A 144179-nucleotide genomic window follows, 5' to 3' on the forward strand; every position below is an offset into this window, starting at 1 on the left:
AGGGTCTTATTTTCAAGCAGTGATCAGAAAATGAAAGTGTGGCATTAACGGCCTTGTTACAGTTACAGGGCTGGTGTAAGTGAGTTACTGTTGGCCTCACCCCATCGGCTGGGTTACTCCGCCTCAGGTACACGCCACCTCTTGCACGTGTCCCTGCACTCGGAGATTTGGGCCGGAAACAGGACCGCCTGGTACGTGTGGCCCCAGTTCAGCTGCGCACCAGGCGGTCCTGTTTCCTGCCCAAATCCCACGCTAACTAGACAGGATACTATCCATGGTACATGCTGGTTTGGGGGTGGGGGGTCACTGCATCACCTGGGGCTGCCACTCAAGGGTATTCCAGCACAGAGGCAGTGAGCGGAAGTATTTCAGCAGTGACACAGCAGATGAATCAGGAGGTGATGCCAGTGCACTGGGCCCGCGATTGCTGCCTTGGATTCACGCCACTAGTCTGAGCAAATCCTAGTGCAACAGACATGAAAGACAGCTTGCTAAGTTCTGGTAGCTACATTCAGACTGGGGAGTAGCCGTCCTCTCACCTGCAACAGTGGGCTCAGGCCATTTCTTTCAATGAGGGAGGTCTCGGAGTGAGAGCTCACTAGATCACCATCACCTGGTGAAACGGTTACTTTATTTTGTGAATGTGCTTTTCCATTGAATCTTAAATATTTCTTTTAATGGCGTCTCAAACATTACAAGCTGCTGCTAGTCTCTAATGGTTGTTTCGCGTCTGAATATCATTTTAGTGTCACTGAGGTGAAGTATCAGCCCCACAGGCAGTCGGACTCCGAGTTACATTCACAGAATAAAGTTTGTCGGCCAAGTTTGCATCACTGACAGGGGGGTCGGTGGTGGTGGCGGTGAGGAAGAGCGAGAAGGGGTGCTGACAATAGAGGTTCCACAATATCACTGAAGTGGCAGGTTCGGCTGTGGTTGATCCAGACTAGTGCAATGGCTTCATGACTGCGTGATCTGCAAAGCTTCCAGCATATCTTCCACCACCTTTAGCGAGCACTTGGTCTCCTTCTTGCCACGACCTGCAAGCTAGAAGTCAACAGAGGAGGAATTAGCTATAGTCCCAGACTGGCACTGTTTTTGAGCTCGTGGCGGCAAGCCATTAACCCCTCACCTCTCCACCACCCCCAATCATTCAGATCTGACTGCTGAAATGACTTCCAACGCACCTTTCAAAAAGACAATTAAACTGGAGAGAGTTTACTTGAACTCAAAGAGACTTGACATCTTCTCAACACAACACTTTCCCACAGGCTTCAGTGTAAATGTGGCCTCGCTTCACACTCAAACTTTCAAGTAACTGGATTCTATTCACGTGAGAAAGGAGGTATTTAATGGGCGGGGGGGGGGGGGAGGGCAAGGTTAATGCTCATTCCTAAAATAGTACATCTATTCTGATAATAAGGTGAGAAGGAACACTTTGACACTTGTAATGGCAATCATCCAACAATTTGCACTCATTCCTGACTCGGTTCCACCGAGCCACTGAACAGAAGCAGAAACAGAGATAAAGGAAAGGCTATTGGTTCACTAAAACTCATCACTTTGTTTGAAGCATTTGCCATCCATCAACGTGTCATTAAATTTAATTCCAAATTGTACTCGAATGTTAAGCACCCGTGGACCACAGGAGTAGATTTTTAATTAAATTTCCAAAGTCTGGCTGCTCTTCGGACGGATGAAGTGACACTATCAACCGCCTCCATCACGTTCCGACTGCCTAGAGTGGTCATTGGGGTTTAAGCGCCGTTGAGATGGCTGTTCCCAAAAATTGCAGGCATTCAAATCTCCGAGCTCGCTCAAAGGTCTGAAGCTTGGGAAAAGCACTGGAGGGACAGTAACAGAAACAAGAAATAAAATTGCATCGGATTTAGCCAGCAGGCTTGCTCTGCCGTCAATTACAAAAAAAGCTTGGCTGCGTTCCTAAACTTAATCCTTCAGTATTAAATGTCTGTGTTGACACAGATATTTGACATTTTGTGTTGAGAGATTTCTTCTGGGTTTTTTTTTTTGCAAGAGAATGGTAGAATGGGCAGTTAAAAAAACTCAGTAATGCCATTTAATAATAAACACAAATCACATTATTAAAACAAAATGTACAGAAAAGTAAAAACTTCCAAAACACCTGGGTCTCTTCCTAACATTTACATCCAGTACATTTTCACAACTAGCCTTTCACAACCCGAGGTGCAGTAAGATGAACAAGTGTATTAAAAATGTTTTAACTGTTCACAGAAACCAGTGCTTTTTGCGCCTACCCCTTTTAAAAAGTTTATTCAAGATACACGGTTTAAAAAAAAAACATTTTCTATAGTCTACATTTTTCTTTTTCTACGCATTCTTTCAAAGATTCAATGATGTCCCTTTAGGGAAGGGAACCTGCCGTCCTTACCCGGTCTGGGCCTATCTGTGACTCCAGCCCTGCACCAACATGGTCGACTCTTAACTGCCCCCTGAAGTGACCACTACCATCAAACCCGCTACCATCAGCGGTTCAAGGCGGCCGGCAAGTAGGAACAGGCAATAAATGCCAGACTTATCAGCGGCATCAACATTGCAGCAATTAATTTTTTTAAAGTACATAACTAAACAGAAAATCGCTCTGGTGCAGCTGTTAAGCGGATTGAAAACTAGTGTGAACATCACTTCGAGCATTTGAGGGATCAATGGTTAATGACTTATAGTGTAATGAAGTCTAACTCGGTGCTAAAGGTGGAGATGCTGCCTTTTGTTGTAACTGAGAGGGGCGTAATCTTTTACGGGAGTACCTGGGAGCTCGAGCAGTTAAGGTTGCTACTCCAATTTTCTCTGCATTTTACGGGCTTCATCAGTTCTCACTGGGATTTTCACCTCAGGGGATCGAAATGTTGACAGCTGCCCATAAACCCCGCCACCCCACTAAATTCACAGTGGACCTCTTCGTCACACTGGCAACTGCTAGACACAAAATCACAACCCACAAAGGCTCGATACATTTCTCCTTATTTACCAAAAGAGAGGACGGAGACCAGTTCTGAAAAAAGTCACAGACCTGCAATGTTAACTCTGTTTCTCTCTCCACAGATGCTGCCTGACCTGAGTATCTCCAGCATTTTCTGTTTATATTTCAGATTTCCAGCATCCGCGGTATTTTGCCTTTTGTAAATAAGGAGAAACTGTTTCCACTGGTGGGAGGTAACCAGAAATCACAGATTTAAGCTACAGGAAACTTTCGATTAACCGGCACCTAAATAACCGGAAATGTCGGTTAACCGGCAAAATTCAGGAGTAGGTTCAGGTAACTTTTATTACTTGCCTTCCTCCATGTGTTGCTGTGCAAGGGTGTGGCTGCAGCTGTTGCTAAGCTACAGAGACGCTTGCAACTTGTGGCCATTGTTTTGAACCTGTTGCTAAGCAACAGGGTTTGTTGCATTATACGGAGCTCTCAGCTCCGTATCTTTTACTATAGCGTTCGGTTATCCGGAATTTTTGATGAACCGGCACCACGTCGGTCCCGTCCGTGCCGGATAAAAAAAAGTTTCCTGTAATTGGCAAAAGAATCAGAGGCGAGATGAGGAGAATTTTTTTATACGGGGCGAGTTGTTGTGATCTGGAATGCGCTGCCTGAAAGGATGGCGGAAGCAGATTCAATAGTAACTTTCAAAAGAGAATTGGATAAATACTGGCAACGGAAAGCTCTGTAGTCTATGGGGAAAGAGCAGGGGGAGTGGGACTAATTGGACAGCTCTTTCGAAGAGCCAGAACAGACATGATGGGCTGAATGGCCTCCTTCTGTGCTGTAAGATTCTCCAATTCCTCGGCTGGAGGAGGATGGATGGTAAACATTGGCTGCCTGGTTAAAATACGACTCCCTCTTCCAAAAAGACAATTGTTCAATAATTTCTTGGGAACTTAATAATTTAATACTGCAAGTAAACACCGAACTCAGCAGCGTATTTTCGAAGAATTCTCACTTTTAAAAAAAAGCTATTTTGGCAATTATTTTGCTTTCTTACAAGTACTGGAAGAATCCCAGACTTTAGATGCATTTTTGGTATCTTTATGTCATTGAATTAAAGATTGGGGCGACAGAGCCCTATCTGCAGGTAACAAGGCTAAGCTCTCCCACCGCAGAAATACATGACTTTTACACACACATCTTGAAGTTGGGAAAATTACACCGCACATCATAACATCACCCAGGACTAATGTAGAACAGAGTGTTTTATGGTTTACAAGCTTTCAGTTATACCACAGCTGTATGGTTGCCAAGTATTCAATTTGCAACCAGAAACAGTGAATTCTTCTGCCCTAAAATACATCTGAAATTTGACTCATTCAGAACGATGCATTATAATTTACGAGCTTAAAGAACATTATAACCACGTGAGCGAATGGAAACAATTGATAAATGTCACCTGAATCCCAACATCTGTATTTGCATATCATTAAAAGTCTCGCGTCCGGGCACAATTCCCATCAACCCCTTCTGTTATAACCATGGCTCAGTAGGTAACAGTCTCGCCTCTGAGTCAGAAGGTTGTGGGTTCAAGCACAAAAATCTAGGCTGACACTCCAGCGCAGTGTTGAGGGAGTGCTGCACTGTCGGAGGAGCCGTCTTTCGGATGAGATGTCAACCCAAGCCCCCGTCTGCCCTCTCTGGTAGACGTCAAAAGATCCCATGGCACTATTTCGAAGATGATCAGGGGAGTTCACAGAATCCCCACAGTGCAGATAGAGGCCATTTCGGCCCATCGAGCCTGCACCGACACATCACAGAATCACAGAATCTACAGTGCAGATAGAGGCCATTTCGGCCCATCGAGCCTGCACCGACACATATCCCACCCTATCCCCGTAACCCCACGTATTTAATCCCCTAACACTAAGGGTCAATTTATCATAGCCAAATCAACCTAACCCGCACATCTTTGGACTGTGGGAGGAAACCGGAGCACCCGGAGGAAACCCACGCAGACACAGGGAGAATGTGCAAACTCCACACAGACAGTCGCCCGAGGCCGAATTTGAACCCGGGTCCCTGGCGCTGTGAGGCAACAGTGCTAACCACTATGCCACCGTGCCAGTTCTCCCTGGTATCCTGGGCCAATATTGATCGCTCAACCAACACCTAAAAACAGATTATCTGGTCATTATCTCATTGCTGTTTGTGGGAGCTTGCGATGAGCAATTTGGCTGTCGTGTTTCCCATGTTACAACAGTGACTACACTTCAAAAGTACTTAATTGGCTGTGCAGCACTTGGGACGTCCTTGAGTTTGTTCCTTCTTGAGCCTAAACATATTTCCACCCAATATGTCCTTCCATAGGGACTAGGAACCTCCGTGACCTGCATGATTCAGTGCCACCCCAAATGATGCATTTACTCTCTCAGCTACTTCTTAAAACTTTTTTTTAAAGTAATTTCTTCCCCCTCTTTAAGCTTTCTCCTTGGGCCTCGCACCATTTTCTGATTGAAAAGGTGGGTCAGTGACCTACAGACAAACCCCCATCAATGTCAGTCTTTAAGCTGTAACCAGGAGGCGCACAAAACTCCACGTGGGCAAGTGGCCAGTCTCTGCTGGGCACTGAAGAGCGGGTTGAGCATGCATAATCACCCACGGGTATTTTACTCCTGGGTGCTGCCCCTTAAAGCTGACGTTCCCTTATTAATTTTCTGCATTTCCTAATAAAAATCGCAACTGGTACAGTGCGAGACACGTACGTGCTACTTTATTCCTTGATAGTGTGTTTAAGTACGAGTTGCTCACTTCTTGCAAATCCATACTCCAACTGTAGCCCTTTACCTTTGGCACAATTAAAGTTATATAACAGAAGGACCACTTTACTAGTAGCTACAATTACTTTTTTTGGAAACTGAATATGCAAAGTCTACTTCCTGTCTAACCAATGCCAATTTTTAATACTAGTTTCGAGAGGGAAGTCATGCCTCTCTTCAATCCTAATCAGATTAACAAAGACGTAATGAGTTCTCTTTCAAAAACACTCAAGTAAACATTCTAAGATTATTCAAATCACGGGCCCTTAACTACCACCTTATTATGCTTGCTATAATTGTTTCCTTCCCTGTGCAGAGAAAGAGCTCGTCATTGTTTTTTTATGTTCTATTCCAACTCATATTAGCTGTATACTGATACTTAGGGTAAACAAAAGCTTTTATAATTCCACATGATAGTGCTATCGTCATTTTTGGAAATCAATTTCTGAAGCCATGCTCAGCTGCGCTCATTTAAAAAAAATACTTTCCTGACGAGATCAATGTTACAGTGCCATGGAGGTGATGCTCCAGTAATGGTCCACCTGGGAACACAAGCACCAGCTGTTGTCCTGCAGCTGAACTCCGGGTTCCAGCTCTGACCCTTGATTCCCCCACCCACCCCACCCCACCCCACCGACACATGCCTGAATATCTTCTTAAGTGCGTCTACCCTGGAATGGTGGTGATAATCACCAGGTAGCACTGGTACTGAAGCTATAATGACCAAATCCTGCGGAGAAGTCAAACCTTTTGTCACCATCAATCAGCGCGCCCTGTCCAGCTGTGTCTTTAAGTCAAAGACGACGGTGGTTTCAAAGAAACTGAATCACATGGGTGGGCCCAAAGGGCAAAGAAACATGTCCTTTAATTTTCATTTGCCGGTAGGTACAGGCACCTTTCACACACTTGGTTCCCATAACTGGTCAGTGCGATAAAAGCTTTCAAGTGGGGCTAAAGGAGTAGAGGAGATTGCTTATTACTTCCTTTCCCCAGCTGATAAAGAAAGTTACATTTGTGCTGGAGAACAGAAGCTCTTTCTTTACTGGCCTCCCATTCCCATGCAAACCGAAACAGCCCTAATCAGATGCCAGGGGAGTTCCAGTCCCTCAAGGAACAGCTTTGATGCAGAGTGCATTTTAACTTGGCTGCAGATGTCAGTCCTTGGGAACCCAGAGATAAAAATCACACCAACTAGAACACGACTAGAAGTGCTGACCGACAAACCAGCGTCAGAAGTGAGAAGAGTTGCAATGGAAACAGAAACCGTTTGACGAGTAAAACACTGCCAGATTTCTAACATTATATAGGCAGCTAATTTCCAAAAGGATCATTACTTCACTGAACAGCAAACTGATTTGAACAGAATGTCGTATTGTCGGGAGATAAAACGGCATTCAATTGCACAGATTATCACCTCAGAACTCTGACTTGGAGAAGAATGACCTTGGAAGCCTTTTACTGGGCTGAATATTTATATCGGGAAACACAAATGTAGCAGGAATAGACAAATCAAGTCCAGCAGCAGATCCAAAGTGTGGGCAACACCGTGGAATGCTGCCTGAGCTAGTTATGGGACATCTATTTGGTCTGCGTAGACAGACAAGTTGTCACGATTACCATGTGGTGCCCCCTAATGTTAAACAGTTGGCCATTAAAATTTATCCCTTTACAACCAGGCATGCCTGTCCACAAACTGAGCTCAACTCTGCCAAAGCAGAAATGCTCTGAAATTATTTGTTTTGACCGTTGGTTAAGCTAGTTCCTTAAACCTAAAGATTGCAAGTTACCAATGACGGATACCATTGCAATTTTTTTCTAATGGGAGGGAAGCAGGACTCGAGCAACTTGCTCTTCGACAGAGCTGGCGCAGCAGACTCGATGAACCGACTCCTTCTGTGTTGTGCTGTTCTATGATTCTGTTTCTACGATTCTAAGCTCTGGTGTTTGGAATAATGAAGCCTAGGGTCCAATTCATGGATTGCATCTCAAACCTGTGGCATTGCAGCTTCCTTCCACACTGGGAGCAAGGCACACACTCACCAACCAACAGGCAGGGGATAGCAACATGTGCCCACCAGGAGGCAAGGATCAAACACCGACCACAGCCTCAAACCGCCAGGGATCAGAGAAATACCCACGTGCCAATCCGCCCATGATGGGACCCACCAAACCACTAAAGACTGAAAGGGGGCAATCACGACTGTCGGAGGGTTGCATGTCTGCCAGGCTGCAGACCCGACAGGCTTTTACACGACCAGCAATCAGATATTCCCATTTTGTTTCTTTTCTCCTTAAATCATCTTTGGCAATATGGCTCCTGCCACAGACTCCAGGGGGGCAGGAAACTAGTGGTGGGATATAGAGAAGTACTGAGGAGAAGGGCTTTTTATTGTAACCGTGTGCATTATTCTGCACACAACTTGTTTTCCTTTAATTTTTTTACAATGTACGTTTATAAAGTTCAACCAATACAAAATTTCACAGTGAGATGATCTAAATTTTAAACTAAGATAAGCAAGGTGCTGAGGGACTGCAGAATAGGAATTGAACAGATCGCATAAAAGCACACTGAACCAAATCGATTACTAACCAACCTCAACTAGTCCAGACTAGCACCCAAGTTAAAGGCAAGGGAACCTGGGCAATCATAAAAAGTAATTGTGTAAGGGGCAGAGGAGGCCCAGGCTGAACACCCACTAATAATGGTGGCAGAACAGCCCAGTAAATGAGAGAGAATAAGTCGTACAACTCCCTGGAAAAGGAGGCACATGAACAGCCTCTGGAAAAAAAAAACTCACATTTCTATAACGTCTTTCACATCCTGAGGACATCCATTTTACAGCCAATGAAGTACTTTTGAAGAGTAGTCACTGTTGTAGGAAACACGGCAGCCAATTTGCACACAGCAAGTTCCCACAAACAGCATTGTGATAATAAGAACATAACAAATAGGAATGACCAGATCATCTGTTTTTAGTTATGGTGGTTGAGGGATAAATATTGGCCTAGGACACCGGGGAGAACTCCCCTCTTCAAAATAGTGCCGTGGGATCTTTAACCTCAGAGGACATCTGGAGCCTCAGTTTATCGTCGCATCTGAAAAATGGCACCTCCAACAGTGCAACACTCTCTCAGCACTGGCACTGGCGTGTCAGCCTAGATTCTTGTGCTCAAGACTCTTGAACCCACAACCGTCTGACAGAATCATAGAATCATAGAATACAATCGTTACAGCACAGTAGGAGGCCATTCGGCCCGTCGAGCCCGTTCCGGCTCTCTGCAAGAACACTTCAGCTAGTCCCACTCCCCCGCTCTTTCTCCGTAGCCCTACAATTCTTTTCCTTCAGGTACTTATCTAATTCCCTTTTGAAAGCCACAATTGAATCTGCCTTCACCACCCTTTCAGGCAGTGCATTCCAGATCCTAACCACTCGCTGGGTAAGAACATTTTTCCTCATGTCACTTTTGGTTCTTCAGCCAATCACCTTAAATCTGTCTCCTCTGGTTCTCGACCCTTCCGCCAATGGGAACAGTTTCCCTCTATCTACTCTGTCTAGACCCCTCACGATTTTGAACACCTCTATCAAATCTCCTCTCAATCTTCTCTGCTCTGAGGAGAACAACCCCAGCTTCTCCAGTCTATCCATGTAACTGAAGTCCCTCATCCCTGGAACCATTCTTATAAGTCTTTTCTGCACCCTCTCTAAAGCCTTCACCATCCTTCCTAAAGTGCTGTGCCCAGAATTGGACAAAATACTCCAGTTGTGGCCGAACCAGTGTTTAATAGAGATTCATCATAACTTCCTTGCCTTTGTACGCCATGCCTCTATTTATAAAGCCCAGGATCCCGTACGCTTTTTTAACCGCTTTCTCAACCTGTCCTGCCGCCTTCAATGATTTGTGCACATATACCCCCAGGTGTCTCTGTTCATGCACCCCCTTTAGAATTGTACCCTTTAGTTTATATTGCCTCTCCTCGTTTGTCGAACCAAAATGTATCACTTTGCACTTTTCTGCATTAAACTTCACCTGCCACATGTCCGCCCATTCCACCACCCTGTCTGTGTCTCACTGTTCACTATACTTCCAAGTTTTGTGTGATCCGCAAATTTTGAAATAGTACCCTGTACACCTAAGTCCAAGCCCCATTTTTTCAAATGGTGGCTGTTGATGATTCAGATATTCCCATTTACACCTCCTCTCGACCCATCTTTTATTTCTTTACTTGTCCTATTACCATCTCCTGTCTTCCACCCTATCACAGACCTTCCCTTTTGTTCTTTCCTCCCCCCCCTTTCCCTGCACTTGCTTAAAACCTGTTATAGCTCTAACTTTTTCCAGTTCTGACGAAGGGGTCATCGATCTGAAACGTTAACTCTGTTTCTCTCTCGCCACAGATGCTGCCTGACCTGCTGAGTATTTCCAGCATTTTACTGTTTTTATTTCCGATTTCCAGCATCCGCAGTATTTTGCTTTTGGTTCGGATTTTCTTTTGCTGTTGAAGAAAGCACAACCGTCATTTCTGAGTTCTAGCTTATATTGTGGCATTTTTCTCCACTTTCTTGGCAAATGAAGCACATTTTCAGGCTGACCTTGCTGAACAGGATACAATTCTATTAAACTGCAGCAAGTGCAAGCTGACTTTCGGACTATGCAGTTCTATGCGTTCAGGTAGAACGCAAGCGTCATGCTGCAGTCAGTGACCCACCCCACTGAGCTGCAAATTAAAAACGAGGGGCTGGGCAAACCATGAGCTCTCTTGTTTTATTAATACTAGATTACAGTAAAAAAAAATTCCAAGATTGAAAATATTGTGCACATGCCATCTGCACTTTTTTTTTTAAAAAGTAAATGGTTGCATATAGTTCCCTAAAGTGCAAAATAATAAACTGGGAGTAACAATGTTGCTTTCTCACATCCAAGTTATCAATGCAGTGTTTCCTTGTCATAATATTTTTACCGTAGCTCACTGCTGGTTATAAATACATTTGTGATAATTTATTTATGGAAAGAGTGGCTGAAATAAATAACAGCATTCGCACCGGTATATCGGTGATAATGCAACGGCATAAAGCATTTTTAACTATGCTTTCTTATACTGCAGATTATTCATAATGCTCTCCACCTGAAGACATGGGAGTGTCATAGACAAGTCATGGCAACTGGTGGCTAAATCACACAAAAATAGAAGGCAGCGCTCGACGGCTGCAGTTTCAGTTAGATGTTAGAGTTATGTGGCGTGGCCCACGATCCTCTCGCTATACATTTATTAATAATCCTGAAGAAGGTATTAAAAAGTAGAATTCCTAACTGCGCAGAGGATTCCCCAAGTGTGTGGGAAAGCAGGATGTCCTACAGACTTGTAGCAACTCGACATAGCCCTAAGCTTTGGAATTCCCTCCCTAAACCTCTCCGCCTCGCTACCTCTCTCTCCTCCTTTAATATGCTCCTTAAAACCTACCTCTTTGGCCAAGCTTTTGGTCACCTGTCCTAATATCCCTTAAATGTGACTCGGTGTCAAATTTTGTTTGATAATCACGCCTGTGAAGCGGCTTGGGACGTTTTACTACGTTAAAAGGCGCTATGTAAATACAAGTTGTTGTTGAAAGCTTTCAATTAATGCCCAAGGTCAGCACATCTCATCACTACATTAGTGGAAAATTGTGAAGATTTCTGTTCTTCATTTTAGCAGCCATGTGAATTAACAACTGATATCTGAATTGGCTACATTTTATTCCTCAGATATTTTAATGAACTTTATATTCTTGGCTAATTATTCATCATAGGATCATCTCTCTCATAATCAGGACTAGATGACTCAAACACAAATAATTAAAACTAGAACTAAGGATCATTTACCTGAAAAATGACTGTCGGTGTAGTCGGACTCGCACTAAAAGTAAAATGCAACCATCAAAGCTGACTGCTCAAAATGTTCCATTAGCCTCGTGTGGCAAGTGTTACACTGGACTGGTGGACTGTGAGGGATGGGGAAACCTTCACTAGAATCCTGCTAAACGAGCGTATAGGACAAACTGCACGCTCACTGATACACTGAAAAGCGGAATAACTTGAATTCAGAGATTACCCAGAGCGTGCAAACTGCTGATTCGAGTGGTTATTACAACCGTTATGAATAAAACACAACTTTTTTTTTTTAATTGAAGAAAATACAAGGCCAGGGAATAAGTTTATCAATTAAAATACCCTGTACTTTTTGGAAAGACAAACGCACAGCATGGCTTTTAGTCATCAATTAAAGGCACGGTCCCTCTAACGGGATCGAAGGACTTAAAAAATCATAATAGTATTTTGCAAGCGAGCCACAAATAGATATAGCCTGCTCCGCCATTCAATGAGATCATGGCTGGTCATCCAAATTCAGTACCCTGTCCCTGCTTTCTCCCCATATCCCTTGATCCCTTTAGCCTTAAGAAATATATCCAACTCCTTCTTGAATATATTTAATGAATTGGCCTCTACTGCCTTCTGTGGTAGAGAATTCCACAGGTTCACCACTCTCTGGGTGAAGAAATTCCTCATTTCTGTCCTAAATGGTTTACCCCTTATCCTTAGACTGTGACCCCTGGTTCTGGACTCCCCGACCATCAGGAACATCCTTCCTGCATCTAGTCTGTCCAGTCCTGTCAGAATTTTATAGGTTTCAACGAGATCCCCTCTCATTCTTCTAAACTCCAGCGAGTATAAGCCCAATCAACCCAATCTTGCCTCATACGTCATCCCTGCCATCCCAGGTATCAGCCTGGTGAATCTTTGCTGAACTCTCTCCATGGCAAGAACATCCTTCCTCAGATAAGGCGACCAAAACTGCACACAATACTCAAGGTGCGGTCTCACCAAGGCCCTGTACAACTGCAGCAAGACATCCTTGTTCCTGTACTCAAACCCTCTCGCTACGAAGGCCAACATACCATTTGCCTTCTTAACCGCCTGCTGCACCTGCAATGCTTATGATCATTGCAATTATCAAATTTGATAACGCTCCTGTGAAGTGCCTTGGGACGTTTTACTACATTAAAGGTGCTATATAAATGCATGTTCTTGTTGCATTATTACAAGACATACTTGGCTCGTTTATCTTTTTCACCTTGTGCAGTACACCGCTCTGCGGCTGAGCAGGCAGCCGAGCGACCTGTACGTGCACTCTGCCGAGAGCGGCCTTAAGATGGCCACTGTCCGAATGACTTGCACTGCCAACACCATTGCTGCCCCTGGCAGGGAATCGACCCCCCTCCACTTTCACTTGTGGTCAGGCGCTGACGGGCCAAGCCAATATCCCGCTGCTCCAGGGCCGAGCTGATCAAACCTTACTGCAGGGTTTCATACCAACACACAACTTAATAGCGGATTAGGAGCTTGATAGCTGGCTAGACAACGGCTGAAGGAAGATCTATAATTCTGAGATTGTTCGAATTTCAAACAATGCAGGCATCCATTAATCCTGGAGTGCATCATGAAGTTCATATAAGGTTCACCAAACTGCCAGCGTTTTAATCTGTTAGAAATGCATGACTTTCTAGATGCACAGCAAGTTAGCTGGCATCTAAAAGAGAGAGAAGGGTTAAAGGATTTGACAACCTGAAATATTTTCTTTCTAATGCTGAACAAAAGCCACCCTGCATTTGGTTTCCATTTCTCATTTCCAGCTTTTACGTTTATTTTAAGCTTGATTTTAATCTATTAGTTTTAATGTACCCTCATTGCTCATCTCCATGTCACTATTACTTGAATCAACATACTGTTGTTTGTTATCTGGAAAAATCAGTCTGAGATCATCGTAACATTTGTTAGTTTGCGCGTATATATTGCAGGGAAACATTAGTGTCGGTGTAAGTATCAGAAGCACCCCAACATCAGGAACCGGCAATCTTTTTTTCAGAATTTCATTAACATTCGAGAGGGAATTGGATAAATACTTGAAGGGAAAAAAATGACAGGGCTTTGGGGAGAGAGCAGGGGGAGTGGGACTAATTGGATAGCTTTACCAAAGGGCCGGCACAGGCACGTTGGGCCGAATGGCCTCCTTCTGTGCTGCGTGATTCTATGATTTTAATAAAACAGAAACGCTTAAAGCACACGCACTCCATATAACTGGTGAACATTTTGAAGGAAATACAGTCTGTACACAGTCCACTCACTGTTCAAAGGCTGTCCCTCAACTACCCTCAAGTCCTTGCTGAGTATTTGCTATGTTTTAGCAAATACTTGGCAGATATTTTACCCCCATTTTGAATGCAGTCTTATATTTAAGTGAAACCTGAAGAAACAAATCCCGTCATCTTTTCTTAGAAAGAGGACTGCTGGCTGCCAGATGGTTCTTGGTGAGCTTTATTCCTGCGAGTAGCCGAACCCGAGGTTCAATCCCTGGTCAAGTTCGCTGATCTCAGCCAAGCAAGTGGTGGAGGCTCGATAATTGGCATCAGTACGCTAGGATCAGGGAGGTCAAACCAGAGTGGCAGCTGCTGACTGCTTCCCAGTAAACCTCTGCAGGAACTCTATGTGCAAGCACATCAGGCGAGGCTAGGACCAGAAAGAAGGATACGGCAATCTGAAATTAAAACCCCCCCTTCCCCCCAGAAAATGCTGGAAACTCTCAGCAGCTTGGGCAGCGTCTGTGGAGAGAGGGGAGGTTGGGTTAACGCTTCAGGTCGATGACCCCTTTGTCAGAACCGAATGGCCATCGACCAGAAATGTTAACACTACCTTCTTCTCTCCAAGAGAGGTGAGGATTAGGCCCGGCTGCGCAGCTCCCGTGGCCCATCAGTGCCATGGCACACAATAGGAGTTGCCACTAGGGCAAGGTACTGGGGCGTGCCTGGTGACAGCGTATCCCAGCAAGGAGGTAACAATCTTGAGGAGGGGAAGAATTTACAGCACAAAAAAGGCCATTCAGCCCAACTGATCTGTGCCGGTGTTTATGCTCCACACGAACCTCCTCCCAATCTATTTACTTCATCTCACCCTAGCAGCAGATCCTTCTATTCTTTTCTCTCTCAAGTGTTTATCTAGCTTCCCCTTAAATGTATCTATGCCATTCGCCTCAACTACTCCCTGTGGTAGCGAGTTCCACATTCTCGCCATTCTCTGGGTAAAGAAGTTTCTCCTGAATTCCTTGCTGATTTATTAGTGACTATCGTATTTATAGCCCCTAGTTTTGGTCTCCCCCACAAGTGGAAACATCTTCTGTACATTTACCCTATTAAATCCCTTCATAATTTTAAAGTCTTCCAGAGAAGAGCCCCAGCCTGTTCAATCTTTCCTGATAGTTCATTCAAAGAAAGAGGGTACAAATGTGTACGGGCACACTACTGTTGCAAAAGCCATCAAATGTTATATACGCAAGTCCTACACACGGTCACCGTTAAACGTAGCCACCATGTACAAGTATTATATAGTAACATGTCACTACGATGCCAAGTCAGGGTGACGAAAGCCCTCGAATTGAATAGCTGAGTTTAATTATGGACTTGTCAGCTGTGCTCTTGGAGTGGAGTTTGTACAACGAGCAGCCCGTGGGCCACTGAACTTTTGTTTTTAAGGCACCATCCGAACGCCCAGCTCTTGTGTTTCCTGTGCTTGACAGTTTCCCAGGAGTTGGGTGGTTACATGCTGTCAGTTAACAAGATATCGTAAAAATGTAGTTAACTTCCCATCCACTGGGCCGTGACATTTTGCTGAAAATTGTTTCCTTTGGATGTGCTAGATTGTCAAATCCCTTTAGATAATTCCACAGCCTCCCACAAAACTTAGATAGTTTGACATACAATGCAGCAAGTTCATTTTCCCATTAGAATTCACGCCAACATATTAAAGTACTGTCTTCATGGCAAAGTGTTGGCAAAGATTTGAAAATAAGGGCAGTGCAAGAACTTAGCAGTTATATCAGAACAACCTTGTGCAACAGGGTGACGTGATTGACAGACCCTCAGAGGTCTATCGTTGGACCCCTCCTATTTCTCATCTACATGCTGCCCCTCGGCAACATCATCTCAAAATATGACATCAGGTTCCAAATGTGACGACACCCAGCCCCATCTCACCACCTGTCTCAACCCCTCCACTGCCTCCGTGTTGTCATGCTGCCTGACCAACATCTAGTTTGGATGATCAACCATGATCTCATTGAATGGCGGAGCAGGCTCGAGGGGCTGAATGGCCTACTCCTGCTCCTATCTTCTATGTTTCTATGTTTCTAGTCCTGGACGAGCTGCAATTGCCTCCAGTTAAATAGTGGGAGGACTGAAGCCATTGTCTTCGGCCCCCGCCACCGATTCCGTCTCCCTCTCCAGCCAGTCTCAGGCTGAACCAGACTCTTCGCAACCTCACCATCCTATTTGACTCTGAGCTACAGTTCCGACCCCATATCCGCTCTGTCACCAAAACCACCTACTCCCACCTCCGTAACATTGCCCATCTCCGCCCGTGCCTCAGCTCATCTCCTGCTGAAAGCACAAGGGGGAGGGGGTGGGGTCTGTTCTACACTCACCCACTATGGAAAAACTCAACAATTCAAAAGAAAAACCTAAAAATGTGCCCATACCGTCCTCTAATCGCACCAGCAACTTCCTGCCCTTTCTATGCTCCCAGCAGCTGTGCTACTTCACCAACACAAACTCGGCAATTTGTTTTTAAATATATAAACTGATCTGCTCCTAGTTTTGGACATTTAAAACATAAAATTCCACCTGAGCTCCGGGAAGCCTGGTGAATATCCAGGATACAATTTCTAGGAGCTAAACAGAAAATCCAGGAGTGAAATCGCAGGGGGTCCATCAGCAGCGCATACATTTGATTTTGGATTGCCGTAAAACATTATCTACGCAACTTACGGAAAAGAATGGATTCTTGGTCTGGGCTGAAAATCAGGTGAATAAACAGCTAAGCTTTCAGTACTATATATTCCCTAATGTACTCCTTCAGAAAAAGCAATAGATAAATATATGACTACGTCAGCTAATTAGCTGCCCACCAGGTCACCCAGATGACAGAAATAGCAGTCAAGCAACCTCTCATCCACCCATATGCAAGTTCCATTTGAAAACTATTACAATTCTGAGCTCCTGCCACTCGTATATTCTCATATACTTTATGGTGTGCCACTAATCCCCGGATTTACAGTTATGAGCATGGGTTTAATTTAATATAATATCAGTAATAATGAAGTCCTTATGTTGATATAACTGATTGGCTTATGATGAGTTTAATCATTACGATTATACAATAGCGGACAAAGAATTTGTAGTGCTAAGCTCAGCGTGCATATTTTAAATGATGTAACGTGATTAGTGCAGCAGCCTGGCAAATACTAAACCTCTTCTACTCTTCAAACTGGAATGTGGAGAAAACAGATCCCCATTCTGGTCAAGCAGCTGCCCTGTGGTTAAATCACTGTTGCATCCTCACAAATCACTGTCGCTGTATTATCATTTATCTAGTTGACGTTGCATTAAGCTAAACATGATACCATTTCATCGTCTCTTAGTTCCCCGAAAAGGAGTGAAAAGGGATCAAATGTTAATGTAATGTCCTTCAAGTGGCATGGAAAACTGTGGCATCATATTCTGAAATAAATCACAATGTGGTAGAAAGCAAAGTTTTGTCAAGTGTAGATACTCGAAATACCACAAATCAAGCAAATCAATAACCCCTTGAAGTCGCTGAAATGACCAGGTTGAGTACTTACGCAATGGTCACCGTTAAAACCATCTTACACAGTGCCTTAAATGGGGGAAGTTAATCTGTAGCACTCAGTGGAAGTGTCTGCTTCAGTCAACATTTCAATGCAACTGGAAAGCAGGGAAATATTTGGAGGCAATTAAATTTTGAACTCCCTTGTGGACTCTGACATGAGAGAACCGTTGAAGAGACAAAAGGGTTGTTAATTTCATGAAGGATTTCAGTTTCCTTGGACCAGTCCAATTGCAATGAACATCTGTCACAGTAATTAGCCTGTACTGCTGCCAAAGCGAGTTCAACTTCAAAACTAAACAAACCAACAACCACTGAAGATAAATGCAACGTATGTGTGCGCGCTCCTAATGCTGATTAAACAGACTGACTTCATAAAGCCGAAAAAGTACCATCAAAAGATCCTGTTGCGAGTGCAACGGCAAATACGCTTTCATTCAACAGGTTTCACCAATTCTGGCCTCTCGCGCATCTACGATTTCTATCACCTCAGCCATGCCTTCAGCTGCCTAAGCCCGAAGCTCTGGAATTCCCTCCCTAAACCTTTCTACATCTTTCTCATCCTTTAAGTCGCTCCTTAAAATCACGCCTCTTTGACCAAGCTTTTAGTCACCTGTCTTAATATCTCACTGTGGCTCGGTTTCAAGGTTTGTTTGATAATTCTCTGGTGAAGCGCCGTGGGACGTTTTACCGCGTTAAAGGTGCTATATAAATGCAAGTTGTTGTATGTAGAATCTTACAGCACAGACGGAGGCCATCCTGCCTTTGCTGGCTCTTTGAAAGAGCGATCCAATTAGTGCCACGCTCCTGCTCGTTCCCCAAAGCCCTACAAATGTTTCGTTTTCAAGTGTATATCCAATTCCCTTTCGAAAGTGACGACTGAATCTACTTCCATACTAACTGCTATAATCCTAATAGATCAATGGCAAAGTGACAGAGACCACACAAGATTTCTGGGAGAGCTGCAGAAGGAAAATTGAGATTATGAACCCTTCTGCAATTTTAAAGCTGCAAACCAAGCCAATATACATAGATACATAGAAGATAGGAGCAGGAGTAGGCCATTCGGCCTCTCGAGCCTGCTCCACCATTCAATGCGATCATGGCTGATCATCCAAATTCAGTACCCTGTCCCTGCTTTCTCTCCATATCCCTTGATCCCTTTAGCCTTAAGAAATATATCTAACTCCTTCTTGAATATATTTAATGAATTGGCCTCAACTGCCTTGTGTGGTAGAGGGTTCCACAGGTTCACCACTCTCTGGGTGAAGAAATTCCTCCTCATCTCTGTCCTAAATGGCTTACCCCTTATCCTTAAACTGTGACCCCTGGTTCTGGACTCCACCGCCATCGGGAACATCCTTCCTGCATCTAGTCTGTCTAGATACTATTTGACTAACTCCAGATGTCCACCCATGGTACCTAATGTCAACACATCAGCACTAATTGAACATTCTCTTTCTAGTAAGCCTTCTTTCAAGCACATTTGGGTATGGTAGTGTAGTGGCCATCGTACTGGACTAACTAACTCCGAGGTTGTAAGTCTCACCATGGCAAGTTGTGAAATTGAATTCAATATCTCTGGTAAAAATGACCACAACAACAGGAACAGCCATCCTCTTGCAGACTTGAAGCAAATAGTGGTGAGCAGTTAATTATAAAAATAGAATGGCGTATTTAGTAGTTAAGTGCCGATTAGTCTAGCAAGCTTTCCAATAATTCAGTACACAACTGTTGGAAGATTCAATAAATGTGCTTTGAGGTTTGAGGACAAAAATCGAGAGATCCATGTGAATAAAACCAAAATGCAAAAACAGAAGTCACAAATACACCAAACCAGGCGAGTCATCCATTAGTGAGGCCATGAAGTGTCATGGTCCGCTCGCAGAATGTGCACCAGCCTCTGATGCACATTGAGTCATCTCAATATGTAAAAGCAGTTACGCTGTGCATTTCGAAAGGGTTTGCTAATGGACTGATTTGCCCATAAACCACACACAGCAGTGCCACACGGAACCCTAAGCCTCCTCAACAAAGTCGGAAAATTTATCAGGAATGAAAGTTTTCTACAATGCTGTAATCAATGCAGCCCCACACCCAATTGTAAACAATTAATGTACTGCCCAAACATTGGACCACTGCATACTCATTGCAGAGACCCCGACTATGTACACCCTGGGGAGCCAGATGTTGACAGACTGCTAGGGAAGACACAAGTGACTGAACTCCCCACCTCTGGATTTTACAGGGGTGGGAGCCCTCACACAACTCCCAACAAATTTCTCACATGCAATGCTACGAGCTGAAACCAAACTGTGCTCCAGCCCAACCCATCACCCAGAACAACCTCCTTTTGCCATCTCACTTGTGCACTGCCCACCATGTTTAACGTTTTTGATTTCTTTCTACCATTGTTTGGTCATCATCTCAACTAAGGTCAACCAAAACAGGACTGAGGCAAACCTGATGGAAGTAGCATTCTGCGTTATTTTCTTACTCACCTGATAAGCCTTGTTGATCTGTGCAGCTGCCCAAGTAGCGTACTTCATATTGTCCTTTTTGATTTTAGCATTAGCTTTAGGGTTAGACGCAATATGACTTGTAGACTGTGAAGGAGAGGGGAAAGAGAAAAAACATTTCAACTTCTTCCCGTATTGGGTGCTAACTGTGCAAAATAACATTTCCCATTTTTATTACACTAGAGTACACCCTTAGTACAAGATGAGAAATTCTGTGGTTTTTGCCTTTGAGCATCCAGAGCTTTCACTGGCAAAACAGACCACAGAAATGACACAAACTTGCACCACCAAGAATCTAGCGCACCGAAAAGTCCTGAGTGGAAACATATTTCAGAATGTTTTAACAGCATTGAGTTACAGTTTAGTGCAACGTAAAGAAAATGTGCATTATACCAGAGAAGTAAAGCAGACAAATTCTGACAGACTGCTTCTTCCAACTCTTCAAATCACGTGGAGAGACTGGACAAGCTGGAGTTGTTCTCCTTAGAACAGAGAAGGTTAAGGGGAGATTTAATTGTGGTGTTCAAATTTTTGAGGGGTTTTGATTACGTCGATAGGGAGAAACTGTTCCCACTGGCAGGAAAGTCAGTAACCAGAGGGCACAGATTTAAGATAATTGGCAAGAGGAGAAATTCTTTCACACAACGAGTTATGATCTGGAATGCACTGCCAGCAAGGGTGGTGGAAGCAGATTCAATAGCAACTTTCAAAAGGAAATTGGATAATTACTTGAAAAGGAAAATATTTGCAGGGCTATGGGGAAAGAGCAGGGGGGGGGGTGGGATTAATTGGATTGCTCTTTCAAAGAGCCGGCACAGGCACGATTGGCCGAATGGCCTCCCTCTGTGCTGCATCATTCTATGATTCTTGAAGTCATGGTTACAATGGTCATGAATGAAAAGCAATCTAACTTCTCCAGTGAGTTAATATATGACTTTAGCGGAGGAGATTCCTTCAATGTTCTCCAGCTTACCATGTAAAGACCAAACAAAGCCCGCATGTTTCTGTTGTTTAGTTTCAGTGCCTGGGAAAAATACTTGCGAGAGATTTCCAGGTTTTCAAGTCCACCTTGGGTGTATTTCACCTGCAGGACACAGGAGTTTAGAAGAATAAAAAAAGCGTAAAAGTGGGATTTCAAATGCAGTGTGAAGCCACGCACAGCGCACTTGGATTAAAAGCATAGTTTTTGCTGATCAGTTATTCACATTGTCTTGCAAAATGTGAACTGCGCACTTGTAAACCAGTCAGAGCAACCCTGGGATGGCTTTGGTGTTGTGGTTACATAGAGTTTACAGCACAGAAACAGGTCATTCGGCCCAACTGGTCTTTGCTAGTGTTTGTTTTACTTCAGTGGATTTGAAATAGATCATCAGCCATAATCTTGCTGAATGGCGGAGCAGGCTCGAAGGGCCGAACGGCCTACTCCTGCTCCTATTTCTTGTTATGTTTATGCTCCACAGAAGCCTCCTCCCACCTTACTTCATACTCACACTATCAACATAACCATCTATCCCTTTCCCCCCCTCATGTATTTATCTAGCTTCCCCTTAAATCTGCCGATACCAATAGTCTCAACCACTCCCTGTGCTGTGGTAGCGAGTTCCACATTCTAACCACTCTCTGAGTAAAGAAGTTTTGCCTGAATTCCCGACTGGATTTATTGATGACTTTTCCGATCAAAATTGGGGACGTCACTGTTGGGAGAAGAATGTTTTTCATCTTTCTGCTCCCAGCCTTAGCATCAAGCATTTCCACGTCTGGTATATTATAGGTTGGCCGCTATCTTCTGCCACAATAACGCGCCATAACTACAACCTCACTAAAGCACAACATGGTGCTGGATTGAGGATGCCCCAAGTTCACTGCAACCAGAGAAAAACTGCACCCACTCAATCTGCCCTGGATTTGAATCCGAGTCCCAGAGGTTCATTTTAACTCTGCCCTCTAGTCCCTAAGGGGGGGGATTACTAGAGTTAAGATACACATCAGCCATGGTCTAATTGAATGCTGGAACAGGCTCGAGGGGCTGAATGGCCTCCAGTTTTTTGCTATGCCTTTATCAGTTAGTCTCATTTATATGTCAATAAAGTGAAATTCAGCTTGTATTTCCTTACTGGCTAAACTCCAGAAGGTTTTCTTCATTCATTTTTATAGAGAAACGGGATTCTAACTAGAAGTTAAAACCTAAAATGTTTAAAAAAGTTTTCAACTGATAATAATGAGACATATACCACAGTGTGATACACCAGCAGTATATGCTGCTTCTGGGGTTAGTTTAATACTGTGAAAGACCCAGGATTACTTTACATTGCAGGTAGGAGTGCATTATGAGTCCTTCAATCTTGTGATGTAAACCCAATAATAGAACACCTCAGGTACAGCATTTTCTTTTACATACACAAAGACAGAAACACAGACTCACACACGCACACACACAGACTCTCGCGCACACAGAATCACACACAGACTCTCACACACACACAGACACAGACTCAAACACACATAGGGGTCAATTTTCTGGCCGCCGTCGGGTGGCTTTTCAGGCGGCCGGGGGCCGAAAATCGGCGAAAAAGCGGGTCGGGACCCCCCCACCTGACTTTCGGACCGCCGCTTCCCCGCGACCCGCTTCAGTCCCGGCCGCTGCTGGCGGGCCTGGTCGTCGGCACACTAATTACCAATAATCACCTTGTTGAAGTCGATTTTCCGGGGCCGTTGCGACTTTGGGGCTTTCCCCACCTGAAACACGCCTGCGGGGAACCCCGCTGCTGAGACCTGGCATGAAGCTTGCCTGCCTGCTTGCTGTCAGCTGCAGGTCAGGAGAAGCTGCGATTTAAAGGGCCAGCACTTGTATGTTGAAGGGCCTTGTTGTTGCAGGTTTGGGGCTACTTCTTCAAGGCTTAGGCACAGCTGTGGAAGGTTGGAGACTCACACACTTCTCCAATGCTATCTCCTGGGAAGCCCCTCTCGCCACCCTCACTCAGCGCTTCCTCAGCGGAGGCATCTACGAGAAGCATGGGACGACTTTTTTTCCTTCCCTTCTTGCCATTAGAGGATCTCCAGCAGCAGAGGCGGCAGCAGCAGAACCAGGAACAGCAGGATCAGCAACAGAAGTGCCAGGCTGCTGCTCACTCACCTGAAGCTGCACAGGCCAGAAGGGGCCAGCGCTTGGAAGTGGCTTGAGAGCACCTTGCTGCACTTTAGGTGGCAATGGGGACCCGTTTCTACACTGGCAGTCCTACTCAGAAGGACTTCCATGAAGGTCTGGTTTCTCTGTTCAATAGATGGCCAACGCTCCTCAAGAGATGTCATTCTCTTATGAGCACTCACCATGTTTTCCGTACCCTGGCGAGTTATCTCCTGCATGGAGGTTGCCAACCTTTCCATGGTGATGCGTTCATGCGCCAATGACTCCACAAAGGCTCTGCTCATGGTCACTATGGACTCCTCCATTCGCTCCACACTCGCAGCGACCCTGGAGACAAAACCTGCCAGAGACTCCTGCATCTGTGCATGGAGATCCATCACCTCTTCTCTTGCGGATGGACCCAGAGGCAGAGGGTCGACATGCAGCGCAGCTGAGCTGAGCTGGCAGAGTCCTGCGCCCTCCAACGAGGACTCTCCACTGCTGTCCCTGTCTCCAGAATCTGCTGAGGCTCACTTGTGAGCTGTGAAACACCAGGTGACAACACTACTCTATGACCCGAAGGTCCCCCCGAAGTGTGAGTGTCTGCGCTGGTGCTGGGTGTGCTTACTTCTGCTGACGCTGCGCCCTCAGAGGTTGGAGCTTCCTCTGAGGAGTCTGGCTGCACGGCCTCTTCCTCCTCCACAGTGAGAACGGGGGCTCTGGATGGTACTGTGGGGGAGTAAAGGAAGGAGTTAGAGATGTAATGCCAAGTTTCTTCTGCTGACACCTGCATCCATGCAGCATTGGTCTCAGTGGGAGGCCTCTTCCTCCCTGACCTAGGGAAGAGGACCTCCCTGTGGACCCTAACCCCATCCAATAATGCCTGCAGTGAAGCCTCGTCGAATTTGGAGGCAGCTCGGGGTCTGGCACTGCCCACAGCTGCTGCAGGCTCCTCTGCCATCCTGTATGGTTCGCTTGGAAGCCTTCAGAGGATGCAGTGCTTGCTATGGACCTTGAAAGCACCACGAATGATGACATCATCCTGTGGGGATTTCTGACTCGAATTGGACAATTAGCAAGGCTTCCCACATGCTGGGAATTAATTGGCCACTTGAGGGAAAATTGCGTGGAGCTGGCTGACACTTTTTTTTGTGTCAGAAACCCCACATTCGGGGAAACCCGACCATTTCCCACACAAGCCGAAAATCGGGGCCATAGACTCACAGACACAGAAACAGAATCACTCACACACACACCCAGACAGACACAAATACAGGCACACAGGCAGAGACACACACACACCCAGACAGACACAAATACAGACACACAGGCAGAGACACACACACACCCAGACAGACACAAATACAGACACACAGGCAGAGACACACACACACACCCAGACAGACACAAATACAGACACACAGGCAGAGACACACACACAAACTCAAACAAAATACTGAAAAAAGCAATCCTGCTGTATTTGTGAATTTGAACATACATGTAACAGAGTTAAACAGAACCCCAGACATGGTTATATAAAGCAATGGGTAATTACCAGATATGTTGAGCAATGTTCATATAGAATGATACAGCAGGCTGCTTGGCCCATCGTGTCTGTGCCGGCTCCTTGGTAGAGCTATCCAATTAATCCCACTCTCCTGCTCTTTTCCCACAGCCCTGTCATTTTTTCCCCTTCAAGCATTTATCCAATTCCCTTTTGAAAATTACTGTTGAATCTGCTTCCAGAGCCCTTTCAGGCAGTGCATTCCAGATCACAACAACTCGCTGGGTAATTTTTTTTTCTCATGTCGCCTCTGGTTCTTTTCCCAATCACCTTAAATCTGTGACTTCTGGTTACCGACCCTTCTGCCACTGGAAACAGTTTCTCCTTATTTACATAGAAACATAGAAGATAGGAGCAGGAGTAGGCCATTCGGCCCCTCGAGCCTGCTCTGCCATTCAATGAGATCATGGCTGATCATCCAAATTCAGTACCCGGTCCCTGCTTTCTCCCCATACCCCTTGATCCCTTTAGTCTTAAGAAATATATCCAATTCCTTCTTGAATATATTTAATGTATTGGCCTCTACTGCCTTCTGTTCCCGCATAAGAGATTAGCGTGCAAAATTAAGGCACATGGGATTGGGGGAAAGGTATTGACTTGGATAGAGAACTGGTTGGTGGACAGAAAGAAACGAGTTGGAATAAACAGGTCATTTTCCCGAGTGGCAGGCAGTGACCAGTGGGGTACCGCAAGGATCGGTCCTAGGACCCCAGCTGTTCACAATATACATTAATGATCTGACTCTTATCAAAACCATTCACATCAAATCTCCTCTTGACCCTCTCTGCTCTGAAGAGAACAACCTCAGCTTCTCCAGTCTCTCCACATAACTGAATTCCCTCATCCCTGCGACCATTCCAGTAAATCTCCTCTGCACCCTCTCCAAGGCCTTGACATCCTTCCTAAAGTGTGGTGCCCAGAATTGAACACAACACTCCATCTGAGGCCTAACCAGTGTATTATAAAGGTTTAGCATAACTACTTTGCTTTTGTACCATATGCTTCTATTAATAAAGCTAAGGATCCCATACGCCTTTTTAACAGCCGTCTCAATTTGTCTGCCACCTTCAAAGATTTGTGTACATACCCCCCAAGGTTCCTGTACCCCCTTTAAAATTGTACCATTTAGTTTATATTGCCTCTCCTCATTCTTCCTACCAAAATGCATCACCTCCCACTTCTCTGCGCGAAATTTCAGCTGCCATGTGTCTGCCCATTTCACCAGTCTGCCTATGTCCTCCTGAACTCTGTTACTATCCTCCTCATTGTTTACTACATTTCCGAGTTTCGTGCCGTCTGCAAACTGTGAAATTGAAACGCGGCAGCCAATTTGCGCACAGCAAGGTCCCATGTACTTGAGTGATCTTGCTGTGCGCAAAATGGCTGCCACGTTTCCTACATTACAACAGTGACTACAGTTCAAAAGTACCTAATTGGCTGTAAAATGCTTTGGGACGTCCTGAGGTCATGAAAGGCGCTACATAAATGCAAGTCTTTCTTTCTATAATGCCCTGCATACCCAAGTCCAGGTTGTTAATACATATCAAACAGAACATGTTCAGATTAATCCCACAACAGCGAGAATGCTACTCTCCCACCTACCTCTGCGTAGTGCTGACAGTACAGGTGATTGTGAGGATTAGTCATCATCAGTTCCTCTAAGCAAAATGCTGCTTTTCCATAACTGCGTAAAGGAGACAAAGAGAAAAATACAAGAGTTCATTGCATATTTTAAATCTAGTTCACATTACAACCAGTTTGCACTAAGCGTTTCTACGATCTGTATTTTCCCGCAGTTTGAACACTGTAATCAAGATTAGCATTTTAAATAATTCACTGTATCAAGCATATTATATTAGAAATTTAAAAATCTAGAAAAATATTGAAGGTTGCAGACGTCCTGAGGTCGCGAACGGTGCTAAATAAATGCAAGGCAGTAAACACAAGTTTTCTGGTGCAGACTAGATTGGCCAAATGGCCTCGTTCTGTGCTGTACTTGACATGAATCTTGTCATACATGGGAAATGACTTATGAAATAATACTGGGCGGCCTGCTGGTGGCGCTGTCCAGGGAGAGTATAAATACTCGAGCACGGGCCCAGCTTGCTCAGGACATTCTTTAACAGGAACTAGTGAAGGACACAACTAGATCTCCATGTTGGAAAACAGTTGATTAAAGCCTTGTTTAATACTTAGACCAAGTGCCTAGCAGTTTTCTTACATCAGTACTATTCTATGCCTTGTGTTCTACCACACTCAGTAATAAAACCTAGCGTTGCTACAACGCTTTGGAAAAACTTGCCATGCTGCAGGTCCCAAAGGAAATTCAGTGTTCTATTCAGTATTAACGAAGTGATTAAGAGCCTGGCTCTTCAAATTGTTCACCACACTCATTATTAATGAACTTAGTGCTTCCTTCGAACGGTATGCTGTGCTCCATTGAAGAGTCAAAGGAAGATGTTGGAGGTATTCTCTCTGAAGCATAAACCTTGCTGTGCACAGGCCAAGCAATTTAGGTCGAAAACTACTTTACGCCCTTTTCATTCCTCCTGAGCATGGGGCACCGTTCCATTCATACTCGGAAGGGAAAAATTCAAAACTGGTAAGATTTTTTGTTGAGTTAGGGAATCAAGGGATATGGAGCAAAGGCGGGTAAATGGAGTTGAGGTACAGATCAGCCATGATCTAACTGAATGGCAGAGTAGGCCCGAGGGGCTGAATGGCCTCCTCCTGTTCCTGTGTTACATTCTCTTGCTTGCCACTGCGACTTATTGTAAGCACTTTACAGACAGATCCCTTACATGGAGATATAAGCAGTGGTACTCTTGGTATTGGCATGGGGCCAACGGCAGCCCTTGAGCCTCTTGCTGCCTGCCCCAGATTTTAACACGACCAGCGCCCTTCACAGGTTCGCAGCCGGCAGCGTGAACCGATGAGCATCAGAAAAAGCCGGCCATCAAATGCTGGAAGCCAATTTACTAGCAAATCAACTCGCCACCCCATTCGTCAACCAAATCGCCGGTAACATTTTGTGCAACTCTGCTGCGTGAAGCGGCTGAAATAAACGGTGTGTTCACACTGCAAACACTGAGCTGAAACAATGCACAAAGCACAACGCAAGAGATGAAGAAAAAGTATTTTAATAATCGTCTAGTGAGTTGGCACAGACAGAAAATTAAACATAATTTCAAAATATTAAAGAGTTTACAATCTAGCCCTTAATTACTTGTATTGTTTGATCTCCATACAGCTTTTAAAAACTTTTTGAATATTTGGCTTGCAATCCTCAGTTTACTTTTGCATTCAATATAATTATCCCTCTTTTGATTCCTTCTATTACTCTGAATTGTTTAGTTGCTTCTAATTATATTCAGCTTTGTATTTAGCAACCTCACTGACCTGTTTGCAAATTCTGCACTTACCCCCTTAAAGGAATATATTGTGATTAAAACTGAGTTTATTAAAATAATCACTATGCACATTGTACTTTTTTCTAAAAGGGGGAGGGGTGAATGGAAAAGTCTCAAGTACACGTGTGGCCAGGAGAGAAGGACAACCAGCAACAAAATGCAGGCCTGGAGCGGGGCCCCGGGGCTGAGGAGGGGAGCGGGGCCCCGGGGCTGCGGAGGGGAGCGGGGCCCCGGGGCTGCGGAGGGGAGCGGGGCCCCGGGGCTGCGGAGGGGAGCGGGGCCCCGGAGGGGAGCGGGGCCCCGGGGCTGCGGAGGGGAGCGGGGCCCCGGAGGGGAGCGGGGCCCCGGGGCTGTAATGGGGAGCGGGGCCTCGGCGGGGATCAGGGCCCCGGGGCTGCGGTGGAGATCAAAATGCAGCTGCTGCCTCAAACACTCCGTGAAAAAGCATTGCTTGCGCCAACAACCTGCCGAGGAAAGAAGTTTCTCCTAACCTCCTTTCTCACTCACTCTTGATGACCCCATGTCACTGACTCCTTAACCAGAGAAAATAGGGTTTCCCTACGCAATCTACCTTCATAATTCCAAAAACTCCATTAAATCTCCTCTGCCCTCTCTGTCCCAGTGGAAATAGTTCCAGTCTCTCACGTTCTGGGCACAGCAACATACGTAAGATTACATAAACTGGGCTTGTATTCCCTGGAATATGGAAGGTTAGTAGTGATTTGATTGAGGTTTTTAGGATTTTGAAAGGAACTGATAGAGAAGAATGTTTTCCGCTGGTGGGGGGTAGTCTTGGATAAGGGGACTTAACCTTAAAATCAGAGGCAGACCCATTCAGGAAAGAAATTAGGAAACACTTCTTCACATAAAGGGTGGTAGAAATGTGGAACTCTCTCCCACGAAAAGCAGTAGATGCTAGCTCAATTAATTTTAAATCTGAGACTGATGAGCTTTTTGCTAGACAAAGGTATAAAAGGATATGGAGCCAAGGCAGGTGGCTGGAGTTAGGATACAGATCAGCCATGGTCTTATTGAATGGCAAAGCAGGCTCAAGGGTCTGAATGAACTACTCCTGTTCCTATGTCTCTCTACAAAACAGTTTCCTATCCCTGGCATTATCCTGGTGAATCTACGTGGAACACTATGGCATTAATATGCTTTCTATAATGGGGCATTCATAACTTTGCAGTTTGGCATGACAGAGACAGAGATATAAAAGTTTTGTGCATTTTCTCTGGAGGTGGGGGTTGGGGCATGGTGTGAGTATTTTCCATTATTGTGCCTTCCGCAGTCTCCCTGAGCTACAGAGGCTAATTCAAAAAAAAAAAAATTTTTTTTAATTAGTTTATGGGATGTGGGCGTCGCTGGCAAGGCCAGCATTTATTGCCCATCCCTAGTTGCCCTTGAGAAGGTGGTGGTGAGTCACCTTCTTGAACCGCTGCAGTCCATGTGGTGAAGGTACTCCCACAGTGCTGTTAGGGAGGGAGTTCCAGGATTTTGACCCAGCGACGATGAAGGATCGGCGATATACTTCCAAGTCAGAATGGTGTGTGACTGTGAGCAAGTCATTGCTTGCAATTATGTCGCTCAACAAAAGCTGGTGAGTAACCCTACACCAAGGACAGAGTTTTATGCCTTTAGGTACTTGTATAAGAGCGGAATACATTTGACCCGTACATGGCTAAACACTGTTCCTTCCATATTGATTTGCCTTTTTCCATGTATAAAATGTTAATATATATATAAATAAAATATCATCATCACGTGAGCAGTAGGCGTTCTTTTCAACTGTACAACGTCCACCAATTTGTCATTCAATGACAATTAAATGACACCATTTTCAACTCTACCCTTATTTGGGGGGGGGGGGGAATTTTTTTTAATGCAAAGCAAATGCTACAAGCTCTTATTCAAATTACAGCTTGACAAATTACTGGATTAATTTCACTTCCAAACCTTACATATTACAGTCTCTCCAAGGAGACCAACTCCAACAGAGCACTGACCTACAAGTAATCCCTTGTGAAAGTTCTGTTTGTGAGGCCAAAATAAGGTTAACACTAGCACTAATTGCAAACAGGGAAATTATCTGCAGTAACAAACAGTTTTTTCAGATAAAACTACTGCTGTTGAAACATTTCCACCGAGAATAATGGGTTCAATACCCAGCATTAAATTATATAAAGACTCCAGTTTCATTTTTCACATCCAAAAATATTAACAAGGTTAGTTTACTCCTTTATCCAAACATGATTAATAAATGGCTACATGCTCTTCACTTCAGTTTCATACTCCAATGAAACCGTTACCAAATATTCCCCAGAATGAGATTTTTCTCATGTCCCACAAGCTCCACTTCCGTCAGCAGAGGAGCTCAGGCCTGAAGAACGACTTTTACTGCTGCTTTCGGGTTTTGTAATGAGGAGGTTTGGCTGCATTTACACTTCTTGCAGCTATCGGAGGTTGATCAAAATGTTCGGATTGTTGGCACGGTCGCACAAAAAACCCGAGCAAGATTTGAACTGCGCTATGGTCTCGAAAATTAATTCACACTGAAATTCAGATCTGGTTTCAAATAATGGGAATCAAAATTGCCATCAGCTGCGCAAACACAAGATTTTGCACATACTTAAACCACAAAGTGTAAGCTTGTGATGTCCAAGAACATTGTTCCCATTCATCAGTTCATTTTGGCGAGAGGCCTTTTAACCGTGATGTAACAAAATCCTTCAAGGTGCTACGTGACATCAAAGAAGTCAATCACATAGCAGCCGACCCAAAGAGGTGCATTGCCAACTTCTGTTTTGCGTCGGGTGAAAATATTCACCCCTGACGATGACAGACCGCACGCCAGTCTGGAAACACGCCAGAGAAATTAACCCGCTGCGTCATTGAAGGATCGGTGATACTGGCGCAAAGAAAGTCATGTGGCGCAGCTGGTCGAGGAGCTACAAGCTGGACCGAGCATCTGCTCTCCATCTCCACGCCACCCAAGAGGGAAGAGATCCTGCAACATTCCGAATGCTGTCTTAAAATGTGACCTAACGCCAAAAGGAATAAGACATCTGAAAACATGATTCAGCTGGTCCGAGAGGTTTTAATGGTCGAGGTTTCCATCTCTGCCAAGTGTTAAAATTCACTTCCAGTAATGTAATGAGGTTGAGAGCATCCACTGCACTATATTACAGGGTGACGTAATATAACTCACTACGCACTTGGTTCGAGTATAAAGCAAGGCTTTAATCAACTTGTTTCAAAACATGGAGGTCTAGTTGTACTTCACTAGTTCCTTGTCTTACAAAATGTCCCTGAGCAAGCTGGGCCCACGCCCGAGTATTTATACTCCTTGGACAGCGCCACCAGCTGGCCGTCCAGCGTTATTTCATGAGTAGTTTCTTCATGATGATGAGATTTATAACATTGGTTACGAGTGATACCGAGCATTCAGCACGCATCACTGGTAAACATTCTATTATAGCAGGGGTAGAGTTTGCAGGATGCGCTATAGGGCATGAACCTTCTTGCTTCCAATTTCCTTCTCCTCCATCCAACTGCTTTGCTGAGCGACTTTTCAAAAAATTACACTCATGTTCTACAAGAAACTGTTTTCAAACGCATGGCACTTTTGATAAAGTAGGTCATACACAGTGATTTAAAAGGCCAGCATCAAAGGATATGATAAACACACAAAACACTATGACCAACTTCACTACTGCTGCGGTTTGGAAAGACCTTATTTCTTTTTTTTCCTTTTCCCCAAACAGATGCCGATGACACTTAGCCTAGTTGCTAACCCACCATCATCTGCTGGGAATACATGGTTGGCACAGTTTGGCTCTTGGCTGTATTACGGGAAGGGAGGGAACAATGTGATATAATCTAAGTCTGGATAGAAGAAAAAAAAATTGTGACAAAAGTGGCAAGAGCTTTATAGAAAGGGGTGGAAAATGCAGTGATATTAGAAGACTTATTAAGCTCGAAACTAATCCTCTCACATTGGGATTTCCTCTTACCACTACGACAACAAATGCAGCTAACAAAACCATAAATATCCAATAAACAGTTTTTGTGCTATGACCAGGATTCCTGAGCCAGCTGCTTTTTCACCCTGACAACAGACTGCACAGTCTGAACTCCTAATTCTTATCCCTTAACAATAATATGGCATAGATGTGACAGAAACCAAATGATTTTTCCAACACCCTCACGCCACAGCCTATTCTCCTAGCAACACAGCCACCAGCGAGGATATGGAAGTGCTTTCTTCTCCCGCAAGTGAGGGGGCTTACAGTTAAATCCTATTAAAGTCTGATTCCGCGAAACAAACAACAGCAATGTTCAATCTTGCCCCAGGAGACCTTGGCATTTTGTGGACTATTGTGATCCTCTTGGAACCTCAATGGATCATGCTGCCCACTCTTGTGTTAAAATTAAGCGCAGCAACTTGTAAAAAGCAACGTAACACATTTCGGACAGATAACATACTTACTCGTGCTCATTGATATAAAGCTCCGCTAGTTCATGCCAGGCCTCCTGGTCTCCAACGAACCTGCAGATAAGAGAACAGGTATTTTTTTAAACTAATACATGGGGGAAGGGGAGGGGGGTGTTAGAATTAGAATGCAAATTCCCTTTTAATTAAAAATGGTTTATCGCAGGGCATAGCTCAATCCCCTTGTAAAACACTCACTGTTCCAGATACTCATTCAGTTCCCTGACGGCTTCAGTGGTTTTCCCCAGGGCTTTGAGAATGGCAATCTTACGCTTCCGTGCTGCCTGTGGATTGACATTAATGGAGGATTATGGTCTCATAATTCCTCAAGTGTTTGTAAAGAAGGTAATTTGACTGTGCAAATTATTATCTCAATGCCAGAAAATTCCATTGCAGTGTGACTGCATGACTGGAGTTCATCAACATCCCCCTGTGAATTCGAAAACCTGCCTGTACAATCGCACTGCGCTGTGCTTCTGGTGCAAACAGTACACGCATCATTTCATCTAGATAAATGATTTTACTGCTTTCAATAAGAGCGGAACAGCAGGGTCCCCAAATCTGTACCCATCAGATGTTTACTGTCATTCATAGGATTTGTATCTTAGGGATAAATCGTAATGAAGGATTAAAGTACCCCACTGTGTTACCTCCTTGTCAGCTGAACAATCTTGCCGACAGCAGTTTGGATTGATTTTCTTTTACCGCGCACAGTGCTTTACTTGACATGAAAAACAACAGTAAATAGCATGCTATTTTACATGTGTACCAGCACATTTTCACTGAAGGCAGGGTCGGAAACCTAGCACAGTAACTCCAAATGAACACATTAATCATATACAAAATTTACAACAATGTTTAAAAATTATTAATTAGGGGCTCACTAATGACAAATAAGTGAAGGCATTTGCCCAATACAACGATAAGCTACGCAGACCGGAAGGTCTGAGATTCAATTCCTGGTCAGTAATGAGTTAGCCAATTTCAGATGGAGTGGCAGTACCAGCAGCACAAGTGGTCTTTGGGGGGGGGGGGGGGCGGGGGGAAGAATAGCTGGTGTTCCCTGTTGATCATTAACAGTGCACGTGTGTGGACATGACTGGGTCTGCAAAACCCTCCGTGGTCAAACTGGCTGCTGACACTCACCGCCTAGGCTCACACAAGAATGATGACCATTTGGCCGAAGTATCAGAAAGCTGACAGAACTCATGGGATTAGATCCCAAGGTGAGTCAGCACCCATGGAACTAGACTCCAGGGTGAGTCAACAACCATGGAACTAGACCCTAGGGTGAGTCAGCACCCATGGAACTAGACCCCAGGGTGAGTCAGCACCCATGGAACTAGACCCTAGGGTGAGTCAGCACCCATGGAACTAGACCCTAGGGTGAGTCAGCACCCATGGAACTAGACCCCAGGGTGAGTCAGCACCCATGGAACTAGACCCCAGGGTGAGTCAGCACCCATGGAACTAGACCCCAGGGTGAGTCAGCACCCAAGGAACTAGACTCCAGGGTGAGTGACCACCCATGGAACTAGACTCCAGGGTGAGTCAGCACCCATGGAACTAGACCCCAGGGTGAGTCAGCGCCCATGGAACTAGACCCTAGGGTGAATGACCACCCATGGAACTAGACCCTAGGGTGAGTCAGCGCCCATGGAACCAGACCCCAGGGTGAGTCAGCACCCATGGAACTAGACCCTAGGGTGAGTCAGCGCCCATGAAACTAGACCCCAGGGTGAGTGACCACCCATGGAACTAGACCCTAGGGTGAGTCAGCGCCCATGGAACTAGACCCCAGGGTGAGTGACCACCCATGGAACTAGACCCTAGGGTGAGTCAGCACCCATGGAACTAGACTCCAGGGTGAGTGACCACCCATGGAACTAGACCCTAGGGTGAGTGACCACCCATGGAACTAGACCCCAGGGTGAGTGACCACCCATGGAACTAGACCCCAGGGTGAGTGACCACCCATGGAACTAGACCCCAGGGTGAGTGACCACCCATGGAACTAGACCCTAGGGTGAGTCAGCACCCATGGAACTAGACTCCAGGGTGAGTGACCACCCATGGAACTAGACCCCAGGGTGAGTGACCACCCATGGAACTAGACCCCAGGGTGAGTGACCACCCATGGAACTACACCCCAGGGTGAGTGACCACCCATGGAACTAGACCCCAGGGTGAGTCAGCACCCATGGAACTAGACCCCAGGGTGAGTGACCACCCATGGAACTAGACCCCAGGGTGAGTCAGTATCATGGAACTAGACCCCAGGGTGAGTGACCACCCATGGAACTAGACCCCAGTGTGAGTGACCACCCATGGAACTAGACCCCAGGGTGAGTGACCACCCATGGAACTACACCCCAGGGTGATTGACCACCCATGGAACTAGACCCCAGGGTGAGTGACCACCCATGGAACTAGACCCCAGGGTGAGTGACCACCCTTGGAACTAGACCCCAGGGTGAGTCGGTATCATGGAACTAGACCCCAGGGTGAGTGACCACCCATGGAACTAGACCCCAGGGTGAGTCAGTATCATGGAACTAGACCCCAGGGTGAGTGACCACCCATGGAACTAGACCCCAGGGTGAGTGACCACCCTTGGAACTAGACCCCAGGGTGAGTCAGTATCATGGAACTAGACCCCAGGGTGAGTGACCACCCATGGAACTAGACCCCAGGGTGAGTGACCACCCATGGAACTAGACCCCAGGGTGAGTGACCACCCATGGAACTAGACCCCAGGGTGAGTCAGCACCCATGGAACTAGACCCCAGGGTGAGTGACCACCCATGGAACTAGACCCCAGGGTGAGTCAGCACCCATGGAACTAGACCCCAGGGTGAGTGACCACCCATGGAACTAGACCCCAGGGTGAGTGACCACCCTTGGAACTAGACTCCAGGGTGAGTCAGTATCATGGAACTAGACCCCAGGGTGAGTGACCACCCATGGAACTAGACTCCAGGGTGAGTGACCACCCATGGAACTAGACCCCAGGGTGAGTGACCACCCATGGAACTAGACTCCAGGGTGAGTGACCACCCATGGAACTAGACCCCAGTGTGAGTGACCACCCATGGAACTAGACCCCAGGGTGAGTCAGCACCCATGGAACTAGACCCCAGTGTGAGTGACCACCCATGGAACTAGACCCCAGGGTGAGTGACCACCCATGGAACTAGACTCCAGGGTGAGTGACCACCCATGGAACTAGACCCCAGAGTGACCACCCTTGGAACTAGACCCCAGGGTGAGTCAGTATCATGGAACTAGACCCCAGGGTGAGTGACCACCCATGGAACTAGACCCCAGGGTGAGTCAGTATCATGGAACTAGACCCTGGGGTGAGTCAGCACCCATGGAAGTAGACCCTAGGATGAATCAGCATTCACAGAACTAGACCCTAGGGTGAGTCAGCACCATATGGAGAAATAAAACCTGCACCTGATTAATTAGACTGAACAGCGCTTGAAGGGGATAGAGAATCGGTAGGAAATGTATACCGCATTATATACAATAACATTTCCAAGTAATCTGACATCTTTAAAAATGCCAATTTTATTACTTGTGTGAAATCCTATGATTCAGTGCCTCCTGCTGGGCCACTCCACTGATTGCACGCAAGTTCCCAACTAGTTGCCGAATTTCGGGGGGCCCCACGCCTCTGGAGTGTCTCTCAGACCGCATGAAAGTCTGAACCCCACAATTTATCACAGACCCGTTCCAGGGGACACTGCTTGTTTGAAATACTGTATTTCTGTATAAATATTTTGTATATAAAGTACTCCACTCCATCTAAACCCAAGGTTTTTCTTCCCCTTTTGTGTCTGAACTGAATCTACAGTACCATACTTCGCACTTTTAGCTTATATTTGGAAAAAAAGACTAATAAAACGTATTTAAATCGGTAATCCTTTCCCACACAGCTGACATTTATAAGGTCAACCACATGCTTGCTTTCTCCCCAACAATGGCCATCATGGCACCTTTCTGAGTTTAAAATTATCGCAGGATTCTTCAAAGTTCTATTGTAGAATATATAAGAGGAGGAACGAGTATTGTCCGTCATGGCATTTAAATGACTTATGTAATAAAGCTGTTGTATGAGAAAAAGATTTGTAGGTTTCATTAAGTATTCCTAATATGTTGCTACTGCCATATCTTCTCTTAGTAGGTCATGAGCTCAGAGCCTTGACAAATCAAGCTTACACTTTCTTTGTCCTCAGGAGTTCAGACTTACTTAGACAGATATAACCTGAATTGCCCCAATTGTGTCCCATCATTCCACCAAACGAGCATGATGCCAAGTTTATGCTCCAAGTGTGTTATGTCCACACAAACTGCTGTTTCCTTGGCCACAAGTTTTCTGAACTGCACTTAGAAATCTGTTCAGTACTTTTTTCAATGTAAAACCTACACAAATGTTTTCACCTCTGGGTAAGTGACAACTCTAAACCTACAGTGTGGGGAACTGCTGCCTTGTAAGTTAGATACAGGAAATGCAGGAACCACACTGAAATCTGATAGCTATGAAGAACATTCTTAGAAAGTTCAGAAGCAAGTTACTTAAAAGGGCTCCATATAACAAAAATAAATTGTGCAAAGTCCTTACTATTTAGCTCTTAGGATTTTTATGTTAAGACTCATTACAGTGTCGTGGTCAAAGGAATCTTTTCCATTTTCCCATGTGTCAGCTGTGGCTCAGTGGGCAGCACTCTCGCCTCGGAGTCAGAAGGTCGTGGGTTCAAGTCCCACTCCAGAGACTTGAGCACAAAATCTAGGCTGACACTCCAGTGCAGTGCTGAGGGAGCGCTGCATTGTCGGAGTTGCCGTCTTTCGGATGAGACGTCAAATCAAATCAACTTTTATTGTCATTGTTAGTGCACAAGTGCAGTACAACGAAATGTAGGCTTGCGGCTCCCGAGAGTGTACAATTTGGATTAGGACACTTAAACATTTCAACATACATTTGTACATACATATTAGCATAAATATGACCATAATAAAGTGTATCGGCAGATGTGCAGGCTTTAGTGTTTATTTGTGGAGTTCAGTAGGATGACAGCCCTGGGAAAGAAGCTGTTCCTAAATCTGGTCGTACGGGTGCGAATGCATCTGTAGCGTCTTCCAGATGGTAGGAGGGCGAACAGACTGTGGCTGGGGTGGGTAGGGTCTTTGATGATGGACCGTGCCCTCCGTAGGCAGCGTTTCTGATATATATGTTCTATGGTCGGTAGCCGGGTGCCAGTAATGCGTTGGGCAGTTTTGACTACCCGCTGCAGGGCTTTCCGGTCATGGGAGCTACAGCTGCCGTACCATACCGTGATACAGTTTGTCAGGATGCTCTCTATAGTGCAGCGGTAGAAGTTAGAGAGGATCAGGGGTGACAGATTACATCCCTTCAGCCTCCTCAAGAAATATAGGCGCTGCTGGGCCTTCTTCACCAGAGAGGAGGTGTTGAGGGACCAGGAGAGTCCCCGAGGCCCCGTCTGCGCTCTCAGGTGGATGCAAAAGATCCCATGGCACTATTTCAAAGACCAGGGGAGTTCTCCCCGGTGTCCTGGCCAATATTCAACATCACAAAAAACAGATAATCTGGTCATTATTGCCGTGAGTAAATTGGCTGCCGTTTCCTACATGACAACAGTGACTACACTTCAAAACTACTTCATTGGCTGTAAAGCGTTTGGGATGTACTGAGGTCGTGAAAGGCGCTGTATAATACAAGTCATTCTTTTAGATAAACTTGTTCCGACACATTGCAAGGAATGCATGCTTGTGCTTTAAACTAACTACCTCCATACAGACAGCTACATAGAGTCATAGAGTTATACAGCACAGAAAGAGACCCTTCGGCCCATCGTGTCCACGCCGGCCATCAAGCCCTGTAACAACATTTCTGAGCGCCACTAAAATCATTGAATAGTTTTTATATAAACAGAGACCATTATCCAATTGAAAAGTTCAGAAAAAAATACTTAAGCACTGGCAAAGGGCTAATAATTAAGGCAAGAAACGGTTGCAGACTACTACTGTAATTTTGTAATGTTCGCAAATTATTTTCGCAGCACACACAAAATGTTATAGAATACAGCAAATGTTACATTTTCAACTTCATAAGTGCCTTGGGACATTTTAGGACATTAAAGACGCTATATAATGCAAGTTATTGTTGTATTTTCCAGGCACATTAAAACCAAGACAAGCATCTCTTAAAAACGGAGCCTGCTCAAAAAAAGGAAATGGCAGGGAACAAAACTACTCACAAATGATAAACACGAAAACTGAACACAACGCACTCTGATGGTTAATACTGTAAACAAGCCTGTTCTCAGGCAGCGAGTAAAAGACCGACTACGTCCACATAGAATGCAGTATAGATCATATCTGATTTAACAGCCTACTTGCTGAGCTCTGAAGCACCTGCAATTACTGTCGTACTTAGCTGCTCCTCAACTTGTGCCTTAAGGACAAGTCCCCACCAAACCTTCACAGGTGCTAACATGAAGGGCAGCAATCTTTGAAATTCATCCTCAGTAATCATAAAGGTCTTAAAGAAAGAGGTGTGTGTGGGTTTTTTTAATGCATCATTTGTCCCACAAGCATTAATAAGTTTTTGGGTTTTCTAAGAATTTTTTTTTTTAATTCACTCGGGATGTGAGCGGCTCTGGCAAGGCAGGCATTTATTGCCCATCCCTAGCTGTCCTCGAGAAGGTGGTGGTGAGCCTTCTGCTTGCTGTGCAGAATCTTTTGCAGATTGATTAAAAAACAGTATCTGCAAGTTGCTTATAGAAGACGGAATATGAAACACACACATCACCGTGAACAACACGTCAGATCTGCTGGTCTACATACCAGTAAGTCACATCTAGTCTGGTCTACATACCAGTAAGTCACATCTAGTCTGGTCTACATACCAATAAGTCACATCTAGTCTGGTCTACATACCAATAAGTCACATCTAGTCTGGTCTACATACCAATAAGTCACATCTAGTCTGGTCTACGTACCAGTAAGTCACATCTAGTCTGGTCTACATACCAATAAGTCACATCTAGTCTGGTCTACATACCAATAAGTCACATCTAGTCTGGTCTACATACCAGTAAGTCACATCGAGTCTGGTCTACATACCAATAAGTCACATCGAGTCTGGTCTACGTACCAATAAGTCACATCGAGTCTGGTCTACATGCCAATAAGTCACATCTAGTCTGGTCTACATACCAATAAGTCACATCTAGTCTGGTCTACATACCAATAAGTCACATCTAGTCTGGTCTACATAGCAATAAGTCACATCTAGTCTGGTCTACATAGCAATAAGTTACATCGAGTCTGGTCTACATACCAATAATGTGGTTGACTCTTAACTGTCCTCTGAAATGGCCTAACAAGCCACTCAGTTGTAAAAAACCGCTAAGAAAAATAAAACCGGACGGACCACCCGGCATCGGCTACGGGCACGACAACGGCACACTCAACCCAGTCGACCCTGTAAAGTCCTCCTCACCAACATCTGGGGACTGGTGCCAAAATTGGGAGAGCTGTCCCACAGGCTACTCAAGCAATAGCCTGATATAGTCATACTCACAGAATCATATCTACAATTTCTAGGGCCACTTCCTTAAGTACCCTAGGATGTAGATTATCAGGCCCTGGGGATTTATCGGCCTTCAATCCCGTCAATTTCCCTAACACCATTTCCCTACAAATACTGATTTCATTCAATTCCTCCCTCTCATTAGGCCCTATGTTCCCCGACATCTGTGGAAGGTTATTTGTGTCCTCCTTTGTGAAGACAGAACCAAAGTATGTATTTAATTGGTCTGCCATTTCTTTGTTCCTCATTATAAATTCCCCTGATTCTGACTGCAAGGGACCTATGCTTGACTTCACCAATCTTTTTCTCTTCACATATCTATAGAAGCTTTTACAGTCAGTTTTTATGTTCCCTGCAAGCTTACTCTCATTCTATTTTCCCCCTCTTAATTAATCCCTTTGTCCTCCTTTGCTGAATCCTAAACTGCTCCCAATCCTCAGGTTTGCTGCTTTTTCTGGCCAATTTATATGTCCTCTCCTTGGATCTTATGCTATCCCTAATTTCCCTTGTTAGCCACGGTTGAGTAACCTTTCTTGTTTTATTTTTATGCCAAACAGGGACGAACAAATTCTGAAGTTCATCCATGTGATCTTTGAATGTTTGCCATTGCCTATCCACCGTCAACCCTTTAAGTAACGTTCCCCAATTCATCCTAGCCAACTCGTGCCTCATACCATCGTAGTTTCCTTTATTTAAATTCAGGACCCTAGTCTCTGAGTCAACTACTTCACTCTCCATCCTAAGGAAGAATTCTATCATATTATGATCGCTCCTCCCCAAGGGGCCTTGCACAACAAGATTGCTAATTAATCCTTTCTCTTTACATAATACCCAGTCTAAGATGGCCTGATCTCTAGTTGGTTCCTCGGCATATTGGGCCAGGAAACCATCCCGTATACACTCTAGGAATTCCTCCTCTACAGTATTGTTACTAATTTGGTTAGCCCAATCTATATGCAGATTAAAGTCACCCATGATAACTGCTGTGCCCTTATGGCACGCGTCTCTAATTTCCCGTTTAATGCCATCCCCAACCTCAGCATTACTGTTTGGGGTTCTGTATACAACTCCCACTAACGTTTTCTGCCCCTTGGTATTTCTCAGTTCTACCCATACAGATTCCACATCAGCAGAGCTAACATCCTTCCTTACTATTGTGTTAATCTCCTCTTTAACGAGCAATGCTACCCCACCTCCTTTTCGTTTTTGCCTGTCCTTTCTGAATATTGAATACCCCTGGATGTTTAATTCCGAGCCTTGGTCACCCTGGAGCCATGTCTCTGTAATTCCAATTACATCATATCCGTTTACATTTATTTGCGCAGCTAATTCATCCACCTTATTACGAATGCTCCTCGCATTAAGACACAAAGCCTTCAGGCTTGTTTTTTTTAACACTCTTAGTCCTTTTAGGATTATTATTTACTGTAGCCCTGTTTGATTTACACCCTTGATTTCTCTGCCTTCCACTTTTGCTTTTCTCCTTCCTGTCTTTTGTTTCTATCCTTGCTTCCCTTTCCTCTGTCTCCCTGCACAGGTTCCCAACCCCCTGCCATTTTAGTTTAAACCCTCCCCAACAGCACTAGCAAACACTCCCCCCTAGGACATCAGTCCCAGTCCCGCCCAGGTGCAAACCATCCAGTTTGTACTGGTCCCACCTCCCCCAGAACCGGTTCCAATGTCCCAGGAATTTGAATCCCTCCCCCTTGCACCATTCCTCTAGCCACGTATTCATCTGAAATATCCTTCTATTTCTATCTGACTAGCACGTGGCACTGGTAGCAATCCTGAGATTACTACCTTTGAGGTCCCATTTTTTAATTTACCTCCTAACTCCCTATATTCAGCTTTTAGGACCTCATCTCATTTTTTACCTATATCGTTGGTACCTATATGCACCATGACAACTGGTTGTTCACCATCCCCCTACAGAATGCCCTGCAGCCACCCCGAGACATCCTTGACCCTTGCACCAGGGAGGCAACATACCATCGTGTAGTCTCGTTTGCGGCCGCAGAAACGCCTATCTATTCCACTTACAATGGAATCCCCTATCACTATAGCGCTCCCACTCTTTTTCCTCCCGTCCTGTGCAGCAGAACCACCCGTGGTGCCAGGAAGTTGGCTGCTGCTGCCTTCCCCCGATAAGCCATCTCCCTCAGCAATATCCAATGCGGTATATCTGTTTGAGAGGGGGATGGCCACAGGGGACCCCTGCACTACCTGCCTGCGCCTACTACTCTGCCTGGTGGTCACCCATTCCCTTCCTGCCTGTGCAGCCTTTACCTGTGGTGTGACCAACTCCCTAAACGTGCTATCCACGATGTCCTCAGCATCGCGAATGCTCCAGTATGTATCCATTCGCAGCTCCAGCGCCGCAGTGCGGTCTGTCAGTACCTGCAGCTGGATACACTTCCCGCACACATGGTCGTCAGGGGCACAGGAAGTGTCCCTGATTTCCCACATAGCGCAGGAGGAGCATGCCACGGGGCCGAGCTGTCCTGCCATGACTTACCCTTTAATTAATTTAAATTAAATTAAATCAAATCAATACCACTAATTACGCTACAATTAAATGATATACTCAAGGGCCCTTGGTTACTAGCACTCCCCGATACACAACAGAGACCTTAGAAACTATAACCACAAAAATTAAGACAGTCTAAATTTTATAAACTATTAACTTTAACTGTCAAACTATATAGTATATAAATAATCACCTGGCCATACTCACCCAATCAGCTGCTTCCTCTTGCCCGTGTCACTTTTTGAATCGTGACGTGGTTCTGGAATGCTGCCGCCGGTCTGTGAGATTGGTAAGCCTCTGTAAAAAAGCCCGCGAAAGTGAGCTGAAGTACTCACTGTATCGCCGCTCTCTGCTCCTCCCAACACTGGCCTCTTTTTTTTTTACATCTATGTGTTACAAAATATTAGCACAATGGCATTCCCGACAAAATATTCATAATAATTTGATTGGTTTGCCTTTTTTATTTTAAACTGGTAGCTGTTGTCAACTGCTCATTTTTGATTCAGTTCTTTTTTAACATAGAAACATAGAAGATAGGAGCAGGAGTAGGCCATTCGGCCCTTCGAGCCTGCTCCGCCATTCAACGAGATCATGGCTGATCATCCAAACCCTAGCACCCGGTCCCTACACCGACAGCCATCCCACCCAAGCCCTATCCCCGTAACCCCGCGTATTTAATCCCCCCTAACACTAAGGGCCAATTTTTATCATGGCCAATCAACCTAACCCGCACATCTTTGGACTGTGGGAGGAAACCGGAGCATCCGGAGGAAACCCACGCAAACACGGGGAGAATGTGCAAACTCCACAGACAGTCACCCGAGGCTGGATTTGAACCCGGGTCCCTGGCGCTGTGAGGCAACAGTGCTAACCACTATGCCACCGTGCTGCCACTTCATAATTGGTGGTTTTCCATTCCTGCTTGCTACTTTTTGATTTGTTATGTTCCCTGTTATTTTATGAATTTTGAAATCTGACATTCATTAAAGTTCACAAAATGCTGCAAACGACCATTGAATGTAAAAGCTAATGTGTTCACCCGCCAACCCCCAAAAGAAGAAAATTAAGAATTCATGCTTGAATTTGAGGAGACTGACTGGAAAAGTGGGAGAACAGTAAACAAAAACATGGCTGCTTTAACAAACACAAATTGCATTAAAAAAAACCCTCGACTATATATATATATTCTGCTGTTAAGTTGAAGCTGAGACTCTTCTGTGCTGCAGTTTAATTGTAGTTAACAACTGCATCTTAGGTTAGAGTGTAATTATTTGGCGAGGTAACTGTGCCAAGTGAGGTCACTCGGTGTTTAGTTGTTCTTCACGCTGCAAGTCATAACCCAGAATAAGATGTTCAGCTTCATTTGTTTTTTTTTAAAAAGGGAGTATTTGTTAAGTCAAAGGCTACAAACATGCAGACTCCCGAGTTAAGGAGATTCTGTTGGTGGGAGAGTTTTTGTACAGTACAAATAACTTGTTTTCTTTCCTTTATTAAAAAAAAACCTTAAATTTGTGTAAAGCCACTCAGCTGGAAGAAATCTGAATTAGAATAAATTTTACAATAATGTGTCAAAAAGTCCAATGTGATTAGCAGGAAATGCAAGCCCATATACCACCTCAATTCTAGTACTGGCTGCTCTCCCGTGGCATTGCTCACAGAGTCAGAAGATAAATTGGGGTAGATTTTCCCGAACCTGTCGGGAAGGCGGCGGGACTTCCCCTTTCGGGTTTTTGACCCGCCTATTTCGACGTCCGGCCAATCCGCGCGATTTTCCCTTGATTGACCTTGTTGAGCCCGCCCAGCGGGCTCAGCAGGCCAATTAAGGGCCACCCGGCAACAGGTGACGTCACAGACTGCAATTTCATCTGTCAAGAGTTCTTGACAGATGAAATATCAGCGTTTGACAGCTGTTTGAAGCTGTGAAACACTGACAGTCTGAGTTCTACCATGAGTCATTCTGCACAGACTCAGTTAGAACTCTTACCGGCACTCAAAGCTGAAGGCTGTCACTTTTCACAGATCGCAGCCGTTCAGCTTTAAGTGCCGGCTGAGTGATGCGCTCCCGACGGCTACAGGAAGAAAGGCTGTGAAGGTAAGTACAGGTAAGTAAAAGTTCTTTACACACTTTAGACACACCAAACACACTTACCTTTACACTCATGCACACATCACTCACCTGAGCGCCAACATCGCGACCCCTCCAACTCCTTCAACCCGACGGCCCGCCTGCTCTCACCTGGCGTGGTTTGGAGCCGTCGGGAAACCCACACGAAACCCCTCAAAATAGGGATTAGGCTAAAAACTGCCTGTTAACTACCTGTTAACAGGCAGTTAATTGGCACTAATCCCTTCCCTCCTGGTTTCGGCAGGTCCCAGTGCGGGGCGGGTACCCGTCGCCCCTGAAACTTACGCAGGGCGGGGTTTTGGGCGGGATGGTGTCGGGACCCCCAGATTCGGGACTTCCCCCCCCCCCCCCACATGCCTGAAACCCCGCCTAACAGCTCCACGAAAATCTAGCCCATTGTTTTTCTAACAATGGAGCGTTACCAAATTGTGCGGGGGAACAAGCGTTACACTTACAGAAGTGCACACTATACACGAGCACTTGCTCCCATTTTAGATAGATGCATATTAATCCGGGAAAAGCAACAGCCGCAAATTGTTCAGGTTAAAAAGTAATCCTCAACATCCCGGATAGCTGTTCCAATGTGTTTCATGTTACTTCATAAATCGTGAAAATTTGCTCCAGAATTCAGTCATGGAGAGCCAAGTAATAACAAACTGTGGGGAGAGGGCAAAAGAAAACACACAGGAGTAAGGGCTGCCAAAACAGCATCAGACATTTCTGGAAAATGTACTGGATATGTGTCACAACAGCACAGTACTAGGAATGAGGAAAGAAGTTACTGCCAAGCATCAGAGTATTTTGTTAATTTCCTCTCACAGCCGAATCTTTTTATAAAGCCAAGCATTGTGACACAGTACTTGTGAAATACTTTTGACATGATACACACTTTTACCAAACAATTCTTTTGAAAGGCCGTAAAATGTATGTCTCCAGAATGAATCCTTTATTTGTCAAAACTCTGAAGTCACCTTTCTAAATTAAAGGGATCATGACCAGTGGGCAATGTTTTAAATTCCCTCTTTTTCAGTAATTCTATTAATGTTTTTAAAGCGCTCCCAATCTTGCCTTTCACAAATTCAGATGAGGATGACCATTTGGACATCTTAGCTCGTCCTGTCCAGAAAGACCCTGTGGTGCCTCCATCCCTGTCCCAACCGTTTCTTAAACGGCTCCAGGGTACTCACCTTCAACTTTTCCACTAACCAGTCCATTCCATGCGCCGATCACTTTGTGTGAAGGACTTTCCAACACCAGTCCTAAATGTGCCTTTTATTAATTTGAACCATGGAATGCACTGCTGGAGTTGGTGACTAAAGCAGAGACATTTGTTAGACAGGCCAGTCAGTTTAACCTCGGTAGTGGGGAAGCTTTCAGAAGCAATAATCTGGGACAAAATTAGCAGTCACTTGGACAAGTGTGGAATAATTAAGGAAAGCCAGCATGGATTTGTTAAAGGCAAATCGTGTCTAACTAACTTGATTTGAGTTTTTTGATGAGGTAACAGAGAGGGTTGATGAGGGCAATGTGGTTGATGTGGTGTACATGGAATTCCAAAAGGCGTTTGATAAAGTGCCACAAAATAGGCTTGCCAGCAAAGTTGAAGCCCATGGAATAAAAGGGACAGTGGCAGCATGGATACGAAATTGGCTAAGTGACAAGAAACAGTAATGGTGAACGATTGATTTTCGGACTGGAAGAAGGTATACAGTGATGTTCCCCAGGGGTCAGGACTAGGACCACTGCTTTTCCTGATATATATTAATGATGACTTGGACTTGGGTGTACAGGGCACAATTTCAAAATTTGCAGATGACACAAAACTTGGAAGTATAGTGAACAGTGAGGAGGATAGTGATGGACTTCAAGAGGACAGACAGGCTGGTGGAATGGGCGGACACGTGGAAGATGAAATTTAATGCAAAAAAGTGCGAAGTGATACATTTTGATAGGAAGAACGAGGAGAGGCAATATAAACTAAAGGGTTCAATTCTAAAGGGGGTGTATGAATCGTTGAAGGTGGCAGGGCAGGTTAAAAAAGCATACGGGATCCTGGGCTTCATAAATAGAGGCATAGAGTACAAAAGCAAGCAAGTTATGACGAACCTTTATAAAACACTGGTTTGGCCTCAACTGGAATATTGTGTCCAATTCTGGGCACCGCACTTTAGGAAGGATGTGAAGGCTTTAGAGAGGATGCAGGAAAGATTTACAAGAATGGTTCCAGGGATGAGGGACTTCAGTTACGTTGATAGACTGGAGAAGCTGGGGTTGTTCTCCTTGGAGCAGAGAAGATTGAGAGGAGATTTGTTCGAGGTGTTCAAAATCATGAGGGAGTCTAGACAGAGTAGATAGAGAGAAACTGTTCCCATTGGTGGATGGGTCGAGAGCCAGAGGACACAGATTTAAGGTGATTGGCAGAAGAACCAAAGGCGACATGAGGAAAAACTTTTTTACTCAGCGAGTGGTTAGGATCTGGAATGCACTGCCTGAAAGGGTGGTGGGGGTAGATCAATCGTGGCTTTCAAAAGTGAACTGAATAAGTACCCGAAGGAAAAAAATTTGCATGGCTATGGGGGAAGGGCGGGGGAGTGGGACTAGCTGAAGTGCTCTTGCAGAGAGCTGGCACGGGCTCGACGGGCCGAATGGACTCCTTCTGTGCTGTTATGATTCAAGGTGGTTGCAGGAAAGGGGGATTAAGGGATATGGAAACAGGACAGGCATATGGTATTATGACTATTAGTCATGTGGGTGATTGGGCAGAAACGTGGCAGATGCAATATAACGTGGATAAATGTGAGGTTATCCACTTTGGTGGCAAAAACAGGAAGGCAGATTATTATCTAAATGGCAATAGATTGGGAGAAGGGGAAGTGCAATGAGACCTGGGTGTCCTTGTGCACCAGTCGCTGAAGGTAAGCATGCAGGTGCAGCAGGCGGTTAAGGCGGCAAATGGTATGTTGGCCTTCGTAGTGAGAGGGTTTGAGTACAGGAACAAGGATGTCTTGCTGCAGTTGTACAGGGCCTTGGTGAGACCACACCTTGAGTATTGTGTGCAGTTTTGGTCGCCTTATCTGAGGAAGGATGTTCTTGCCATGGAAGGAGTTCAGCGAAGATTCACCAGGCTGATACCTGGGATGGCAGGAATGACGTATGAGGAGAGATTGGGTCGATTGGGCTAGTACTCGCTGGAGTTTAGAAGAATGAGAGGTGATCTCATTGAAACTTATAAAATTCTGACAGGACTGGGCAGACTAGATGCAGGAAGGATGTTCCCGATGGTCGGGGAGTCCAGAACCAGGGGACACAGTCTAAGGATAAAGGGTAGGCCATTTAGGACAGAAATGAGGAGGAATTTCTGCACCCAGAGAGTGGTGAACCTGTGGAACTCTCTACCACAGAAGGTGGTGGAGGCCAGTTCATTAAATATATTCAAGAAGGAGTTGGATTTATTTCTTAAGGCTAAAGGGATCAAGGGGTATGGGGAGAAAGCAGGGACCGGGTACTGAATTTGGATGATCAGCCATGATCGCATTGAATGGCAGAGCAGGCTCGAGGGGCCGAATGGCCTACTCCTGCTCCTATCTTCTATGTTTCTAAAGACCACCACGGCCAGTTTCCATGTTGCAATTTCGATGCAATTAAAATTCTGTTCCTGGTCCTACACGCGGGATTTAATTTGAAGAGATTTTCTGAATCTGTGCTCCCCATACTGTTTACTATCTTGCATATATATCTCTTTACCAGGCCAATTTCAGTTGCCTCCTTTTAATGTTCTTCCCACAGCCACATTTCCCACCTGAAAAATCATGCCAGCGCCTGGCAGCCTCAGCATTTGACAATCTTTGACGGCTGTGGTTGAATCAATAGATCCCCTTACCTGCTCTCTCTGCCAATGATTTCCATTAACTTTCAAAGCCATGCTGTTTCTCCCAACAACAGAGGCTTTCAGGCTGGACTTGCACCCAATTCTATAAATGCATTTTATTCCTTTGCACACTTCCCCTGGAGGGTTTTGAAACTAGGGTTTCCAAGTGCACTTGCCAGTACTCAGAGCTCCATTGCCACTTTGGCACTGCTGCATATCCAAAACGGATTAGCATCGGTGTAAAAACTGGCAGCGTAAATGCATCCTAAAGAGGCTTTTGAGAATTAACTTGTGGGGGGGGGGGGGTGGTGGAGACATTAGTCAGGCTGCTCCCCACCCTCACAGCAACACGCTTCCTCGCAAATTCACTGTACCTGAGCCGCTGTTTGGAGACAGGCCGTAAAAAGAACCTTTTTCATGATGCGCTACATCGCTAATGATATTAGTACGATAGCAAAATACTGCAGATGCTGGAAATCCGAAATAACAACAGAAAATGCTGGAAAAACTCAGCAGGCCAGTCAACAGCCGTGGAGAGAGAAATAGAGTCAACGTTTCAGGTGAAAACCCTTGACAAAGGGTTTTGGCCTGAAACGTTGACTCTATTTCTCGCTCCATGGATGTTGCCTGGCCTGTTGAGTTTTTCCAGCATTTTCTGTTGTTATCTCGCTAATGATTTTGTTCTCTTTCTCATCACAGTCAATCAGTCAGATTACTAAAACGTCAAAACAGTAACAGTGCAGGCAAAATGATATATGTTCCAATCCTCATTAGGTTGTGGATAAACTGGAATATATCTATTCGTAATTTTACTGTGATTCTCCTTTGATTACAACATATTGACATGCATTACATCCATGGTATAGAGTACAAGCAAGTACAAAACATAGTAGATTGTCGTAGTGAGTGAGGTTCACTGAGTGGCCCAGGTTGGGGAGAGCTGCGGAGACCAATTCCAGGTAGTGGCCGTGGCACTAGTGCACACTGTTGCGTCAGTACTTGTGCCATGCTTAGCTGTACCAGAAAACCGTCGACAGATATCCTGTTTGGTAGGACGAAACACACTCCAGGTGCTTGGTGTGCAACTTAGATGGAGGCTGCCTGTTGACATGCCAGACATGGCACTAACGAGGGGTCTGGGACGGGGGTTACTCTTGGTTTAGCCTCACCTCAGAAAGTACGCAAATTCTTGGACCGGACTAGCTTGCTTTGTGCTTCAATTCACACTGACTGTTTTTTGGTGTGTGAGGAGTCTCCATTGGCCACCTTCAAAGCAAAACAGTGCAAATGAAAGATGTTTAATTGAGCAAAAAGGAAGGGAAAGTGTCTCTTCCCCCTGAAAGGAGAACAGTCCTTTCAATAACATAATTACTGCATTTGAAACTGTTTATCCATCTATTGCAAACTTGTCTTGTTTGGATTGAAACAGAGCTAATTCGTGGCACTTTCAAAGGAGTATTTCTACACACAAGGGTGCTTTTCAGTCATGTGAAGCGGCACATAATTTGTGTTGAAACACTGTTAAATAGTGCAAGCTGTTTAGCAAAGAAAAGTCCTACTTCAGGTATGCAGAAACAAGTCAAAATGAGTCCAAAAACACTCGAGCATTCTGACTGACGACACAACAGATCAGACTGAATGTAGCACTCAGGTTAGCTAGACTGAAGCAAGAAAATATTCCAATCGCACTGCCTTTTGTCAGACACCAAGTTGTGTTTCCCCACTGCCGCCACCTATATTCATATATTTGAAACTGGCATCCTCTGCATTTACCAGCGAGCCAGAAATCACCGCAGTTTCCAAACGACCACTACCACAAACTTAAAACTGCACTCAACTCTTGACATTTTAAAACCTTTATTTCACACATTTGATTGCGTTTTGCCTATTTGGAGAAAAACAAAACGGCTGTTCTTTCTGTGGACACGTGCCCACTGCGTGTGTATTCCAAGTAGTCTAGACAAATATGAATTCATAATATACTGCAAATACCCTTTTAATATAACAAATGTTATCAGTTTTTACATCTCATTCCATCCCACAGTATAACAGAGATGAATATTTTTGCCAAGGCAAAACATGTGTCTTCTATTACTTTCTCCAATATTGTAAAACATATTTTATTATGCAAGTTATTATAAATATATGTTTCTAGTGGAGTAATGTAATGATAACTATCTTCCACATTATCTGGATCTGTCTACATTCACCATTCAAAGAAAAAGACTTGCATTTATGCAACGCCTTTCACGATCACCGGACATCCCAAAGCGCTTTACAGCCAATTAAGTACTTTTGAAGTGTAGTCACTGTTGTAATGTGGAAAGACACCTTCATCGCATGTAAAAGGCTGGGCCAATGCTTCAGCAACTTTATCCAGTTGAGTAGCTGACCCAGCAAGACCAGTAAAGATTTGAATCCTGCTGTGCGCTGGTATAGCTGAACCGCTTATAGGCTGGTGGTAGCACATTAAGAACATAGAGGACCAGAAAAGGCCACTGCAGCCCATCTGGTCGGTCCAGATGTTGGCAGGGGCACTACAGCTGGTGGACAACTGGGTTAGGAAAGAGAGAATCAGTCCAAGCTTCTGACCCTGCTGACTGCCCAGCAACCCCTGCCGGAAGGGCGCTCCCAGAAGACCAAGGACAGGATTGTGCTGTCCAATACCAGTCCCTGTGGAACCAGTACCCCAGTAAGGAGCCAATGGTTTCAGGTGAGGAGGCAGTGTGAAAAAATATAAAAATTTTCATCCAAGGCTTTGGTGCTCTTTTGCTTCAACTACTAGTCAATCTACCATGGCATCACATGTGGGGAGTCAGGACAACGTGAACTGGGGCTAGAGGGTGGGGGATAATTGGACCAGGGTGTACAGATATAATTCATTTTAAAGCTATACATTCTGTTCTTATTTATATATAATACTTGGATTTTAAATTAACAGTTAAATATCCCCCTCTGTGGCTGCCCCCATATTCCCCTCCCATCCCCGCTCTGGAGCTATTCCTTCTGCCCCTCCTATCCCTCTGGGTACCGGCCCTCTGTTCCCCTTCCACCAACCCACCCGACTATGGTTGCTCCCCAAGCCCTCGCTGTGACCGACCCTCTCCCACCTCTGTGGCTGACTCCGAGATTAAATCAAAATATTTCATTTAGATGGATTTAAAAACTATGGAGATTTATACAAAAACAAACCCTCATTATTTGTGAGAAATCAGTAACTAGGGGATAAAGCCACTGTTGCATTTGTCCGAGATAAAATAAGAGTTAGAAATTGTAAACATTCTAATCACTGATGTGACAGAGGGGAGGAGGAAGAGGAGTGTCTTTCCACAACTTAGTTAATTTTTTCGAAAACACGAGTTGAATTTTGAAAGCAGACCAAAAGCCTATGATTATCACCTGGGTTTTGTTGGTTACAAAATGTAATATTCCAATTAGTAACAGCTGTAGTACACACACACCCCACACACACACACAGACACACACACCCCACACACACACACACACAGACACACACAGAGACCCCCCCCACACACAAACACACACACACACACACACACAGAGACACACACACACACACAGGGAGACACACACACACAGGGAGACACACACACACCCCACACACAGAGAGACACACAGAGAGACACACAGAGAGACACACACACAGACACACACACACACCCCACACACACACCCCACACACAGACACACACACAGAGACACACACAGACACACACACACAGACACAGAGACACAGACACACAGAGAGATACACACACCCCACACAGAGACACACACACAGAGACACACACACACCCCACACACAGAGACACACACACAGAGACACACACACACAGGCACACACACACAGAGACACACACAGAGACACACACACACACACACAGACACACACAGAGACACACAGACAGAGACACACACACACCACACACACACAGAGACACAGAGACACACACACACACAGAGAGAGACACACACAGAGACACACACACAGACACACACACACAGACACACACACAGAGACACACACACACAGAGACACACACACACACACAGAGACACACACAGAGACACACACACAGAGACACACACACAGAGACACACACACACCCCACACACACACACAGACACACACACACACACACACACAGACACACACACACAGACGCACACACACACAGAGACACACAGACAGAGACACACACACACCACACACACACAGAGACACACACACACACAGAGACACACACAGAGACACACACACAGAGACACACACACAGAGACACAGACACACACACACCCCACACACACAGACACAGAGACACACACACACAGAGACACACACAGAGACACAGACACACACACACCCCACACACAGAGACACACACACAGAGACACACACAGAGACACACACACACCCCACACACACACAGACACACAGACAGAGACACACACACACAGACAGAGACACACACACCCCACACACACACGAGTAGTTCCTCATCTTAATACGAGTTCTTTTTTAAAGCAAGAGTCAAATTTTAAAAGCAAATTGTAAAGCTCAAATTATCACATTTTGTTGATAGTAATTAGAACGTTTCCATTTTCTTACAGCTACGGAGTGGGAATAGCAAGAGTGTGTGCAGAAACAAACTGAAAGACAAAGAGAGACAGAGTTACCGGTCCAGGAACCGATCACAAAGCCCCGAATTTGAAGTTTACAGAGGTTACGTAGAAAGTCACAAACCAGTACACAGGCTTCCTGCCACCGCTCCCCCACACCCCCCCCATACCCCTCCATGCCACCACCCCCCCCATCACCCCCTCACCCCTACCTCACCCTGTACTGTCAGATCTTCCCCCTCCCCTCATTGCTAACTGACACCAGGAATCAACCGCAGGGTGTGCCAAACCTCACCCCCTAGTCGTGCCACACCTCAGGTTCGCCTCACACAGGTCTGCCAAGCCACAGGTTACCCCGCCACAGTGATACCAGATCAAAAGGACCTCTGCACCCCGCATGCTGCTAAACCCCAGCAGCCCCCACCCTCGCAGTACTGAAATATCAGAACCCCAGTCTGTCAAACACCAGGGCCATTCCCCAGTGCTACCAAAGTACAGGACTGCGACCAAATGCAGCTAAACCTCACACCATCTCCCCAGCACTGCGACTTACCAGATATCTGCATCAAACTTGTACATTTTGTACATCATCTTGCTGTGGGAAGGGATAAATAGGTAAAGGTATACACATTAACAAAGGCTGCTCATTTACAGTTTTCACAGAACAATGGACAGCTGTGGACATCGCAAAGAACTAGTAAAAATTCCAAAATACCATTTAATAAAAATGGAATTTGACTCAGTCACTTTAAACCCTTGCCCTGATGTTATGCATTACGCACCATGAACACCATTACTGAATAATACTCTCCAACACGCTGTGACTAATGAAATGGGAGATTGACTCGTGACATTAAAAAAATTGAAGACATAACCAATTTCAGATTTACTTATTGTTTTTTTCATTTCTGTGGGTAGGAATAAGTGACAGCAGAAGCTCAGCATGTCAGAAAATTGATGAAGTGGAACTGCGGATAATGTACACTGACTTTTTAAACACTTGGTATTAATGCTGATTTTAGTTATGCATTTGTGCCGCATAAAGGGCCTGCTGCACACAGTGACACTTTCTGATCTACGGCCTAAATAAAGACTTAAAATTAAAATACTCATACATGCGCTTCTACAAGGCCTGTGGGGATCGCGGGGAACATGCACGGTGTGTGGAGGAAACACCATTTTGAAGGAGGAAGATGGCTCTAGAAGGCAAGTCTTGATCATTCTTTTCATTCAACATCTTCCACACACCACTGAAGGCCAACCCTTTAGTACCTAGGGGTAGGAGCAATGAACTCTTGAGGTAGCAGAGGCCACAGCATTCCGGACAGGTACACCAAAGGCATCATCACTCTTGGTTGCCTTGTCCAACCAACAGCATTAGGTAAATGTATGAGTTAATCCATATGGCAGTGTTACAAAATTTATAATGTAGATACCTGCTTCAAGGATGTCTAAGCAGCAGCCGTATTATACTGTCCAATGGATAGGATGTCAGGCTACCCAGCTTGTACCTTGAAATGCTATGGAATGCTCCACACAGCATAGGAATATAGTTTGAGGCCCTTGTTCCACACCAAGAGCCAGAAATGGAGCAAACATTTTTCTGCAAACGGAGCCATCCTCCACGCTGTATTGTCTGCAGTCTTTGAGCAAAAGCAAGGTACAGGAAACTCTCGATTTACCGGCACCTAAATAACTGGAAATCTCTGTTAACCGGCAAAATTCAGGAGTAGGTTCAGGTAAGTTTTACTTCATATTAGTGGCCGTTCCTGGATCTGTGGCTGTGTAACTGGGGCTCCTGCACCTGTTGCTAAGCAACAGGGACGCTTGGTCTGTGGCCGGAGTTCCTGCACCTGTTGCTAAGCAACAGGGAAGCCTGGATTTGTTGCTGTGTACGGAGCTCTCGTACCTTTTAACTATACCTCTCTGTAATCCGGACTTTTTGATAAACCGGCACCACGCCGGTCCCGTTGGTGCCGGATAATAAAGAGTTTCCTGTAGTTGGCAGGACATCCTCCACACTGTATTGTCTGCAGTCTTTGAGCAAAATCAAGGTAGTTGGCAACTGTCCTGCGTTGCAAAGAGGTCAAGCATAAGGCAGCCCCGGTTTGAAACATTTGTAGATGACACGTGAGCTGATCTTCCACTTGTAGATCTCAACATCGAGTTCAACAATTTCAGATAATAATCCCTGCCCCCATTTTTCATGCTGTATGATTTTTGCCATTCACATTTGCAACATTTTATCTTTCCTGCCTCTTACAAAAGTACAGTATGCTCTTGCAATTCCTTCCTCCCCTCCTAACACCTCCCCCCCGTCTCTGCACCTGCTTAATATCTGTTACATCTCCAGCTTTTTCCAGTTCTGATGAAGGGTCCCAGACCTGAAACGTTAACTCTGTTTCTCTCTCCACGGATGCTGCCTGGCCTGCTGAGTATTTCCAGCATTTTCTGTTGTTATTTCAGATTTCCAGCATCCGCAGTATTATGCTATTCCACTTGTAGGGATGGATTACCAGAAGGTTGGGAGTGTCTCTCGTGGTTCAGGTACCAATGGGAAAAGACAGGTCACTTATTGATAGAGGGACTCAATGGGCCCCTTCCTGATGTAGCAAAGAGCCATCATGTGGTTTTCAGAGGCATGCCAACTTGCCATGAAGAGTTTGAAAATGGTCCTAAGTTGTTGGAAACAAAGATGCCCGTGGTAAGGAAAAACAACTAGTTTTGACAGATGTGCAGTGCTTTCAACCAGTGCGCGAGTGTGAAGTGCGAGTGTGAAGCGCCATTTGGTTCAGTGCTGTCTGCCATTATCAGCCGGCGTCAAACAACCGCGAGGGGGCATTGTCCACCAAGATATCATGCAGCATAGCAGTGTGTGAAGGATGCTGAATGAGGAAAAGAATCGTCAGGAATTATCTCGTCAACGGAGATCAGGTGCGCTCAACAGATGGGAGATCGTGGGAGACACAAGTGCAAAGGAATGCACAGTCTCCTGGGCTTTCTGGGGCGAACCATCTAGAGAACTCCAGCAATTAAATCACCAGTGGCTTTAATTCTACTTCTGTCAGAGAGGGTGTTGCTACACCTTCAGGAAACAGGAACTCTGCAGTCCACTGCCAACTCCAAAACCATCAAACCAGAGAGGAAGGGGCAACATGGGTCCCATGATGTGCACGGAAAAACATTTGGAACTGTAGGGGGAAAAGAGGCAGCATGGAGAAGGGGACAACAAACTTCACATCAGCCTGAGAGACACTGCAACTGTCCCTATGACTTCTAACACTTTGTACCAAACAAATTACACGTATAGGAACATAGGAATCGCTGGGTGAAAAAAGACCACGGTCCATCTCTTTCACCTTCTACCATCCTGGTAGTCGCATGATACAACGATAATGGAGTTGTTGACTTATCACAGCAATCAATCTCTGTCGATTAGTCTACAACAGACCCAGACATGAGGTGAGCAAAACCTCAGTGGTGGAGAGCTTTGGCAACCGTCAGTTCAAAGTCACCCGTTTCTCTGAAACATGCTGCACTTACACATAATAACATAATATTCCGTGCCTGATACTGTATCCCAAAATATTATTCCTTGTGCTAATCGGAAGCTACAGAAACATTGCCATCAACAGAAACAGGTTTTGTCTTTTTATTTATACCACTAAACTGGCCAGGCATAGAAAAGGAGGACAATTTAATTTTTTTTTTAGTAAACTAGCTAAGGACTTGCTACTTAATAATAAAAATCATTGCTTCAAAGCTCCCACTGAAAAAAATGGTGGACTTCCCAACTCAAGTTACAGGTCTCGATATCAGCCTGTATAAAATGGCTCCGCCGCATCGTTTGCTGGGTTTAAAACCGCACTAAAAAAATTTTTTTCCACCAACTGAGAGTTTCGAACAGGCCCGCCGACCTCCAGCGAGATTAAAATACAGGAAACTTTTGTTTAACCGGAGATTAAATGTCCGGAAAGCTCTATCCACCGGCAAAATTCAGGAGTCGGTTCAGATAAGTTTTTTTACTTCTCGTTGCTTTTTTTCTCCAGTCGTGGCTCTGCAAGGTCTAGCTGAAGCTGTTGCTTAGCTACAGAGACGCTTGCAAGCTATGTCGACTGTTTTGAAGCTGTGCAACAGGGTTTGTTGCTTCACACGGAGCTCAGAAGCTCCGTATGTTTTAACATTACCGCTGGTTTCTCCGGCAGTTTTGATGGAACGGCAACAGCTCGGTCCAGTCAGTGCCGGATACCAGAAAGTTTCCTGTATGTTGAATCTTGAAAAGCAGATACTCAACCAGATGCATTTGACACAGAGTAAACTATTGGACCTTCTTTTAAAAAAAACACTTTTTTTTTTTGCAGATGACTTGCCAAAATATAATCAAGGGAAGTGCAGTCTGCTAACGGCATTTATTAGTGGCATTTTCCTCGCTTTCTGGCGCACAGGTTTTTTTTCTCAAATCTGTCTGTTTACCTTACTGCAACTGCCAACATGGAAACTTAATATTCCGAAGCAACACCATGTACGTACTGGCAAACTGAAACATCAGAAGAAACCAGTACAAATTTCTCACTGTGCCAAAACAAACAAGGCAAAAGGTCTCTGTTTAAAATCGTGCAGTGTGTTATTCTGCTACTGCAGCTTCATGTCCCTTATGGAAATGATTACCAGCAGGTACCTAACGTCTGAACCATTTCCAACACCCAATAATTTATTAAACAAAACTGAACTTAACTGCATACTAAGGAATCCACAAAAAACAAGAGACTGCGATTTCAGGATTAAAATGACAAGACAGAATGAATAGGAGGCGTTTTTGTCTGTTACACATCCACAAGGTAGTTGACACACTATTACAGCAGATGTTGCCTAACTGCAGATCTGAAAGAATACCAGGAGGTAATCCATCTTCATAGAAATCCTGGCCGCTAACACGCATTTCATGCAACTTCTGAAGTGCTGTGTTTTATTTGGCAGTTTGTTTTGATCCCTTCATCTCTTCGCATCTATTTAATCAGCCTACACTCCGCATACCCCGACAGGTAAGAAAGTTAATCCGAGAATGCAAAGTTCAATCTCTTCCTGCCCCTCACCAATCACTAGGTTCAAATAATGACTAAAAGGTGAACCGTTCACATGCAAGCAACATGATTCCCCTACTTTCTCTCACCCAAGTTAACCCCAGTGAGCAGAATTTTAATTGCTTGAATGAGGTAACTGAACAGCATCAAGCAAATGGTATTTCAATCAGCGACCCAGGATTACTGCAATCCTGTGGAGAGGGAAGTGAGAAACAAACCCTTATTCATGCTACACAGTCAGTAACTATATTTTTCCAGCACTTTTGGCCCGACCACATTGTGAATGCGTGACACCAGAAGTACAGACTCCTGACATGGCGTTGAGGTTAGAAATAGCTTTTGTGCCATTTTGTTAAGAACAAAGAGGAAGGAGACAATGTATTTTAAACTTCTGGAGTAGTTTGTTGCACTGTGAATCATTCAGCTTCCATTAACCCCCAACACCAATCACACAAATTAATCATGGCCCCGTGTCCTTGGCCCAGTGGGTGAGACACTTCAATGGTATCTCCGTTAATGTGTTGACTGCTCTTGTGGGTGAGTCAGGGTTTGGGCAGGAGCCTCAATAATAGCTCTCACCCCTGACACCAAGTGATCAAAAAAAACCCTGGCAAACTCTGTTGAGCTGAGATGATGAATGAAGGCTGAGAGTTGAACTTAGCTCTGCTCGTTAACAGTCTAACTATTCCAGCGCTGCAGTAACGAAACTAAGACAGCTATTCAGTTTAAATACAATAGGAATCAGTTAATATTGGAGGAGTTTTCTCCTCTCCATCAACCATCTATCCAGCAGCTGACATTGACTCATTCGCACAAAATATATTTAACCCATTTTTACTCACTGTGTTTGTTGCATCTTCCTGCAAAATTGCATCATACATCTTGTTGGCATCTTCATACCTTGAGAAAGAGCAAAGCATGCGACTAGTTGGTCTTGTTACCTGATCAAGTGCTTAGATGCAACAAATGTTCTTAGTTACCAAGTGGCAGGCTCAGATCACAATTTAATGCATCAACTCGCACTAGATGACAAATGTGCAAGACCTTTTCCATGATTTGCCAATTACCTGCTTCAAAGAGTTTAAAAGCAATTGTGGCCCCATTAAGTCCTAAAGCTTGACGGTGGGGAAAAAAATATTTTACACAAAAGACATATGAAAAAATTTGGAAAATGAACTGTGGGCCTTTCATGTGTTTAACCTTTTCATAATTCCTACTCTTACCCTTCTGTAGCAAAATGGTCAAGTTCTCAAGTACCTTTCCAGGGATTCGAATCGCATGCCAGTCAATCGCTTCACTCGGTGGCTGCCTGGAAATTGTTTGCGGAGTTCGTGCAGACACAGCTGTGGACGGAGTAACATGTAAAGCAGCAACGTAAGTTTTGCAGGTCCCTCGTACACATTTTTGCTCGTTACCATATACTGAAGGCCAACTAACATGGAGCTTTGAACATTTCTATGACCAGTAACAAATGATCCCATCTGTTCTCTGTAAACTAGGCATTTACTAACAGAGTCAATAATAACTTAATGGTGCAAGTTGAATATATTTTACTTCGGCCTATGATACAATTTAATGTTATTTTGAAATACTCTAATTTTCCCACTTGTCTTTGGTGTGAGAAAACTTTGTATCACATAGAATCCATACACATACCGTACGCTCCTTCTTACCCATTAGAACTGCTGTACTCAATAGGACTGATCTACTGCTGCAGTTTATTCTGTCCACCAATCAAATCTGTCAACTGTGCTTTATGATGAAAAAGCAAAATTCCAAAAGTATAGATTTTATAGGATACTGGAGGGCTTCTCTTTCACAAGTAAAGCCAACAATAAGTGTGCTTTGTGAACAGAATAAAAAATGTTTTGCGATTATTTAATTTTTTTAAAAAGCAGAGGGCGTAATTTCCGACTAGGTAGAGTAGGATGAGTAAGGTCAGGACACTTACACATATTGCATGAATGCTCATTTATTATATGTGAGGATGAAGGTGCATCATTTTACCGTGCTCTCACATTCATTGTTTATGGTATAGAGACTGATGCAGCATAACGCTGGCTTCTAAAAATTTGATGGCAAAATGTTGCACATCAAACCAGCACAGTGAAATCCAGCTGTGAGAATATCTCGTATAAAACAACCCAGCATCCACCCTAGCCCCAGTTTCCTTCCCATTAACCCTATACATAAAGCACGTCTGCGCACTGTAAGAACTTCCTGCTCATGAGAACTCTCTTGGGAGACTCGAACATGCTTGTAGCAGCATGTCAATGCTACATTAAGATACGAACATTAACCACTGCCAGGCAGCTTTGTTTTTGAGCAATGAATGAATAAGCATCAGTTCTGACCATCAGTGTGGTTCAACCAGCCCAACCCTGCTTAGCCTGCCGGCCATGTCAAGGCTATTAAGTTTGCTACTTAAATAAATTGCGCCAATTCAGTTCTGGCCGGGTCACAAGTTTGTTCCACCTGTTTGTGCATTTCAGCCTATCTGCACGGTTGAATTAAACACAGTACTCATAATTAACAAAATACGGAGTAGGACATTTAGGACTGAGATGAGGAGAAATTTCTTCACTCAGAGGGTGGTGAACCTGTGGAATTCTCTACCACAGAAGGCTGTGGAAGCCAAGTTACTGAATATATTTAAAAAGGAGATAGATAAATTTCTAGACACAAAAGGCATCAAGGGGTATGGAGAGCGAGTGGGAATATGGTATTGAGATAGAGGATCAGCCATGATCATATTGAATGGCGGAGCAGGCTCGAAGGGCCGAATGGCCTACTCCTGCTCCTATTTTTCTATAAAAGGGCACAAATCTGACTCACGGAAACTATCAATCGCATGTAAAGTAATGAAAACAATGACAAGGTATAGGCTAAAGAAATACCCAAGGGCAAGATCCTGCTGCAGAAACCTCCGTCTTTTTAGTTTGAGGATGCTACCTATAGGAACAGGAGACCCTCCACCCCGCGAGCCTGTTCCGCCATTCTATTAGACCATGGTTGATCTGTACCTCATGCACCTCAACTCCATTTACCCATCTTAGCTCTATATCCCTTGATATTCTTACCTAACAAAAATATACCCCTACCGAACAAACTAGTAGACCTCCATAGATTTTCAGAAAGCCTTTCACAAGCTCCCGCATGAAAGACTTGGAGGGGGTTCAGCAAACACTCACCAGAATGATACTGAGGCTTAGAGGGTTCGATTAGGAGGAAAGGTTGCAGAAACTTGACTTGTATTCCCGAGTATAGAAAATTGAGGGGTGATCTGATGAGGTGTTCAAAACATTAGAACGATTTGATGCGGTAAATACAGAGAAACTATTTCCTCTGGTGGGGGAATCAATAACAAGAGGACACAATCTTAAAATTAGAGCCCGGTCATTCAGGAGTGAAATCAGGAAGCACTTCTTCACACGAAGGGTTGTAGAAATCCGGAACACTCTCCCCGCCAAAAAGCTGCGGATGCTGGGTAACAATTGGAGATTTCAGGACGGAGATCGATAGATTTTGGTTGGGTAAGGGTATCGAGGGATATGAAGCAAAGGCGGGTAAATGGATTCGAGGTGCAGATCAGCCATGAATCAGGCAGGAAGGAAGGGGAGGTGGGGTGGCTATGTTAATAAAGGAAGGAATCACTGTAATACAGAGAAATGATATTGGGTCAAAAGATCAGGATAATGAAACAGTTTGGGTGGAGGTAAGGAATAATAAGGGGAAAAAAACACTAGTGGGCGTAGTCTATAGGCCTCCGAACAGTGGCAACTCTGTTGGACGGAGTATCAATCAGGAAATAGTTGAGGCTTGTAATAAGGGAACATCTATAATTATGGGGGATTTTAACTATCATATTAATTGGACAAATCAAATTGGGCAGGGCTGCCTTGAGGATGAGTTCATTGAGTGTATTAGGGATGGGTTTCTTGAGCAGTATGTAACTGAACCGACCAGGGGGCAAGCAACCTTAGATCTGGTCCTGTGTAACGAGATGGGATTAATTAAAAATGTCCTAGTAAAGGATCCCCTTGGAATGAGTGACCATAACATGGTTGAATTCCATATTCAATTAGAGGGTGAGAAGGTTGGATCTCAAACAAGTGTGCTAAGCTTGAATAAAGGAGACTATGAAGGTATGAGAGCGGAATTGAGTAGAGTGGATGGGAAAATAGATTAAAGGGTAAGACGATACATGATCAGTGGTGTACATTTAAGGAGTTATTTTACAACTTCCCAAAAAAATATATTCCACTGAGAAGAAAAGGGTGTAAAAGAAAAGACAGCCATCCGTGGCTAAGTAAAGAAATTAAGGATAGTATTCGACTAAAAACAAGGGCATATAAGGTAGCCAAATCTAGTGGGAGGATAGAGGATTGGGAAAACTTTAAAAGACAGCAAAAAATAACAAAAAGATTGATTAAGAAAGGGAAGATAGATTATGAAAGTAAATTAGCAAAAAATATAAAAACAGATAGTAAGAGTTTTTATAGTTATATAAAAAGAAAAAGGGTGGCTAAAGTAAATGTTGGTCCCTTAGAGGATGAGACCGGGAAATTAATGATGGGAAATATGGAGATGGCAAAAACACTGAATGAATATTTTACATCAGTCTTTACAGTAGAGGACACTAAGAATATCCCAACACTGGACAAACAGGGGGCTAAAGGGGGGGAGGAGCTAAACACGATCAAAATCACTAAGGAAGTGGTACTCGGTAAAATAATGGGACTCAAGGCGGATAAATCACCTGGACCTGATGGCTTACATCCTAGGGTCTTGAGGGAAGTGGCGGTAGGGATTGTGGATGCATTGGTAATAATTTTCCAAAACTCCCTGGACTTGGCAAAGGTCCCGGCAGACTGGAAAACTGCTAATGTAACACCCTTATTTAAAAAGGGCAGTAGACAGAAGGCTGGAAACTATAGACCGGTTAGCCTAACATCTGTGGTAGGTAAAATTTTGGAGTCCATTATTAAGGAGACAGTAACAGGACATTTGGATAATCATAATTTAATAGGACAAAGTCAGCATGGTTTTATGAAGGAGAAGTCATGTTTGACAAATTTGCTGGAGTTCTTTGAGGAAGTAACATATAGGGTGGGTAAAGGGGAACCAGTGGACGTAGTGTATTTAGACTTCCAAAAGGCATTTGACAAGGTGCCACACAAAAGATTATTGCTTAAGATAAAAAATCACGGGATGGGGGGTAATATTCTGGCATGGATAGAGGATTGGCTATCTAACAGAAGGCAGAGAGTTGGGATAAATGGTTCATTCTCAGACTGGCAATCAGTAACTAGTGGTGTTCCGCAGGGGTCAGTGCTGGGTCCCCAACTCTTTACAATCTATATTAACGATTTGGAGGAGGGGACCGAGTGTAACATATCAAAGTTTGCAGATGATACTAAGATGGGAGGGAAAGTAGTGAGTGAGGAGGACATAAAAAACCTGCAAGGGGACATCGACAGGCTAAGTAAGTGGGCAGAGATTTGGCAGATGGAATGCAATACTGGAAAGTGTGAGGTTATGCACTTTGGCAGGAAAAATCATAGAGCAAGTTATTATCTTAATGGCAAGAAACTGGAAAGTACTGAAGTACAAAGGGATCTGGGGGTCCTGGTGCACGAAACTCAAAAGGTTAGTATGCAGGTGCAGCAAGTGATTAAGAAGGCCAATGGAATGTTGGCTTTCATTGCTAGGGGGATAGAATATAAAAATAGGGAGGTATTGCTTCAGTTGTACAAGGTATTGGTGAGACCGCACCTGGAATACTGCGTACAGTTTTGGTGTCCATACTTAAGAAAGGACATACTTGCTCTCGAGTCAGTACAAAGAAGGTTCACTCGGTTAATCCCGGGAATGAGGGGATGGACATATGAGGAGAGGTTGAGTAGATTGGGACTCTACTCATTGGAGTTCAGAAGAATGAGAGGCGATCTTATTGAAACATATAAGATTGTGAAGGGGTTGGATCGGGTGGATGCGGGGAAGATGTTCCCGATGATGGGTGAAACTAGAACTAGGGGGCATAGTCTTAGAATAAGGGGCTGCTCTTTCAAAACTGAGATGAGGAGGAACTACTTCACTCAGAGGGTGGTAGGTCCATGGAATATGCTGCCCCAAAAAGCTGTAGAAGCTACATCATTACATAAATTTAAAACAGAAATAGACAGTTTCCTAGAAGTAAAGGGAATTAAGGGTTACGGGGAGCGGGCAGGAATTTGGACATGAGTCTAGGTTCGGATCGGTCATGGCCCTGTGGGTAGCGGAGCGGGCCCAGGGGCCGTGTAGCCTGATCCTGCTCCTATTTCGTGTGTCTAATTCTGTTAGATTCAGGAGATGGTTCTGTGATAGTGGATTGGCGGTTAGGATCAGATCAGCCATGATCTTATTGAATGGCGGAGCAGGCTCGAGGGGCCGATTGGCCTACTCCTGCTCCTATTTCTTATGTTCTTATGAATGGCGGAACAGGCTCGAGGAGCTGAACGGCCGCCTCTTGTTCCTATGATCATTTAGAATAACTTACCAGGTAAGGTGGAAGAGTGAAAGACATGAGAAACATTCAAAATGCGGTCAGACACCAGACAGGGTAAAATGATGCACCAATGGAATGAGCTTCAAAGGGTCAAATGACGTGTTCGCATCCTTAACTTGTCCTACATAATTGTACTTCCTTTCGTAGAGTCTCACCAAAATGCCCAAAGCTCGTCTTTGGACCAATTCAATACAACAAGCCAAATTGAAATGAATGTGGTGTTTGGGATTTAGATTTTTGTTTTGAAGTAGGGTGTGAAAGCTTCCTCACCGTAAGAACAGTCAGCGGCCCAGGCAAAAGGAATTTGTTCTTCTGGGCCTCCTTTGTCTTGACATTTCGTTTTAAATGTCACAGACGATGCCCAGGTGCTTCTGGTTAAACTTGAAGCAGTGTAGCAAGGTAGCATTTCTGGTTCATTCCAAAGTATGTAACTGGTAGACATTACGCACAGAAAGAATGTTGTAAATCTGAACCACTTGGTGAACATGCTTTCACTTCCAATTTAAAATTCCTCTCATTTGCCATCCAAGTCTAAACACTGACTAAAAGCGCATGAGCGTACTATTCCACTGCAAAGCTGTGGTTAGGCTTTTATCCTTGGCCTGGAGGCTGCAGGGCACAGAATGTCCATTGTGATACTTTATTTTAAATGATTAAAAAACCCCACCCTCAGATTTCCATTTTAAATGGGCCACTCAAACTGGGGTTGGAGCTCCAGCTCGGACCGGTCAGCCGGCTCTGGTTGCTCGCTCCGGTGAGCTAGCCTGGTCAGCTCGGACCAGTCAGCCGGCTCGGGTCTGCTCGCTCCGGTGAGCTAGCCTGGTCAGCTCGGACCGGTCAGCCGGCTCTGGTCTGCTCGCTCCGGTGAGCTAGCGCTGGTTCGCTCGGACCGGTCAGCTGGCTCTGGTCGCTCACTCCGGTGAGCTATCCTGGTCAGCTCGGACCGGTCAGCCGGCTCTGGTCTGCTCGCTCCGGTGAGCTAGCGCTGGTTCGCTCGGACCGGTCAGCCAGCTCTGGTCGCTCGCTCCGGTGAGCTAGCCTGGTCAGCTCGGACCGGTCAGCCGGCTCTGGTCGCTCGCTCTGGTGAGCTAGCCTGGTCAGCTCGGACTGGTCAGCCGGCTCTGGTCACTCGCTCCGGTGAGCTAGCCTGGTCAGCTCGGACCGGTCAGCCGGCTCTGGTCACTCGCTCCGGTGAGCTAGCCTGGTCAGCTCAGACCGGTCAGCCAGCTCTGGTCGCTCGCTCCGGTGAGCTAGCTGGTCAGCTTGGACCGGTCAGCCGGCTCTGGTCGCTCACTCCGGTGAGCTAGCCTGGTCAGCCGGCTCTGGTCGCTCGCTCCGGTGAGCTAGCCTGGTCAGCTCGGACCGGTCAGCCAGCTCTGGTCGCTCGCTCCGGTGAGCTAGCCTGGTCAGCCGGCTCTGGTCGCTCACTCCAGTTCGCTAGCCTGGTCAGCTCGCCGGCTCTGGTCGCTCGCTCTGGTGAGCTAGCCTGGTCAGCTCGGACCGGTCAGCCAGCTCTGGTCGCTCACTCCGGTGAGCTAGCGCTGGTTCGCTTGGACCGGTCAGCTGCCTCTGGTCGCTCGCTCCGGTGAGCTAGCCTGGTCAGCTCGGACCGGTCAGCCGGCTCTGGTCGCTCGCTCCGGTGAGCTAGCCTGGTCAGCTCAGACCGGTCAGCCGGCTCTGGTCACTCTCTCCAGTTCGCTAGCCTGGTCAGCTCGGACCGGTCAGCCGGCTCTGGTCTCTCGCTCTGGTGAGCTAGCCTGGTCAGCTCGGACCGGTCAGCCGGCTCTGGTCGCTCGCTCCGGTGAGCTAGCGCTGGTTCGCTCGGACCGGTCAGCTGCCTCTGGTCGCTCACTCCGGTGAGCTAGCCTGGTCAGCTCGGACCGGTCAGCCAGCTCGGGTCACTCGCTCCGGTGAGCTAGCCTGGTCAGCTCGGACCGGTCAGCTGCCTCTGGTCACTCGCTCCGGTGAGCTAGCGCTGGTTCGCTCGGACTGGTCAGCCGGCTCTGGTCGCTCGCTCCGGTGAGCTAGCGCTGGTCCGCCCGCACCGGTCAGCCGGCTCTGGTCGCTCGCTCCGGTGAGCTAGCGCTGGTTCGCTCAGACCGGTCAGCCGGCTCTGGTCTCTCACTCCGGTGAGCAAGCGCTGGTCTGCTCGCACCGGTCAGCTCGCACTGGTCCACTAGGACCGGTCAGCCAGCTCTGGTCGCTCGCTCCGGTGAGCTAGCCTGGTCAGCTCGGACCGGTCAGCCGGCTCTGGTCGCTCGCTCCGGTGAGCTAGCCTGGTCAGCTCGGACCGGTCAGCCGGCTCTGGTCGCTCGCTCCGGTGAGCTAGCACTGGTTCGCTCGGACCGGTCAGCCGGCTCTGGTCGCTCGCTCCGGTGAGCTAGCGCTGGTTCGCTCGGACCGGTCCGCTGCCTCTGGTCGCTTGCTCCAGTTCGCTAGCCTGGTCAGCTCAGACCGGTCAGCCGGCTCTGGTCACTCGCTCCGGTGAGCTAGCCTGGTCAGCTCGGACCGGTCAGCCGGCTCTGGTCAGCTCGGACCGGTCAGCTGCCTCTGGTCGCTCGCTCCGGTGAGCTAGCGCTGGTTCGCTCGGACCGGTCAGCCGGCTCTGGTCGCTCGCTCCGGTGAGCTAGCGCTGGTCCGCCCGCACCGGTCAGCCGGCTCTGGTCGCTCGCTCCGGTGAGCTAGCGCTGGTTCGCTCAGACCGGTCAGCCGGCTCTGGTCGCTCGCTCCGGTGAGCTAGCCTGGTCAGCTCAGACCGGTCAGCCGGCTCTGGTCGCTCACTCTGGTGAGCTAGCGCTGGTCCACCCGCACTGGTCAGCCGGCTCTGGTCGCTCACTCCGGTGAGCTAGCGCTGGTCCACCCGCACCGGTCAGCCGGCTCTGGTCGCTCGCTCCGGTGAGCTAGCACTGGTTCGCTCGGACCGGTCAGCCGGCTCTGGTCCACTAGGACCGGTCAGCCAGCTCTGGTCGCTCACTCCGGTGAGCAAGCGCTGGTCTGCTTGCACCGGTCAGCTCGCACTGGTCCACTAGGACCGGTCAGCTGGCTCTGGTCGCTCGCTCCAGTGAGCTAGCGCTGGTCCACTTGGACTGGTCAGCCGGCTCTGGTCGCTCGCTCTGGTGAGCTAGTGCTGGTCAGCTCACACTGGTCCACTAGGACCAGTCAGCCTGCACCGGTCAGCTTGCACAGGTCCACTAAGACCGGTCAGCCGGCTCTGGTCGCTCGCTCCGGTGAGCTAGCGCTGGTCAGCTCGCACTGGTCCACTAGGACCGGTCAGCCTGCACCGGTCAGCTCGCACTGGTCCACTAGGACCGGTCAGCCTGCACCGGTCAGCTCGCACTGGTCCACTAGGACTGGTCAGCCTGCACCGGTCAGCTCGCACTGGTCCATTAGGACCGGTCAGCCTGCACCGGTCAGCTCGCACTGGTCCACTAGGACCGGTCAGCCTGCACCGGTCAGCTCGCACTGGTCCACTAGGACCGGTCAGCCAGCTCTGGTCGCTCGCTCCGGTGAGCTAGTGCTGATCCGCTCGTACCAGTCAGCTCGCACTGGTCTGCCCGCACCGGTCAGCTCGCACTGGTCCACTAGGACCGGTCAGCTCGCACTGGTCCGCTCGCACCGGTCAGCTCACACTGGTCCACTAGGACCGGTCAGCTCGCACTGGTCAGCCGGCTCTGGTTGCTCTCTCTGGTGAGCTAGCGCTGGTTCGCCCGCACCAGTCAGCTTGCACTTGTCCGCCCGCACCGGTCAGCCTGCACCAGTCCGCTCGTACTGGTCCACTAGGACCGGTCAGCTCACACTGGTAATGCCCAGCTTCTGAACTTCCTTTGCATTTTAGATAAAATCCATGTACACACAAAATCAAGTGTTGAACGTAAAGGGGAAAAATCTATGCAAACCTAAATTTGACATCGAATGTACAACACAGCAACAGGCCATTCGGCCCAACTGGTCCATGCTGGTGTCCATGCTCCACACGAGCCTCCTCCCACCCTACTTCATCTCACCCTATCAGCACATCCTTCTGTTCCTATCATTTAATTTGCATGTGAAGTGGACAAAGCAATACAAACTGAAACTTTTTTTTAGTGAATTGAAAAGTTTTAAAATAAGTACATACAGCAGGTTTGTCAACAAAGTGAACATGACACCACCATTTCTGAAGGGGTTGTATGGCCTCTATCTGTAAACACTGACAATTTTAGATCACTTGGGTCTTTTTGGAATACAGGTATCTTCTAAATGTTGTCCTCTATTCCAGCACAGAGCCTTTACATTTATACAAAAGCAAAATACTGCGGATGCTGGAAATAAAAACAGAAATGCTGGAAATACCTGGCCTGTTGAGTATTTCCAGCATTTTATGTTTTTACTTTACATTTATATACCGGGTTATATCTCTAAGTGTGCATAATCTGGCTAGGCATGAAGTAGTGGGAAAACATTGCACACTGTAGAAATCAAAGCAACATTTGGTCTCTTAAACAATATGCATTTCAGTTAATTTAATGACTCGGTGTAGATGTCGAATCCAAAGCTTAAAATAGCAGTGAGACACAACTGGGAAAAGGTTTCGAAATGGTATCGGTACCTACCATTGCTAAGTCATCGCGACTGCAGTCGAGGGCAGCAACCATCACTTGTTCATAAATTACCCAAACTGAATGAAGGAGAAATTTAAACACAGGAGAGAAAAATCACATCATCACTTAAAAAACACGCACAACATGCTTTTAATAAGCTGTTATTGGTTGCATCTTCAAAATAAAATCACATTGTAAACAATCAGCAGAAGTCACTTACTGTCCCTATCAGATTAGAGAATGAGGAGAGAAAGAAAGAGAACGAAAGAAAAAGGAGGGAAAGAGAACGAGAGAAGAGAGAGAGAAGAGAAAGAAAGAGAGGTGGAGAGAAAGAGAGAGGGAGAAAGAGAAAGCGAGAGAGAAACCAAAAGAGAGAGATAAAGAGAAAGAGAAAACGGAAGAAAGAAGGAACAGGAAGATGCAGACAAAGAGATTCATTTAAAGGATGTCTGGAATTAATAGTGTGCCTCAAAATACTTTCCAGGTAATTTATGAATGCAGAAACATTAGAATCTCTTGTTCCATGTCAGGACAGCTACAATTATTCCATTTGCTTTGAAGCACTTCCCAGCTCTAATCTTTAGCAAATGCCTTGACACTGCAATATTTCCAAAATATGAAAAGATAATTTAACAGAGCCCACAGATCAAACAAAACTGCGACTGTGCAGATAACAATGACTGAATTAGATTAGAAAAACAAGGGTGCTCCACAGTAAGATTTTACCTTGACAGTGGGTATTCTGTTCAACCTTCACTTCGGAATAATTGCCGTTATTAAAAATGACAGCAATACGCTACCCTTGTTGGAGAGAGTGATGTGTAAAAATCACTCAATTTAATGTAAGCTATGGTTATTGCGGGTGTGTGTGTGTGTTTGTGCCTGTGTTTACCACCAGAGGCAGTGTGATCTGCTTTACACTGTGGGGCTGCTATTGACAGCAGTGCTGTAATGTAAAATGAGCAACAGTATTTCGACACAACTTCCTTATGTAGAGTCTAGTACTCTGACTTGTTCAATGCTTTAAAAAAAAAACAATTGTGGACAATTATATTTTCACACACAGCTGGGTTAGGGCGTGGAGTTGTGAAAAAAATAACTCATACGCTCAGGATCATTGTAACCAATTCACAAGTTGGCAATTATCCGTTTCTGTTGTATAAACTGTGGGCCCCATCGCCAAGTATAAAATGTCTCTCTCCCCCGCCCCGTTTTCAGCACATAGTTCCTACAGCAGATGGAAAAGAAACAACGAAAGACATGAAGGCTTACTCCGGAATATGTAAAGGCTATAATTAATAGTAATAATGACAGGGTATCAGGACCCCAAGACTTCTGGTCTTGTCCGTCAATTAACCTGCCTATTACCCAACTCACCAGCATTTAAACACATACCAATTACAATTGGCTAGATGCTGTATCCAAGTACAGTGCGGATATTCATGGCTGGGGCTGCATGTTTTCCATAGGAATTTGGGTCTAATTTTACAACCTTTACACATTCGGAGGTGGGTCGTACACCCTACTTAGAGAATAAACTTCATAAATTGTTAGAAAATACTGAAGGAAGCATCTTAAAGAGTACAGTTAAGGATTAGAATTCGAAACCAGACAAGCCTCTTATTAAACGCATAAGTTAAAACTTGAAACATTGTTCACATTAGTGTTATTCAAACGTGCCTTCTCACCAAAAGCACAGAAATGATTGATGCTTAAACAGCTGGTCTTAGTGACAAAGGAGGTATCATTTAAAATAGCTAAGTGAAAAGCACAGTCCTTTCCTCTGATCTCTGGAGTGCTTCACTCTGGGGGCCCGCATGACTTGTAATTCTTATTTACAATCCTGATCAGATTATTAATTCCAGTAATCTGCTCCCTGGTACGGACAGTTATTCATTATGTTTAAAGGCAGGATCTTTTAAATCCCTGGCAATTAAAAGTAATGGGACAAGAGAGAGAGACAGACATACAGGAAGATAGAGAGCGGAGGGAAGGACGGAGAGGGGGGGGGGGAAAGGACGGACGGGGAGGGAGGGACACGGAGGGAGGGAGGGACGGAGGGGGAGAGAGGGACGTACGGGGAGGGAGGGACGGAGGGAGGGAGAGGGGGGGCGACGGCGGAGAGGGGGGGCGACGGCGGAGAGGGGGGGGCGACGGCGGAGAGGGGGGGCGACGGCGGAGAGGGGGGGCGACGGCGGAGAGGGGGGGCGACGGCGGAGAGGGGGGGCGACGGCGGAGAGGGGGGGCGACGGCGGAGAGGGGGGGCGACGGCGGAGAGGGGGGCGACGGCGGAGAGGGGGGCGACGGCGGAGAGGGGGGCGACGGCGGAGAGGGGGGGCGACGGCGGAGAGGGGGGCGACGGCGGAGGGGGGGCGACGGCGGAGGGGGGGCGACGACGGAGAGGGGGGGCGACGACGGAGAGGGGGGCGACGGCGGAGAGGGGGGCGACGACGGAGGAGAGGGGGCGACGACGGAGAGGGGGGGCGACGACGGAGAGGGGGGGCGACGACGGAGAGGGGGGGCGACGACGGAGAGGGGGGGCGACGACGGAGGAGAGGGGGCGACGACGGAGGGGGGGGCGACGACGGAGAGGGCGGGAGACGGAGGGTGGGGAGACGGAGAGGGCGGGAGACGGGGAGAGGGCGGGAGACGGGGAGAGGGCGGGAGACGGGGAGAGGGCGGGAGACGGGGAGAGGGCGGGAGACGGGGAGAGGGCGGGAGACGGGGAGAGGGCGGGAGACGGGGAGAGGGCGGGAGACGGGGAGAGGGGGGAGACGGGGAGAGGGGGGAGACGGGGAGAGGGGGGGAGACGGGGAGAGGGGGAGACGGAGAGGGGGGGGGAGACAGAGAGGGGGGGGGAGACCGAGAGGGGGGGAGACCGAGAGGGGGGGAGACCGAGAGGGGGGGGGAGACGGAGAGGGGGGGGGAGACGGAGAAGGGGGGAGACGGAGAGGGGGGAGACGGAGAGGGGGGGAGACGGAGAGGGGGGGAGACGGAGAGGGGGGGAGACGGGGAGGGGGGGAGACGGAGAGGGGGGGAGAGGGAGGGAGAGGGGGGAGACGGAGGGGGGGGAGACGAAGAGGGAGGGAGATGGAGGGAGAGAGGGGGTGGGAGTGCTGGAGGATTTGAAGGAAAGTTTTAAAGGGCCTCTTGCTGATGCTGTGGATTCCACGCAGGCCTCACAACATGTGCCCGTGGCTGGTTGAAAATATCCTGCCGAGACATTTTAACAGACGCTGGGATGTCAACCGATTCAGTGCGTCAGCGGCAAGGCAGAGTTTCTGCTACTGTTCAAGACAGTCAATAATTTTTGAAGGCTGCTAAAAGACAAGGTCATGGCTCTAGGAGCCAGGGATCGGAGCGTGGAAGGTCGCAGCTGCCAGCTTCATCCTTCAGTCTGATCTGTTTATTATCAATTCTCCAGAAAGGGGCAGGCACGTGGTCATTATTGCTTAAATACACTGGGCACAGAATTATGGATGGTTAGAAGTGAGTGATAAGGCTCTGGTTTACCCTGGGGTTTCAGACGACTTTAAAAACCAAGAAAATCTCTAATGGTTATGGAAGTCATCTGAACACAAGAGATTCAATTACCACCTTACACTGACTATACAATCCATGATGCTTTACACAATATACAATATTTCTTTAACACAATGAAACTAATGTTACAGAGTGGTACTGAAAGGACAGTGACAGCAGACTGAGGTCATCACTGCAGAACACTGTCGTAAAATTTACATCAGAAAGTGGAAAGCTTCAAACTATGTACGGAACAAAGGAGGAGGACGAGTGGTTTACCAACAACTAACTTGAGTCACATTGGATGTTTCAATGCAAGAGAAAGAAAGAACTTGCATTTCTGTAGCACCTTTCAGGAACTCGGGTCGTCCCAAAGCGCTTTACAGCCATTGATATACTTGAAGTGTAGTTATTGTTGTAATGTAGGAAACGCGTCAGCCAATTTGCAGACAGCAAGCTCCCACAAACAGCAATGTGATAATGACCAGATAATCTGTCTACGGTGTCCTGACGAAAGGTCATCGACCTGAAACGTTAACTCTGTTTCTCTCTCCACAGATGCTGCCTGACCTGCTGAGTGTTTGCCAGCATTTTCTGTTTTTAGTTCTGTTTTTTTGGTGATGTTGGTTGAGGGATAAATATTGGCCGGGACACCGGGGAGAACACCCCTGCTTTTCTTTGAAATAGTGGCCGTGGGATCTTTTACATCCACCGGAGAGGGCAGACAGGGCCTCAGCTTAATGTCTCATCCGCAAGACAGCCCCTTCGAGAGTGCAGCACTCCCTCAGCACTGCATTGAAATATCAGCCGAAGAGTCCATAGGTTGCGTTGTTGTGATTATTTGCGTTGTTGAGACCTCAAAGCCTCCTTGAAAAAGTGCAACATCCCCACCTACACCTGGGAATCCCTGGCCCAAGACCGCACAAAGTGGAGGAGAAGCATCCGGGAGGGCGCCGAACACCTCGAGTCTCTTCGCCGGGAGCAAGCGGAAGGGAAGTGCAGGCAGCGCAAGGAGCGCACGTCAACCCAAGCACCCCACCCCACCCGCCCCTTCAACCACCGTCTGCCCCACCTGTGACAGAGACTGTAGGTCCCGCAGGCAACAGTGCTCAATGGAAGGTCGGCGGTCACAGTAAGGGGCCTGATGTGGTGTAAATTTAAAATGGGCACTCAACCCAAGGGGGCTTGGATACAACTGAAGCAGTTCTAATATACAAGATCACAAGCACAATCCTGGAAATTAAAGGCCTCCTCACTGAAATCCAGAGTGGGAGTAATACTGGAGTCTGTTACAAAATATGCAATTCAAGATCCACTAAGAAACACAGCACGAAATCTAAAGCTGAGTGTATGAAAGGCAAGTTGTTACTATTAAATTTATTGGGAGTCTTTGATGGAAACGAGTTGGTGGATAAGTATAGGTCTTGACTTGCAGAAAGCATGGCAGTTCTTCAAGATAATGAGAGGTGAAGTGAAAGCTCCTACGCTTTTAATAAACTGGATAATAAATTCTGTAGAAATTAGCAAAGAGCCGTCTCAGCAACACAGCTGTGGCTCGCAGTGTCTCCCTGGGTCAGTCCTCGTGTCCCTGTTACTGTACGCACAATGCCTATCTGTGCGTGACCCCACGATATGTGGAAAAGCAAGAAACTCCAAGGAGAACACAGAGGTGGCTCCTCCCTGGCGCCGTTGGTAAATGCACTGCATGGTGGGACGTCAAGTGGTTCAGATTAAGGGCAGACCGGGTTTGATCCCTGCTTTGTGCCGAGTAATCCCATCTCAACTCGCGCCGCAGGATACAGGTGGATTTCAATAAACTTGGGAATTGGGCAGACAGGTGGCAGATGAAATTCAATGTCGAGAAATGCAAAGTTCTTCACATGGGGACAAAGAAAATGCAGGAGAGGACTTTTACTTAAATGGAAAGAAAGTATTGTGCATGGAAAGGATTGCGGGGATGGAGGGATTGAATTATGAGGAGCGCCTATGTAAATTGGCTAAGTTCTCACTGGAAAAAGAAGGCTGAGCGGTGATATGATTCTTTTAGGAATCTAAAGGGACTAGATAATAATCTGATTCACCTTGCCCAGAACAGTAGAACCAGAGGACACAGCCAGTGCTTGAAGGGGGGGAAATTCAAAACTGATCTGCAGAAACAATATTTCAGTGAGCGAGTGGTGAATTTATGGAACAGGCTCCTTAGGGAGATGGTGGAAGCAGATTTTATTGATTCATTCATTTGCAAATTAGATAGATTTATTTCAGCAAATAACATTTTGTGCTCCAGTACATGAGTGTGTAAGTGCAGCGTGCTCGGGAGGAACAGGTAACTTTGGACCCATGATTTCCAAAGCTCTCCATTACTGGGGGTTTCCCTCACCTCATCTCTGGGTCTGTTGTAGACTAATTGAGAGAGACTGATTGCTGTGATTAGTCAACAACTCCATTATCGTTGTATCATACGACTACCAGGATGGTAGAAGACGAACTAGATGGACTGTGGTCCTCTTCGTCTCAGTTCCTATGTTTCCAACAGTGAAGTCAAGAAAATTAGCCCAAGTATCCCAAAGTTAGAAAGTGGGGGGAAAAATCAGCTAGGGGTTCCCACTCTTGGACCCCGATTTTCCCCCAGCCGTCGGGCGGGGTTTCAGGCAGGTGGGGGCTGAAAATCCCGAATTTGGGGGTCCCGCCACCATCCCGCCCCACGTAAGTTTCAGGGGCGGCGGGTACCTGCCCCGCACTGGGACCCGCCGAAACCAGGCGGGAAGGGATTAGTGCCAATTAACTGCCTGTTAACAGGTAGTTAAAGGCAGTTTTTAGCCTAATCCCTATTTTGAGGGGTTTCGTGTGGGTTTCCCGACGGCTCCAAACCACGCCAGGTTAGAGCAGGCGGGCCGTCGGGTTGAAGGGGTCGCAATGTCGGTGTTCAGGTGAGTGATGGGTGCATGAGTGTAAAGGTAAGTGTGTTTGGTGTGTCTAAAGTGTGTAAAGAACTTTTACTTACCTGTACTTACCTTCACAGCCTTTCTTCCTGTAGCCGCCGGGAGCGCATCACTCAGCTGGAACTGAAAGCTGAACGGCTGCGATCTGTCAAAAGTGACAGCCTTCAGCTTTGAGTGCCGGTAAGAGTTCTAACTGAGTCTGTGCAGAATGACTCATGTCAGAACTCAGACTGTCAGTGTTTGACAGCTTCAAACAGCTGTAAAACACTGATATTTCATGTGTCAAGGACTCTTGACAGATGAAATTTCAGTCTGTGACGTCACCTGTTGCCGGGTGGCCCTTAATTGGCGGGCTCAACAAGGTCAATCAAGGGAAAATCGCGCGGATTGGCCGGACGTCGAAGTAGGCGGGTCAAAAACCCGAAAGGGGAAGTCCCGCCTTCTTCCCAACAGGTTCGGTTTAATCTACCCCTTGATCTCTATCCGCTGAACTCTGCTGGAAAGCACATGGTTATCAGGTGAGGGCAGGATAAGTGCTTGCTGCGGTTCTCACTAATAGTTTTTCCTTCCCAAAGTCAGGGATACCTCCACCGCCGCTCCATCGATCATCTCGTAACTGTGCACATATCAGAAAAGTGATCTTCCTGGTCTAGATGACTCAGTGTTGGATTGGCTCAAAGGTAACACTCGGAACTCTGAGTCACAAGGTTGAGGGTTCAAGTCCCCGCTCGAGGCTGACATTGCAGTGCTGAGAAAGTGCTGCACTGTTGGAGATGCCGTGTTTCAGATGAGGCGTTAAACAAATGTCCCCGCCTGCCTGTTCACATAAAACCACACAAGTTTACAGTATTCAGCCAGGTCTTTAATAGAGGAACCCAAAACTAATCCCACTGCCCCACACTCTCCCCCCAGCCCTGTAACTTCCTCTATTTCAAATAATTATCCAATTCTCCCTTATAGTTGAGTGAAAAACCCGGTTTGGACACTACGTGCCAAATGGCCTCCTCTTGTGCTGTCAACTTCAATAGTTGAATGATTCATTAGGGGAGCGCCAAAATTAATATCCCTATAGTCGAAGTGTCTCAAAATCTGAGATTATTTTACATTAAAACTCTAGTACAGCTATTGCAAATACTTTGGCGTAGAGGGGAGAAGCAATAGAGTTTTAAATGAGATATGATGGAGAATTGCAGGGGCTTTCTAAAGAACAGCTTACTGGTAAAGATAGACTAGCTCATTCATGTCATCAATTCTTTGCGTAGCCTGACAAATTAATTTCTGAAACTGCCTGCATCAATCAATTTTCACTGAAGAAACACTGATACTGGGGCAGGGGAGAACTAACTGGTCTATCAGCTAGCAATCCAAAGAAGTATTTGAGAGTTACAATTATTGTCATTGCCCTTCAAGAGATCATCTCTTCTTGACAGAGTCAATGGGTCAGAGTTCAAAGCTACACTCTTGTTCGTCACCTTAGTTTACAACTGGTTAATCTCCGGGAGATTGCACACAGCAACTCCGAGAACATGGTCATTCTCTGATCAGTCTCTGATGTCTTTGCGTTGCTGTATCTCTCAGTCTCTCCTCTTCTGTTCCCTTTCTCTTCTCTTTGTCTTATCTCCCCTTAACACTTTTTCCTTCACGCTCTGTCTTTTTCTTGTCTTCTGGCTGGTGGATAGTATGGTATGTTGGCACATGGAATGGAAAGGAACACCAATGGCCGCAGGTTGCATTTGGATGAGGTTTTCAGGGACATTGTGACCCTTGGTGGCTTCCTCCCCATAAGGCGAGTGCTTCCCCCACGTCGTTACTCCCAATGCATCATCTGCCCCATGACTTTCTCATGACACATTCTCATTCCTGCTACCTCCTCACTCCCATCCCCACTTCCTCTTCCCACTGCCTGCTCAACACCTGTATCCTCCCCTCCCCCTTTCTCCACCATCATTCACTTCACCCTCGACTCTCCATCCGCTCCCACTCGCTCCCCCAAGTGGTGTCGTGAGGCCAGAGCCTCCCTTACTCTTAACTGCCTCCCCTCTCTTCCTCTGTTTCCCTCAAAGCGGCTTTGCTTGCTTTCAAAATTCAACTTAAAAAAAAATCAAATTAGAATGAGGAAAGAGAGCGACCCATGTCTCTCTCCACCGTCTCATAGCTTCTAATTTCCAAAACCGATGTCACAGGTGTGCGCAATTATTGTTGACCTGCGTTAATGAAAAACATCGAGACATTGGGCCAGATTCTGCTTCCAAAATCACGGTGAGTTTAATGGCGCTCACTGTTATTAATGTGTAAATCGTCCAGCAACTTGTGGGGAGGAAGAGATTCCCCATGAGTTGTGAATCACCTTAAGTTGCTGGACGATTTGCGCCGCTCCGCCGTCAGCCTCATGAAAATGGCAGTTCGCGCTCAACCTCCCTGTGAATTTCAAGAAATTGCTGCATTTGCGCATTAATTCCCCATTAAACTCGCCGTTGAAAGTTAGAGCTGGTACGTTAAGTATCCTTTCAATGAGGAGATTTATATTCCTGCAATGCCACTCAACCTCCCCAGCCCAGAAAGTGAACAACTGAAACTGTGGAGTCTCATTCCTTCAGGTAACAAATTTAAAAATTTTTAATTCTTTTCTTACTTTTCCTTTCTGTCTCTGTTTTCTCTATCTCTTAATCCAGTCTTTCTTTCCCTCTCTTTATTTCTCTTTCTGTACCTGATTTGACTCTAATTCACCTTATTTCCTTCTCCGTCGTTCCTGTTCCTTTCTCAATCCTTAAATCTCATTGTTTAAGGAGATAGACTGTTGGTCCCACCATTCACTGAGATCTCAGATGCCCCATTGCCCTCGCCTCGCTGTTATCAGCTCGCACTTCCAGCAAGTTACAGGGCAAAACAACTTCGAGCTGAAGGGTGAAGGAAAAAGTCTAACTACTGGGACATGCCGCGAGATCTGGGGTTCAAAATTTTGTGTGAAAATTGAAGTAACACTGCATGAAGAAAGCGTACACATTCTCTCTCACTCGTGTCTATCTCACACGCGCACCCCACCTTTTAGAAAAAAACACTCAATATAAATTTACTTCAGTCAAGCTTTTGAAATTTGCCCTCTGGTGTTTCAAAGTTACTTGAAGAAAAGTTACTGGACAGAAAGTGAAACAAGCTGAAGATAAAGATCCCATCGCTGGAGTGGACTGAAAAGTGCTAATGCTTTCTGGGAACTTAGGTACACTGCACATGCTCAGACTCCACAATCCAAATTCAGCTCAAAGTCACAGCTCTGGGCTAAAAGATCAAGTCTAAGACTAGGCTTTTGGGAGCCTACAAGCAATAACTTGAATGAAGGCATTAAAAGACACAAAAGACAATTCAGTGGATACATTCAATTATTTTGATCAAACCCTTATTTTGGACAACAGAAATTTCAATGACAGATGGAAAAAAAATGGGTGAGTGATGAAAATAAGTGGGATGGGGGGGGGGGACAATGACAAAAATAAGGTGCAAAACTGGTCAAAATGTGTAGAGTGATAAACAGCGACTATTATTGTACAAAATACCAATCACAGCAGCTACTGCAGGAATAACAAGTTCACAATGAAACCTGTGCCCAACATACCAAATATATAACAGAGATATACGCTGTGGACGGAATTGTCCAAGGGCTCAAGAAAGGAACGTTAAGGCAGACAGAGAGAGAGAGAGGGGGGGGGGGGGCGGAAGAGAGAGTGAATGAAAGAAAGAACTACAGGACTGTGACATGGCTCAGACTGGGGGTGGTGCAAGAGTGCAGCTGACAGTAGGGGCCAGAGCCTGGATTCCTCCCCCACTGACTTTGCAGATATTGTTTAATCTCTTTTTTGTTCTTGCTGATTTGCACTCTCTCTTCTGTTTTTTGTCTGATCTCCTCACCTTTACTGGTCTTGCTCTTGTTCTGTTGGGAGTTTATCTTAATTTCCTTTACGCTGCTTGTATTTTTTTTTTTCTTTGCGCGCTTTTTGGCAGGACGAGGGGGGCGACTGGGCCCCTGCGTGGGGGCAAAGAGCTCTGAAATTGTTAACAGGGTGGAAGGGAAAGGAAGCAGCAGATCAAGAGTCTGGGCAAGAAGCAAATTGCAGAAAAAGATAAAAATGAATTGTGAAACATTGTGCATGTGCGTTCCTGTGCCATGCATCATTGTCAAGGATAGAAATGAGTTTGAGAGCTGAGGTTAAGAACTGAAGCTAAAGGACAAGAGAAAGCAAGTCTCAGGTCCCCAAGATGCATGTGGGCATCTGCTAAGAGAGGGTAATGTATTGGTATGGAATATGAGAGTAGGAACTGTGTGGATACGTGGAATTTTTTTCAGCGGACTATGGGTTCTTTTTAGTGGTGTACATTCAGCCGAGTTAGAAATGAAAATGAGAGCTGGAACCATTTTGTAAGTGAATTCAGTGAAGTAATCAATTGAAATTCCAGGCTTTGGGATCCAGACTTCAGCCAGTCAGTACGGTTAAGTTGCTTACTTCAGCCAATTAGAACAGTGCAACACACGGCAATTGGATTAGATGCGGTGCCCACAGATTTAGAGCGCGACACACTCTACTCATAAGGACTCGGTTAGTTGTGAGCCGGTTGTCACATCCCCCTCCAATACTCTCACACCCTAGGTACTACTTTCCCACAGCTTTTCAGTTGGAGAGTGAGTGTCTGAGAATCGCAGTGGAGTAGTGAGGGAGTGTTGCAATGTCGCAAGTGTCGTCTTTCAGGTGAGACCTCTCAGGTGGATGTGAAAGATCCCATGGCACAATTCAAAGAGGAGCAAGGGAGTTCTGCCCAATATCCTAACCAATATTTATCCCTCAACCAACATCATTAAAAACCGATCATCTGGTCATTTATCTCATTATTGTTTGTGGGACCTTGCTGTGTACAAATTGGCTGCTGCGTTTCCTACATTACAACAGTGACTACACTTCAAAAGTACTTCATTGACTGTAAAGCGCTTTGGGATGTCCTGAGGTGGTGAAAGGCGCTATAGAAATGCAAGTCTCTTGTTTCTCATATAAAAATTGCTGAAGATTAACTTTCAAGATTTGTGATGTCTTTATACTCCAAGGTGAGCCGCTCACTTAGCCTGGATAGGCGAGAAGGGGCACAAATCTTAACAAGCACAGCTGGCATCCAGCTCCCGTGGTGAGCCTTCTGCAAGATCAATTTAAAATTTAAAGCCCTGTTAACAACTTTCAGATTGAAACCACATTTTGATAAATGTGGATGGAGGGGTGAAGTCACAGTTCATAGTACAGTACCAACCAGCCAGGAGCAATCGGCCAGACATTTTTCGATGTTAAGCAGGCTGGGTTCGAGCTTCAGGCCAACTTCAAGACCAACATTTAGGTTAATAATCTGGTTGGTACTCAACGATTAAAATCGTATCTGCTTTGGGGACCAACTGCAAAAATGTTATTAAAATAAAATAAAGGTTGCTGCTGCTTTAAGGTGACTTGATTGTGGGGTGACCTCTGGGCGGACAGTGACTGGTTGAAGTTTGCGCTTCCTGATGTATCAATAGGTCAGAATGGCCACCCCACTTACAACACGCATTGTTCACGTCACAAATGTAGGAATCGTTAAACGTGCTCTGCTGCCCGTATCTGAACTCTCACCTGTGCCTCAATTTTAAAATTCTCATCCTCTTATTCAAATCCTTCCATTACTTCGGCCCTCCCTACCTCTGTAACTTCCTCCCGCCCTACAACCAACGTTCCCTCTAAGCTGCATTGCCATGCAGCTCTCTACCAGTCCAGCACAACCCAGGACTGGCTTTGTCAATGTTAAATTTCACACATGCACGAAACTGCAAAAAAAATTAGTGGGAACATTGCCTACAAACCCCCCACCCTGCCCCAAGATCTCTGCGTTCCTCCAATTCTGGCCTCTTGAGCATCTCCGATTTTCATCACTCCGCCATTGGCGGGCGTGCCTTCAGCTGCCTGGGCCCTAAGCTCTGGGATTCCCTCCCTAAACCTTTCCACCTCTCTCGCCTCCTTTAAGACGCTCCTTAAAACCTACCTCTTTGACCAAGCTTTTGGTCACCTGTCCTAATATCTCCTTATGTGGCTCGGTGTCAAGTTTTGTCTGATAACGCTCCTGTGAAGCGCCGCAGGACATTTTACTATGTTAAAAGGCGTTGTATAAATGCAAGTTGTTGTTATTGCTAGCGGAGCAATTGTGCATCCTCCTTTCCGCTATCTCAGATATAAAATTTGCCATTATCCCTGAGCCGCTAGCCCGCCAATCCAGGAGGAATATAACATTTGTTACAGGCTCAGTGGTCAGGCAAACTACAAATGACAAAAGCCACTCATTTACACTGACCAAATAAGGCAAATTCTGGTTTTACTGCAGGTTCTCACTTTATTTTGTGAATCATAAAAACATGATTGCCCATATTTCTGTATAAACTGTAATCTAATGCCCTTACAGATGCTCAACGAAAAAATGAAAACTTGCAAGGAAGAAATCGGCAATGTAAGTGACAATCTCAAATAAAATTACATAAAATTCACTAATGTGTGCACGCGCGGGTCTGCGTCTGCGCGCGCGCGCGCCTGTCTGCGTCTGCACATGTGGCTGTGTGAGTTTGTCCGCGTGTGTACAACTGCGCGTGTGCGACTGTCCATGTGCGTGTCTGTGTGGAATTAAAAGCAGTATACAACATGTAACGTGGAATTCAAAATAACTTGTTAGGTGCACCAGTGTGTCATCAGGCAAGAAATACAAACAAGTTTTCAAAAGTCATTTCAGCCAACTAAATGATGGCCCAGTTAACCTGCTTCCATTTCTAGAACACCTTCCTGTAGCAACTCAGACCGCTTAACACAACAAATTGCTTTTGGAATGCAGTGATTTATGGAGGCGAACGCTGTAGCCATTTCACACAAAGCAATAGCCCACAAACAGCAATGGGATAAATAACCAGTTAATTTTTCTTATACTGTAGTGATATCAATCAAGTGGGGAATAATAGTCAAGAGGACAAATCCGTTCTTCTTCATATAGTGCCAAGAAACCTTGAATATTCACCTCAAGCACTGGAACTGGCAGACGGGGCCTTGTTTTAATGTCATCTCTGAAGGACAATTCTGACAATGCAGCACTCCCTCATTATAGCACTGGAGTCAGCCTTGATTCTCAGCTCAAACCCTCACCTGAGATTTAAACTCTCAGCCCTTCGACTTAGAAGAGACAATGCTACCAACTGAAGAAAGCCCTATTACTAATGAATCAGAAACACACAGGCCTTGCTGTATGCAAATTGGCTGCCGTGTTTCCTACATTACAACAGCTCATGCTTTTTAAAAAAAAAAAAAAATTCAAAAGAATATTCATGAGTAATCATTTTAAGGCTGCATATAGTGACTCCACTGTTCCTGGCCAGAATGGAGATGATTGGGTAATTCCCATCAATCACACCTGATGTCAGTGACTGGGATTGAGTTTAACGCACATCATTTGTATTATGTAACTATCCTCCACTTACGGCATTTTGCTGGAGAAATTACCATGTTTTTAATCGGGAGATGTTGCTGCTGTTTCGGTCATGAGTTCTATTGGTTGTAGTTTGTCGAGACTCTTTTTAAATAGACTCGGTTTGCTGTAAAATAGACAATCTGCTGTGAGTCCTGCCCCACCTCCAACTCACTGGCTGACACGGTGGTGTTAATAGGCACGATTATTTTACCAATTTGATTTAATCCTGGACACTAAAGTTGGGCTTTTGTTTTAGGGGTAACTGCTTTAGTGTTGGGCCACAAAAGGCTTTTAAAATTGTTATAATACTTGTGCTATGACACAGTACTTTAGAGGTGCTGTACAATGCCATGAAAGTTCAATATACTCATAGCACATTTTGAGTTAACTTCAAGAGCTGGCTGCAGAAAATAGCTAACACATCTCTCTATCATCGCATTGACTCGCATGACATCTCTCTTTACGATGACACAGCGCTTCAAAAAAGAAAATACCGATCATAATATTATAAGTGAGCGTGAAATAACTCATCATATTTAACCATCTGGTGGGAATTCACATCAGTGAAGGTGTTGTCACGAAACACAATAAAGCCACAGGGAAGAACCCCTCAGTTTTGCCAAAAAATCTCAAAGTTGTTTTATCAGAACCGAATTAGCTACAGTAACCATTGACATCATTTAATTTACACTGAGATCAAAACTGAGTTAACAGTTTTATACCCAGTATTTAAGTATTTCCTGCACACTATAAATTTGTACATAAACACACCATTTGTAACACTGATTAACTAGTGAACATGTGCAACTTATCAGCAAGTTATTGTATAAATGACTGCATTTTGAGCTCATTTAAACACAATACCCGCACGGTATGCAGTTTTCAAAAACCTGCCAACCCACCACACATTATAAATCAACTCTGGTCTTAAAATTCCTGTCTGCCAATTAAACTGAATAGATTTGACGGTCTTTCAGAACTCAAACCCACATTCAGGAGTCAGCCGTGGCTCAGTGGGTAGCACTGTTGCCTCTTGAGTCAGTAGGTTGTGGGTTCAAGTCCCACAAAGCCAGGCACTCCTGAGCAGTGCTGACAAGAGTTCTGTGCTGTCGGAAGTGCTGTCTTTCGGATGAGATGTTAAACAGAGGTCCTGTCCGCCCTCTCAGGAAGAAGAGCAGGGGAGTTCTCCCTGGTGTCCTGGCCAATATTTATCCCTCAACCAAAATTACTAAAACAGATTATCTGGTCATGTATCTCATTAATAACAACAGAAAATGCTGGAAAAACTCAGCAAGTCAGGCAACATCCGTGGAGAGAAATTTGAGTTGACGTTTCGGGTTTGACCCTTCTTCAAAACTGCTGTTTGTGGGAACTTGCTGTGCACAAATTGGTTACCTACATTACAACAGTAACAACACTTCAAAAGTAAGGAATTGGCTGTTAAACACTTTTGGGACACCCCGAGGTCGGAAAAGATGCTATATAAATCCAAGTTCTTGATTTCAAAAAAAATGTATGAAGTCTTTTGACCAATCTGAACTATATTAGAACATCTTTCTTGACAATGTCCATGGTAACATAAGAACATGGGGTACAGTAGCATAGTGGTTATGTTACTGGACTAGTATTCCAGAGGCCTGGTCTAGGGGAATAGATAGGGTAGAGAGAAACTATTTCCGCTGGTTGGGGAGTCTAGGACTAGGGGGCATGGTCCAAAAATTAGAGCCGGGCCTTTGAGGAGCGAAGTTAGGAAACGTAAAGGGTGATAGAAATTTGGAACTCTTCCGCAGACGGCAACTGATGCTAGGTCCATTGTTAATTTTAAATCTGGGATTGATAGTTTTTTGTTAAACCAAAGGTATTCAGAGATATGGGACAAAAGCGGGTATGTGGGGTTGGGTCACAGATCAGTCATGATCTCATTGAATGGCGGAACAGGCTCGAGGGGCTAAATGTTCCTATGTTCCAAAGATGTGATTGTCACACAAACTGGCTGCTTGTAAAATTTCTTAGCTGTACAATACCTAAAAGCTGAGTGATCGTAGGTGAGGATTTTAGCTACTGTGTTTTTATAACTTCTTCCATTTGATTACAGCCCTTGCGAGGTTGGGCTATGAAAAGAGCAGTGTACTGTTTAATATTGGAGCTCGAGCCAGCCAAATTGCAGCAGAGCAGAATCTGGAGAATGATGAAGGGTTGAAAGCAGCAGCTAAGTATTACCAGGTAAGCAGACTTCACTGTTGCTAAACTTTTCATTTTTAATGTTATTTTTGATTGTAGCCTCACTCTCTATTGCCACCAAGCCCCATCCCAAGTTTCTCCCAGATATTCTTCCTCCTTTTCCCTCTCAGCCTCTGCATTGAGCGGCCCCTCATCCTTTGTGATTTCAATCTGAACTACTCACCTCCACCCCCTGGTGCCCTTGTACCTTTCACTCTCACCCACTTTGGTCAATCCCCCTGGTGTGGTCCACATCTTCACTCCCTCAAGTCCCAGGGGGGGGCAAACTTAGAATCATAGAATCTTACAGCACAGGAGGAGGTGATTCGGGCCATCATGTCTATGCCTGCTCTTTGAAAGAGCGAACCAATTCGTCACGCTCTCCTGCTCTTTCCACTTAGCCCTGCAATTTTTTTTCCTGTTCAACTATTTATATACTTCCCTCTTGATAGTTACTATTGCATCTGCTTCCACCACCCTTTCAGGCAGAGGATCCAGATCATAACTCGCTGCATATAAAAAAAATCTCATCTCCCCTAATGATCGAGACATGAGTTCAAATCCCAGCACAGCAGCTGGGGAATAAGGTAATCTGCCGCCCTTACCCGGTCTGGCCGATATGTGACTCCAGACCCACAGCAATGTGGTTGATTCTTAACTGCCCTCTGAAACGGTGGCTCACCTTCTCAAGGGCAATTAGGGATGGGCAATAAATGCTGGCCATGCCAGTGACATCCACATCCCATGAATGATAAGAATTAGGAGCGGGAGTAGACCCCTCGAGCCTGCTCCGCCACTGAGTAAGATCATGGCTGATCTTCAACCTCAACTCCACTTTCCCGCCCGATCCCCATATCCCTTGATTCCCCCACAGTCCAAAAATCTATCGATCTCAGCCTTGAATATGTTCAACGACTCAGCATCCACAGCCCCGAGTGAATTCCAAAGATTCACAACCCTCTGAGTGATGAAATTCCTCAACTCAGTTTTAAATGGCCGGTCTCTTATCCTGAGACTTTGCCCCCTGGTTCTAGACTCTCCAGCCAGGGGAAACAACCTCTCAGCATCTACCCTGTCAATCCCCCTCAGAATCTTATATGTTGCAATGGGATCACCTCTCATTCTTCTAAACCCGAGAATATCGGCCCATTCTACACAATCTCTCCTCATAGGACAACCCTCTCATCCCATGAATCAATCGAGTGAACCTTCGTTGCACCGCATCCAAGGCAAGTATATCCTTCCTCAGATAAGGAGACCAAAACTGTGCACAGTACTCCAGGTGTGGACTCACCAAAGCCCTGTATAATTGTAGTAAGACTTCCTTACTCTTGTTCTGCAACCCTCTTGCAATAAAGGCCAACATGCCATTTGCCTTCCTAATTGCTTGCTGTACCTGCATGCTAACTCTCTGTGTTTCCTGTACGAGGACACCTAAATCTCTCTGAACACCAACATTTTATAGTTTCTCACCATTTAAAAATATTGTTTTTCTATTCTTCCTACCAAAGTGAATAACCTCACATTTCCCCACATTATACTCCGTCTGCCACCTTACTGCCCACTCACTTAACCGGTCTATATCCCTTTGCAGGCTTGTTGTGTACTCCTCACAGTACGTCAGAGTTTATTTTATTACTGAGGGAGAGGGTGCTAGGTTGAGCAAGTGGGGGAGTGGCATATCTCTGCTGAAAGAACTTGTGAATAAGTCTGTAAGAGATCTCCCTAGAGACAGTGAAGTAAGTGCTTGTTCACTGGCACCTGGAAAATAATATCCCTGCAGGTAGGTAAATACATTTGTTCCGTTACGTACCACACTTACATAGCACGCAAACAAACCTATGCATGGAATATGGGGAAGAAGTTATTTACTGTTTAGGGTGTGACTTTTTACAGCCAAGTCCAAGAAACATATTAAACTTCAGTTTTATTTTTCCTTAATTGCATCGTTCCTTCTTTACCAAATGTCTCTCCAATGGCACTGTGTGAATCTTTGCAAACTTAAACAATAGTATGGTGCTTCCAGAACTTCTTAAATGTTCATATCACCGATTGCTTTGGAATTTAAACGTAAATAACAGGAAATGTTGCAAGGATTTAAAATCCAAACAAAAATTCCGCTTTGAAATTCGGAAATGTTAAAATTTTGTCTCACATGTAACATGCTGTAAACAACACCTTAAATATTGCCAGCTACATTGGATTTTTGAGAAACTGCCTGAAAAATAATTGAAGAGTTTCTTCTTCACATTCTTTCTGATGTTTTATAAATTTACAAGTAAACTGGTAACTTTCACTGTCATAAAAGTAATTTCCCAACAACAATCAGAAGTAATTATTAAAATTTGCATCCTTGTTTTCAAATCCCTCCAGCCACTGCCCCCTGCCCGCCCCCCACCCCCCCCCCCCCACATCTCTGTAACCTCCTCCAGCCCTACAACCCTGAGATCTCAGCGCTCCTCAAATTCTGGCCTCTTGCACATCCCCGATTTCAATCGTTCCACCACTGGCAGCTGTGCTTTCAGCTACCTGGGCCCTAAACTCTGGAATTCCCTCCCTAAACCTCTCCGCCTCTCTCTCCTCCTTTAAGACGCTCCTTAAAACCTACCTCTTCGACCAAACTTTTGGTCACCAGTCCTATTGTCTCCTTTTGTGACTCGGTGTCAAATTTTGTTTGATTTTGTCCTGTGAAGCACCTTGGGACGTTTTACTACATTAAAGGCGCTATATAAATGCATAGTTGTTATAACTGCAGTACAGCAAGCATGATCCGCAAGTATATATACTTGTAGTGTGCTGTCAAAGCCCTGCCTGGTTATACCAGCCATCGCATGTAACAGGAAAATCGCTTCTGCACAAACACTCCCGCTATAAATGGTGGGGACTGTAGTAATTCCTATGCAGACAGTTAGAAACTGCCTCGGTAAACTTGGCACACTGTAATGACACCCTCCTGTCAGCGGTGGTGCTATAGTGCCTCAGTTCTGCATCTCCCAGGTCCTCAGCCTAAACTACAGAGAAAGTGACAATGATGTCTGCTCGCCCCGGCTGATATATCCCCTGCCATCTAATCCCACTTCATCGGAAGGCTATGTTTGGTCTCGAATGCCCAGTTGCAACGTTAGAGGAGATCGACCAGTGAACACAAAGTTTCAGTCATCCATGTTGAACTGTGGCACAGAAATCTGCACGAGTTACACAGCACCATGCCAAAGAGTGGCACAGGAAGTGCGACAGACAAAATCGTACTCCAGCCACAATGCAGTACCCCAGTAACGTACTCCATTATCAGCTTCTCTGCCTTGTACTGTCACCAAGAATGAATGAAGCGACAGCAAATGAGATTACGAGTTCCAGGACTCCAGAACTTCAATATTGCTTTCTTATTTCTGCAGAGATCTAGTTCAATATTGAGAATGACTGCTCTTCAGTTAACAAAATGCTGGCCATTTCCAGCCAATCTCCATTTCATCCAATTTTGATGGTTAAACTGACACTACCCATCTTCCCTAGCTAGTGGTGTGGCTTCTGACAGTTGATTAAAACAATCCGTGCACAAGTTGATGAGCAGGCTAGAGTGCGGACTGTCTAAGCTGAGACTGAACAAAGGAGTAAAGACGATAAATGTGAATCAAAACTGATTTCTGATAGTCTCATAATAAAACAATTCTGACATTTGACAACACTGGAGCTATATACTGTATGAAGAAGAGGCTCGCCTATAATTATCTTGCATAATTTTTTTTATAGAAAAGTGGGAAAAGTTGGAACTACACACGGTGAGGGAAATTTGTGACGGACAGGACCACATAAAGGTAGGATTAGAATGAAGACAGTTGCAAGTCTGTGGCTTGCACTCGCAGATTTAGTGATTGAAGCAGGGACCACCGCCATCATTTAAGAACAGGTCCGACAGGTGGTTACAGGAAAGGGGAATAAAGGGGTATGGGAACAAGGCGGGTACATGGGATTAGGACACTGCTCCTGTGGAGGATAAAGACCAGCATGGACTGGTTGGGCCGAACGGCCTGTTTCCCTGTTGTAATTTTAGTGTAACAGTAGTTTTAGGTTAACTGCATGAATTGATTAGACAGCAGTACGCTGTGCCTTCTTTTGCTATATATGGTTTGTAAAGGCGTTATAATGAACAATACAAAATAATGACATCCAACATGAGGCATGTTGGCAGGAGTATGGAATTCAGATAGATACTTAAATAGATAGATACTTAAAGAAAAAAATTAAGATCGGCCAACCAACCGTCACTTAATTACGAAATAGAAAAAGGGCTCCTGCCAACACGTGTGCTATTTTGTGCGTAATCATTTCTTGGCTGGAATTGGTAAAGTTTGTCTAGGAGCAACCACACAAACATAATCTTAGAAGCTTTAATAAATTTGGAACTACTGTATTAAGCCGAGTGCAGCTGCAATTTTTTGCAAAATACAGATCTGAAAAACATAATATTATTTCCCGCAGGGAGCATCTGTCCTTTCAAAGATGCATTTCCCTTTCTGCAGGCTAACAGACTTCTTTCTCAAATAATAACAGCACCAAAAATGACGCCATGATCCTCGGAAGCGTCCAGCAGCCTCGTTTAATTTGCTTGTGGTGCTATAATGTATCATCATACCATAGAGTCAAAAAGAAAATTGGTTTCCAGATGTTTAACTTGCTCATGTAGACACGAAAATCATTAGAAAACAATTATTTCATCAACAAAAGACTATGCATGAAATTAAGCGCCAGATGATGAGGTAATGTAATTGTGCAAAGGAATTTCCTCTTCCAGGGATTTCCTGTGGGTCATAGCTGAAAATAAATAAAAGATTTGGAAATTCCACATTCACTCTTTTATGTGAATTCACAGTTTCCGACCTCAGCTGAACCATGCTGTTTTATGTGCATTCATTTTATCCACATAAAATAACATTCAAGCAGAGTCACAGTCATGCGGCACAGAAGGAGGCCATTCGGCCCATCGAGTCAGTTCCGGCTCTCTGTAGAGCAATCCAGTCAGTCCCATTCCCCCGCTCTATCCCCGGAGCCCTGCAAGTTTATTTCCCTCAAGTGCCTATCCAGTCTCCCCTTGAAAACATTGAGTGTCTCCACCTCCACCACTTCCGTCGGCAGCGAATTCCGGGTCCTCACCGCTTACTGTGTAAAAAAGTTTTTCCTCACATCCCCCCCTGTATCTCTTGCCCCAAAACCTGAAATCTGTGTCCACTAATCCTTGTACCATCAGTTAGTGGGAACAGCCTTTCCCCGTCTAGCTTATCCAAACCTGTCTTAATCTTGTACACATCTATCAAATCACCCCGCAACCTCCTTTGCTCTAATATGTCAGCTGTGGCTCAGTTGGTAGCACACTCGCCTCTGAGTCAGAAGGTTGTGGGTTCAAGTCCCACTCTAGGGACATTAAAAAAAGCTAGGCTGACACTCCGGTGCAGTACTGAGGGAGCGCTGTACTGTCGGAGGTGCCGTCTTTCGGATGAGACGTTAAACCGAGGCCCCGTCTGCTCTCTCAGGTGGATGTAAAAGATCCCGTGGCACTATTTTGAAGAAGAGCAGGGGGAGTTCTCCCCGGTGTCCTGGCCAATATTTATCCCTCAATCAACATAACCAAAAAAATTATCTGGTCATTGTCACATTGCTGTTTGCTGGAGCTTGCTGTGCGCAAATTGGCTGCTGTGTTTCCTACATTACAACAGCAACAACACTCCAAAGGTACTTCATTGGCAGTAAAGCGCTTTGAGACGTCCGGTGGTTGCGAAAAGCGTTATATAAATGCAAGTCTTTCTTTCTTCTTTCTTTAATGAAAACAAATCCAGCTTCTCCAACCCGGTCCTTGCAGCCAAAATCCCCCATCCCCGGAACCATTCTGGTAATCTCCTCTGCACCCTCTCAAGGGCCTTCACATCCTTCCTTAAGTGTGGTGACCAGAACTGGACGCAATACTCCAGTTGTGGCCTAACCAGCGCTTTATAAAGGTTCAGCATAACTTCTCTACTTTTGTACTCAATACCTCTATTTATGAAGCCCAAGATCCCATATGCTTTGCTAACCACTCTCTCAATATGTCCCGCCACCTTCAGGGACCTATGCACATTAACTCCCAGGTCACTCTGTCCCTGCACACTCTTTATACTGTGCCATTAAGTGTATATTGTCTCTCCCTGTTCCTTCTGCCAAAATGCATCACCTCACACTTCTCTATATTAAATTCCATCTGCCACTTATACAATAGCAAAATACTGCGGATGCTGGAAATCTGAAATAACAACAGAAAATGCTGGGAGACAGAAACAGAGTTAACGTTTCAGGTCTGGGACCCTTCATCAGAACTGGAAAAAGCTGGAGATTTAACAGATATTAAGCAGGTGCAGAGACAGAGGGGGGGGGTGGGGGGGAGGTTTAGGAGGGGAGGAAGGAATTGAAAGAACATCCTGTACTTTTGTAAGAGGCAGGAAAGATAAAATGTTGCAAATGGGAATGGCAAAAATCATACAGTGTAGCGGTACCACCGGGTGTCCCTTACTTACCTGTACATAATTCCCTTTTAACTTACCTATGTTTGTACATATACTTTACCTGTTCGGGCCGTTGCCCCTTTAAGACGCGACCCAACGCAATGACGTCACGTCGCGCATCACGTTACTCACCTTAACGCGAGCCGGGCCAGCTCGGTCTCCCGCTCCCGCGGCAAGCGCCGGCCTAGCTCGGCCTCCCGCTCCCGACTTCGGCCGCAATGGCCAGCTGCAGTGCCGGGTGAACGCGCCGACGTCATCGCGCACATCACGTGACTGCCCTAAGCGCGGGCAAACGCGATGACGTCACGACGCACATCACGTGATGGCCCCAAGCGCGGGAAACACGATGACGTCATGACACAAACGCGATAACGTCATCGCACAAACCTCCGGACTGCCTAGTCAGTCCTCGTGGCGTCCCCACTGGGGTAAGACCTGTTCCAAGGCTCTCCTGCATTGATCTTTGTTGGTTTCTGTACTTCGTCAAATCCTTCATTAAAAACCTATTGGATTGTTTCTCCTGAGTCGACCTCAGTGATTTGGTTAGGAACACACCTATTCCTACAACAGCATGAAAAATGGGGGCAGGGATTATTATCTGAAATTGTTGAACTCGATGTTGAGTCCAGAAGGCTGTAAAATGCCTAATCGAAAGATGAGGTGCTGTTCCTCGAGCTTATATTGAGCTTCATTGGAACAATGTAATAGGCCGAGGACAGAGAGATCAGAGTGGGAGTGAAGCGGAGAATTAAAGTGACAAGCGACCGGAAGCTCAGGGTCGCCCTTACAGACTGAATGGAGGTGTTCCGCAAAGCGGTCGCCCAATCTGCGTTTGGTCTACACTTCCTCCCACCCCGCTTCCTGTAAGGACATCTGCCACGTGTCTGCCCATTCTGCTAGCCTTTCTATGCCCTGTTGCAGTCGATTAGTATCATCCTCATGGTATGCCACACTCCCAAGTTTGGTGTCATCGGTAAATTTAGAAATTCTACTCTGTATTCCAATATCCAGGTCATTTATATATATATCAAAAAAAGCAGTGGCCCCAACACTGACCCTTGGGGAACACCACTGTCTACCACCCTCCAGTCTGAAAAACAGCCATTTACCACAACTCACTGTTTTCTGTCCTTAAGCCAATTCCTTATCCAAGCTGCCACTGACGTACCTATTCCAAGAGCCTCAATTTTGTTAAGCAGCCTTCTATGTGGTACTTTGTCAAATGCCTTCCTAAAATCCATGTAGACAACATCCACTGCATTCCCTTCATCTGCCTTTTACAAATCCGTGTTGGCTCTCCTTAATTAACTTAAACCTCTCCAAGTGCCTGTTAATTTTTTCCTTGATTATTGTTTCTAAAACTTTACCCACCACTGATGTTAAACTGACCGGCCTGTAGTTACTATGATTGTCCTTGTACCCTTTCTTGTACAATGGTGTCACATTTGCCACTTTCCAATCCTCAGCCACCTCCCCCGCATCTCGGGAAGATTGGAAAATTATGGCAAGCCCTTCTGCTATCTCCTCCCCCAATTCCCTTAGCAACCTGGGATGCAAGCCATCTGGACCAGGCGACTTGTCCACTCTAAGCATACCCAGCCTTTCTAGTACATCCTGTCTATCAATTTTCACCCCTTCCATTACTTCTACCTTTTCCACTTCTACCGATATTTTGTCAGCATCCACCTCCTTAGTAAACACTGATACAAAGTACTCATTGAGTATTCTAGCCTTGCCCTCCGCTTCTAAGCATATATCACCTTCTTTGTCTCTAATAGGCCCCACCCTGCCTCTTACTACCCGCTTACTGTTCACATGCCGGCAGAAGATTTTTGGGTTCCCTTTTATGTTAACCACCATTCTACTCTCATGTTCTCTCTTTGCCAATCTTATTTTCATCTTCACTTGTCCTCTCAACTTACTGTATTTGGTCTGGTTCTCCCTTGAAGAATTCACCTGACATGCATCATACACCCTCTTTTTTTGTTTCATCATCTTCTCTATCTCCCTTGTTATCGAAGGAGCCCTTGCTTTGGTTCCCTTCCCCTTCCCCCTTGAGGAGATATGGTGTGGAGATGCCGGTGTTGGACTGGGGTGGACAAATGTAAGAAATCACATAACACCAGGTTATAGTCCAACAGCTTTATTTGAAATCACAAGCTTTCGGAGCGCTGCTCCTTCGTCAGGTGAAGTGGAGAGATGCATAAAAACACAGCTTATATAGTCAGAGAATAATGTCAGATGTTTACAGGTAATCTTTCTAACTGCCATTTATCACACCTCGGCAGAGAGATAATCACAGCAATCAAAGGTGTAAATGGTGGACCTACAGACGCGATGGACACCTACAGACGCTGAAAGACGCCCTCGTAAGAACGGGATATGACACTCGACTTGTCGATCGACAGTTCCAACGGGCCACAGCGAAAAATCGCATAGACCTCCTCAGAAGACAAACACGAGACACAACCAACAGAGTACCCTTCGTCGTCCAGTACTTCCCCGGAGCGGAGAAACTACGCCATGTTCTTCGCAGCCTTCAACGTCATTGATGACGACGAACACCTCGCTAAGGCCATCCCCACGCCTCCACTACTCGCCTTCAAACAGCCGCCTAACCTCAAACAGACCATCGTTCGCAGCAAATTACCCAGCTTTCAGGAGAACAGCGACCACGATACCACACAACCCTGCCACAGCAACCTCTGCAAGACATGCCAGATCATCAACACAGATACCATCATCACACGTGAGGACACCACCCACCAGGTACATGGTACATACTCATGTGACCCCGCCAACGTTGTCTACCTCATACGTTGCAGGACGGAGCATGGTACATCGGCGAGACCATGCAGACACTGCGACAACGGATGAACGGACACCACGCAACAATCGCCAGGCAGGAGTGTTCCCTCCCAGTCGGGGAACACTTCAGCAGTCAAGGACATTCAGCCTCTGATCTCCGGGTAAGCATTCTCCAAGGCGGCCTTCGAGACACACGACAACGCAAAATCGTCGAGCAGAAACTGATAGCCAAGTTCCGCACCCATGAGGACGGCCTCAACCGAGATCTTGGGTTCATGTCACGCTACATGTAACCCCACCTGATGTAGGGTCATCCAGACTCGAGTCGTTGTTGGCTTGTTCTCTCCACACCGATGCGGCCGGACCTGCTGTGATTTCCAGCAAAAAAAATGTTTTTTGTCTGTTTTTTTGTTTTTCATACAGATCCCAGCATCTGCAACATTTGACCTCTTGTGACCCCACCTCATTGTTCTTTGATGTAATGTTTTCCTGACTGACCTGTTTGGACACCATTTACACCTTTGATTGCTGTGATTATCTCTCTGCCGAGGTGTGATAAATGGCAGTTAGAAAGATTACCTGTAAACATCTGACATTATTCTCTGACTATATAAGCTGTGTTTTTATGCATCTTTCCACTTCACCTGACGAAGGAGCAGCGCTCCGAAAGCTTGTGATTTCAAATAAAGCTGTTGGACTATAACCTGGTGTTGTGTGATTTCTTACACTTGAGGAGATAGTGAGGGTTCAGAGCTAGTATGTTCCCTTAAAGAAAAAGAGTGGGACTAACATATCTAGAGCTCCCTTGATGTCAATGGGCATACAGGGTAGGATAAAGAAAATAAGTGAAGCTTATGACAGATACCGAGGGCTCAATACTGCAGAAACCCTAGAGGAGTATAGAAAGTGCAGGGGTGAAATTAAAAGAAAATTAGGAAAGTAAAGAGAGGGCATGAAAAAATATGGGCAAGTAAAATCCAAGGAAAACCCAAAGATTTTATAAATACATTAAGAGCAAGAGGACAACTAAAGTAAGAGTAGGGCCTATTAGGGACCATAAAGGTAACCTGTGTGTGGAGGCGGAAGACATGGGTATTAATGAATACTTCCCATCTGTTTTCACAAAAGAGAGGAATGATGCAGACATTGCAATCAGTGAGGAGGAGTGTGAAATATTAGATGAAATAAACATAGTGAAAGAGGAAGTATTACGGGGTTTAGCATCTTTGAAAGTGAATAAATCCCCAGGCCCGGATGAAATGTATCCCAGACTGGTAATCCTCTCTGGCTACAGGTGTGGTGCCGGAGGACTGCTAATGTGGTACCATTGTTTAAAAAGGGAGAAAGGGATAGACCAAGTAATTACAGGCCAGTCAGTCTAACCTTGGTGCTGGGAAAATTTATTGGAAAAAATTCTGAGGGACAGGATAAATCTTCATTTAGAAAGACACGGATTAATCAGGAACAGTCAGCATAGATTTGTTAAGAGAAGGTCGTGTCTGACTAACTTGATTGAATTTTTTGAGGAGGTAACAAGGAGGGTCGATGAGGGTAGTGCATTTGATGTAGTCTATATGGATTTTAGCAAGGCTTTTGATAAGGTCCCGCATGGCAGACTGGTCATGAAAGTAAAAGCCCATGGGATCCAAGGCAAAGTGGCAAGTTGGATCCAAAATTGGTTCAGAGGCAGGAAACAAAGGGTAATGGTCGAAGGGTGTTTTTGTGACTGGAAGGCTGTTTCCAGTGGGGTTCCGCAGGGCTCAGTACTGGGTCCTTTGCTTTTGGTCATATATATCAATGATTTGGACTTGAATGTGGGAAGTTTGCAGATGATACAAAAATTGGCCATGTGGTTGATAATGAAGAAGAAAGCTGCAGGAAGATATCAATGGACTGGTCAGGTGGGCAGAACAGTGGCAAATGGAATTCAATCCGGAGAAGTGTGAGGTAATGCATTTGGGGAGGGCTAACAAGGCAAGGGAATACACATTAAATGGTAGGACACTGAGAAGTGCAGAGGATCAGAGGGACCTTGGAGTGCATGTCCACAGATCCCTGAAGGTAGCAGGACAGGTAGATAAGGTGGTTAAGAAGACATACAGGATACTTGCCTTTATTAGCCGAGGCATAGAATACAAGAGCAGGGAGGTTATGCTTGAACTGTATAAAACACTAGTTAGGCCACAGCTAGAATACTGCGTGCAGTTCTGGTCACCACATTACAGGAAGGATGTGATTGCACTAGAGAGGGTGCAGAGGAGATTTACGAGGATGTCGCCTGGGCTGGGGAATTTTTGCTATGAAGAAAGATTGGATAGGCTGGGGTTTTCTTTGGAACAGAGGAGGCTGAGAGGAGACCTAATTGAGATGTATAAAATTATGAGGGGACTAGAGTGGACAGGAAGGGCCTCTTTTCCTTAGCAGAGGGATCGATAACCAGGGGGCATAGATTTAAAGTAATTGGTTGGAAGTTTAGAGGGGAGTTGAGGAGAACCTTTTTCACCCAGAGGGTGGCGGGGGTCTGGAACTCACTGCCTGAAAGGGTGGTAGAGGCAGAAACCCTCATCACATTTAAAAAGTACTTGGATATGCACTTGAAGTGCCGTAACCTACAAGGATACGGACCAAGTGCTGGAAAGTGGGATTAGGGTGGATAGCTCTTTGTCAGCTGGCACGGACTAACAAGGCAAGGGAATACACAATGAATGGTAGGACCCTAGGAAGGACAGAGGATCAGAGAGACCTTGGTGTGCATGGACATAGATCCCTGAAGGCAGCAGGACAGGTAGATAAGATGGTTAAAAAGGCATATGGGGTACTTGCCTTCATTAGCCGAGGCAGAGAATATAAGAGCAGGGAGGTTATGATGGAGCTGTACAAAACGCTAGTTAGGCCACAGCTGGAATACTGTGTGCAGTTCTGGTCGCCAATAATCCTATACTCACTGTCATCTCCAAGTTTTGATGCATGGTCACTTATAAGCTCTTCGCCGACTTCCACGATCTGCTCACTGTTGCGATAGTTCTCGTCCCGCCATTTCCTCAGCTTGTCACGCATGTCTGAAAAATCAGAAGAAAACTTTTGAGTAAGTAGCAAAGTAAGAAATTGGATTCATGCCGAAAAACTATTATAACCAGGGTCTTCGGAGATTTGAAGATGTGTAATAAAATGAGGATGACAATTTTCTCCACATTGTAATTTCTCATCAACAAAATGAATTAATACATCGTGCCCATCAATAAAAGGCATACGGAATATCAAATTACAAACTTGACTCAATTCCCTCTAGCAGATGATTCCTCTAGCATTTCGCAGGCTGAGACACTTCTGATCCTTGTCTTGTGAACGGCAGTGGACATTTTGCACACTGAGGCAACGGGCATCACAGAAACGCCAGTCATGACAGCAACGTGGTCAGGGACAATGCAACAGAAATGGAGACTATGGGGGGGGCAGCGCCGAAATATAGATCCTTAACCCTGCCACACCTCCTCCCACAGAGGTTCCCAATCTCAGCCACAGTGCTACGGGAGGATGCCCAATCAAAAGGGGAATGGTGATTCCTAGGTCACTGTTGCATAGCTCTAATGGCTGACTGAAGAGCAACAATGGTACAGACGCAGGAGCACATTTATTATTCATTTTCGGGATATGATTGTCGCTGCCAAGTCCGGCATTTATTGCCCATCCCCAGTTGCCCTTGAGAAGGTGATGATGGGCCACGTTCTTGAACCACTGCAGTCCATGTGTTAAAGGTACTCCCAACACTGTTAGGTAGGCAGTTCCAGGATTTTGACCCAGCGACGATGAAGGAACGGCGATATATTTCCAAGTCAGGATGGTGTGCGACTTGGAGGTGGTGGTGTTCCCATCCAACTGCAGCCCCTGTCCTTCTAGGTGGTAGAGGCCGCGGGTTTGGGAGGTGCTGTCGAAGAAGCCTTGGCGAGTTGCTGCAGTGCATCTTGTAGATGGTACACACTGCAGTCACGGTGCGCCGGTGGTGGAGGGAGTGAATGTTTAAGGTGGTGGATGGGCTGCCGATCATTCAACCCTTTCAGCTGTACAGGCCCAGTAGGTGAGACAATAACACATTTCATACTAAAACTAAATCAACTTTAGGTGTCAGCCATGGCTCAGTGGTAGCACTCTTGTCTCTGAGACAGAAGGTTTTGGTTTGAAGTCCCCACTGCAGAAACTTGATCACATAATAGAGGCTGACTCTTCAGTGCAGTACTGAGGGAGTGCTGCACTGTCGGAGGTGCCGTGTTCCAGATGACAGATTAAACCGAGGTTCGGTCTGCCCTCTCAGGTGGACGTTGAACATCCCACGGCAATATTTCGAAGAGCAGGGAAGTTCTTCCCGGTGTCCTGGCCAGTGCTTATCCCACAAACAACATCACTAAATCAGAATATCTGGTCATTTACCTCATTGCTGTTTGCAGGAGCTTGCTGTGTGCAATTGGCTGCCGCATTTCCTACATTACAACAGTGACTACACTTCAAAAGTACTTCATTGACTGTAAAGTGCTTTGAAGTTGTGAAAAGAGCTGTATAAATGCAAGTCTTTCTTTTAATGTGCTTCTTCTTGAGCAAAGGTATGAGAATAATAGCACCATTTGTGCCAGGCCTATAACAAACCATATGTCTGGCATCTAGTGCCTAAACTTCAATCCAACAGGTGCTTGGCTAACTGCAATTAGATACAACAATCCATAAGTCATGTTCTAGTCGAATCCATCGTCATCCTAATAAATCTATCAATTTTTACAGAATGTTCAAACTCACAAACAAAAGAATGGCTTGTGATGACAATGTGCTTTGCAATAATATAAAAGCTATGAGTAATGGAATCACGGTAGGAGATCTTCAGACAGAAATTGTTGGGAGTGGGCACTGAACTATAATTCAGGCCACTGACAAGAGTGGTGCAGAAACCTTTACAGCTTCCAGCACATGGAAAGCGTGAACGGAGCTGGACACTGCCAGGTTCGAGACTGCCAACGAGTACACTTCACCTTGCTTGACATGAAAATGCGCAAGACTGACCTAGTCTTAGCCGTGATCAATCTTTGCATTCGGAGCTTTCAAAATCTGGCCTGCGGGACTCGTTTCAGCCAGTCAAAATCCAGTTTTGCTCCCATCTCCAAAATGGATGGCAGCACCAATGGAAAGGGGAAAGAAAGCAGGTGATAGGTTTTAGAGTTCGTTTTCAGGGAAATACAGCACAGAAGGGAGAGATAAGCGACAAATCAACGTCAGTTTAACAAAATTCGCAACCTTGCTTTCAAATCCCTCCATGGCCTCACCCCTCTATCTCTGTAATCTCCTCCAGCCCTACAACCCTCCGAGATCTCTGTGCTCCTCCAACTCTGGCCTCTTAAACATCCCAGATTTTAATCGCTCCACCATTGGCGGCCGTGCCTTCAGCTGCCGAGGCCCTAAGCTCTGGAATTCCCTCCCTAAACCTCTCCGCCTCTCTTTCCTTCTTCAAGATGCTCCTTAAAACCTACACCTGTCCCAGTATCTCCTTATATGGCTCGGTGTCAAATGTTGTTTGATAATGTTCCTGTGAAGCGCCTTGGGACGTTTTGTGTCAAAGGCGCTATATAAATACAAGTTGTTGTGTTTCTTTTCTACCTCTCTAACTCTTTGTTTCTCTCCCTGTCCTTTTCTGCTCATTCTGAGTTCTGCTGGGAGGTGGCAGGTGGCATGGTGTGACCAAGAGAGGAGCCACCAGCTGTCGCAGGCTGCGGGGATATTGTGGCCCTCACCGACTTCCTTAACATCCCCTCCACCAATCACTCCTGCTTCACCCCCCCCGCCCCACTCACTCTCATCACATCCCTTATCCTCGCAACTTTCAAACACCCCTCCCTACCACCCTCTCCACACTCATTCCTTCAAACTACAGGAAACTCTTTATTATCCGGCACCGACGGGACCGGCGTGGTGCCGGTTTATCAAAAAGTCCGGATTACAGAGAGGTATAGTTAAAAGGTACGAGAGCTCCGTACACAGCAACAAATCCAGGCTTCCCTGTTGCTTAGCAACAGCTGCAGGAACTCCGGCCACAGACCAAGCGTCCCTGTTGCTTAGCAACAAGTGCAGACCCCCAGTTACACAGCCACAGATCCAGAAACGGCCACTAATATGAAGTAAAACTTACCTTAAACTACTCCTGAATTTTGACGGTTAACTGAGATTTCCGGTTGTTTAGATGCCGGGAAATCGAGAGTTTCCTGTACCTGCTCGAATCCCCGGGCCTTCCTTCCACTTCACCCCAACCTTCCATCCATTTGCACCCACTCCCTCACCCAAGGGCTAATGGTGGCACCCTTTTTCTTTTCCTCAGAAGCTTTGTATGCCAGAAACGTTCAACCTGCTTTTGTTCACTGCCGTCCTTCCCCAGTTTGAGCCTATATGTGACTCCAGTCCCACACCAACGTGGTCGATTCCTAACTGCCCTCTGAAGTGGCCTAGTGAGTCATTCAGCTGCATCAAACTGCTACCAGCAGGTCAAGAAGGCCTTCACCACCTTCTCAGGTCAACTAGGGATGGGCAATGACGCCAGCCTTGCCAGCAATGCCCACATCCGAGAATTAATTTTTTTTAAGTATTGTTTTGAAACTCAAAATTAAAAAGAACTAGACGGAAAAAAACGTTTTTTTGCCAGGTTTCCCCGATTGTTTACAGGTAAATGCAAGGCTGGGGAGGGCTCGGCGGGTCCATCACTCGGGAATGCCAAGTTAATTTGTTTCAGTTGGTGCAACAATCGGGACACTGCAATTACCCTCAGCATCCCTGGACCAGGAAAGGGAATCAGCCAGGATTCCTGCTCCTGATCACCAGCCAGTGAACCTCAGCTTCCGTTGACCCCACCCTGCCTCGCAGACTCTGACTCACCCACCAAGCTTTCCTCCCTCACTGGGGGGAAATTTCTAACTTCCACATTGTGGTTGTCTAGCGTGGGAGTTACCTGAGCAAAATGGCGGCATAATACAGGAAACTCTCGATTTACCGGCACCTAAATACAGGAAACTTTGTGCTATCCGGCACCCACGGGACCGAGCTGCTGCCGTTGCCTCAAAACTGCCGTACTCTCCAGAGTTAATGTTGAGAGATACGGAGATTCTTATCTCTGTATTTGACAACAAACACTGTTGCTTAGCAACAGCTTCTAAATACTCGGGTGTGGCCCTAAAGCTCTGTAGCTGAAGCTGTTGCTATAGCTACAGACCTTGCACAGCTTGACTGTTCAAACAAAGCAAAAAAAACAAACAAAAAGAATAAAAAACGGCTGCTGATTTTTGCCGGTGGCTCCAGATTGACGGATAGCTCACCTCCGGATAGCACAAAGTTTCCTGTAACCGGAAATCTCTGTTAACTGGCAAAATTCAGGAGTAGGTTCAGGTAAGTTTTACTTCATATTAGTGGCCGTTCCTGAATCTGTGGCTGTGTAATTGGGCTTCTTGCACCTGTTGCTAAGCAACAGGGAAGCCTGGATTTGTTGCTGTGTACGGAGCTCTCATACCTTTTAACTATACCTCGCTGTAATCCGGACTTTTTGATAAACCGGCACCACGCCAGTCTCGTCGGTGCCGGATAAAAAAAGTTTCCTGTACATTGAATTACCGGAGCCCGTTCCAGCTCCATGACTCAGCGTGCATTCCAGACAAACAGCTCTTTAATTATTCATCCCCACTGCTCGGATCTTGAAACACAGCAGCCTACGAATTGTGGTGTGGGGGGTGGGGTTATAGTCCCAGCCTTACTGTCAGCGAATTCAACAATGCAGCTAGCACATGAGGTTTGTACAGCAATGTATTTCTTTCTACAGATTGAATATGCTTCCATCAAGAATATGATGTGCGATCTATAGTACAAGTATTAGTAAGCACTCTGTCACTTAACCAACAGACAGTAGGCTATCAAATTAATACAGACTTGTCACTAGGCTTACAGGACATTCATACCAATACAAACGTTAAAAAGACACCCTTAAACCAACACAATACGACACTGTGCAACAGCCTTGTGATACTCTTAACTCATTACTCCCACTGCACCACTACCAGTCCAACCACCTACAGTATTGAAAGTGTCAAATAGCATAAAAAACTACTGCTGTGCTTATAGTTCAAATGGACAAAGTAAGGAAATTTCACACCAACCACAATACTGTGCTGGGATTATTTGCATAGTACCCTGTGAGCACATCCAAACTGCAGGAATGGAGGCCATGTAGATGGATCTTGAGTCCATATTGGTGACTCTGTCCAAGCACCCATTATCAGCTCGCTCCGTGCATGGGGCATCACAAGTGTGAGGACATATAGTTGCAATCTGCCTTTACTATTATTCTATAGAAAAAATAATTCCTTACGGCACAGTAAGGAGCAGCAGCAGCAATTCTGCCAGCTCAGCAACTTCCCAGTGATGAAAGAGGAAACTGTTTTGATACACTTAAAGGAACTTTTTAATAAAACAGGCATGTACATTTTTCCTTTTGACAAAGAAAGAACTTGTATTTCTAAAGCAACTTTCACCACCTCAGGACATCCCAAAGCACTTTAAGACCAAAGTACCTTCGAAGTGTTGTCACTATTATAATGTAAAGAAACACAGCAGCCAATTTGCACACAGCAAGCTCCCACAAACAGCAATGTGATAATGACCAGATAATCTGTTAGTGACGTTGATTGAGGGATAAATATTGGCCAGGATACCGGGGATAACTCCACTGCTGTTTTATGGAATAGTGTCACGGGATCTTTTACATCCGTCTGAGAGGGCAGATAGGGCCTTGATTTAACATCTCATCCAAAAAACAACACCTCCAACAATGCAGCACTCCCACAGCACTGCACTGGAGTGTCAACATAGATTTTGGTGCTCAAGTCTGTGTAGTGGGCCTTGAACCCACAACCTTCTGACTCAGACACAAGAGTGCGACCCACTGAGCCACAGCTGACATGTTAAGGGATAAATATGGGCCAGGTCACCAGGAGAACTCCCCTGCTCTTCTTCATAGAGAGACATGGGATCTTTTACATTCATCTGGTTTCAGTAAAAGTGACCATGAAGCTGTTGGTTTGTTGTAAAAACACAACTGGTTCACAAATGTCCTTTAGGGAAAGGAACCTGAATTCCTTGTGGTCAGTGCACAACTGCCAACACAGCCCGGACCAGGTGGCGCACAAGCTTGCTAAGTATATTCAGCCGAGTTCACCTTTCTACCCCATGGATGGATGCTCACTTTTCAGCACCATAGACTGTTATTTTGCAGTTCTAGGAACATTGCCCACTTGGCAATCTCTCTTCCTCTGCTTCCCAAACCCTAATCTCCACTTGTACCACCTCAAGGACTGAAGGTTTGAAAGCTTTCATCCACCTGCCCTGCGCCATCTTAAATAAACTTGTTGCACCAGAATTCCACAGCAGAAAACTCCTTCACACATCATCCTTGCACCCCACAACCCCAGGTCCTTGCCCTTATAAGGGCAAGGACCTGGGGTTGGGGGGTGCAAGGTCCATAGTCTCCTATCCAATTACACAAATCCACTGCCTGTTGCCCAGGCCTGTACCCTCCGCTCCTGCAACCAGATGGCCCAGATCTCCACCCCCTCCCCGAATCAAACGACCATCTTTCAGTTGATGCAGCCCTTGCCCACCTCACCTTGTCAACCTCACCTTGTCACATCCTCCAACCATGCACTCCCCTCACACCCACCTCCTGTGCCTCTTCCCACCCGGCCTGTATGCCAATTTCCCACCCACATGCCTCTTTCTCCCCTTACCTTGTGTACCCCCTACCTCTCCCCTATCCTTGTCTCCCCCCCCACCTCCCCCCCACTCCCCTATCCATGTGTCCCCCCCTCTCCCCATCCTTGTGTCCCCCCCACCTCTCCCCTATCCTTGTGTCCCCCGCCTCCCCTATCCTTGTGTCCCCCCGCCTCCCCTATCCTTGTGTCCCCCCCACTCCCCTATCCTTGTGTCCGCCACCTCCCCTATCCTTGTGTCCCTCCCCTCCCCTATCCTTGTGTCCCCCCCTCTCCCTGTGTCCCCCCCTCTCCTTGTGTCCCCCCCTATCCTTGTGTCCCCCCCTCCCCTATCCTTGTGTCCCCCCCTATCCTTGTGCCCCCCCTCCCCTATCCTTGTGTCCCCCCCTCTCCCCTATCCTTGTGTCCCCCCTCTCCCCTATCCTTGTGTCCCCCCTCTCCCCTATCCTTGTGTCCACCCTCCCCTATCCTTGCGTCCCCCCCTCCCCTATCCTTGTGCCCCCCCTCCCCTATCCTTGTGCCCCCCCTCCCCTATCCTTGTGCCCCCCCTCCCCTATCCTTGTGCCCCCCTCTCCCCTATCCTTGCGTCCCCCCCTCTCCCCTATCCTTGCGTCCCCCCCTCTCCCCTATCCTTGCGTCCCCCCCTCTCCCCTATCCTTGTGTCCCCCCCTCTCCCCTATCCTTGTGTCCCCCCCTCTCCCCTATCCTTGTCCCCCCTCTCCCCTATCCTTGTGTCCCCCCTCTCCCCTATCCTTGTGTCCCCCCTCTCCCCTATCCTTGTGTCCCCCCCCTCCCCTATCCTTGTGTCCCCCCCTCTCCCCTATCCTTGTGTCCCCCTCTCCCCTATCCTTGTCCCCCCTCTCCCCTATCCTTGTGTCCCCCCTCTCCCCTATCCTTGTGTCCCCCCTCTCCCCTATCCTTGTGTCCCCCCCCTCTCCCCTATCCTTGTGTCCCCCCCTCTCCCCTATCCTTGTGTCCCCCCCTCTCCCCTATCCTTGTGTCCCCCCTCTCCTTGTGTCCCCCCCTCTCCCCTATCCTTGTGTCCCCCCCTCTCCCCTATCCTTGTGTCCCCCCCTCTCCCCTATCCTTGTGTCCCCCCCTCTCCCCTATCCTTGTGTCCCCCCTCTCCCCTATCCTTGTGTCCCCCATCTCGTGTCCCCCCCTCTCCTTGTGTCCCCCCCTATCCTTGTGTCCCCCCTCTCCCCTATCCTTGTGTCCCCCCTCTCCCCTATCCTTGTGTCCCCCCTCTCCCCTATCCTTGTGTCCCCCCTCTCCCCTATCCTTGTGTCCCCCCTCTCCCCTATCCTTGTGTCCCCCCTCTCCCCTATCCTTGTGTCCCCCCCTCTCCCCTATCCTTGTGTCCCCCCTCTCCCCTATCCTTGTGTCCCCCATCTCGTGTCCCCCCCTCTCCTTGTGTCCCCCCCCTATCCTTGTGTCCCCCCTCTCCCCTATCCTTGTGTCCCCCCTCTCCCCTATCCTTGTGTCCCCCCCCTCTCCCCTATCCTTGTGTCCCCCCCTCTCCCCTATCCTTGTGTCCCCCCCTCTCCCCTATCCTTGTGTCCCCCCTCTCCCCTATCCTTGTGTCCCCCCTCTCCCCTATCCTTGTGTCCCCCCTCTCCCCTATCCTTGTGTCCCCCCCTCTCCCCTATCCTTGCGTCCCCCCCTCTCCCCTATCCTTGCGTCCCCCCCTCTCCCCTATCCTTGCGTCCCCCCCTCTCCCCTATCCTTGTGTCCCCCCTCTCCCCTATCCTTGTGTCCCCCCCTCCCCTATCCTTGTGTCCCCCCCTCTCCCCTATCCTTGTGTCCCCCCCTCTCCCCTATCCTTGTGTCCCCCCTCTCCCCTATCCTTGTGTCCCCCCTCTCCCCTATCCTTGTGTCCCCCCCTCTCCCCTATCCTTGCGTCCCCCCCTCTCCCCTATCCTTGCATCCCCCCCTCTCCCCTATCCTTGTGTCCCCCCTCTCCCCTATCCTTGTGTCCCCCCCTCTCCCCTATCCTTGTCCCCCCTCTCCCCTATCCTTGTGTCCCCCCCTCTCCCCTATCCTTGTCCCCCCTCTCCCCTATCCTTGTGTCCCCCCTCTCCTTGTGTCCCCCCTCTCCCCTATCCTTGTGTCCCCCCCTCTCCCCTATCCTTGTGTCCCCCCCTCTCCCCTATCCTTGTGTCCCCCCTCTCCCCTATCCTTGTGTCCCCCCCTCTCCCCTATCCTTGTGTCCCCCCTCTCCCCTATCCTTGTGTCCCCCCCTCTCCCCTATCCTTGTGTCCCCCCCTCTCCCCTATCCTTGTGTCCCCCCCTCTCCCCTATCCTTGTGTCCCCCCTCTCCCCTATCCTTGTGTCCCCCCTCTCCCCTATCCTTGTGTCCCCCCTCTCCCCTATCCTTGTGTCCCCCCCTCTCCCCGTGTCCCCCCCTCTCCCCTATCCTTGTGTCCCCCCTCTCCCCTATCCTTGTGTCCCCCCTCTCCCCTATCCTTGTGTCCCCCCTCTCCCCTATCCTTGTGTCCCCCATCTCGTGTCCCCCCTCTCTTGTGTCCCCCCCCTATCCTTGTGTCCCCCCCTCCCCTATCCTTGTGTCCCCCCTCTCCTTGTGTCCCCCCCTTCTCCTTGTGTCCCCCCCTCTCCTTGTGTCCCCCCCTCTCCCCTATCCTTGTGTCCCCCCCCTCTCCCCTATCCTTGTGTCCCCCCCCCTCTCCCCTATCCTTGTGTCCCCCCTCTCCCCTATCCTTGTGTCCCCCCTCTCCCCTATCCTTGTGTCCCCCCCTCTCCCCTATCCTTGTGTCCCCCCTCTCCCCTATCCTTGTGTCCCCCCCTCTCCCCTATCCTTGTGTCCCCCCTCTCCCCTATCCTTGTGTCCCCCCTCTCCCCTATCCTTGTGTCCCCCCTCTCCCCTATCCTTGTGTCCCCCATCTCGTGTCCCCCCCCTCTCTTGTGTCCCCCCCCTATCCTTGTGTCCCCCCCTCCCCTATCCTTGTGTCCCCCCTCTCCTTGTGTCCCCCCCTCTCCTTGTGTCCCCCCCTTCTCCTTGTGTCCCCCCCTCTCCTTGTGTCCCCCCCTCTCCCCTATCCTTGTGTCCCCCCCCTCTCCCCTATCCTTGTGTCCCCCCCCCTCTCCCCTATCCTTGTGTCCCCCCTCTCCCCTATCCTTGTGTCCCCCCTCTCCCCTATCCTTGTGTCCCCCCCTCTCCCCTATCCTTGTGTCCCCCCTCTCCCCCTATCCTTGTGTCCCCCCCTCTCCCCTATCCTTGTGTCCCCCTCTCCCTATCCTTGTGTCCCCCCTCTCCCCTATCCTTGTGTCCCCCCCTCTCCCCGTGTCCCCCCCCTCTCCCCGTGTCCCCCCCTCCCCTATCCTTGTGTCCCCCCCTCTCCCCTATCCTTGTGTCCCCCCTCTCCCCTATCCTTGTGTCCCCCCTCTCCCCTATCCTTGTGTCCCCCATCTCGTGTCCCCCCCTCTCGTGTCCCCCCCCTATCCTTGTGTCCCCCCTCTCCTTGTGTCCCCCCCTCCCCTATCCTTGTGTCCCCCCCCTCTCCTTGTGTCCCCCCCTTCTCCTTGTGTCCCCCCCCTCTCCTTGTGTCCCCCCCCTCTCCCCTATCCTTGTGTCCCCCCCCTCCCCTATCCTTGTGTCCCCCCCCCTCTCCCCTATCCTTGTGTCCCCCCTCTCCCCTATCCTTGTGTCCCCCCTCTCCCCTATCCTTGTGTCCCCCCCTCTCCCCTATCCTTGTGTCCCCCCTCTCCCCTATCCTTGTGTCCCCCCCTCTCCCCTATCCTTGTGTCCCCCCCTCTTCCCCCTATCCTTGTGTCCCCCCCTCTCCCCGTGTCCCCCCCTCCCCTATCCTTGTGTCCCCCCCTCTCCTTGTGTCCCCCCTCTCCCCTATCCTTGTGTCCCCCCTCTCCCCTATCCTTGTGTCCCCCATCTCGTGTCCCCCCCTCTCGTGTCCCCCCCCTATCCTTGTGTCCCCCCTCTCCTTGTGTCCCCCCCTCCCCTATCCTTGTGTCCCCCCCCTCTCCTTGTGTCCCCCCCCTCTCCTTGTGTCCCCCCCTTCTCCTTGTGTCCCCCCTCTCCTTGTGTCCCCCCCCTCTCCCCTATCCTTGTGTCCCCCCCCTCCCCTATCCTTGTGTCCCCCCCCTCTCCTTGTGTCCCCCCCCATCCTTGTGTCCCCCCCTCTCCCCTATCCTTGTGTCCCCCCCTCTCCCCCCTCTCCTTGTGTCCCCCCCCTCTCCCCTATCCTTGTGTTCCCCCCTCTCCCCTATCCTTGTGTTCCCCCCCTCTCCCCTATCCTTGTGTTCCCCCCCTCTCCCCTATCCTTGTGTTCCCCCCCTCTCCCTATCCTTGTGTTCCCCCCCTATCCTTGTGTCCCCCACCCTATTCCCTATCCTGGTGTCCCCTTCCTCTCCCCCAGTGACCCCCCCCGCCCCCGGGTGCCGGTGCAGACTCAGGTGGAATTCCCTCCCCGGGAGTGTGTCCAGTGAGCGGCAGGCCCAGCAGTTCAGTTCGGGGCGGCGCCACACTGCCAGGCCCGCTGGGACAGGCGGGGCCCTTACCCGAGCTGGCCTGGGGATTTTTCCCCTTCCTCCCTCGGCACAGCCCAGGAGCTGCCACTCACCCTCCCAGGTCACATCGTACATCTCCGCCACCGACGCCATCTTGTCTGCGCGATCACGTGACTCGGCATCTGACGTCACACGCCCCGTTCCTTCATCCCCCCTCTCCCATCCAATCGGAGCGGGCGATACCCGTGCGGGGCTGCGCACGCGCACCCACCCGGCCTGCCGCTAGGGGGCGGGGCTCCAGGTGTGAATGACAGGCGAGCCAAGGGGGCGGGGCCCATTGTGATGTAATCAGCCTGTGCGGCGTTACATTCCATATGCCACCTGTCTGTCCCACTCCCCTGTCTGTCCCAACACACCTGTCTGCCCAACTCTGTCCAACACACCTGTCTGTCCCACTCCCCTGTCTATCCCAACACACCTGTCTGCCCAACTCTGTCCATCACACCTGTCTGTCCCACTCCCCCTGTCTGTCCAACACACCTGTCTGCCCAACTCTGTCCATCACACCTGTCTGTCCCAACACACCTGTCTGCCCAACTCTGTCCATCACACCTGTCTGTCCCACTCTCCTGTCTGTCCCAACACACCTGTCTGCCCAACTCTGTCCAACACACCTGTCTGTCCCACTCCCCTGTCTGCCCAACACCAACTGTCTGTCCATCACACCTGTCTGTCCCACTCCCCTGTCTGTCCCCAACACACTCTGGTCTGCCCAACTCTGTCCCATCACACCTGTCTGTCCCAACACACCTGTCTGCCCAACTCTGTCCAACACACCTGTCTGTCCCACTCCCCTGTCTGCCCAACACCAACTGTCTGTCCATCACACCTGTCTGTCCCCACTCCCCTGTCTGTCCCAACACACCTGTCTGCCCAACTCTGTCCATCACACCTGTCTGTCCAACACACCTGTCTGCCCAACTCTGTCCAACACACCTGTCTGTCCCACTCCCCTGTCTGCCCAACACCAACTGTCTGTCCATCACACCTGTCTGTCCCACTCCCCTGTCTGTCCCAACACACCTGTCTGCCCAACTCTGTCCAACACACCTGTCTGCCCAACTCTGTCCAACTCGCCTGTCTGTCCCACTCCACTGTCTGCCCCACTCCCCTGTCTGCCCAACACACCTGTCTGCCCATCTCACATGTCTATCCAACATACCTGGAGTGCGCAACTCACCTGCCCAACCACACCTGGCATGCCCACATCACCCATCCATTGCATAGAATTACGGAGTACAGATAAAAAAGGCCATTCGACCCAACTAAGCTGGTGAGTCCAAATCATCCTCCCATTGCACAGAGTTACATTGAGTCTACAGCATAGAAACAGCCCATTTCATCCCAACTGGTCTAGGCAGGTATTTATGCTCCACACGAGCCTCCTCCCACCTTACCTCATCACACCCTATCACCATATCCTTCTATTCCTTTCTCCCATGTTTACTTACCTAGCTTCCCCTTAAATGCATCTGTGCTATTCGTCTCAACCACTCCTTGTGGTAGCGAGTTCCTCATTCTAACCTCTCCCTGGGTGAATCTATTAGCAACTAACTTATATTTATGGTCCTTAGTTCTGGTCTCTTCCACAAGTGGAAACATTTTCTCTATGTCTACCCTATCGAACCCTTTCATTAACATAAAAACCTCTATCAGGCCACCCCTCAGCCTTCTCTTTTCTAGAGAAAAGAGCCCCCAGCCTGTTCAGTCTTTCTGATAAAGTATATCCTCTCAGCTCTGCTTTTATTATCGTAAATCTTTTTTGCACCTTCTCCAGTGCCTCTGTAACCTTTTTATAACATGGAGACCATTGGTTAGCATCACTGGAAAACTGCATCCAAATTGGTGCCATCATGGGCACAAGAAGGAAAGAAAGAACTTGTATTTATACAGCGCCCTTCATGACCTCAGATGTCCCAGCGGGTTTTACAGCCAATGAAGTACTTTTGAAGTGTCATTTTTGTAATGTAGGAAATATGGCAGCCAATTTGCACACAGCAAGATCCCACAAACAGCAATAACCAGGACATCTGTTTTTTTTTCTTGTTTTATTGAAAATAGTGGTAGTTTGTACTGTAAATATTATTGATTTATTTGTAAAAATTTGTCATCTGTTTTTTAGGTGTTGGTTGAGTGACAAGTATTTGTAAGGACCTGGGGAGAACTCCCCTGCTCTTCTTTGAATGTTCCCATGGGATCTTTTACACCCACCTGAGAGGGCAGGTGGAGCCTTGGTTTACTGTCTCACACAAAGTATGGTAAGATGTGCAAAAAGTATTTCATTCTCTGAGGAGAAATTATAAGCAACAGTGGCCCCATCATGGGACCCAACTGACAACCGGTTTCCAAACTAATACCTCCCCACACACCATCACCTTTTGCTGTCTGCCTTGCAGTCTAAGAATTTGCCATCTACAATAACATTTGCATTAATATAGCACCTTGAACACAGTAAAACAGCTCAAGATGCTTCACAGGTTCATTATCAGACAAAAATCGACACCAAGCCAAAAAAGAGACATTAGGACAGCTAAACAAAAGCTTGGTCAAAGAGATCGGTTTTGAGCAGTTATTCTGAAAGGAGGAGCGAGGCAGAGAGATTTAAGGAGGGAATTCCAGAGCCTAGGGCCAAGGCAGCTGAAAGCACGGCCGCCAATGGTGGAGCGATTAAAGTCAGGGATGTGAAGAGGCCAGAATTGGAGGAGTGCAGAGATCTCGGAAGGTTTTAGGGCTGGAGGAGGTTACAGAGATAATGAGGGGGTGAGGCCATGGAGGGATTTGAACACAGGGATGACAATGTTAAATTTGAGGGTTTGCCGGGCCAGGAGCCAATGTAGGTCAGCGAGCACAGGGCTGATGGGTGAACGGGACTTGACACGAGTTAGGATAGCTTGTGCATCAATCTGTTGTGCGAGTGTCAACGGCCTTCCTGAAATTTGGTGTTGCACAGAATCTTCAAACAGTGACTGTTGGAATAAGCGGGTCTTTTTCCGACTGGCAGGCAGTGACTAGTGGGGTACCGCAGGGATCAGTGCTAGGACCCCAGCTATTCACAATATATATTAATGATCTAGACGAGGGAACTACATGTAATATCTCCAAGTTTGCAGACGACACAAAGCTGGGTGGGCGTGTGTGCTGTGAGGAGGATGCAGAAAAACTCCAGTACGATTTGGACAGGTTGGGTGATTGGGCAGATGCATGGCAAATGCAGTATAATGTGGATAAATGTGAGGATATCCACTTCGGTGGCAAAAACAGGAAGACAGATTATTATCTGAATGGCAATAGATTGGGAAAAGGGGAAGTGTAACGAGACCTGGGTGTCCTTGTGCACCAGTCGCTGAAGGTAAGCATGCAGGTGCAGCAGGCGGTTAAGAAGGCAAATGGTATGTTGGCCTTCATAGCGAGAGGATTTGAGTACAGGAGCAAGGAAGTCTTGCTGCAGTTGTACAGGGCCTTGGTGAGACCACACCTTGAGTATTGTGTGCAGTTTTGGTCGCCTTATCTGAGGAAGGATGTTCTTGCCATGGAGAGAGTGCAGCAAAGATTCACCAGACTGGTACCTGGGATGGCAGGAATGACATATGAGGAGAGATTAGGTCGATTAGGCTTATATTCACTAGAGTTTCGAAGAATGAGAGGGGATCTCATTGAAACTTATAAAATTCTAACAGGACTAGACAGACTAGATGCAGGAAGGATGTTCCCAATGGCGGAGGAGTCCAGAACCAGGGGTCACTGTCTAAGGATAAGGGGTAAGCCATTTAGGACTGAGATGGGGAGGAATTTCTTCACCCAGAGAGTGGTGAACCTGTGGAATTCTCTGCCACACAGGGCAGTTGAAGCCAATTCATTAAATACATTCAAGAAGGAGTTGGATATATTTCTTGAGGCTAAAGGGATCAAGAGATATGGGGAGAAGGCAGGGACAGGGTACTGAATTTGGATGATCAGCCATGATCTCATTGAATGGCGGAGCGGGCTCGAGGGGCCGAATGGCCTACTCCTGCTCCTATCTTCTATGTTTCTATGAGACGTAGGGGGCAATTTTGCCAGCCCTGGGGAGGCAGGTTTGGAGGCGGGACTGCCGGGAAAATGGCAGAATCTGGGGGCGGGCACCCATTCCAGGAGGCGGGTACCCGACCCACGCCAGGTCCCGTCTCCTGGAGGCGGAAAGGGGATTACAGCCACTTTAGCTGCCTGTTAACAGGTAGTTAACAGGCAGTTAAGAGGATTATCCCCATTTTTCCAGCAGGGGCGCGGGCTTCCCGACGTTGGGAAACCCTGCCAGGGTCACCGAGGCGAGCAGTAGGTCTGCGGGGGTCGGAGGGGTCCAAAAGTGCGCTGTGGAGGTGAGAGATGGGTGCAAGTGTGGAGAGGTAAGTATGTGAGGTGAGTGAAAAGTGTTCGAAAAAGTTTCCTTACCTTTGTTTCTTCCTGCAGGCTTCAATCGTTGGGGATCCGGAGGCTCCGGCATCTCCACGGCAGAGATGACAGAATGGCTGCTGCATTCTCCGATGCAACAACCATCTGCTTTCTGCTCAGGAAATAGGTTTGGTGAGCCTTGAGTACAAGAACTCACCAAACAACAGAGAATGTCCGTTTTGACAGCTTCTCAAAGCTGTCAAACGATGACAGTTCATCTGTCAAAAATTTTTGACAGATGAAACGTCATACGCTGACATTCTCTGTCACCGGCTTCCCCTTTAATTGGCCTGCTAAGCCCACTGGGCGGGGCTTAACAAGGTCAATCAAGGGAAAATAGCATGGGTTGGCCAGATGTCGATGTAATGAAAATTCACAACCACATATTATAAACAATAATGGGTACATCTCTGGATCCAGTATCAAGGTTTAGACGACAAGTACAAACTGTTTGAACTCTGGTGTCACAGTTTAGGATGTTATATGAACCTTACACTTGACAGATATCAGTTTTCTCCAATGAAGCCTGAAAGGACTCATTAGTAAACTGTCTATCTGTATTTGACAATATTATTTGAGGAATTAGCTTGTCAACTCTCAGTGTAAATGATACAAAATACAATATTGGTTTTGATATTGATGATTTAATCACAACTAAACAGCGATGTTAAACTTCATTGTGAAGTAATAGCAGTGATTTTACAGCAATATGTGACTAGAAAAAGGGAAAAGAAAATCTTGCATTTCTATAGCACCATTCATGACCTCAGGACGTCCCAAAGCGCTTTACAGCCAATGAAGTCCTTTTGAAGTGTAGTCGCCGTCGGAAACGCAGCAGCCAATTTGTGCACAGCAAGGTTCCACAAACAGCAATGTGATAATGACCAGGTAATCTTTTTTTTTTCAGTGAGGCATTGGAACCATTTCTGGGGAAGGTGGGGCCTGTACAAGCCGGATGGGTTACACCTCAACAGAGCCGGGACCAATATTCTCGCAGGGAGGTTTGTTAGTGCTGTTGGGGAGGGTTTAAACTAGCTTGGCAGGGGGATGGGCACCAGCATATAGGAGTAGAAAAGAGGAATAAGGTGCATAAAAGAGTGAGTGTGTTGGATAGTACTAGAGAAGAAAGTAGTACTAGAGGCAGAAGTAGTACCTTATTAGATCGGAGCAGACTGAGAAAGACTACGAAAAATTCAAAAATGGGTTTAGAATGCATGCACGTAAACGCACAAAGTGTGGTGAATAAGGTTGGTGAGCTACAAGCACAATTAGCCGTGTGATATGATGTTGTGGCAATAATGGAAACGTGGCTTAAAAATGGTGAGGACTGGGCACTTAATATTCAAGGGTACAAGGTGTTCAGAAAAGATAGGGAAGGAAAAAAGGGAGGTGGGGTGGCAGTGCTGATTAAGGAAGACATTGTAGTGTTGGAAAGGGAGGATGTTCTTGAGGGGACAAGAACAGAATCCATTTGGTTAGAATTGTGGAGCAAAAAGGGTATGATCACGCTATTGGGGGTATTCTACAGGTCTCCAAATAGTGAGAGCGAGGTAGAGGAGCAAATCTGCAGGGAAATCACAGAGATATGCAAGAGCTATAGAGTGGTGATATTGGGGGACTTTAATTGCTCAAATGTCAATTAGGATAATGCTAGGGTAAAGGGAAAGGAGGGGGAGGAATTTCTGAAATGTGTTCAGGAGAATTTTCTTGACCAGTATGTTCTTGGCCCAACTAGGAAGGAGGCATTGCTGGATCTGGTGCTGGGGAATGAGCTGGGCCGGGTTGACCAAGTGTCTGTGGGAGAACACTTGGGTACGAGTGATCATCGTATCATAAGATTTAGATTAGCAATGGAGAGGAGCAAGGAACAATCTAGAGTGGAACTTCTAAACTGGAATAGGGCTAACTTCAATGGGATGCGAAAGAATCTAGCCAGGGTAAAATGGAACCAAAGACTGATAGGAAAAACTGTGATGGAACAATGGGTGATCTTTAAGGAGGAGATGTTCCAGGTACAGGCTAGGTACATTCCAACAAGAGGGAAGGGCAAGGGAACCAAAGCAAGGGCTCCTTGGATGTCGAGGGAGATAGAGAAGATGGTGAAACAAAAAAAGAGGGTGTATGATGCATGTGAGATGAATTCTTCAAGGGAGAACCAGACCAAATACAATAAGTTGAGAGGGGAAGTGAAGATGAAAATAAGATTGGCAAAGAGAGAATATGAGAGTAGAATGGCGGTTAACATAAAAGGGAAACCAAAAATCTTCTACCGGCAGGTAAACAGTAAGCGGGTAGTAAGAGGCAGGGTGGGGCCTATTAGGGACAAAGAAGGTGATGTATGCTTAGAGGCGCAGGGCAAGGCTAGAATACTCAATGAGTACTTTGTATCGGTGTTTACTAAGGAGGTGGATGCTGACAAAATATCGGTAGAAGTGGAAAAGGTAGAAGCAATGAAAGGGGTGAAAATTGATAGACAGGATGTATTAGAAAGGCTGGGTATGCTTAGAGTGGATAAGTTGCCTGGTCCAGATGGCTTGCATCCCAGGTTGCTAAGGGAATTGGGGGAGGAGATAGCGGAACGGCTTGCCATAATTTTCCAATCTTCCCTAGATGCGGGGAAGGTGCCTGAGGATTGGAAAGTGGCAAATGTGACGCCATTGTTCAAGAAAGGGTGTAAGGACAATCCTGGTAACTACAGACCCGTCAGTTTAACATCAGTGGTGGGTAAAGTTTTAGAAACAATAATCAAGGAAAAAATTAACGGGCACTTGTAGAGGTTTAAGCTAATTAAGGAGAGCCAACACGGATTTGTAAAAGGCAGATCGTGTTCAACTAATCTAATTGAATTTTTTGATGAAGTAACAGAGAGGATTGATGAAGGGAATATAATGGATGTTGTCTACATAGATTTTAGGAAGGCGTTTGACAAAGTACCACATAGAGGGCTGGTTAACAAAATTGAGGCTCATTGAATAGGTGGATCAGCGGCAGCTTGGATAAGGAATTGGCTTAAGGACAGAAAACAGCGAGTTGTGGTAAATGGCTGTTTTTCCGACTGGAGGATGGTAGACAGTGGTGTTCCCCAAGGGTCAGTGCTGGGCCACTGCTTTTTTTGATATATATAAATGACCTGGATATTGGAGTACAGAGTAGAATTTCTAAATTTGCCGATGACACCAAACTTGGGGTTGTGGCAAACAGTGAGGATGATACCAATTGACTGCAACAGGACATAGAAAGGCTAGCAGAATGGGCAGTCAAGTGGCAGATGGAATTTAATACAGAGAAGTGTGAGGTGATGCATTTTGGCAGAAGGAACAGGGAGAGGCAATATACACTTAATGGCACAGTTTTAAAGAGTGTGCAGGGACAGAGGGACCTGGGAGTTAATGTTCATAGGTCCCTGAAGGTGGCAGGACATATTGAGAAAGTGGTTAACAAAACATATGGGCCTAGAAATTGGGTATAGCCCCGCTTGAGGCGTTAGAACTGGCGATGCGCAAAGTTTATAGCCAGACGAAACTTATCGCCGCCTGGCGCGATATTGGGTTGCATCGCCCCCAAAGGGGATTGAGGCACTAAATCAGCCGTTGCACGGTGCTCTTAAGGCGCAAAAGTTCAGGCGCTACTCAATATCGATGCGGACGGGCGCAGCGCAGGTGATCTCAATTACGGGAAAGCACGAGACCTCCAGGCGCCGGCCGGCTCTTAAAGGGGCGGGTCAGTCAGCCTGAGCTTCAACACCCAATGCCCTGTAGGCCTCAGATTCGGCACTCGCCCTTGTCTGGCGGTACAAACTTGTTCATCATGGAGAAGGTTAGACAGAGAGCAGAGCGCTTCAGCACTGAGGCTCTGGACCACTTGGTGGCTGCAGTTGAACACCGTCGAGAGGTCCTGTATCCGGATAATGGCAAGAGGCCGAATCAGAAGGCTTACCGACGATCTTGGAGGGAGGTTGCTGTGAGGGTCAACTCCAGCAGCATGGTGACCAGGACCCCTGTTCAGTGCAGGAAGAAATTCAACGACCTCACACGGATCGTTAGGGTGAATGATGGTTTACTAAACTTGTGCTTCCCTCTATCTGCAGCTGACTTCGGGCACCCTGCTGCAATGATGCGCCAATGGCCATCTGTCAGCATGCACCCATGGCCCTTTCTGGCCACACACATGGACAGATGTCTCAAGGCCTCATGTAAGGGCTCTTGCACCATGGGGGGCATGCAATGAGGTCTCAAGGCCTCATATAAGTGCTCTTGCACCATGGGGGGCATGCGATGAGGTCTCAAGGCATCATGTTACAGAACTTCCCCTTCTTTCCCCTGCAGTCCAAGCTGGCAATGATTCGAAAGGAGCAGCGTCGAACCGGTGGCGGACCTCCACAAGTGGTCACTCTCATGGATCTGGAGGAGAGAGTGCACCAGATACTTGGAGGACGTCTGTCTGGTCCTGTGACCACTGCATCTGCCGACCCCATTACCGACAGCGAGGGTAAGACTGTCACCTTTTTCACCTGTTGCCTTCCACTTGGTCCCCCCGCCAGCATGCATCCTCAGTGTGCAGCCATGTCAGAGCCTTGCCGCAATCTGGCATGCCTTTCAGCAAAGCTGTCCTTTTGCTAAAGCCACTCTTCCACCTCCCACTTTCAGATGAAGCAGCACCAACTCGGACTCCACGCGCTGAAGCTGCCAGTGCCAGTGCCACCGGAGGTGAGGACCAGGAGGAATCCGGACCAGCCGTTGCAGAATCCAGGGAGCTGACACATCTACAGACTGGGGATAGTAGTCCCCTGGAGGGGAGGCGGGGGGGCTCTGAGGATGAACCAGTTGCCGGACCAAGCGGCATGCAGCCACGCACGGGGGATAGGCAAGTGCGGCCACCGTCTCCCCGCAGGGCAAGGCAGGTTGTCATGACTGCTGCACAGAGTGCAGATGAGGTCCGTCGCCTGGCTGAGATGAGCAAACAGGCCCGGGTCAGACACACGGAGCTGATGGCTGCAGTGGAGAAGATGCCTGAGTCAATAGATTCATTGGCTAGGAGTATGTTGGACTTCGGGGCAACAATGGAGAGGACTCTGCAGGGCTTTGGGGCAACAATGGAGAGGACTCTCCAGGTGTTCGGCGAAACAATGGACAGGTCTATCCAGGGCTTCGGGGCAACAATGGACAGGACTATCCAGGGCTTCGGCCCAACAATGGAGAGGACTGTCCACGGCTTTGAGCCGGCTATGGAAAGGACTGTTCAGGGCTTCGGACAATCCCTGGCAAGGTCTGTGCAGGGCTTGTCCGAGGCAGTGGAGCGGTCGGCACCTGCCTTGTCTGAAGCAATGGGAAGAACTGTCCAGGCCTTCTCCGAAACACTGGCACCTGGCACACAGGTCCTCACTGTTGCCACGCAGTCACTTGCTGGGCTCCTCCACAGCCAGATTGACGCAACGCGATCTCTCACTGCAGCCACCTTCTCTGCATCAGATAGGATCACCCCGGGCCCTTCCACTCCCGTACAAGGCCAGGAATCCGTGGAGCCTGCGATTGTGGCGGATGAGCCGAGCCGCTCCCCTCAGATAGCCAGTGTGTCGTCCGACCATGGTGCAGGTGTCCTCTCTCGGCAGGAGACCATTGCACATGCCAGCACTGGGACGCCTGCATTGCAGCTGCCACCACCTGCAGGCCACACTGCTCCCAGCCATGGTCACAGCAAGCATCCTACGTCCGCACCCTCCAAGCCCAGAGGTCGGCCAGGCTGTCCCTCAGGGGCTTCTGCGCTTCCAGACAGTCAGCAGGCGTCCCCCAGCCTTGAGCCCGCGACTGGGGTCCAATTACGTAGGAGCAGCAGGGAGGGAAGGGGCCGGGCGTGAAAGAGAAGTCGTTCTCCCTCAAGGGGCCAGTTGTAGAGGGAGGTGCTGAGACGTTTGTTTGTCCAAATTCAAGGACACCCTCACCTGCTGTTATATTTGCAGAAGGTTTGTTGAGTTTTGCGGCTTTGCCGAACAGTTTACAGTTATTTTGAAAATTATAGTTTCTGCTGACATTACGTGGTTTAGCTGTAATGAAGGACTTTTGTGCCAATAAACAGAAGTTTCAATGTGGCATGGTGCATGTGACTACTTTCAGTGATGCTGGCATTCAGAGGCCCTCAAACATCCAAAGTGCGCATGAGTTAAGACTCTCATCATTCCGCCACAGGGGTGTCGACAGGAGTCCAGAGGAGCCTCTGACATATGGACCTTCCACTTTCAGCAGCCCTTCCATCTTCCTCCTCCTCCTCCTCCTCCGCCTGCTCTTCCTCCTCCTCCTCCTCCTCCTCCGCCTGCTTGTGCAGGGTCCGAGGGAAGGTAATGAATTGACGCCTTCGCCTATAAAGGGCATCTGTCACTTGCCGGATGCAACAGTGGACTGCAGCCTGAGCGACAGTCGCATTGTCCCCAATGGCTGACTGAAAGGATCCGTTGGCATAAAAATGGAGGCCATCAGTCAGTGTAGCCATCACGGACAGAGAGGTTCTGCAGCGTTCACGCGGCTGCAGATCCTGACCAAGCAGGTGGCACAGATCAGTAACAATGTCCCTCCAGATTCGGAGCCTTCCCAAACACTACTCCTCCGACATGTCAAGGCTTGTCACCTGCTGCCTAAAGACCCTCGCAGCATCCCGTTGGATTGGCCGACCTCCATTGCCCCTCCTCCTTCTGGCCAATCCCGGCCCTCTCTCCCGCCGTCTCTCTGCCCCTTCACAGTGTTGGGCGATGAGGCCGTCGCCCTCCAAACAAGCTCCCATTCCGATGCCAGTTGGTCAAAAGGCTTTTAGGTGTAGTGCTGCAAGTGCTTCGGACAGGGTTGAAGGTCCCAAGTACTGTATGTGGTGTATGTAACCTGTTCCACCTTAAGAGAACTACCTTAAGAGATGTACTACTTTCACTTGGCTGCTGTATACTGTAATACTGTAATACCGGTGGTGACCACACCGGTATATAAGTGTTGTGCAAGGATTTGCTGGGCAGTTCAGCCCCGACCTTCGAATAGTAAAGACCTGTTAAAAGTTATTCTTGTTGTCTGTGTCCAGTGATTGATCCTAAACATAACTGGAACACACAGACCCAAGTACTGTAAAGCTAAATTCCCAGAACTCCGCTCCACATTAGCTCGCCAACTCTCTCTAGCAACGATTGCAATGAGCAGGCCAAGTGGCAGAAGATTCTACACTAGAGCTGTCCCCTTTAAATAGCGCCCCCCTACTCCGAGAAGGGCTTGTTAGCCCTCCCTCGAACTGTCACTAATAGCGCTGGGCGCTAAGGCTCCGGGCGCCACCCAATATGCGCTCAGGCGCTCCTAAAAGGCGTTGCACACTGAAATGACGTCATGAGCTGCTTGCGCACGCGGGCGCGCGCAAACACTTAGCGCAGGCGCTAAATGTATAGTCAATATCTGAGTTGGCGCTATCTTCATAGCGTCCGCCCCAACATAGGGCTTTGCCCCAATTCTAGGTCTCTTTAGGCGCTCAGCGCCGGCGCTACCAACCCAATTTCTAGGCCATGGGATCTTGGGTTTCATAAATAGGTGTTGAGTACAAAAGTAGGGAAGTTATGCTGAACGTTTATAAAGTGCTGGTTAGGCCACAACTGGAGTATTGAGTCCAGTTCTGGTCACCACACTTTAGGAAGGATGTGAAGGCCCTTGAGAGGGTGCAGAGGAGATTTACCAGAATGGTTCCGGGATGGGGGATCTTAGCTACAACGACACTTGGAGAAACTGGATTTGTTTTCATTAGAGCAAAAGAGGTTGCGGGGTGATTTGATAGAGGTGTATAAGATTATGACGGGTTTGGATAGGCTAGACGGGGAAAGGCTGTTCCCACTAGTTGATGGTAAAAGGAGGCACAGATTTAAGGTTTTGGACAAGAGATACAGGGGGGACATAGAAACATAGAAACTAGGAGCAGGAGTAGGCCATTCGGCCCTTCGAGCCTGCTCCGCCATTCAACGAGATCATGGCTGATCATCCAAACCCTAGCACCCAGTCCCTACACCGACAGCCATCCCACCCAAGCCCTATCCCCGTAACCCCGTAACCCCACATATTTAATCCACCCTAACACTAAGGGCCAATTTTTAAATTTTTTTTTTATCATGGCCAATCAACCTAACCCGCAGATCTTTGGACTGTGGGAGGAAACCGGAGCACCCGGAGGAAACCCACGCAAACATGGGGAGAATGTGCAAACTCCACACAGACAGTCACCCGAGGCCGGATTTGAACCAGGGTCCCTGGCGCTGTGAGGCAGCAGTGCTAACCACTATGCCACCGTGCTGCCCTTACGTGAGGAGGAACTTTTTTAAGCAGCGAGTGGTGAGGTCCTGGAACTGGCTGCCAACGGAAGTGGTGGAAGCGGAGACACTCAGGCCTAGAAATTCATTGTAGCCACTTTTGGGGCGGTAAAGTCGGGCGGCCGCTAAAGTTTGCGCCCGCCGCCAAATCGAGGCCACTTCTCCGATATTCATTAGCTTCGCCCTAAGAGTTTGCTCGAGCGCTAAAACTGGCGCTGGACGCCTCTCTTTAGGCGCTAAGCTGGCGGGCCGGGGCGCTAAACCGGAAGTTGGGCGCAGGGCAGGTGCGGCGAGCTGCTGATTGACGGCAGACACTCTGGATCCGGTGAGCTCTTAAAGGGGGAGGGTGGATTTGTTTGTTTGAAAGGCCGACACTGGTGTATTTGTGGTTTTGGGGAGGGTTTCTCTCCATCGGTTTCCCGGCACACCAGTCCTCCTCCTCCTCCTCCTCCTCCTCCTCCACCTCCTCCTCCTCCTCCTCCTCCTCCTCCTCATCTCCCCCCCCCCCCCAGCCAGCCGTACCATTTCTAGTACAGGAGGGCCCTTTAATTTGCGCTCCCCGCGGCCCGCTTCGGCTGTGTACCGTTCCACTTCACAGCCGTTAGGGCCGCCCGGCGCGCAATGGGCCGGCGCGAGTGAAGTTCCGGTTCGGGGCGCAAAAAGGGCGTTGCACGACGAAATGACGTCATGATCTGCGCGCGCAGCAGGGCGCGCGCTAAGACTTTGCGCCGGCGCTAAATGTCTACTGAAGTTGGGGCAAGGCGCAGATCGCGCTGCGCCCGGGCGCTAAGCGCCTAGCGCTCGAGATCTACTCCTCCTAAGGCGCTAATGGCTGGCGCGCCCAACTGAATTTCTAGGCCTCAATGTTTTCAAGGGGAGGCTGGATAGGCACGTGAGGGAAATAAACTTGCAGGGCTCTGGGGATAGAGCGGGGGAATGGGACTGACTGGATTGCTCCACAGAGAGCTGGCACGGTCTCGATGGGCTGAATGGCCTCCTTCGGTGCCGTTATGACTCTTTGGGCTGGATTTTGATACTGGAGGTGTGTAGGAGGCGGGACTACAACTTTTGGGGTTGTAGTCCCGCCTCCATCGAGTTGTGGCCAACCCATGCGATTTTCACTTGATTGACCTTGTTGAGCTCGCCCAGTGGGTTCAGCAGGCCAATTAAGGGACACCCGGTTACAGGTGACATCACAGATTGATATTTCATCTGTCAAGAGCTTTTGACAGATGAAATATCAGTGTTTGACAGCTCTTTGAAGCTGTCAAACACTGACAATCTGTACTCCAAGTTAATTCCTTCCTCTCAGGCTGATTTAGAGATCTCTCCAGAACAGAAAGCTGAATGCTGCAACTTTTGACAGCTCGCGGCCATTCTGCTTTCTGTGCCGGTGAGATGAGGGACTCCCGAGACCTGAAGGAAGGAAGGCTGTAAAGGTAAGTAAAGGTAAGTAAAGACTTCTTTAAACACTTTACACACACCAAACACACTTACCTCTGCACTCATGCACCCATCACTCACCTGAGCACCGGACATCTCAAACCCTCCAAGCCCTTCAGCCCAACGGTCCGCCTCGCTAACTTGGCGTGGTTTGGAGCCGTCGGGCAGCCCACACTTCAGGAATAAAAATAGGGATTAGGCTAAATACTGCCTGTTAACTATCTGTTAACAGGCAGTTAATTGGCACTAATCCTCTTCCCGCCTCGGGGAGGCGGCTCCCAGCACAGGCCGGGTATCCGCCTCCTTTGAAACTGGCATGGAGGCGGGTTGGGGGTGGGATGGGTTCGTGCCCCCCACACGCCTCCAATCCCACCTCCACGGCCCAATGAAAATCCTGCCCTATGACTCTATGACGTTGATTGAGGGATAAATATTGGCCAGGATGTAATGTATGTACCTTTAAGGGGGAGAACTACTTTTTACAGCTCCTGTATCCTGTAGTACCGGCAGTGACCACACCTGTATATAAACCCTGAGTAGTGATCTGTACAGTCAGTTGCAGTTTGAACCCTCATTCAGTAAACACCTGTTGATCGTTCCCTGCAGTCTTTTGTCTGATTGTTGAAGGATACAACATTAAGATACACGGATATAACACAGGACACCAGGAGAACTCCCCTGCTCTTCTTTTAAGTAGTGCCATGGGATCTTTTACGTCCACCTGAGAGGGCAGACGGGGCCTCGGTTTAACGTCTCATCCGAACGACGACACCTCCGACAGTACAGCTCTCCCTCAGTACTGTAGTGGAAATATGAGCCTAGATTTTTGTGCTCAAGTCTCTGGAGTGGGACTTGATCACACAACCTTCTGACTGAGAGGTGAGAGTGCCTCTGAGCCACAGGTGACACATTTCCAGTTCATGCCAACACTGGACAGAGGGCTGCGCATGATGGCGAAGGGTTGCACAGGTCTGATGCTGACTATCTGTGTCATTGGACAGGAAAACATCAGTGCAGACAGAAAAGAACAGGTTGATTAGTTGCTGTGATCGGAGCTTCACCCTTGGGTTGTCTACCTGCTGACTTGGTGTTGCATGAGGTGCAAGTCAATGTGAGCTACCTTGTTAAGGATCACTGGTAGTTTAACTGTTCTCCCATTTTACAGGCCATTTTTTTAAGGAAATCATAATAAGTAAGTGTATGGTAGCGTAGTGGTTATGTTACTGGACTCGTAATCTAGAAGAACGTGAGTTCAGATCCCACCGTGCATTTGAATTCAGTTCTGGAATAACAAACTGGTATCAGCAAAAGTGACCAAAAGCTGTCAGATTGTAGTTAATAACCCAGCTGGTTCACTAATATCCTTTAGGAAAGGGAACCTGCCGTCCTTACCCGGTCTGGGCCTATATGTGACTCCAGTCCCACACCAACGTAGTTGACTCTTAAATGACCTCTGAAGTGGCCTAGAAAGCTTGATGGCAACTAGGGATGGGCAAAAAATGCCAGCCTTGCCAGCGGTGTCTACACCCTGAGAATGAATACAACCAAAATGATATATCTTAACAGTGAATTACTGAACCTGACTTTACAACGCCAAGCAAATACAAAATGTCTTGTTCATCTTTTATACTTTCCACATTTGTTTGACTAAACACTGTCCTGATGTAAGCTGTTGCATATAACAGCATACTGTGGCGTACCGATCACAGAAAGGACACAATCCGCTTTTCGGTCCGTAGACTATAAATCAGGCGTCATGCCTTTAAGAAGGATCACACCTTTAAGAAACTCGATCTGCAACATAGTTAAGCCCAGAGCGGGGGAGAAGCAGTCGAAGCTGTGGACTGATGAAAGGCAGTCGGACTTGGTGTAGGCTCTGACGCCATTTTGTGTTCAACATGCAGTCTCAACAATTAAACCTTTTCTGTTGAACCTCTCTGAGTTCAGTATTTTTTGCTAGGAGTACGTAGACTCCTACAATACAAAATTAAACCTGCTTAATATAAACAATTACAGTTAAGTTACAGTCCCATTCCAGAGACTTGAGCATATAATCCAGGCTGACGCTCCCAGTGCAGTGCTGAGGGAGTGCTGCACTGTTGGTGGTGCCGTCTTTTGGATGAGACGTTAAACCGAGGCCCCGTCTGCTCTCTCAGGTGCACGTAAGAGATCCCATGGCCACTATTTGGTAGAAGAGTAAGGGAGTTCTCCCTGGAGTCCTGGCCAACATTTTTCCCTCAACCAACATCACTAAAAAAACAAAGCAAAGTACTGCAGATGCTGGAAATCTGAAACAAAAACAGAAAATGCTGGAAATACTCAGCAGGTCAGGCAACATCTGTGGAGAGAAAAACAAATTGGTGTTTCAGGTTGATGACCTTCCACCAGAACAGGAAAAAAGTTAGAGACGTAACAGATTTTAAGGCTATTTTCTTAAGGCTAAAGGGATCAAGGGATATGGGGAGAAAGCAGGGACAGGGTACTGAATTTGGATGATCAGCCATGTTCTCATTAAATGGCGGAACAGGCTCGAGGGGCCGAATGGCCTACTCCTGCTCCTATCTTCTATGTTTCTATGTTTCTAAGCAAGTACAGAGGCAGGGAGGGGAGGAAAAAACCAAAAGGGAAAGTCTGTGATAGAGGGCAGGAGAGATTAAATGACAAAAGGGATGACGGTGAGAGGCAAAAGGAGATGGTAATGGGACAAGTAAAGAAACAAAGGATGGGTGTACATGAGGTGTAAATGGGAGTAGCAGAATCATTACCATCACTAAAAAACAGATTATCAGGTCATTTATCTCATTGCTGATATTTGGGATCTTGCTGTGCGCAAATTGGCTGCCACGTTTCCGAATTACAACAGTAACTACACTTTAAAAGTACTTCATTGCTGCAAAGCAATTTGGGATGTCCAATGCCACCCACTAGACTCGAAAAACAAGAGCAAAAAAAAAACTAGTGTGAAACTTGCCCAATGCATCCCTATCATTTGGAGTGTATTGAAATCTTTTCACAGAAGACTGGAATTAATGAGTCACAAAAAAGATGCTTTGAAATTAGCAACCACTCTAAAGAGTGTACAGTTGACATCAAAGACTACCTTCATGATTATGGAATGGAAATGCTTTGTAAAAAATTCATCTCTAACCACATGCACAATTATTGTCCCCAGGACATTAGGGACTCTGAAATTAAAGCAAAACCTCATGTTTAAAAAATAAAGAACTTGCATTTCTATTGCACCTTTCACAAACTCAGGACGTCCCCTAGTGCTTCACAGCCAATGACATACTTTAAAAAAAAAGTGTAGTCACTTTTGCAATGCAGAAAATGCGGCAGCTAATTTGCAGACAGTAAGTTCCCACAAACAGCAATGTGATAATGACCAGACAGTGATATTGGTTGAAGGATAAATATTGGCCAGGATGCCGGGGAGAACTCTTTTGCTCTTCTTCAAATAGTGCCGTGTGATCTTTCACTGAGACAAGATTATTTGTTCATTATCACATTGCCGTTTGTGGGATCTTGCTGTGTGTAAAAATGGCTGCCGCGTTTCCTACAACAGTGACGACACTTCAAAAGGGCTTAATTGGCTGTAAAACACTTTGGGAACATCCTGAGGTGGTGAAATGACCAGCAAAGTACAATAAAGCTTGGTTCAATGTAAGAATCGAAAAGGATAATAGAAAATGATAAGGGCGGTGGACTGGAAATGGACAAAGCTCAGAGCCAAATGAACAAATTACATTTATTCCTATAAGGCAAAAGGGGAATGGATCAAAGAATAGCGTCCCTTAGCTCCATAGAGAGATCAAAAGTAAAGGTGAGGTCTATGATAAAATGAGGGTTAACAATACTAAAGATAATCTTGAGTATAGAAGGTATAGTTGGGAAAGTGTAGGGTGACGTAAGAAAACTACTAGGCACCTGGTCTGAGTATTAAACAAGGCTTTAATCAACTGTTTCACAACATGGAGATCTAGTTGTGTCCTTCACTAGTTCCTGTTAAAGAATGTCCTGAGCAAGCTGGGCCCATGCCCGAGTATTTATACTCTCCCTGGACAGCACCAACAGCAGGCCGCCCAGTATTATTTCATAAGTCATTCCACATGAATGACAAAGTTCATGTCATAGGGGACCAAGGAGATTAGAAGGATTAAAAGGGGACATAAAAAAACTAACAGATAATACAAAAATAAATAGTAAGGGTATTTGTAAGAGCATAAAAAGTAATAGAATAATTAAGCTGAGGGTACCAATAATCAGGGATGAAGATCAGAGTCTTATTGTGGAGGATGAAGGTATGGTCGAGATAGTTAATGGCCCAGTAATTCCGGGCACAACGCGTGAGTACGGACGGGGTACTCACGCGTGTGCCCGGAGGAATTGCCGGTTTTCAGCATGCACAGCGCATGTGCTGAAAACCGGCATTTCCTGTCCTCTGACCCAAGGGGTTAAGAGGCAGAATGCGCGCAACTGCACAGGCAGCGCGTGCGCAGTGAAATTCCTTTTTTTTTTCCAGAGTTGTGCGTGTGTAAAGGCCTCCGGTCTTTACGCATTGAAAAACCACACGTAAGTACTTAGTTTTTCAGGTAAGTGGGCTTTTAGTACAATTGAGAATTTTTTTTTCCACAGGTTTGTTATTTTTAAGGAATTTACAGTAAGGTAAGTTTAGTTTTAGCCCCGATTAAAAAAAAAAAAAATTTTTTTTTTCAAATTTTAAAATTATTGTTTAAAATAGTTTTTCAGAGTTCTTTATTGTTCATTTAAGTAGTGCAATGTTTTTTTAAATTTTCTTTCAGGTTTAAGTAGTGTTTTGGGGCCAGGAGTTTTCATGAGTTTGACAGCTCTTTCTGTCAAACTCATGAATGAACCTTCCCCTCCCCTGGTTGGTTGTACAGTGCTCACCTGATCCCAGCCGGCACATCGCACTAACTACACCGCTGGATCAGGCAAGCACATCGCGCCGACATCTGAACCGGGCCAGGGACAGGAAATGCAAGCAGGCCCGGGCTTCAGATGTCGGCGCGCCGGGTGAGTGCAGATCGGGGGCTTGCACGCGCGGCAAGCCCCCGATCCTAATTTCAGGGCCAATAAATATTTTGCATCGATTTTTACTAATGATGGTGGAAGTGAGAATGTTGGTGCACTGGAGGAGGATTTGGAACAATTGGTAGAGATAACCGTGGAAAATGAATTGCTTCTAAAAAAAGATTCATCAGAAGTCAAGGTGGATATATCACTGGGCCCTGATAAAGGGAGGGGAGGATAAACCAGGTAACTATTGACCAATTAGTCTAAAGTCAGTTTTAACCAAATTCTGGGAATCCATAATTCAAGATAAAATTAGTGAACAGATAAAAAAAGTCAATGGGTTAATCAAGGACAGCCAACATGAATTTGTTAAAGGCAAGTCACGTTTAACCAATCTTATTGAGTTTTTTGAACAAGTGACTGATTGATTAGATAAAGGGAGTGCAGTAGGTGTAGTGCTTCTGGATGTTCAGAAGGTGATTGATAAGGAAGCTTGTTAGAAAAATTCAGGGATATGATATGAGGGGAAATGTAATAATATGGATAGAAAGTTGGCCAATAGACTGAAAACAAAGAGTTAGAGCAAATGAGTGTTGCTGGGACTGGAGAAGGTTGGACGTGGTGTTCCCCAGGGGTCTGTGCTGGCTCCACTTTTCCTCTCAGTATATATAGATGATTTGGACTTGAGTACAGGGAACACAATCTCACAATTTGCTGACAGCCCAAAATACGTGGTTTGGCCAACAGTGAGATGAGCAGAATGGGTAGACAGGTAACAGAATGGGCAGGCAGGTGAGCAGAGTGGGCAGACAGGTGGTAGAATTGGCAGACAGGTGGCAGAATGGGCAGGCAGGTGAGCATAGTAGGTAGACAGGGGGCAGAATGGGCAAGCAGGTGAGCAGAATGGGCAGACAGGTGGTAGAATTGGCAGCCAGGTGGCAGAATGGGCAGACAGGTAACAGAACGGGTACAGGTGAGCAGAGGCAATTAAATATGGATAAGTGTGAGGTAATATGTTTTGAGAGGAGGAATGAGAGATCAGAGTGTGCATCAATGGAAGGACACTGAAGCGCTTGGATAAAGAGACCGAGGGGTTCAGATACATAATTCCCTGAAAGTGCAAATGCAGTTAGATAAAGCCATTTAAAAGGCCACCACCACTTTGGGTTTCATAAATAGGGGCATAGAGTACAAGAGTAAAGCCGTAAAGATAAATTTGTACAACACATTGGTTAGGCCACAGTTAGAGTAAAGGTCAATTATAGAAGGGTCATAGAAGCCACAGAGAGCGCACAGTGTAGGTCCACCAGGATGATGCCAGGGATGTGAAACAATAGTTCTAGAGAGATACTGGGACTGTTTCCACTGAAGCAGAGAAGGCTAAGAGATGATTACACAAACTAGGTTTGTATTCCCTTGAATTTAGAAGTTTAAGGGGTGATTTGATTGAAGCTTTCAAGATATGAAGGGGAACTGATAGGGTAGACAGAGAGAAACTATTTCCGCTGGTTGGGGAGTCTCGGACTAGGGGACATAGCTTAAAAATTAGAGCCAGGCCGTTCAGGAGTGAAGTTAGGAAGCTCTTCCACACGCATAGGGTGGTAGAAGTTTGGAACTCACTTCCACAAATGACGGTTGATGCCGGGTCAATTTTAAATCTGAGATTGATAGATTTTTGTTAACCAAAGGTAATAAGGAATATGGGGCAAAGGCAGGTATATGGAGTTAGGTCACAACAACAACTTGTATTTATATAGCACCATTAACATAGTAAAACATCCCAAGGCGCTGCACAGGAGTATTTTAAAACAAAAAGTTTGACACCGATCCGCATAAGGATAAATTAGGGCAGGAGGAGGTAGGTTTTAAGAAGCGTCTTAAAGGAGGAAAGAGAGGTAGTGAGGCGGAGAGGTTTAGGCAGGGAATTCCAGAGCTGAGGGCCTAGATCAGCCATGATCTCATTGAATAGCGGAACAGGCTAGAGGAGCTAAATGGCTTACTCCTGTTCTTATCTTCCTATATTTAATAGAAGCTTTCAAAATTATGAAGGGTTTTGATAGGGTGAACAGGGAGAGACAATTTCCTGTTGGGGGGTCAGTGACATGGTGCCATCAATTTAAAATTGTCATTAAGAGAGTGAGGAGAAATTTCTTTACGCAGAGGGTTGTGAGAAAATGGAATACTTTACCACAGGGAGTGGTTGAGGCAGAGACCATTGCATCTTTTAAGGGGTAAGTGAATAAGTACTTGAAGCGGAGGGAGCGACAGGGCTACGGGGAGAGAATGAAGCAGTGGGATTCGCTTGTGGATTACTCCAGTAAAGAGCCAGCACAGACACGATGGGCTGAATGGGCTCTTTCTGTGCAGGGAACCTCTGTGATTCTATGGTTGCTACGGTTAACCATTGGATAAATATTGTAATGCCTGTTTACAGGTGTTTGCTGTATTAGAAGATCGCTTTTTAATGGGTGTCCCACATGGTTACGAATGAGTTATAAATGACATCACGGCACTCGCCGACTAAAATTCACCCTTTTAGTGAGAACATTTATCCTGATGAAATATTTATCAAGGTGCCCTTATGTCTTCCTGCATTTGCACACCATTCGGTTTAGCTGGAGTGGTCACGTAAAAAGAACATTATGACAGACACAAAGAATGGTCCCATTCCCAGATGCAGGCTATTTGATGTTAAATTAATGGAAGATCAGAAGTCTTTTTTTAGCAGATTGTCTATCTGTCTGGCCACATGTGTGCTGCTCAATGCCAGTGGCTGGTATAATGACAGTCATGGCACCACACAAGGATGAAAGATACTCCATATAGCACACATCCCATCAGCAGGCACGAAGCGAGTCATAATACAGGGACAAAACTCTTGCTTTATAAGTAGCAACACTGCTATTTACATTTCTCTCAACCGTTTCCAGCCCAGATTAATCCCAACTCAAAATAACAACAGAAAATGCTGGAAAAACTCAGCAGGCCAGGCAACATCCATGGAGAGAGAAATAGAGTCAACGTTGCGGGTCAAAACCCTTTGTCAAGACTAAAGAAGCACAGGAAATGAAATGGATTAAAAGGCCAGGCTGGGAGAGAACAAAAGAGAAGAGACATTAAGAGGTATTGAAAATGAGACGAGATGGTGATAGGACTAGTGGAGACAAAAGACGGCTCTAGATTAGGTGTGAAATGCGCTGGCAGAATGGGAGACAGCTGCCATGTGGGAGAGAGAAAAAAAAGAAAGAAACAGGGGGGGGGGGGGCGGCGGCGGTGGGGAAAGGCGTGGATAAAAAATGTAAGCAAAAATGTACAGGAAACTTTCTGGTATCTGGCACGGACGGGACCGACCTGGTGCCGGTCCATCAACAATGCCGGATAACCGAACGTTATAGTTAAAACATACGGAGCTCAGAGCTCCGTCTAAAGCAACAAACCCTGTTGCAGCTTCAAAACAATCGGCACAACTTGCAAGCATCTCTGTAGCTTAGCAACAGCTTCAGCTACACGCTTGCACAGCCACAAATGAGTAAAAAAAGTAACTAAAAGTAAAAAAGGTTATCTGAACCGACTCCTGAATTTTGCCGGTGGATAGAGCGTTCCGGTTATTTAGTGGCCGGTTAATCGAAAGTTTCCTGTGATAGGGGCCGAGGTTATGATCTGAAATTGTTGAACTCGATATTAATCCCAACTCCCCTCCCCATTCCCCTCACCCGTGATCCAGATTTACCATGCGACATACGGTATTCAGTAGTGAAGAGTTAAAATCAGGGACTGCAACCATTTCTGACTATGCAGCTTGAGAAGCAGATAGATTTACATTGAGCTCTGGGCTTTAGTACAATAGCGAGATACCGACCGGTGATCTGTTGCTGGGAAAGCGAGTGCTAATTCCTTCAAACTGTTCAATGCGCCCACTTTCTCGCTCAGTAACAGATCCCCGCACCATCATCCTCCTCGAGACATCTGGAAAATCGCCTTCCATTCCTCCCTCACCCACAAACAGGTGGAAACCCCCGGTCCCAGGCACGAAGGCCTTGGAACCCCAGTCAGATTGAGAGGCGACCGCCTCCAGGTTCAAAGGCGACAAGTCTGGGGAAACAATAGCTTGCATTTATAAAGCGCCTTCAACAGGGTGAAACACCCACCAAGCTGCTTCACAGGGGCGATTATCAGATAAAATCTGACACCGAGCCACATAAAAAGATATCAGGACAGGTGAGGTAGGTTTTAAGGAGAGGGAATATCGGGAGGGAATTCCAAAGTTTGGAGGCCTCGGCAGCTGAAGGCACGGCCGCCAGTGGTGGAGCGATGAAAATCGGGGATGCGCAAAAAGCCAGAATTGGAGGAGGGCAGCGATCTTGGAGGGTTGTAGAGCTGGAGAGATTACAGAGATAAGGAGGGACTAGGCCATGGAGGGATTTGAAAACAAGAGTGAGATTTTCAAAATCGAGGATGTTCCCGATGGCGGGGGAGTCCAGAACCAGGGGTCACAGTCTAAGGATAAGGGGTAAGCCATTTAGGACAGAGATGAGGAGGAATTTCTTCACCCAGAGAGTGTTGAACCTGTGGAATTCTCTACCACACAAGGCAGTTGAGGCCAATTCATTAAATATATTCAAGAAGGAGTTAGATATATTTCTTAAGGCTAAGGGGGTCAAGGGATATGGGGAGAAAGCAGGGACAGGGTACTGAATTTGGATGATCAGCCATGAACTCATTAAATGGCGGAGCAGGCTCGAGGGGCCGAATGGCCTACTCCTGCTCCTATCTTCTGTGTTTCTATGAGTATTAATGGCAGGATCCCTGAGCACCACACTTGCAACAAATGAAAATGCAGTAAACCAAACTTTTCACAAATGGAAGTATGGCGGGGGTGGGGGGGGGTTGCGCGGGGGGGAAATGGGATTTTAGAAATGCTGACATTAAAGCGGGAACCATAACGCCATATCGTGAGGGGGGAACCGAAGGATTGTGTGATGATTCAGCTCCAAAATCACGACTATCTTTATTAACTTCTCACTTTGTGCCCTCCATTTCTACCACACTCAATGCGCGTGCTGCACAGCTCGCAATAGAAACTTTTGAAAAACTGACCGTACGTTGTAAAGAATAACACATGTCTGACAATCTTTTCCAAGTCATCATTCAGCCTCTCGGGTCTTTGGAGGCTCATAAACCAATCGAGATTTGCTCTAAAGGTTTACGATGCCACTAAAAGCCTTCGATTGAATTACCTCCTTGAAACGCAGTGTCTATTATCTTATGCTGCAAGATTGATGCAGAGATATCAGTCCTTTTCCATTCAGGCCTCCCACAGGATTTAGTATGGGGTTAAATCGCCTGATAAAAACTTTACGTTTCACATTTTACTTGCACATTGTGGGAATGGTTTATGAAACCCACTGCTGGACTCAGTTCTTAGCAGATGCAGCTGGATTGTTCGTACAATACAGGACAGTGTGGATCTTCCATAGTACAAAGAAGAAAGAAATTAAAGAAAAACAGAAAATGCTGGAAACACTCAGCAAGGTCAGGCAGCATCTGTGGAGTGAGAAACAGGGTTCACGTTTCAGGTTCATGACCCTTGGTCAGAACTGGAAAAAGTTGGAGATGTTTTTAAGCAAGTGTAGGGGCAGGGAAAGGGTGCGGGGGGGGGGGTGAAGAAAGAAGAAAAGGGAAGGTCTGTGATCGGATGGAAGGCAGGAGAGATTAAATGACAAAAGGTATGATGGAACAAAACAAAAGGAGATGGTAATGGGACAAGTTAAGACACAAAAGATGGGTCGAGAAGAGGTATAAATGGGAATAGCAGAATCACCAACAGCTGCCATCTGAAAAAAATGGGGGCAGAGGTCATGATCTGAAAATGTTGAACTCAATGTTGAGGCCAGAAGGCTGTAAAGTGCCTAATCGAAAGATGAGGTGCTGCTTCTCGTACTTACGTTGAACTTCACTGGAACAGTGTAGGAGGCCGAGGATCGAGAGGTCAGCGTGGAAGTGGAGCGGAGAATTAAAGTGACAGGTGACCGGAAGCTCGGGGTCACGCTTGCAGATTCAACCATTCTCCCCAATGTAGAGGAGACCACATCGTGAGCAGCGAATACAGCATACTAAATTGAACGAAGTACAAGTAAATCGCTGTTTCAGCTGGAAGGGGTGTTTAGGGCCCTGGACGGTGGAAAGGGAGGTGGTAAAAGGGCAGGTGTTGCATCTCCTGCGCTTGCACGGGAAGGTGCCATGGGAAGGGGTGTTGGGGATGATAGAGGAATGGACCAAGGTGTTGCGGAGGCAACGGTCCTTTCGGAATGCTGAAAGGAGAGGGGAAGATGTGTTTGGTGGTGGGATCTTGCTGGAAGTGGCGGAAATGGCGCAGGATGATCCGTTGAATGTGGAGGCTGGTGGACTGGAAGGTGAGGGCAAGGGGAACCCTATCGTGGTGCTGAGAGGGAGTGGAAGGGATGAGAGCAGAAGTGCGGGAAATGGAACAGATTCGGTTGAGGGCCATGTCAACCACGGTAGAGGGGAATCTTCGGTTGAGGAAAAAGGAAGACATATCGGAAGCATTAGTATGGAAGGTGGCATCATCAGAACAGATGCAATGGAGACAGAGAAACTGGGAGAATGGAATAGAGTCCTTACAGGAAGCGGGGTGGGAAGAAGTGTAGTCCAGGTAGCTGTGGGAGTCAGTGGGCTTATAGTGGATGTTGGTCGATAGCCTATCCCCAGAAATGGAGATAAAGAAGTTGAGGAAGGGAAAGGAAGAGTCGGAGGTGGACCATGTGATGGTGAGGGAAGGGTGGAAATTGGAAGCAAAGTGAAATTTTCCAGTTCAGGGCGAGAGCAGGAAACGGCTCTGATACAATCATCAATGTTCCAGATAAAGAGATGAGGGAGGGGACCTGAGTAAGAACATAGGAAAAGGAGTAGGCTATTCAGCCCCTCGAGCCTGCTCCGCCATTCAATGAGATCATGGCTGATCTGCGACCTAACTCCATATACCCGCCTTTGGCCCATATCCCTTAATACCTTTGGTTAACAGAAAGCCATCAATCTCCGATTTAAAATTAACAATTGCCATTTGCGGAAGAGAGTTCCAAACTTCTACCACCCATTGTGTGTAGAATTGTTTCCTAATTTCACTCCTGAAAAGTCTGGCTCTAATTTTTAGACTCTGCCTCCTAGTCCTAGATTCCCCGATGTGCGGAAATAGTTTCTCTCTGTCTACCCTATCTGTTCCTCTTAATATCTTGAAAACTTCAGTCAGATCACCCCTTAACCTTCTAAATTCTAGGGAATACAACCCTAGTTTGTGTAATCTCTCCTCATAATTTAAACCTTGGAGTCCAGGTATCATTCCGGTAAGCCTATGCTGCACTCCCTCCAAGGCCAATATATCCTTCCTAAGGTGTGGTGCCCAGAACTGCTCACAGTACTCCAGGTGTGGTCTAACCAGGGCTTTGTACAGCTGCAGCATAACTTCTACCCCCTTGTATTCTAGTCCTCTAGATATAAAGGCCAGCATTCCATTAGCCTTTTTGATTATTTTCTGTACCTGTTCATGACCTTTTAATGATCTATGTACCTGGACCCCCCAAGTCTCTTTGGACCTCCATTGTTTTTAGCCTTTCACCATTTAGTGCCCTGTTCTATCCTTTTTGGGTCCAAAGTGGATGACCTCACATTTGCTTAATCCATTTTCCACAGTTTTGCCCATTCACTTAATCTGTCGATATCCCTTTGTGATTTTATGCTTTCACCTACACTGCCTACACTGCCGCCTATCTTTGTGTTGTCGGCAAATTTGGATATATGACTTTCTATGCCATCACCTAAGTCATTAATAAATACTGTGAATAGTTGAAGCCCCAAAACAGATCCCTGCGGGACACCACTAGTCACATCCTGCCAATTAGAGTACCTGCCCATTATCCCTGCTGCCTGTCTCCTGCCGCTCAGCCAATTTCCTAACCAGGTCAATAATTTGCCTTCAATTCCGTGGACTTCTACCTTCGTTAACAGTCTCTTATGTGGGACTTTATCAAATGCCTTCTGGAAGTCCATATAAATAACATCCATAGACATTCCCCTGTCCACTACTTTAATCACCTCTTCAAAAAATTCAGTCAGGTATGACCTACCTTTCACAAATCCATGCTGCCTCTCTCTGATCAGCTGATAATTTTTGAGGTGTTCAGTCACCCTATCCTTAATTATAGACTCCAGCAATTTCCTGACAAGAGATGTTAGGCTAACTGGTCTGTAGTTCCCTGGTTTTCCTCTCTCACCTTTCTTAAATAGCGGAGTGACATGCATAATTTTCCAATCTAAAGGAACAGTTCTTGAATCGAGAGAACTTTGGAAGATTATAGTTGGGGCATCCGCAATGTGCTCACCGACTTCCTTTAAAACCCTGGGATGGAAACCATCTGGTCCTGGGGGTTTGTCACTCTTTAGTCCCATTATTTTCTTCATTACTGTTATTTTACTTACATTAATTTTATTGAGTCCCTGGGGGATAAATTTGTTGGTGACCATTTTGGGTCGCTAACATAGTGCCAGCGAAAAATAGCGCCGGCGATCAGTAACTTCAGTTTTAGCGCCCCAAGAGGGAGGTGGAGCTAATCCAAACGCTCCACTTCCTTCTTAGAGCGCTAACCCCGAATATCGGGGTGGTGCGTTCTGCAGCGTCACACACTGGGCCACGTAGCGCTGCCACATGGAAGGGCTCTTCCCCTCATTAAAGGGGAGGGCCCAAGCCCACAACTCTGTGGGGCCCTACCTGGACCACCGGGGAGCGGGGTGCCGTGCCAGCAGCCCGGCACACAAGAGGAGCACTGGGCTGCCAGATCGCGGCACGGACCCCGCGTTCAAAGAGGCAACAGGCCGCGACAAGTAAGTCAAACGATTTTTTAATCCCCGCCCGCCACCTCCCCCCAAACCTCCTGCCGCTCCCTTCCCGCCCCCTGAATTGGTCGCTGTCATCGCCCGGTGCAGATTCGGGGGCGTGGGCTAATTTTGCAGGCGGGGCGGAAACGGGGCGCTGCGCTCAGTGATGACATTGTCATCGCCTGCGCAGTGGAGCGGGGTGCTACCGGTTACTGCCACCGCTAAACTCCCGGGGGCACTAACGAGAAGCGCAAATCCACCAAATTTCTAGCCCCCGTCCCTGATTTAGTTTCCTTGGAATTTCCAGCATCCTCTTCCTCTACTGTAAATACTGACGCAAAGTAATTATTCAACATGTCCGCCGTTTCCTTATTATCACTGATAATATCATCGATATTAGTTTTTAAGGGGCCAACATTACTCCTGACTACCCTCTTTTTCCGAATATAATTGTAAAAATATCCTTTGCACGTTTCCTTTCATACTCCCTTTTTGTGGCTCTTACTATATGTTTTGTGACCCTTTGCTGCTCTTTGTATCTTTCCCATTCACCAGGATCTGTGCTATTTTTTGCGTTTTTGTATGCTTTTTCTTTTAGTTTTTTGCTATCCCTTACCTCTTTAGTCGTCTATGGCTTTGTTTTTGGCAAGCAGAACTCTTGCCCCTCAGGGGTATATACGGGTTCTGTGTCACCTTAAATTATTTTTTGAACATCTCCTACTGATCTTCTGTCATTTTACCCATTAACAAATTTTCCCAGTTTACTGTGGACAGCCTCTGTCTCATCCCTTTGAAGTCAGCCTTACCCAAATCTAGAATCTTAGTAAAACAAAGAATGTTCCACATACCCCACGAAAAGGCAGGCATAGCTAGGACCAATGCGGGTTCCCATAGCAACCCCTTTTATTTGGAGGAAGTGAGTGGAGTCAAAGGAGAAGTTGTTCAATATGAGAACAAGCTCAGCCAGGCGGAGGAGGGTGGTGGTGGATGGGGACTGGTCGGGCCTCTGTTCAAGGAAGAGGCAGAGCACCTTCAGGTTGTCCTGGTGGGAAATAGAGGTGTTGAGAGATTGAATGTCCTTGGTGAAAAGGAGACGGTTAGGGCCAGGAAACTGGAAATTGTTAAAGTGGCAGAGGGCGTCGGAAGAGTTGCGGATGTATGTGGGAAGAAACTGGACAAGGGGAGAAAAAAATAAAGCTGAGATAGGAACAAATCAGTTCCGTGGGGCAAGAACAGCCTGAAAGAATGGGTCTACCAGAGCAGTCCTGTTTGTGGCTCTTGGGAAGGAGGTAGAAGTGGGCTATGCTGGGTTGGGGTACTATGAGGTTGGAGGGAAGATCTCCAGAGGAGATGAGGTCATTGACAGTCTTGGAAATGATGGCTAGATGTTCAGTAGTGGGGTCATGGTCCAGGGGAGGTAGAAGGAGGTGTCAGAGAGTTGACGTTCAGCTTCCTCAAGGTAGAGGTCGGTTCGCCAAACAACAACAGCACCACCTTTGTCAGCAGGTTTGATGACAATGTTAGGGTTGGATCTGAAAGAACGGAATGCTGCAAGTTCAGAGGGAGGTAGGTTGGAGTGAGTGAGAGGAACAGAGAAATTGAGACGGCCGATGTCACGCCGGCAGTTTGCAATGAAAAGATCTAGAGAGGGTAAGAGGCCAGAGGATGGGGTCTGTTAAGTATGTGTATTGTATTGAACAATTAACACAAAGACTTAAACGTATAACTCAAACAGGTCTTTACTGGTTGGAGGTAGGGACTATACATAGGTCTTTACTTCATGCCCACAGGCGGGAACTGAGGGGGATCAGTACCCACAGTACTATTTATACCCCTATGGCCAGGAGTGGTACTGCGTATCACTACGCCCAACAAGTAGTGCAGTCCTGTCCATAGGTTCAAAGTAGCACACATATTACATACACAACATTCCTCCCTTCCTAGCTTTACAGTCATCTCCCCATTTAACATAACGTAATAACATATATACATATATAACTTCAGGTTTACATAACAGAATAACATAGATACATAGATAACTTCATGTCAAAACAGATCACAGATTCAGTCTCTGCGGAAAACAGTTCACAGATTCAATCTCTGTGGTGTAGTCGGTTCACGTTGCTGGAGTGACTCATTCAATAGTCCTTCCATGGATTTAACAGTTTGAACTTCCGAACTGAATTGGCTCCGTTCGGAGGGACCACGTGTGTGATCTGGTAGAGGTGATAATGGTTCAGATGGGTCATCTTCTGTTTTTACTTTTCCTTTTCTGCTTCTTGGAGACTCTCTGGGCTCCATTGTCAGCTGCCACAGCTGCCAGCTGCATGCGCAGTTCCTCCTTCTCTTCCTCCTGTTTCCGTCGTAGAGCCAGCTTCTCCCGATGTTCCGTAGACTTTTGGTGCTCCTCCATGATTTCTGCACTTTGGGAGTCGAAGTTACAAGCTGGGCAGGACAGGACATCGTAATATTCGGTGTCGTCCTGAGCTAGACCAGTGAGAGGGTCGTCTATTTCCTCCATACCCAGCTGGACGTTAGCCAGCTCTTGTTCCAAATCCAGACATCTTTCCTGAAGAGACTTCTTCATGTGTACCTCTGCATCCAGCTTTTTCTGGGCTTTCAGCAAGTCGTTTACTAGTGACCTCATTTGTGATTTTAATACTTCAACTTCCTTTGGAGATTGATTGATCGGACTATGCAATCCCTCTACCGGAGCAGCTGTTTCAGCGGTCTGTTGTTCTACGTTGACGTGAGTCAGCGTACTTTTGGCATCCAAGGGCTGCTCTGTTGCAGTCATCTCAGTCTGTGTTGCCACCTCAGCTCTTCCAATAACCTTTGAGAGCTCCGAACCCCTTTCGTTTGAATATTGAAGTTCGTGTTCAAGTTTTTCCCATTTCAGAGTCCTGTCCTTCAGCATATGCAGGAGTTGGCTGACCGTTAACTCCTCTGACATCAGACGTTTTGTGTGCTCCTGCTCCATTTTCTCCATCAGCTGCTTCTGTTGTCTTTCCAGATTCTCCAACTCTATATCAAAGAACTCTTTCGTTGCATTCAACTCTTGCTCAAAACGGCGAAGCATTTGTTCTAATTGCTGTTGTAGTTTGAAATGGAGTTGAGTTCGAGCCCGGTGTCCCTCAGAAATGGGCACATCAGTAGACTTGCCAGACTCAGAATCCACAGTTAAACTATGTTGTTGTTGCTCAGTGGAATTCTGTGCTGAAACTTTGTCTTTTGCACCTGAGTTGGGCTTACCATCATCCGTTCCAGAGTCTGGGCCGACTATCTTCACCGAGTTCTCACTCGTTATTGTTTGTAGGAAATGCCAGTCCATATTCATTTTCCTAATCCACTCCCGTCCTAGTAGTGGAGGACCTCCTTCAGATATCACATATAAGTCCATTATTTGACTGTCTTCGCCCTTGTGGACCACTGCAACCTCTATTTTCCCGATGGGGTACACTCTTTGCCCCGTGTATGTTTTCAATATAATCCCCGTATCCTGTAGGGGAATATGTTGGAATAACTTTCCGTAATCTTTCTTATTTATGACCGTCAATGCCGATCCAGTGTCCAATTCCAGTTTTACTTGGACTCCTTCTATCTGAAGAGTGACCCAAATTGTCTGGAGGTCTGCACCCTTACCAGCGTTGAGTACTCTTAAGCTAGCCAGTTCATTACAGCTTAAGCTAGCCAGTTCATTACTGCTAGCGTCTGAATCGGACTCCTGTTCGGTCACCTTGTGTACCTTTGCGTATTTTCCTTGCGGTGACTTCTTGTTGCTGGTCTTCTTCCCTGACCTGCATACTCTAGCTATATGTCCAAGCCTACCACAAGTTCTACATTCTTGGTTTTTAAACCAACGCTGGTTCTGATCATGCGTTGTCTTTCCACAACGATAACATTTGCCAGAACTCACACCCAATTTGTGTGCACTGAGCTCCGGTGACCGTAGCTGCTTTACTGCCGTGCCTCTCGCTGCGGCTTCGTGTGCTGCTGCCATAGTGACCGCCTTCTCAAGCGTCAGCTCATTCTCCTCGAGCAGTCGCTTTTGTGTATCCTGTTTAAATAAACCACACACAAATTTGTCTCGAAGTGCCTCTGTCAGTCCCGTTCCAAACTTGCAATATTTCGCTAATTTACGCAATTCCAGCAAATAATCAGCATTGCTTTCATGCTGTAGCTGCCTTCTGTCGTAAAATTTAAATCGTTCCGCTAGCATCAGCGGCGTGGGGTTTAGATGATCTTTCAGGACAGTAACAATCTCATCGAACGTCTTATCCGCCAGTTCATCTGGTGATAACAGGTGTTTCAATTGCCCGTATGTCTTCGCACCCATTAAATTTAATAATGTTAGTGCTTTATCAGCCTCACGAATTTTATTGGCCTTACAATAATTTTTAACTCGTTCAACATATATGGCCCAATCTTCGATGTCACTATCAAAGTTGCTAATATTCCCGTGTTTAGGCATTGTAGTACTTTATCAGATTTGCAATTTCTCAGATTTTTTTTTTTACTGTTATCCAAGATGGCGGCTTCCCGCTCTTGCCGTTGTCCTCCGCCCACAAAATGGCGGTTTTCCCGCTTCTGCCTTCTTCCCCAGCGGTTTTCCCGCGAAAAATGGCGGCTTTCCCGCGCTTCTCGCTCTCCCCGCCCACTTCAATGGCGGTTTTCCCGCGCTTCTCGTCGCTGACTTTCAGCCCGACTGCGGCTCTTATCTCCTGTGCGATCGCTGGTGCGCCGCCCGCCCGAAACGGTTCTCAGCCCTTATCACCGGTGCGATCGCTGGCCCGCTAAGCGCCTCCCGCTTGAAGCGGCTCCCGGCCTCTGGCTCACCCGCTCGGCGGCTCTTGCTCGCTCCCTCCCGGGCTCTGGCTTACCCGCTCGCGCCCTCCCGGGCTCTGGCTTACCCACGAGGTTATGGAGGCTTCAGGGTCCTAATGCCTGTCGCTTCCAGTCGCTGGAAGCTGTCAGGATTTCTGCTGCCCTTCAGTTTTCAGTGGGGTGTTGAGGATTGGAACCTCTCTTCAACGTCCTGTCTTTGGACGAAGCCGCTGTGGAATAACTGCCGCAGGGTTCGAACTGACTCGTCGCCAGTGTTAAGTATGTGTATTGTATTGAACAATTAACACAAAGACTTAAACGTATAACTCAAACAGGTCTTTACTGGTTGGAGGTAGGGACTATACATAGGTCTTTACTTCATGCCCACAGGCGGGAACTGAGGGGGATCAGTACCCACAGTACTATTTATACCCCTATGGCCAGGAGTGGTACTGCGTATCACTATGCCCAACAAGTAGTGCAGTCCTGTCCATAGGTTCAAAGTAGCACACATATTACATACACAACAGGGTCCAGGTGGAACGAGAATTCTGAAAACAGGAGAAAGGGTCAGCTGTGCGGGGGGAAGACTCCTGGACAAAGAAGTGGGCACAGAGGTGAAGGCGATGGAAAAAGAGCTTGGCGCCGTGCCGAGCTCGAAATTCATTGAGGCGGGGGTGTAAGGGGATGAAGCTCAGGCCTTCGCTGAGTACAGATCGTACGGGGTCAGAGAGGAGAATGTCAGAGGAGATGGTGAAAACATGGCAGGGGCTGAGATTAGAAGAAGGGATGGGGTCAGAGGAAAGTGAAGGTGAAGAAGGTTCCAGAGGGGCATTGCAATCCTTTTCACCTGAAATTTTGCATTTATATAACACCATTCATGACTTCAGGACATCCCAATATGCTGTACAGCCAATGAAGTACTTTTAAAGTACTGTTGTAATGTCGTAATCGTGGCAGCAATTTGCACACATCAAGCTCCCACAAACAGCTCTTTCTCTTTCTTTCTCTTAGTCAGTCCCTCGGAACCGAGGATGACTTGCTTCCACACTAAAAATGAATTTGCAGGTGACTGATTAGTCCAATGCGGGACCTACAGTCTCTGTCACAAGTGGGGCAGACGGTGGTTGAAGGGGGTCGGGTGCTTGGGTTGACGTGCGCTTCCTGCGCTGCCTGCGCTTGGCTTCCGCTCGCTCCCGGCGAAGAGACTCGAGGTGTTTGGCGCCTTCCCGGATGCTTCTCCTCCACTTGTGCAGTCTTGGGCCAAGGATTCCCAGGTGTCGGTGGGGATGTTACACTTTTTCAAGGAGGCTTTGAGGGTGTCCTTGAAGCGTTTCCTCTGCCCACCTGGGGCTCTCTTGCCGTGCCGGAGCTCCGAGTAGAGCGCTTGTTTTGGGAGTCTTGTATCGGGCATGCGGATAATGTGACCCGTCCATCGGAGCTGATCGAGCGTGATCAAAGCTGCAATGCTGGGGATGCTGGCCTGAGCAAGAACACTGACATTGATGCACCTATCCTGCCAATGGATTTGCAGGATCTTGCGGAGGCTGCGCTGGTGGTACCTCTCCAGTGCTTTGAGGTGCCTGCTGTACATGGTCCATGTCTCTGAGGCATACAGCAGGGCGGGTATCATAGAAACATAGAAGATAGGAGCAGGAGTAGGCAATTCGGCCCCTCGAGCCTGCTCCGCCATTCAATGCGATCACGGCTGATCATCCAAATTCAGTACCCTGTCCCTGCCTTCTCCCCATATCCCTTGATCCCTTTAGCCTTAAGAAATATATCTAACTCCTTCTTGAATATATTTAATGAATTGGC

At 46.8% G+C, this 144179-nt stretch overlaps 1 protein-coding gene across 1 annotated transcript; it reads right to left on the reverse strand.

Annotated features, from left to right (window-relative positions):
* Positions 1 to 654: 654 nt before the first annotated feature.
* emc2 (ER membrane protein complex subunit 2) lies at positions 655 to 109588 on the reverse strand. Its single transcript, XM_085993718.1, has 11 exons — positions 109480 to 109588; positions 98051 to 98164; positions 69590 to 69654; positions 59708 to 59793; positions 59293 to 59350; positions 32789 to 32874; positions 32588 to 32647; positions 26291 to 26372; positions 20974 to 21084; positions 19983 to 20087; positions 655 to 1044 (listed from the first exon to the last, which is right to left on the reverse strand). The coding sequence occupies exons 1-11, from the start codon at positions 109517 to 109519 to the stop codon at positions 958 to 960; spliced, it is 894 nt and encodes a 297-aa protein (XP_085849844.1). The 5' UTR covers positions 109520 to 109588; the 3' UTR covers positions 655 to 957.
* Positions 109589 to 144179: the final 34591 nt, after the last annotated feature.

This window comes from Somniosus microcephalus, chromosome 7 (genome assembly GCF_052327205.1).
Source record: "Somniosus microcephalus isolate GS21.2 chromosome 7, FLI_Smic_1.0, whole genome shotgun sequence".
Taxonomy (NCBI): domain Eukaryota; kingdom Metazoa; phylum Chordata; class Chondrichthyes; order Squaliformes; family Somniosidae; genus Somniosus; species Somniosus microcephalus.

What these genes read in the sequence shown, in the direction of transcription:
- emc2 (XM_085993718.1), bottom strand. Translation starts at nt 109,519, where the DNA reads ATGGCGTCGGTGGCGGAGATGTACGATGTGACCTGGGAGG. An exon ending in CTTTATATCAATGAGCACGA is followed by an intron (nt 26,373 to 32,587) that starts GTAAGTATGTTA and finishes TCCTTTACGCAG; the next exon opens with TTATGGAAAAGCAGCATTTT. An exon ending in ACTGTCAGCACTACGCAGAG is followed by an intron (nt 21,085 to 26,290) that starts GTAGGTGGGAGA and finishes TGTGTCCTGCAG; the next exon opens with GTGAAATACACCCAAGGTGG.